This window comes from Stylophora pistillata, chromosome 7, assembly GCF_964205215.1.
Source record: "Stylophora pistillata chromosome 7, jaStyPist1.2, whole genome shotgun sequence".
In the NCBI taxonomy this organism is placed as follows: Eukaryota; Metazoa; Cnidaria; class Anthozoa; order Scleractinia; family Pocilloporidae; genus Stylophora; species Stylophora pistillata.
Genome location: NC_142525.1, coordinates 24,428,217 through 24,563,216, shown reverse-complemented (window position 1 = coordinate 24,563,216; position 135,000 = coordinate 24,428,217). Strand labels below are relative to the sequence as shown.

General features: G+C 38.8%; 7 protein-coding genes across 9 annotated transcripts in view; 3 read left to right on the top strand and 4 right to left on the bottom strand.

The window, feature by feature from the left end:
* The window catches only part of LOC111342624 (uncharacterized), a 61,033-nt gene extending 52,443 nt beyond the window's left edge, over nucleotides 1-8,590 (top strand). For both annotated transcript variants that reach the window (XM_022949722.2, XM_022949721.2), the window contains exon 9: nucleotides 4,826-8,590. In XM_022949722.2, the coding sequence (XP_022805457.1) occupies nucleotides 4,826-5,977 (1,152 nt within the window). In that variant the 3' untranslated portion in view covers nucleotides 5,978-8,590. The remainder of the gene's footprint in view (nucleotides 1-4,825) is intronic.
* Nucleotides 8,591-11,903: 3,313 nt separating this feature from the next.
* LOC148727199 (uncharacterized) lies at nucleotides 11,904-12,495 on the top strand. Its single transcript, XM_088726821.1, has one exon. It carries the CDS (start codon nucleotides 12,018-12,020, stop codon nucleotides 12,396-12,398), a length of 381 nt encoding a protein of 126 aa, XP_088582947.1. The 5' UTR covers nucleotides 11,904-12,017; the 3' UTR covers nucleotides 12,399-12,495.
* A 30,043-nt stretch (nucleotides 12,496-42,538) lies between these two features.
* LOC148727198 (uncharacterized) lies at nucleotides 42,539-43,316 on the bottom strand. Its single transcript, XM_088726450.1, has one exon. The coding sequence runs from the start codon at nucleotides 43,163-43,165 to the stop codon at nucleotides 42,539-42,541; it is 627 nt and encodes a 208-aa protein (XP_088582576.1). The 5' UTR covers nucleotides 43,166-43,316.
* A 3,440-nt stretch (nucleotides 43,317-46,756) lies between these two features.
* LOC111339571 (uncharacterized) lies at nucleotides 46,757-61,227 on the top strand. The gene is made up of 8 exons (XM_088728756.1): nucleotides 46,757-47,147; nucleotides 54,473-54,683; nucleotides 55,312-55,628; nucleotides 56,568-56,708; nucleotides 57,228-57,550; nucleotides 57,918-58,976; nucleotides 59,404-59,668; nucleotides 60,346-61,227. Exons 1-8 carry the CDS (start codon nucleotides 46,887-46,889, stop codon nucleotides 60,748-60,750), a joined length of 2,982 nt encoding a protein of 993 aa, XP_088584882.1. The 5' UTR covers nucleotides 46,757-46,886; the 3' UTR covers nucleotides 60,751-61,227.
* A 19,241-nt stretch (nucleotides 61,228-80,468) lies between these two features.
* LOC148727197 (uncharacterized) lies at nucleotides 80,469-84,513 on the bottom strand. Its single transcript, XM_088726976.1, has 2 exons — nucleotides 84,297-84,513; nucleotides 80,469-82,914 (listed from the first exon to the last, which is right to left on the bottom strand). The coding sequence occupies exons 1-2, from the start codon at nucleotides 84,432-84,434 to the stop codon at nucleotides 82,714-82,716; spliced, it is 339 nt and encodes a 112-aa protein (XP_088583102.1). The 5' UTR covers nucleotides 84,435-84,513; the 3' UTR covers nucleotides 80,469-82,713.
* Nucleotides 84,514-86,574: 2,061 nt separating this feature from the next.
* Nucleotides 86,575-101,763, bottom strand: LOC111339573 (proto-oncogene tyrosine-protein kinase receptor Ret). Of its 2 annotated transcripts, XM_088726970.1 has the most exons (16): nucleotides 101,569-101,763; nucleotides 94,667-95,064; nucleotides 93,990-94,020; nucleotides 93,608-93,667; nucleotides 93,232-93,297; nucleotides 92,595-92,720; nucleotides 92,450-92,474; nucleotides 91,970-92,187; nucleotides 91,630-91,740; nucleotides 90,782-90,972; nucleotides 90,472-90,594; nucleotides 90,114-90,187; nucleotides 89,025-89,065; nucleotides 88,241-88,337; nucleotides 87,704-87,806; nucleotides 86,575-87,531 (listed from the first exon to the last, which is right to left on the bottom strand). In XM_088726970.1, the coding sequence occupies exons 1-16, from the start codon at nucleotides 101,612-101,614 to the stop codon at nucleotides 87,457-87,459; spliced, it is 1,785 nt and encodes a 594-aa protein (XP_088583096.1). In that variant the 5' UTR covers nucleotides 101,615-101,763; the 3' UTR covers nucleotides 86,575-87,456. The 2 variants fall into 2 exon arrangements, with proteins under 2 accessions (XP_088583096.1, XP_088583097.1); XM_088726971.1 differs by lacking the exon at nucleotides 93,608-93,667.
* Nucleotides 101,764-112,562: 10,799 nt separating this feature from the next.
* LOC111339572 (fibroblast growth factor receptor 3) lies at nucleotides 112,563-123,575 on the bottom strand. Its single transcript, XM_088726967.1, has 16 exons — nucleotides 123,168-123,575; nucleotides 122,523-122,553; nucleotides 121,954-122,196; nucleotides 120,399-120,677; nucleotides 120,172-120,231; nucleotides 119,535-119,660; nucleotides 119,390-119,414; nucleotides 118,910-119,127; nucleotides 118,575-118,685; nucleotides 116,883-117,073; nucleotides 116,573-116,695; nucleotides 116,211-116,284; nucleotides 115,138-115,178; nucleotides 114,611-114,707; nucleotides 114,068-114,170; nucleotides 112,563-113,886 (listed from the first exon to the last, which is right to left on the bottom strand). Exons 1-16 carry the CDS (start codon nucleotides 123,540-123,542, stop codon nucleotides 113,812-113,814), a joined length of 2,172 nt encoding a protein of 723 aa, XP_088583093.1. The 5' UTR covers nucleotides 123,543-123,575; the 3' UTR covers nucleotides 112,563-113,811.
* Between the last annotated feature and the right edge of the window lie 11,425 nt (nucleotides 123,576-135,000).

Here is a 135,000-nt window from a genome sequence, read left to right as displayed (position 1 = left end):
TCACTAAACACTGGTACTTTTAAAGGTTTAAGTCGCTGGTTACTTTTACCTTACTTGACGACTGGCTGTGGGCGGGCGGGCGAATTCGTTGATTGAGCAGGTGTCGTAGGCGAGGGCATTTGCAGCAATCTTTCTTTTGTTGCATTTGCATGATTTTTCTCCAAGATGTTTTTAATTACTTTTTCCGCTTTTCAATAACATTATGTACTTCCTTCTCCAGACCGTCTGCTTCTTCCACGACCGCCTTCTTGTTTTCATTGTCCCCTAATCGTAAAAAAAAAACTCCTTGCAGTTCCTCCATAACGGCGAGGCATGAATCCAATACCGCCCCCAATGTCTCAATTCCATCTTCAATCGACTCGGAATCTTCGCCACTCGCCTTCAGTCTTTCTAAATTGTGGCGCGTTTTACTAACTACAGTCTTCCTGCCTCTCCTCCCTCGTTTAAGTTCTAGAATTATTTCCTCTTCGTTAACTTCTTCAGACTCTCCTGTCGTCGGCATAATGGAACTATGTAAAGAAAACCCCTTGTCAAATGCTCTATAATGTTCTAGACCTCGTTTAGTTGATTGATTATTCACCGCGTGCAACTCCAATGAATGTTACAACATAGCTAGCAGAGCCGCGCAATCAAATTCAATATACGTAAGCGTGCTCAAAATCCCGATAGTGCACGCTGATAGCGTCAGCAAATCACTTCGCCAGAAAATTTTTTTGCGCGCGAGTGGCCATTGTTAGCGCGGGGAAATATAATATATTTCGCGACAATAATTGGTACAAACAGAAACTCTGCCCACTAGTCCCAAATCGAAGACAATTTTCCGACCTTTTCCCATGGGCTAGAGTTCTTAAATGAGGCAGAAAAAGGGAAAAACAACGGAAAAGGAGACTCGGCATCACCGCCGTCACTATTCACTTCGCTTGATACTGTTGTCCGTTTTTCGTGTCGGATTTGATGATGCACAATTCCACCGGCTATGTTCTAAAACAATTGGTTCATGCTTTTAGCTGTGCACTATCGAGTTATGGAGCCCGTGGGAAGTTTGGAGAGCACTCAAGAAGGTAGAGTTGCTCTCGGCTATTGCCTCGGGCAACTCGTACGCTTCTTTCGTGCTCTCCAAACTTCCCGCGTGCTCCATAACTCGATAGTGCACGCTAAAGCATGAACCAATTGTTAAATAGTTCCACACCGAAAACATAATGCACAATAACAGAAACTCTGAAGCAAAAACACATGAAACCAAAACCTACTAGGGTTTTAGGCGGTGTCTGAAAGCTTCTCGTTAAGACGCAACTCCACTATAATTCCGATTTCTTGTGGTTAGATATGACAGTTTTAATGCTACCCATGCAGCTGTAGCTCAATTTAAGGGTGTTTCGGTTGAAAATTTTGTGAAGAGGATTAGTTTTTGTGAAATGCTTATCAATAAGTGCAAGGAAGCATTTTCCGACGTTAGTTTCCACGTTCTTGCTGTATCCTGGGTCAAACCATGTAATGTTCCGCTGCCTGTTTCTTCGTGGACGTAGTGCCTGGTTTGATGCGGCGTTGAATGACAGGGTGTAGCTATACCCACTTTTTTTTAGGGCTTCTTGATAAATAGGTTCAGCGCTATCGAAGCATTCCCTGCTGGAAGATATCTCGGAGAGCCTCCTATTTATTAATTCAGAGATGTTGCGCAGAATGGATGGTGTGTGGTTAGATTTTTTATGTACGTACAGTGGGATGTTGCCTTCCTTAGTAAAAGAGTAATACTTCCCACTTGAGAGGTCAAGCGTGACGTCTAGAAAATTGGTTTTGGTGATGTTATCCTCGACTGTGATTTTTAAGTCATTGTCGCGGAAGACTTTGCAAAAACCATAGCTCTAGCCCTGCTATTGAGCACTCTTTAGTAGATGATGATCTCATTCCGCTATTTTGGATATATATATATATATATATATATATATATAATTATACCTCAAGAATTAGGTTACTTGAACTTTTACTGCAACTCTGAGTTTCATGCCTCTTGCGAAGCAATCGTCAGGAAACTGCCAGAAATAACGGTTACAATCCACCAAAATTTAAAAGACGAAACAATGTATACATGCGCGCGCAACATACTGCACGCGCTATCGTAACGTTAGGTTCTTTAACAGGAATTTCCTGACATGTCTGCAACCTGATGTCAGCTCATTTCTTTTGTTTAAACTTGCCATCTGCGGTTTACAAATGATAAAATATTTTTCCCACAAGCACAAGTTGCATCTTTTAGCTACATTGGAATACGAACTAGCTTGTTTCACCTTGCGCCACTTAATATTAAACTTAGTGTCCTTATCTTTAAGACTCCATATATATTTGCTAAGTTCAGTGGCATGCCTGTAACGTTCGTTTCGGAATGAACACAAGTGGTTCCTGTAACGCATTTTAAAAGCAGTGTCACAGAGACCAATGTACGTTTCCTTTGCGGTTTCTGTGGTGACCTCTGCCTGGTAAATAATGCTTTCCATGTTACAGTTGCCATCCATGGGGCATATGTCAGGTTTTCGACAGTTGCAGCTTTTAAAATGCGTTACAGTGCTCAATACATAGAAGTAGAGCGAAGTATATAGTGTGGGAGGAAGAAGACAAGGAAACTACAAGTTCATCCCTACAAGCCTGTTTCGTGGTCGCCCACTCATCAGGGGATTTAATGAGAATAAACTTTACCATTGCTTCTATACAATATAATTTGCATGATCTAACTAGTCTAATTTATGCAGCGCGAAATTGACAGTTTAGTTGTTGCGTAGGAGGGCTTTGCTTCTGTGGCGGCATGAAGACACGAGTTCATTACGTTTGTTTAGTGTTGATAGTTCGGGCCGGCAAATGATTAGGAATTTTTCTTTGAGGCAGAGGTTACATCTTTTGGTTGAGCTGTTATACGGTGTGTGCGATGAGAGAATGCGCCAGGAAATAAAGTGATCGATGTTGTTGTCTTTGAGGGTCCAGATGTGCTTGCTGAGTTCGGTAGAGTTTCTGTCTTTAGCGTGGCGGAATGATGCGGTGTGGTTTCTGTATCTTGTTTTGAACTCATTCTCTGTGAGTCCGATGTACGTTTCTGTCGTGTTGTTGTCTTTGCGTGTAACGGAGGCTTGGTAGATTACTGATGGTTGCAGGCAAGCCACAATCAGTTTTTGCATGGCAAGCAAAAAGTAAAGAAGAGCGACTAAAACACTTCGCAAGGGCATTTTACTTTGCGATCAGTCCTTGACCAGAAACGACATGAGAGAAAACGCACTGTCACGAAATCTCGATATCTATTTCGATTGACTGACATTTCTGGTTACACAAATAATTCCCAGTCTCAGGAGTGAGCGCTATTACGAAAACAAAAAATTCGTCATTTCAAAATTTTCAATTTTTTTGAAAACACCCAACCAAATTTTTTGGTGTAGTGCGAACAGGACCTTGGACACAGACAGTTTTTGTTATCACCAACTCTTCACGAGTGCGGATGGTTTCTCGGGACTTGAAAAATTTTGGCCGAGGCGGACAAATTTTCAAACTCACCGCCTACCAAATTTGTCCCGGGTAAAACCTTGACAAAATCAACTAAACAAACAAAACCGTGATAAACTTGTCGATCATTACCAGTGCGGTAACTGAACTGAGTTTAGTTTACCAAAAGATTGCAGTAATTGTCTTTCGTTGCGAAACTCGCGGATTTTGCAACTTCAAACGACTCAAGATGACTCTCGGTAATTAGTTTTCGAATCCATCGACAAATTTTTTAGCAGGTCAGCCGCTGGATGCAGCCGAGGCAATATACAGCGGTGAAGCAATTTTGCGCTTTATCAGTCCAACAATAAAGCAGTAGATGTGGCACAAGATCCAGAAGTGCCCACTCAAAGTAAAGGAAAAAAGGAAAAGCTAATAAAATTGAATAAAATTACAGTGAAATACGGTATCGGTGTTATTTTTAGCTATTAAATGAATTTTAGCAGTTTCGACATTTTTAGTGAAGGTGCAAAGAGGAGACAAAAAGTTATTGAGACAAAATTTGACCTTTGATTTTGTCAGGAGAATTCCAGGCTCGCCTGCTAATGCGGATATGTCCTAAATAAATTAATGTACTTTTTACTCGACATCTTCCGTCAGGTTGCCGACTGCTAAAGGTGCCTAAAGGCCCGTATAAACGGTTTCAACATTTGACCAACATTCGTTCGACAAAAGTTGAACGGATGTTGGGCAAACGTTGAAAGCAAAATTCAAATTGTGCAGCCGCCTTTTTTAAGGCCTTACACTGTACAAAGGTCTTACAGAGGCATTACAAAGGAAAAGTTGAATCAATGTTGAATAAAAGTTTAAACCGATTTAAACTTGATTAAACACGCTTTCAACAGCTTTCAACATTTTTTAAAACGCACCGGAAATGAGGTTCAACAAATTGTTGAATGCCTGTTGAAGCAAAAGTTGAAACCTTTTAAACGGGTCTGATTGACTAGTTGTCTACAAACTTAATCATTAATTCAAACTCGTTCAGTACAATTCCAAACTCATTCAGTATAACTGTGTAATGAATAAGTTTGTTTTTGATGAGCTGTCACATTACGGATTGATAATTGGACAGTTTTCACTTTTTGAGTATGATGAACATACTCGAGAAGTTAAAAGCTAGCTGATTGGCTAATTTTGTACTAGTTCGCTCATTCCAGATTCTTTTTTTGACATTCCAAAAAGGTTTTAGCCTGTGTTCAAAACTTACTTGTTTAGAAGAAATTTTCGGATTACCTGGGGGTAAATATATTAAACAATTCTATCAGGCTCAAATGTTTATTCTCATTCTCCTCGATTTATTAAGTTGACAGATGACAACAAAGTGAAACTAATAGAAGTTGGTATAGCCAAGCACGAAAGAGAAATATCGGGCACATCGCGCGATATCCTGACTTACCTTGCCCCCGAGGTCCTGGCAGGTAAAACTTACAACACCAAGGCAGACATGTATAGTTTTGGTGTGATTCTTTGGGAGATGTGGTATGCTGAGACAGCATTCCAACCAGAAGTTATCCCCCACTCACCGTTCCAGCTTACGAGAGTCACGGTCACAGAAATTAAAGCCCTGCGGCCGAAACACATAGAAGGAACTCATAAACCTTGGGGTACTTGGAAGGCCGTCATGGAGTCGTGTTGGGAGAGCGAGCCACGTCATCGAATGACCGCTGCAAATTGCCGACAAGAACTTGGAAAGCTCCGTCAGCGCATACAGAAAAAAACATCCAGCGGATTGGCTGTGAAAGATTTTCCGTTACCAGAGGCAACCCAAAGTCAAACAACCGCTGAAAGCAGTCAGATTTCTTTGAAACCCGAGCCAATGACTAAATCAGAACAACTGCGAGCGCCGCCACCAACAAAACCCAAGCCAAAGAGATCATATGTGGCGATTGAAGAGGCAACCCAAAGTCAATCTACCGCTGAAAGCAGTCCGATTTCTTTGAAGCCCGAGCCAATCACTAAACCAGAACAACAGCGAACTCCACCACCAACAAAACCCAAACCAAAAAGATCATCTGTGGCGATTGAAGAGGCAACCCAAAGTCAATCAACTGCTGAAAGCAGTCCGATTACTTTGAAACCCGAGCCAATCACTAAACCAGAACAACAGCGAACTCCACCACCAACAAAACCCAAACCAAAAAGATCATCTGTGGCGATTGAAGAGGCAACCCAAAGTCAATTAACTGCTGAAAGCAGTCCGATTACTTTGAAACCCGAGCCAAACACCAAAACAGAACAACAGCGAACATCCCCACCAATGAAACCTAGGCCAAAAAGATCGTCTGTTGTGATTGAGGAGGCAACCCAAAGTCAATCAACCGCTAAAAGTAGTCCAATTACTTTTAAACCCAAGCCAATCACCAAAACAGAACAACAGCGAACACTGCCACCAACAAAACCCAAGCCAAAAAGAATATCTGTGGCGTTTGAGGACAATGTTCAATTTCAAGGATAGATTCACAGAAAAATGCTCATGCACTGTTTTGATGTGGCTCACTAACCAAAAAGGATAACTCACCTGAAAACTAACACTTGAATAACAATGATATTTCAAATGAAAAAGGGTTTTCTCAGTTAGAGGGCGAAGGAGAAACCCCAGAAAACAGCTGCTAAAATAAACGATTTCTAAATAAAAAAAAAGTGAATTAAGGCTGAAAGGAAAGACAGGTAATGCCCCCCAAAAAATAGGTAGTATAGTCCTACAACACTTTGTTGAACTGAGTGGTCTTCATGGATTTAAAAGCGATCGTTGATGTTATAGAGTTTCTTAAAGATGCAAATGCGGGTACATGGAATGTACAAGCCGTGATAGTTGTTAATAACCCTAATATTTGAAGGAGAAATTAGATGTTCGTCACTCTTCGGAGTCAAAGGGTTAAATAACCAAAACCGGATCGCTGGCTGGGTAGGGAACATTTGAAAACTAACCGGAAAAACAAAATTGTTGTGGGTGGGGAACAGTATGCATAATATGAAGGCGCTGAAACAAATATGAAAACAATAATGGAAACAATTTCTTTTTTCGTGAAAATTGGAAATTCATCTTGTCATGTAAACAATGATTGAAAATGCATTTTATTCCTGTTAGTTTCGTCGCTTTCAAACTATAAGGGTGTTATAGTGCAAGGATGAGAGATGATCTTTCAAATATTGAAGAATGCAGGGGTAGCAAATTGAAAGCTCGATCCTACCATGCTAAACTAATAATGGTATACTGAGTGGCGCTCAATTCGGTCTGAAATCAAACGAGTGACTAACAAAATCAGACGAACGCGAAGCGGGAGTCCGATTTGTCAGTCCTTGATTATGATTACGGACAGAATTGGACGACAAGAAGTCCTCTTACGAATTAATCAAAACTATGACAAAATTGTAGAAAGAAAGTAAACGTCGACTACACGTTTTCATAAAAAAGCAATAACAATAACAGTAACTAGGAGAAATGCACGACGATAGCGCTGGCTCGTTACACTTACCCAGTCTAATTACACAAGCATGATGTGTCAATTGTACAACACACTGTCCAATTACATGCATGATGTGTACATTTTCCTATAGGCGGATTCATGCTGACGTCATTGTTTACATTTTTGCTCATTTGCATACGGCTTTGCGTAAAGAAGGAAGCAAGTTAGATACAAATTGACTTCAGGCAGCTAAAGAGCTAGAAAACCTTAGTACATGTTGAAATTTTTAGCTCTTTGGGTGTAATATTCAAGGAGAAATAGTCCATCAAAAACTGCAAAATTTCTTTGTGGCAAAAGCGCTAATGAGCTCATACATTCTATGTAAAATGTTGAGTTTTTAAACCAGTGTTGCACAAAAAGTATTCAATGCATCAGGCTCGTATTCACTGGCCGAGTTAATCGTACTTTGACCTTTCGATATTCAGAACTGATTTATTTTTAGCTCCATCAGAAACTGAATTTCTTATGCTAATGAGGCAAATATTGTAAACAAGGATTCCCCTATAGGAGCTCAAATCGGGCTGGTGATGACCAATCATGTTCAAGAATTTTTTTTTATACTTGTAATTAATTTTGTAAATGTTATCTTATACCAGAACTGTAAAGTCGACTAAACGGTAGCGAAACTCATATATTATGGAAACACGATAAGCAATGTGTAAAGCCAAAAATTAAAGATATTAAAAAAAAAGTTCCACTAAGGTAGATAACACATCACTCAAAGGAAAGCCTCTTCATATTTAGGGGCGCAAAAAAAACCTGATTTTACTACCATTATCAAATAATAAAGCTACAGTAGGCAATGTTAAGAGCTACTCTCGCTAAGATCCTCATATTCAATTTACATCCAGAGATAGATTTCGCTCATAATTCTTCCATCAACTTCACTTCGCAAGTAGGTAACAAATATGAAATAGTTTTGGAGAAATTGAACTTTTTCAAATTTTCTGATCGGAACTTTTCACATCCCGGAATGTGCTCAAAACTTAGCGGTGAGCTGGAGAAATTTACAAGACTTGCATTTGTCAGTTCTTGAGAATACGGATCATTTAAAAGCTCTAACTTCGCTACTTAGAAACAACGACCCTTTATCTTAATAATACAATTACACTCAGAAGCTTTAATTAGTGTAATAAATCTGACGGCACAAAGTTTCTCTCGTTTCAGCTCTTATCGCAACATGCGATCTAAGCAATGTTCAGAGGAATAAGTTGCAAAAGTGGCTCGTATTCACAGGCTCTTCTACACATCAATGCAAAGGCCCATCCATCGCCTGTGAAGATCTGTTAAAATAATTGGTCGCAATCTAATTCTAGTTCCACACATGCAACGTGAAAGTTGGGACATTGGGCTGTAACGCGGTCATTTTTTCACGAAGTACATGATGATGGTAGTTTATTGACACTTCTGGCAGTTAAAAAACTGAATAAACAGTGTAATTTTACAAGGATATTAAAAATAATCTTACTAGATACCAATGATAAAGTCTATTTACAATAATTAGTCTTAAGATTAGAATAATTGTAATAAGTATTACAATAATAGTTAAGTCTACGAATACCTAAAAGTAAAACAATCATTTGTTCTTTTTGTTCTTTTCATTTTTGTTGTGGCTTTGGTATTTCCTCATCTTAACTGATAAGGTATAGAACTTGTTATAGCTTTTGGAGCTAAGAAAGATATGGGGTGGTCTTCATTCCTCATTTCCGCCATCAACTTTTTACAAACGAATATCCTACGATCTACAAACAATGACAATTTTGCCTGGTCAAGGGCTTGTTGATAACTAAAATTTGGGAATATAATTTTTAAGGCTCTTTTTTGTATGGATTCAATAGCATCAGAGAGGTATGCGGGAATGTCTTGCCACACTTCCGTAGCATACTCTAGGACCGATCTGATATCACAAGTGTATACCTCAAGCATGTCTTCTGGCATAACTCCTGCGCGTTTCAACAACCTTAGAGCGTATAATTTCTTAGCTGCCTTGGCAGTCACATATTCAACGTGAGGGTTCCATTTAAGGTGATCTCTAATTATAACTCCTAAAAGTTTATAAGTTCCCACCCTCTCTACTTCTTGATCTCCAACAGTTATAGGTCGCATTGCAATAATCGAATTCTTCATGAAATTTACGTACATTTCTTTACATTTTTTGGGATTTAATTTCATCCTATGTTCTTTGCAATGATCATGGATTTCTCTGACAACTACATCTAGCATACTAACGGAGTTCCTTGGAATGATCTTAAATGCAGTAGTTTCATCAACATACTTCGTACACATATGCCAATTACTGAGTAGCTTGTTTATCATAACAGTAAAGAGCGTTAATCGGAGTTTTATTCCCTGTGGGACGCCACCATTGACTTGCTTCCATGATGACAGGGAGGAGACAACACGTACAGCCTGTGTCCGGTTGGCAAGAAAGGAACGAATCCAAAAAAAAAAACAGAGTTTGATCGATGTTGAACAATCTGAGTTCATCTAGTAATATTGAGTGGTCTATGATATCGAAACCTTTAGTAAAATCAGCAAAAAATATCCGAACAGAGCAGTTACCTGAATCAGTAGCTTGGTGTATAGCTTGCATTAAATGAATTAGTGCGTGCACTGTAGAGTGTCCATGACGTGCATATTGACGTGGGTCGCTAGAGTCAAACACCTGGTCTAACATAAACAAATGTTAGTAAAAAACCAAGAAATCAAGCAGATAGCCTTGAAAAGTACACTTGGATTTGGTTTCTCGACAGCCACTCTTCTCTTGAAAACAATCGTCCGTTTTATCTATTTCGAGCATTTCTCATGTCGATGGCAACTTGCTCAGGATCGGCTTTGCATCCCGACTCTTCTCCGGCATGAAAGCTTGCTTTTAAATAATCCTTCACTTGAGGGGAGTACCTTGTTCCACCAGCTCTTGGATTTTGAAGGGCCCAGTCCATAGGAAGAGAGGAAGGAGACACTGATGATACGTCTGATTTAGCTCTAGGACGGTTTTCGGGAAGAACTGTGGTAAACCTTGCAACCCAGTCACGACGTAAATGGTCATACACAGATTTCTGTCTTTTTTTTTTTTTTAATTTTCAGGTTGACCATAGTTGAGATGGTGCTGTAGAGATTCAAAACTTTGAAAGGATGAGCTGCATCCCTCCACACGGGAATAATGCCGAAGCTTCAGACACTGTCTTCACAGAAATATCGAAAAAATTCTGCTTATCCTTGACTATTGAGATACCACCCTGCGGTTTACGCACGGCGTGGGTGTAATTCACAATTTACCCTGTCCCACAGAGTACGCCTTACGAACGCGGATTCCTCGAGGCTCGAATTCGAAGTTGCGGTATGCAATGGAGTTTGGAATTTTCGTTAGATCGATCGATTTCTGCTTGCCGTTCACTTCACAAACAAAGGCGGTGACACCTTGGAAAGGTCTCTCAAGGAGTTCTTCTCTCATGTCAGCAGTTGACTGAATGTCGTGTCCCTCGTCGCACTGCCTGCTTCATGGGACAAATAATCCGGTCACATATGTCGTTCCCATGCTGTGGCTCTGAAAAGTCGTACCTTTCTATAACGATTCTGGTTCGTTGGCTGATGCCGTGAATGCTTGCAATAAGGAGCTTGTTATGGTATCAACCGGCCTCGTTCGATCTTATGAAGGCCTTGCTGAGTGATGGGTTTTCCATTTTTAGGGTCAAAAGGAGGTTTTCTAAAATGGAGGAAACAGCAAACCAGTCTTGTGTAAAGGCATCAAACATGTGGGTATAAGTTACAACCATTCGCTCTTCTGCTTGCTTGAGAACAACGCTGCTGACATGCCAATTCAAACCTCTCTTGCCAAACCATTCAGTCTGTTTCTCTCTGTACCTCTGGCACTGAGACTTCAGCGCCCAGTCCCTGGTTATTAGTGCTGATGTTACATCAAGTGATCTCGAGACATCTTGCTTCGCTAGATCTTGATTTTCAGAACGCAAAATATGGGCTTTCCAATCAAATATATGCCTCTTTGCTTGCAAGAAATTGTAAGCAAAATCTTCTTGATGTTCCTTGCCATAAGACGATATACTCTGAGTTTCATTCTTCAAACAAGTTTCTATTTCCTCTATGACTGATTTCAAGTTCTTGGACGAGGCACACTGTAGACTGTGCGGAAGTTCACATTCTTGTTTATAGTCGTCATTGTTCTCATCACTTAGGGCGAATACCCTACAATGATCTGTGCATGGACTAGAATCTCCTTTACAGTGAACTTTATAATCTGTTTTCATATATCTCTCCCCTTGATTTAGCCTTTCTTTGATATTAAAAATCCACTCTGGATTTGCACCGCCCTTTTGAAGTTCTTCAACGACTTCAAGAGTTTCAAAGGCTGCCGACCCTTCCGCAGCTACGTTATCAATTCCTTTGAGAGCCTTCCTCTGAGATGCTTCACGTACTTCAAGGATGCGATAAAGGGTTGCGTGGCTGAAGGACTCAAAGCTCTCTTCCTGGCCAAGCTCCAAGTACTGTGCAATCATTGCAGACCTTGTGACAGTTCGGATGACGTGAGGCATTAGCAACTTTTCTCCGCTGCTAATCTTTATTGTACGTGTTCCATACGCAACGTCTTGATAGAAATATGGTCTGTTTATGAATTCCGAGAAGTGGCTAACTTTCACTGCGTCAAGCCTGACCCTGTGACAAATCGACTTTTCCACTGGGACACCGGGACCTTCGTTATTAACATGAAGTTTAGCCTTGCGAAGTTCCCATTCTGTTATAGGCTCGTATATTTTGTGCAATTCTATCAGCTTCTTAGCTGAATACTTGTTGGTATAAATGCTTAAAATTTGAGTTTTCGTTTGCTTAGATAGTGCATTCCTGTAAGCTTCAAGGAGAGGCTTCAGCTCATTCTCAACATTAGGTCCTTCAGGGTTACAAGCCGCTTTTACCCTCGACAGTGTGCGGACGCTTCAGCTAGCGCTCCGCATTCTCGTATCCGTGGATTAGTTTTTAGGCTAGTTAAGATCGTTTCTTTTTCTTCATTGACTAATGGGCGACAGAGTGAAAGCGTTAAGAAGAGAAAACGGTGATTTAAAGAGACAACTGAAAGACCTGAAGAAAGAATTTCAGTCTATCAAATCCAAGATGGCGGATCAGAAGGATCACCATGAGGCAGCAGCTGCCGCTTTACCAAATACACAGGATTTTCATTTCCTCAGCGACGATAGCTACGATGCCCTTGTTAAGTCAGAATCGAGCCTGTCAAAAGCTATGGAAATCTTCTCTCTTGGGTTGGATTTATTGTCAGTTAACGTTCATAGAATTGACAAGGCTGTCGACGAGATGCTCTACTGCAGCTATCAATATAACATGAAGATCGGGGGTGTTCTACCTATCTCAAAAAGCGAATCTGCAAACGACACCGCGTAGTTGTGTGAAGCTGTTTTGTGGCCTTGGAGTCGATGTCTCCATATCAGAGATCGACATTGCCCACAGGGTTTCACATCGAGATACTTCAACCGGTAATGGCAACCAAGGACAACTGAACCCGATAATTTGTAAATTCACTAGAAGAATGATCCGAGACACAGTGCTGGCGTCAAGAGTCAACTAGCTACCGAAAACCTGGATCTCCCGTCTACTGCTGAAATTAATCGAATTGCAATTTACAGCCACCTCACGCCGAGACTACAAGAGCTGTTACATTCAGCGAAGGCGCACTAAAACACATACAACTATAAGTGGTGCTGGGAAAAAGGCGCAGCAATCTTCCTACGCCAAACGGATTCCTCTACGACGATTCACCTGAGGTCGATTGACGACTTAACTAAGTTAAGACTTCGTGAACGCCCTGAAGCTTGATCGGGGGATCCTTGCAGCTAAGTAAAAACTACTATTATGTTTTATCATTTATATTACCATGAAAGGTAGGAAAAAACTACCGTAAAATCTATTAGATCTTCATTGCAGGTTTTACCGTATTATGGTTGTTCTGGAAATTTGGCAGAAATTCATGGCCAGATTAATAATTCAGTGTCGACCCCATTTGAAACTAAAAAGGAATTAGACAAGCGTACTAGCTTATATGACTTAGATTTGTTTTCCTTAAATACAACCTTAGATCATAACTTGAACCCCACCGATTACTCCTCTGACAGAATAATTAGTCGATATTTCTTCCCCATAGTTTTAAGAAAATGAAAATGAAGTTATCAAAAGATGAAACTATCTCTACCTTTTCTGTTTTTCATAACAACGTAGTCAGTCTTAATCGTAACCTGGAAAATCTTCAAACTCAACTTTTACATGAAGTAGATTTTCATTTTAATGTTTTCGGCGTTACCGAAAAAAAAATCACAAATACTAATTCACAAATGTGCACAGCACTATCTGGCAACGCATTTGTATATGTTCCAACGCCTCTGGTATCTGGGTGTGTTGGAATGTTTATTGACGAATTGCTTGATTATCGTATCTTAGAAAGGACCTCTGATGAAGCTTTTGAGGTATTGCTGACTGTTCTCCTTTGTGAATAAGAAAAATGTTATCTGCGGAATCTTTTACGGACAGCATAACTCACCGGAAATTTTTCAATCATATTTTGATGAGACTATTGAAAAACCTGCGTCTTCTGGGAAACACGTTATAATCATGGGTGATTTTAACATTGACCTTCTAAATTGCGCATCTTCTTCGTATAGTCGCGACTTTTTGTCTTCCCTTCAAAGTTGTTTCCTCTTTCCCTCAATTGACGAACCAACTCGTGTTCGCTCTACTTCCGCCACCCTATTTGATAACATCTTTATTAATAATCCTGATCAAGTTGTGGCTTGTGGAAATATAATTTCAGATATAAAAGGTCATTTTTCGAAATTCTGTATTTTTAAATCTATGAAGGATTAAACTAAGATAAAAAAGTTGAAAGTACGGGACTTCTCTAGATTCTCTAGGGACAGTTTTAATGCTGATCTCTCTAATGTGGATTGGAATGCACTCTTAAATAAAAATGCGTGTAATGCAAACAATTTATTCTCTTCTTTTTATAACAAGTTTAACACATTAATAAATAAACATGCACCTATGATAATAATTTCAAACCGCAAAGCAAAGCAAATCTCTAAACCATGGATTACCAAAGGTCTAAGAATTTCCATTAAAATTAAAAATAGGTTATATGCGTCTGGCAACACCGCCAATTATAAAATCTATAGAAATAAAATTTGTACTTTAGCGCGTTTAAGTAAACAGCAATAATACTCTTAATTTTTTAATGATGACTTAAATAATATGAAAAGAACATGGGAAGGCATACACAATGTACTTGCACGTAAATTGAGGAACACAAAACCTATCACTTTTATTAAGGACCCTAATAACAATGATTGTGTCACTAGCGACCAAAGTAGAATAGCTACTGTTCTTAAAGACCATTCCGCCTCTGTTGGACCCAAACTGGCAAATAAGCTACCAACCGTTCAGCATACCTATTTCGATTTTTTAAACAGATCTAACTCTCCTGACTCTTCGTTTGCCTTCAATCTAGTTACCCCAGCTGAAGTTGAATCGAAAATTTTGCGCATACCAATTAATAAATATCATGATTTATATTCATGTCCCACTCAACTGTTGAAGTACTCGTCAAATGTTATCAGCAGTATTCTCGCGGAAATAATAAATCTTTCTATTTCGACTGGGATGTATCCCACTAAACTAAAAATGGCAAGAATTATTCCTATCTTTAAAGCTGAAGATAATGCTATCGCAAACAACTATAGGCTTATTTCTTTGCTATCAACCTTTAATAGGATCTTCGAAAAGTGATATTCTCTAGAATGGAGTCTTTCATTGAGCAAAATGACATACTTTCTTCATCTCAATATATATGGCTTCCGCAAAGCGCACTCAACTCAACCTGCAATTCTTGACATTGTAAGTACCATCCAAGAAAACATAAGCCAGCGCTTGTTCTCATGTGGTGTGTTTATTGACCTGAAAAAGGCTTTTGATACAGCCGATCATAAAATTCTTTTGCACAAGCTAGATCACTATGGTTTTCGTGGGGTTATAAATAAATGGTTCTCATCTTACTTAGAAGGTCGAACTCAAACGACACAAATTGGTCTATATCTGAACGAAAAAATCCTCTATATCTAAATGAAAAATACCACTTGCGCTGTGCCGCAAAGTTCTGTCCTAGGCCTATTACTATTTTAATCTATATAAACAATATCCAAGAATCTTCTGAAAAACTTAGATTCTTTTCATTTGCGGATGACACGAATGCTGTATATGCTGACCAAAATATTAAGTCCCTTGAGTCGACTGTAAATCAGAAACTCTGTAAGTTGTTCGATTGGTTAACGGCCAATAAACTAACCTTGAATATTAAAAAAACAAATTTCATAACTTTTAGACCGACTCCGAGAAAACTTACCTATCACCCCAAAGTAATGGTATTCGACAACGATCAAAAGAAGAATGTGGCTCTAGAATGTAAAGAATTCGTGAGATATCTTGGTATAATAATTGACAATAACCTTTCCTAGAAACATCATATTGACCACGTAGCTATTAAAATGAGTCGAACTGTAGGATTGATCTGTAAACTACGGCTTTTTCTGCCAAGACATACTCTTCTAACTATTTATCGATCCCTTGTTGCTCCTTATCTAACCTATGGCTTGACGGCCTGGGGTCAAGCATATAAATCGTACATTGAAAAGCTTTTCAAGCTTCAAAAGCGAGCTCTTCGCTTTATCTATTTCTCAGAGCGAATTCAGCATGCAATTCCTTTATTTATCGACGCCGGTGTCTTACCGTTAAACTTTTTGTATTAAGAGCATTTAGCTAACCTTATGTTTGAAATAAGATACAGTAATGCTCCTGGAAACATTTAAAATCTTTTTCGAGATGTCTCTGATATTCATTCTTATAATGCTCGATCCTCTGCCTCTAATAATTTTTACGTACAAAGTTCCAGACTTAAATTGAAGCGAATTCCTTTTCTCGAATCGGAACAAAAATATGAAATGAAATGCCTGTATCTTTTAGAACAATTTCAAAAAATACCATCAAGAGAAAAATAAAGAAAACACTTTTTGAGATCCTAGCTTCAGAAGATTGTTATATTGATCTTCCAGAAATCGTTAAAAAAGTTAAGTTCAATTTATCTTCGCCTTGATTGATCAGTTGATATGCATTCAATTATATCGTTTAATGTATCAGTAGTCTCCTGTCAAGACTGTTGTCATTTAATATTAGTAATATCATTAGTTTATCAGTAGCCTCTAATCATTGTTGTCAATCCTAGCTTTTTTTAGTTCTCTTGTTACTTCTGACTGTATTTAGTTGTATCTATTTCCTGTAAACATGACCCGCCTAGATTAGCTTAGCTACCCGCGGGCATGTTACTGTACTTTTATCCCAAAACACAATAAAAAATGTATGATTGTATACATGTTTGTATGTATGTATGTATGTATGTATGTATGTATGTATGGGGTGTATGGGGTGCCAGAGAGTGGTAGTACCTCTGACGGGGAGGCATGTCGCACCCTCTGGGGTGGTCCATCCGCTTTGGTCCGCACCTGGCACTCAACTCTCACCTGTGGCTCCAAGTAGCTGTAGCATGCGCAGCGGCCACACCCCAGCAAACCGCCTCGACAGGCGGGCTAAACCAGGTGAGGGCAGCTTGCAGGTCTGAAACCCTAGGTGTACCAGGGTATGTCTACCCAAGCATGTCAAGACTGAACCCGGCGGACTGGGCGAAAGAGATAATCTGATCCAACGGCTACGAACGCGGGAACAGCAAGGTGTTGTAGAGCGCCAAGAGCACGACATGACACAGAAGACGTGGGGGTCATCTACTGCAGCAAAAGAAGCTTCCGGTCGTGACATCTCTACGTTATAATATTATTTCATATTTTTTACCTACTTGCCAAGTGAAGTTGATTGAATAATTATGAGCGACATCTGTTTCTGGATGAAAATTGAAGATGAGGATCTCAGAAAGAGTCGCTAAAAATCTAGCGACCAAGTGGAAATATGCATATACTCGGGCATCCATGTGTTAGTATTTCAATTTCTTCGACCCATAGTTAAATCTCTCTAAATTTGGATGATGATCTACTACTTCTTCAAATTAGTAAAGGCTGAAAGTTTCTAAAGAGACTGTGCTGCTGCGTCGGTGGGGGTAACAAGGTAATTGGTTATTTCAACTTAGTTGAAATAGTAAATTAGCCACCGTAACGAATAAAAAAGCTGACGTTTACGGTGGCCAATTTACTTCTTCAAATTAGCTTCTATGAATATGTAGCTATTAATCAACAAACATTTTCAAGAGGGAAACTGAATGCATAGATCTCTGACTCGCAGTTTCCGCGTTAAATCGCTTGGTCAAGAGTTTCGATAAATGATCCTAGAAACTAGAAACCGAGGTAACATATAAGAAAAACAAACATAAGAGATATATCTTCAAAAATAATTTTTTCCTTTTATAATACATTACCACTAATGCGAAGCGAAGGATACCATGTACAATAATGTAAGAATGGACTAAATCTAATTATTTCGTCTTTTCGCCACGTAAATACAGATCAACCAATAACACAACTAGGTTAGGTTAAGAAGAAGAGTTGGGTATGGCGGTCGTTTCGCCAACGTGTCAGTTCGACATTTTAGACGTTGGTGAATCGACCTCATACGTTGGCGAACTGACACTTTGGATTAACGACCGGTAACCAGAGTTGGCAAACTGATCATTTCTTCTTCAACCTTGAATCCTGAGTAAGTTTACCAAGAGCAATGTACAGTTTTCTGTATATGTCTACTTTGTGCCATACAGCTAAAAATGAAACACTTCTGGCGCCATATAATCACGTATTCCCGTCAAAGTTCCAGTGATCTTGTCCACAGTCTTGGAAATGCCAACGTCAGTAATCTTCACTTTTTTTGTCACTGACAACTTTTAAAGTGAAGGAAAATGAAATAGATAAGTAAAATGCGCAATAAAATAATCTCGTGACATGACATGGTCATCATAATAGGAAACAATTTGTTAGAGAATTCTTTCGGATGACAAGTCACTGAAACTCAGGACAAGGAATGATAATTTGCTGTTTTATCATAATTGAAGGTCATTGAGTGACTAAACCTTAGATTAAAATGTAGCCCAATGCTGACCAAACTAGTGTTTTAATTTTTTGTTTTTGATTTTGTTTTTATTGTTGCTTTTTTTTTTAGCGATTCGTGCACCGAAGAGAAGTCGAAGCCTAGAAAAAGAAGAGCTTGTTTCTTTGATAGGAACAATCTTAACATAAAAAGATTGATTATGAATAAATTTTAAAGCTGCCAAGGAGCGTCTTTTTGAATTGCACTCAATTTTTCATTCTCAGACACCATATGTATTTTGTAAGAAACTCCGTTTTTATTATAATTCCTTTTCGCCTCTGTCAAACTGAAATGATTTATATTTTTGCACGATAAGAATTATGCTGTTTTTTAAGAACTTATCTTGAATGAGATTTTACAGTTTTCCCGTACACATTTATTATTTAAGACTTTTTCACAGTTCAATACCAAGATATTGTCCAACTTGATATATCTGTGAACAACGTTTTGATCATGAAGGAAAGACAGGACAGCATTATGTTTTATCCATTCACCTGCGCTTCATTGAGCATTGGCATTCTTGGACTTGGCAAGGGTTCTTTCTAGATTTTTGAAGACGTGTGTTTCGTTGATCAAAAGCCGATAATATTTTAATTTAGTAATTCGTTTATTGACATTTAATTAGTAATTGACCACGTGATTTACAGCCCATTACACAATCGCGTAAGGTTGACCTTTGGGTTAATGTGACATTTTGCCGTAACATGCGCTCGAGAGCGATCAGTCCTTTTTTTGCCTCGCTACCTAAAGTGTCCTGAGAGAATGTTGCTAACCTGTTTCTTGGTATTGGGGTTTTGATTGGATTACGCCACAGAAGTGAGTAGTGTGTTTGTAATCAGCTGAAATTCTAGTATCATCATTTCGTTTTCCAGTATGAAATTGTCAGGAATTGCTTGCTGTTAAATCGCTCAGGAATTATGTATTATTTTTTGTACATCGAATAAAAACCAATTAAAAGGATTATACGACTCCGTGTCCAATCAATTACTCGCGGGCCATTTTCCTCTACGATCCAACGTGATCTTTTAAATTTCCCGTGCAGTATTCCATGATTAGTATTACCCGGGTTTGACCATCATCCTTCAGAAGCGATTTGCCATGAAAGGTGACAAAGTTTGGATGCTTTAGTTTTCTGATGAGTAAAAGCACACCAGCAGCGGGAGACTGTAGGTCAAGGATCTGTGGGAAGGTAATTGTTTATTCAATGATCGTTTAAATTCAAATTATTGGACTCAGAAGTTATGTGAATCATCTCAATTATGGAACGTTAGCGTTATAAGGAAGACCATGATCGGTTTTTGTACAGCGAAACTTGAGTGATTTTCGGCGAGTGATCTTCGTAAAGTTGTTTCGCCAATTTTTATGACTCGCATGAAACTGACATCCAATGACGGCCAAGAAGTAGTATATTGTGACATCAGAAGCGCGTACAAATGCAGCATATTTTACAGAAACGGACTTGACGTTCTATTTTGTGTTAAGCACAAATAATGTCGACGTAATCTAAAGCACGAGTTTCGTTCTTATGAATACAATTCGTAATCAAATATAATGAAACTTATGTCATATGAAAGCTCATATCTTGATGTTTGTTTATGCTCTAGTTTTGTTCAAATGAAATTAAGAGTAAAGATAGCGGAATTTTGCCGAAAGCGACATGGCGTCGTCAAGCAGTCCCTAACGGTCAAACGAATCGAAGCCTGTAGATGGATCGAAATTTCTGTCAGATGATTGGTTCCTGCTTGGTGCTTTGTTTTCCATAACAATAGAGGTGTAAGCTACCTAAGAGCTTTTCATATTTGAATTAACTACATACACGCGTAAAGATGCGAAAAAAAAGGTGTGATAAAGCGACTTTGATAGAGTTAATGGAACCTCAGGCTAATTTAAGTCCTTTGATTGTTGTGTGAATAGGTTGGTAAATTAAAAGTGCTAAAGTTACTGTTTTGAGTTTAATGAAATATGCGCACACGTTTTAGTTTTTGTGGCAGGTGCAAAAAATAAGCAAGGAAACTGATGTGTATGACGTATATGACGTTATTCAAAGGGTCATCTTTACTCTCTCAGAAAAAGCACTGCATCACAAACCCTAACGCCTACTCTGATATCTTTTCTAAGGAATCTTGGTTTGCTTCGTGCTCGTAGAAAGAGAGCTGATAGACTGGTTTGCCTGAAGAGAGCGAGGCAGTCGAGAGTCATTCCTGTTATTATTAATTCCCGGCCAACTCATGCGTGGAATGCTAATCTTAATTTTAATCACACAAGATCCCGAACACTTCGACGCATTTCAACGTTTCCCTCACAGCGAAGAATCATTCCTTGTTGCATGGTAATGAACACAATATCTGTTGCTAAAGTGGACGCCTTTCCTGCCCTTGTTGCTGAGTTGTTGGCAAATAACTGTGACCTGTGTTTTTTAACTGAAACTTGCGAAAGCCTATACATCCAACTCACATTGTTTGCCCCAATGGATTTTGTATGATTCTTAAAGACAGATAAGATCGTGGTGGAGGTTGCGTCGCTGTCATTTGCACAGAAGATTGGAAAATCGAACGACTTGATGGTCCTCTTTCCAGTAATTTTGAATGTTTATGGCTGAGGATTTTGACTCCTAATTCTGTCTGTTATGCATGTGTTGTTTACCATCCTGACGAGTCCTCGTATGATCAAGAGGAACTGTTGGATTTTCTGACGACCTCTTGTGAACATTTAATGACTGTGGATCCGAACTGTATAATCATTATTGCCGGGGATGTTAACCAGCTAAAATACGAGGATTTACTAGTTCATGCCTCGCTGTCTCAGAGGGTTAAAAAGCCGACCAGAGGAGAAAATATCTTGGATGTTTTTATAACCAATACTCCTTATCTGTGGGAGAAGGTCAAGGTCTCTGAAAGTGCTACTGGGTCAGACCACAACATGGTTATTGCATGTCCACGAACATCTGCTAAGGCTAAACGTAGCAGCATACAGTTTAGAGATGTTAGAGAACATAGGAAAATTCATATGGCCTATCTGCTTGAAAGCCATGATTGGCAGGAGGTGTTTTTCTGTTACTGACTGCGAATTGAAGTGTGATGACTTATCTAATACCCTTTGGACCTAGTTTAACGAGTGCTTCCCGCTGATTTATGTTCGTATATCCTCAAGGGATCCTCCTTTCATTTCACTATTGGTTAAACATCTTTTGAAATTTAGGAACAGGTTGCAAAAGAGATCTAAACCGCTCCCTGTTGGTCTTAGGACAGAAATCAACCATCTTATTCGGGAAAATCAATGACAAGCTGTCAAGCAGGATTCTTGTATGTCCGGTAGGGGTTCGCCTGCTTGGTGGTCCGCTGTCAATACCATTACTGGAAAAGACACTCAGCCCCAGTTGATCAGCTCAGTTATTCATCCAGACATCATTAATAAATATTTTTGTAGCATAAACTCCGATCCTGGATGTATAGCCCCTGCACCAATTGATATTCCTGATGATGCGAGAATACCTACAATACCTCTTCGAGTTGTCACACACTTTCTTTCTAAGCTTAAGAGGACTTCTTGTGGCCCGGATGAGCTCCCATACTGGCTCTTTAGAGAACCTTCCCATGATCTTGCTCCTCTTGTCATCGATGTGTTTAACAGCTCGCTGCGACAACATAAAGTACCATCCTCTTGGGAGATGGCAGACATAAAGCCTATACCTAAGAAGTCTCCATTGACTCGCTGTACTCAGCTTCGGCCAATTTCTTTAACTGTTATTATCATGAGACGTTTTGAACGATGGGCCTATAGGTTTGAGCTTTCTAGTATTTGCAATGATTATATTGATTTAGATCAGTTTGCCTATTGTAGTGGCCATAACTCTACAATGGCATTAAGTGGCTTGATGGTAACGCCGATTTTGTCAGAATTTTTTCCTTTGACTTTAGTAAGGCCTTCGACTCTGTATCACACAATTCTCTCTGTATTAAATGAAAGCAAGTTATCATTAATCCATATATTATTAATTGGCTTATTAGTTTTTTAAATCATAAAAAGCAGAGAGTTGTTGTCGATGGTCACAGTACTGAACATGTTTCTATAAATAGGGGTGTTCCTCAAGGTACAGTCCTAGGGCCGGTTTTATTTTCTATTTTTATTAACGATATCAGAATAAGAATCTTCTAGTTAAATTTGCTGATCATATAACTATTTTTTTACCAATCGGAGCAAATTTGGGCCTAGATGAGTCCGAAACGGTAGTCCTATCCTTTATTGAATGGTCCGAGAAGAACTGCATGAAAGTCAACTTGACGAAAACATGGGAACTTCTTTTACGAGGAAAGACTTCCAAGACGCCTCCTAAACCACTCGAGATCATGGGGAGGAAAGAAAAATTGAAAGTATTGGGTGTTACCTTTGAGCAAGTGCCAGTTAATTGGGACACTCATATTGATTATCTACTTCGTAAGGCTAGCAGTAGGTTGTATATTTTAAGAATATGTAAATATTATGGCCACTCTATTGAGAATTTGGACTTACTTTTTCAAAGTTTGATTCTTTCAGTTTTTACATATGCTATTGAGGTCTGAGGGTGTGCTTTTTATAGTAAATATTTAAGTAAAATTGTTAAGCTATTTGCCAGGTGTTATAAGCTGGGTTACTGCTTAAAGCAGCACAGTATCTTCGACATCCGTCGTAAGAGAGATAAGAAATTATGGCAAAGGATCTCTTCCTCTAACACTGCGTTGAGCGATCTCTTACCTCTCCTGAAAACACGGCAGTTGAGAACTAGGTCGCATAATTATATTTTACCAAAGGTTCAGACAAGCCATTTTAAATCAGTTTTTTATTAATATATGTCTTTTCAATAGTAATTAATACCTTTTCCTTTTCCTTATTCATTCTATTCATGTTAATTGTTGCACGTCTGTTTGCACAATAACTCTTAATAAATACCTTTATTATTATTATTATTACTATTATTATTATTATTATTATTATTATTATTATTAGGAATCATGGAATTCATGAGTAATTTCGAAGAAAAGCTGAATGATATAATTCATGACCGACTGGCGTGCGGAATAAAAAATCGAAATACCCTAAAACAGCTGTTGGTGGAAAGTGGTTAACCCTAGAAAAAGCCATTAAAGTAGCGATCGCCAGCGAACAAAGACGTCGCAGAACTCGCGAAAGCTAGAGGCCTTGTTCCAACCATCGGAGTTCATCAAATGAAAGCCACCCCTTCAAAGCCGCCAAAACCGAAAACAAATAAAGAAGACAACCTTCATGGAGAAACAGAATGTAAACACCGTGGAAAAAGAAACCAATCTGCAGAAAAATGCAAATTCAAGCGTGCTACATGCCATAAATGCAACAAACAAGGACACATTGCACTTGTTTGTAAGTTTTCAAAGAAATCTCAAGTTCCTGCAGTCGAGGAAAAGCTCTCAGACTCTGAAGAAAACACAAATGAGGAATTCGATGACTACCTCTTACCTTTAAAAATAGAGTATAAAAACACTAAGGCTCAAGCAAATGCAGACGGACTGTCTAGACTGCCCTTAAATTGCACTAAATAAGACGAAAACCGTAAAGATCTAGCAGACATCTTCGACTTAAATGAAATCGACAGACCACCTGTCACGGTGAAAGAATTGAAGAAGGAGACTAGAAAGAATCCTATTCTTGCCAAAGTGATCCTAGCTGTAATGTCTGGGTGGCCTGCAAAACAACAGTTATATCCAGACCTTCTACCTTATTTCCACAAAAGAGAGGAGCTGACCGTCTATGATGGATGTTTCTTGTGGGGAGGATGAGTAATTGTTCCACCAAAACTGCAACAACGAGTTCTAGAGGAATTACATGAAGGCCAAATCGGAATTTTCAAAATGAAGGGATTAGCCCGTAGCTATTTCTGGAGGCTCGGCTTGGATTCTTAAATTGAAAGCACACGCAGAATCTGCGAAGGTTGTGCACCTACACAAAACAATCCTCCTGCTGCTCCTGTACATAGATGGAACTTCCAGAAAAGCCCTGGTACCGAGTTCACCTTGACTTCGCAGGACCCTTTATGAACTCTATGTTTCTTGTGGCAGTTGACGCACACTCAAAATGGCCAGAAGTTCACATCATGTCATCAACAACATCTTAAAAAACAATTGAAGTGCTTAGAACCATATTTGCCACACATGGTCTTCCAACTCAAATTATTTCTTACAATGGCTCACAACTCAGGTCAGAAGAATTTGAAACTTTTCTTAAGATGAATGGAATACAGAATCTTACTTCAGCCCCTTACCACCCAAGAAAAAATGGATTAGTTGAACGCTTTTTAAGGACAATGAAGGAAGCTTTGAAGAGTGACAAAGGCAATGCAAATCTCAGGTACAAACTTGACACTTTTCTTATCAAATACCGCAATTGTCCACACACTACAACTTGTACTTCTCCAGCTGTCATGCTGATGGGACACCCTTTACGCCGTCGTCTGGACCTATTAAAACCAGACATGACCCGTACAGCTGAAAATTATTTTGTCGCAGTATCCTCATCCAAACAAACGCGTCATTTCAACACTGGTACAGCTGTTCTAGCCAGACATTATGGAAGAGGTAATATCTGTTCCAAAGGTATCGTATCAAATCAAACCGGTCCAGTTTCATACTAAATACAAGTTGGTACCTCAGCTTGGCGTCATCACCTCCATCAGTTAAGAAGATCGGAACTACCAATTACAGAAAGTACTCTTGTTACCATGACAACTACTGAACCTCAGGTTTCTAAAGAGAATTATCAAGAGTAACAGAAAGATGCGCCTTCGACAACTGATACTCCTATTGTCAACTCATCACAAGCTATCTCAGAGAGTTAGAACAGAACCGCTGATGATGTAAAGAGCAACGAGAACTCCAACACTCAAGCTCCAGTCCAGCAAGCTTCCAAATTACGAGAGTCAAGACCAGTGAGGAATAGAAAAAGTCCAGTAGGGATAAAAGACTATGTTGCAAAATGCCGTTGTTTGAGTTAGCATGAGAATGATTTAGAAACATTTCCCGTTTGAATTTGACTTTAAATCAAGTGACTATGAACGTTTAGTTGTTTGGGCTCTGTTTCAGTTATATAGCTTTGTTGTTAAACCTGTTAGTTCAATTTTAGTGCGAGGAAATGATGTGTATGACTTATATGACGTGATGAATTAGGGTATTCATGGGTAATAAATTATAATAGAGTTCAACCACCGAAAAAGAATGCTGTGTCTCAATACATAACAGAAACCAGGAATATCAGTGCCCGATTTTGTTAGCCCTTATTTCTCCATACTGTTTTTATGTGGATAAGCGAGGTTTAACTAAAACATAGTTTTTGTCTCAGTTCTGAACTCATGCGTGAAAAAAAAGTAAAGGTATTGATAGTGTGACCTAGGCATGAGTAGCCTATTGTTTATTGTTTAAGAGAGCGGGTCATAAAAGTGCCAATGTTCTGCTTTGTCTGTTTTTTTTTTTTTAATTTATCAACAATCTTAAATTAAACAGTGATGCGCTGTTTATCATTTTGTATGTGATCTGTGCGATGCAGATTATGTCGGCTATACGGCCCGATACCTTTTTCAACGTGTCGTTGAACACAAAAATTCGGCTATTGGCAAGCATTTTCATGAAGCGCATGGTAGGAGGGATCGTTTGATTGATAGTCATTTTAAGATTGTGAGAAAGTGTCAAAGCAAATTTGATTGTTTAGTGTTTGAAATGCTTTATATTAAGAAATTCAAACCTAATCTGAACGTGCAAACGGACTCCATACGTGGTAAACTTTTTGTTTAACTCGCAAATTATTTTCTCTTATTGTTCGTTTTTAGTATCTATAGAACTTACTTTTATACATTCTTTACTTGATAATGACGTTATGTTAATGTCGAAACGTCGTCGATTTTAGCTTTCTATAGCTTTTTACCGTTTTTAAATTTTACAATGTTATCAAGCAACGTTTTGTTGCAAGTTTTTATCGTCAAATCTTAATATTTGTAAGCATAAATTAAGGTACATGAAAGGCTTCTTTCACGGTGTATGTCGTACAAGGACTGTTTCGTTCATAAGATATCAAGATTATTGTTTTTATTTTTTTAAGTGTAAAAAATGCCTGTAGTTAAAAGTTTTAGTCGTTTTAATAACCACTGTTAATTTTTTATTGGTCAATGACTTTTGTGAAATTTGTGGCTCCTAAAGGAGCCGTTTTGTTTAAGTTGTGAAATGTATATTTAAATTGAGTGGCTGCTTCTTTTGCCTCCACTACCGCTAGGACGACTTTCTTGAGGACATGGTCGATGTACATAGCGCATTTCTCTTCCGTCACCCTCTCAGCCTAAAACGCCTTTATTCCGTTAATATAACCAGTTCTTGTTTGCTTTGCGGCTAAGTAAGATTTTAGTTTGTGCCATAAGTTTTCGATGGGATTTAGATCCGGACTTCCTGGGGTAGTAAACCACCAGTTTATATCGTTCTCCTCGAAGAAGGCCATCCCTCGTCTCGACGTGTGTTTGGGATCATTATCTTGCATAAATCTGTGGTCTGGTAGCGTCTGACTGATGAATGATAGATGGGTTATCTCCAGAATACGGCAGTACAGTTCTGCATCCATTATGCCTTACAATATACACACTTTAGTAGCTCCCTTTCGGCTGATTCCTGCCCATACATGTATTTTAAGTGGATGTTTAGATCCCTGTTTGGTTCGCGATCTTCGCACAGTGGAGGAGTTCACATCGATTTCACGCTTTGCCAATTGTTTTTTTAATCTGACCTCTTGTTGCCTCGTCGTCTAAACGCATTTGCTTGTGAATAAAAGCTCTTGTATCTACTTGAAGCTTCGCTGGCCTTCCTAATCGAGGGCGGTTTTCAGTGGATCCAGTTTTCTGTATTTTGATGATGATTCTGGTGACACTTGCCAGGCTTCCTTGTAGGTTTTTGGGTGCAAGGCTTTCAATATTTGTATGGGATAAAATCGTTCCCTATGGAGACAAGCGATTCTTTTTCTCGTGTATGATGTAACCTTTCGCATGATTACGCCAAAACGTACTGTTAACGGTGGTGTCCCGCAGTTATATTATTTGAAAATACAGGTTGGTTTCCATGAGAATGCAATAAAACATCGCAACGTGTTAAAAAATGAACGTTTTCACGAGCTATCTTTTTCTCGCTCTCGCTGTTCTCGTTTGACAGTATCAATTAAATACAGTCCTTCTTATAATCTGTTTTCTTTTGCGTAGTAGCGAACTTGCTTAACCGATGTGCAGCAAACATGTGGCAAACTTCGACCATAGCCGACTCTGTATGCAGCGAAACTTGCTTAAATTCATTATACTGCCCTTTTCATGCTGACGAAACAGTCTTCGAATAGACTGACACTAGCTTTATTATACTACTCACTTTGACAGTATCAGTCTGATGAAAATTTGCCAAGCGGCCTAATGTTGCCTCAACGATCTAACTCTTAGCCATGGCGATAACTTACGGACGCAAACGATACATCGTTAAGCTGCAAGGATATTTCGCGTAGTATAAATGAGATATCGTTAGGCGGCAGCGATATATCGCTGAGCTCAAACGATATATCGCTGAGCTCAAAAGATGTATCGCCGAGTTCAAACAATATATAGCTGAGCTTAAACGATTTATCGCTCAGGGAAAATGTCAACTCGCGAAGAGTTCAGCGATATATCGGCGATTTCTCGCGGTTTTTAGAACAATAGTCCAGCAATATGTCGTTGATATCTCGCGATTAACGCGATAAAAAACGATAATCATTTGCACAGTACCGTAGTACCTCTGCTGTCGTGTGAAAAGGAAATAGCAGGGCAACTGGCTCTTTTTTAAATAACTGGCGTGTTCGGCGAGTATGACTTGAAATTGAGAAGAGTAGCTGTTTTCCAACAACCCAACGATGTTGATAGATGGACAATATGCTCAATTAATCGCTCAAGACTTTGTCTTTAATGGACTCGAGGGAGGAAACAAAATGCAGAGTACTAGCAAATATTTCCGGGCATTAAGCAAGGAAGCCACCAAAAGCAGACGGAGGGCTAGGGAAAGAGGATTCACAGTTGATTCTCCTCAAAGCAGGGTATATTATTCCAGTTGGTTAAATAGATAGATAGATAAATAGATAGATAGATAAATAGATAGAAACTTTATTTAAGTGTCAGGAAAATAAGCTAGCCGAGGGGCAGGCCCTCTACTAATAGGGGACACCTACGATTAATAGAATAAAATAATTACTAAGTACAATCCATTAACTATGATACAATAGTTAGCTAAAATACTAGATGCTAAATGCAAAAATGCTAAAATTATTATTTCAAAATATTATTATTAATATTTCCGATGAGACATCAACTATTACACGGATAACATCCTCTGCATCCATCATCAACAATAAATGTCAAATCCCTATTACGCATTCGGTTTCTAAAATCACTTAATGATTCACATGTTTTATCACCTTTGTCTAGCTTACTCCACAGAATAGGACCTAAATATCGAAGGGAATGCTTACCAAATGAAACTGTGTTAAACCTGGGTATGAGAGAATCTGAGTTTTTTAAACTGTAGCATGAATCATGAGGTTTAAAAATATCGGTGATGGCTTCAGAACACATATCAGTGTGTTGACCTTATGTCTTGAAGACGTCTTTTCAACAACATAGGCAAGTTAGCCCTATTTAATCAAAGTTGGCCCAAGCTCTGTCACAGGCTCTTTCACAGTGAATAAATAAAGAGTTTGTATAGTGGTTTAGATAGACTTGCTTTTGAGCTCGGTAAATGTAAAGTTGTGTGAAATAATCAAAGAAATAAAGTCTTACCTTCGTAGAGAGTATTCTGTGTTGTTCTCCTCGCGATTTGAGGCCGTTTTGATGTGTTTTAGCTTGACGCTCTAAAATACCATGCATAAATACGGGTAGGTCGGAAACTTCCGATGACACATGCTCGCCAAAATCGCTCGAAAACAACACTTAAATACTTTTACTCGAATCAAAACTCAGCAGTACGAAAGCCAAATAGTTGACCTTTTCGTTCACCGAAAAAAATCCCACAAAAGTCGGTTTGTCGAGCAACCAATCCAGCGAGAATTTCAAATTAACGGTGCCACGGGTAAACTCATTGACTTGACTAGATCGTCGATACTGTCCATCTTCACTGTTTTCAATGGATTTTTACAAATATCCTCTTACCCGGGGTACCTTAGTATGCGTGAAGAGTTGGTGTTAGAAGAATATGGGGAGGACCCGTTGAGAGAGGTTCGACTAGGGTGCAGGTTGACTGCGCATTAACGGTCTCTCAGCTGCAAAAGAAGTTCCTTCCACGTATTAGAAGAATTCAGAACGGCCGTTAATTTGAAATTCTCGCTGGATTGGTTGCTCGACAAACCGACTTTTGGGGGATTTTTTTCGGTGAACTTAAAGGGAAACTATTTGGCTCTCGTGCTGCCGAGTTTTGATTCGAGGGAAAGTATTAAGTGTTGTTTTCGAGCGATTTTGGCGAGCATGTATCAACAGAAAGTTTACGACCTTCCTGTGTTTTATGCACGGTAATTTTAAGCGTCAAGCTAAAACACATGAAAACGGCCTCAAATCGCGAGTAGAACAACACAGACTACTCTCTACGAAGGTTAGACTTTATGTCTTTGATTATGTCACACAACTTTACCCTTAAGGAGCTCAAAAGCAAGTGCAACTAAACCACTATACAAACTCTTTAATTATTCACTGTGAAAGAGCCTGTGACAGAGCTTGGGCCACCTGTGATTCAATAACTGATGATAACTGGACTTGGCGTCCCTGTACACGGCCCTCAGATCCCGTTCCTGGATTCTTTCTAGTCTACGAGTATCGCTAGCGCTACAAAAATGCCAAACAAGTTGGTAATATGTTAAATATGGCAAGATAGCTGATTTAAAAAGTACTAGCTCTGCCATGGTGGGATTTAGATTTCTCAGTCTCATTATTACCCCAACCCTATGACTAGCTTTGTTACATACGTCATTGATGTGTTCATTGAAATTTAGCTTATTGCATTGTCTATTGTGACTCCCACGATTATCAATGAGTCCGATGTCCTGATAATCTTGCTATTCAGGTTCAGGTTAATATTATGTTCTGCACTACCGAACTTTTCCTTATTATGACCATATTTGTTTTGAATGTACATAGTCTGATATTTCTTCAAATTACCCTCCAAGAGATTGTTTTCGTACCAGTCAGTTGCACTACTGGCACTTTCTTCTAACTTGGTATGGAATGGGCTGATTCCTTTGCCTCTTTTATATATTTTTCATGATCATCAACGTACATCGAAATATTGGCATCAATGTTATACTCAAGATCGTTCTGAAAGATGTTCCAAATTAGTGGGTCTAAAGAGGAACCTTGAGGACAGCCACGAACAACACTTTTCCAAGCACTCGTTGCAAAAGATCCCAGCCTGACTCTGTTATAGCGATCGCTCAGATAACTATTCAGCATATTAACGAGGCTGTCATTAAAACCATGAGACTTGAGTTTACTTAACAATAGAAGCCGATGAACCGAGTCAAATGCTTTTGACATGTCAGTAGATAAAATGCTGACAGACATACCTTCATCTTTTGACTTTTTCCAGTCTTCAACAAGACCAACAAGGGTAGTTTCACAACTACGATGTTTTCGATATGCTGATTGACAATCAGCGAGCTGGCTCTCGAATCTATCAGATATTTGTTTTCCTAGCAGCTGTTCAAGCACTTTGTCAACGCACGATAGAACTGTTATTGGTCTGTAGTTGTTAATCGCTTGAGCGTCATCTCTTTTAAAAGTCGGAATCCAATCGCCTCGTTTCCATTGAAAGGGCCATTTTCTGTTGTTAATACATGAATTAAAAAGGATAGCAAGCGAACTCGAAAGTTGAGCTGCTTCAATTTTCATCATTTTAGGTTGGATACCATTGTACCCTGTTACCTTTCTTTCATTCAGCTTTTCCAATGTACGTTCTACATGGGCATTATTGATTGGCTCAATGTCATACTGTTGTTTGTTTCTGATGTTATTAGCTATCGCTACTACCCTTGGGTGGTCTTTAAAGTCCTCCATTGAATCTAATTTGCTTTTATCACCCTCAATACCGTGAGCGATTGCAGCGAAGTAATCAGCGAACACATCTGCGACCCTACTTTTATCTTTTTCTACGACATCGCCATCATTTCTAAGATGAATCTCGATATCGCCCTTGTGGCCCTTTGTTGATAAGAATTGCCTAAATGTTTTGAAGAAGTCCTTTGGGTTTACCTTCAGATCATCCGCTTTCTGTCTCCAATGTTCCTTTATCGCCAACCGTCTTTGCCTGGTGGCCTCGTTTGTACATTTCTTTTTGTTTTCCCAGTTTTCATGGGTAGGATTGTTTTTATATTTCACTGTAGCTATTCTTTTCGCACGCATCGCTTGCTTCCAACCGGTGATCATGTACGGTACATCGTTGTCGTGGACTCGCAAGTTTTTCAAGGGAAGCTGTTCATCAACCACATTTTCCAACGAAGTACTCCAGTAATAAGCTTGATCATAAATTTCATCAAAGATTTCACCTACGTGCGAGGGAGCCATTGATAAACTTTCCTTAAAGTGACATTGATTAAAGTTCTTAGAGCTTCGGCATGTTATAACTTTCGACTTATGAGATAACACTTTGTTCTTCAAGATTCCATAAATTAAGCAGTGATCACTTAGCGACGGGTGATAAATTCTGCTATGCTTGAACAAATCAGGTCTATTGCTCAACAATACATCAATTAGAGTGCTAGTCGTCTTTGTCCCGCCTGTGGCAGTACGTGTAGGTTGCTTGATTAGGCATTCAAATCCTTGTTCCACTTCAAGATTTAATAATAATTTACCTTCACTTGTGTTAGGTTTCCGTCTATCCAGGTTTAGGTCTCCCAAAAGCGTCACAAAATTATTTTTGATATTAGCACAGTTACAGATATCACTAAGCTCGTTTTCTAGCTACGTTTGATAGTCTCCTGAAAGAACTTCTGGTGGTCTGGAAATTCCAAGAATTACCATATTCCTTTTGTCAATCCTGATGTCGATAGCAATAGACTCGATTGTTTTATAGCTCTTTTCCAACGCAAGCCTCTTGCATGTCAATTTGGAAGATATGTACACCATTACTCCTCCAACGCCCTTTTTCCTATCATTCCTGTACATCGAAAAGCCAGGAATAGAAAATTGACGATCTGGATAACTCTAGTCGATTTTGGTTTCGCTAACAAATATTTCGTGTGCATTGATCTTTTTGATAATGTTTTCCAGCTCCTCTTATTTATTTTGAATACTGTTTATGTTGATATAACAGACCATAACATCGTTCTTGAGATAGTTCCGTAGAGATTCTAAGTGGACGCTGTCGAGTTATGCTCTTCCAATCCACCTTCTTTTGGAGACTTATCTTGTCATTTGCATATTCAACTTCACCTACATTTTCCTCTTCGAAGAAAGAGTCAGAGAAATTAAAAACTCCTTGGATTGAGTCATTACAATTTGAGCATTTCCAATCCCTGATGTTACCAGAATGAATCCGGTTATAATCAGTGACAGACAGTCAACTGCACTTTATGTGAAACCGTGATTTGCATGTTGTGCATGTTGTGCCTCGATGATTTCGAGCGATGGTTCTTGAACGTGTCAGACATTTTTTTACGAGCCTCAGGTCCAGGTTAATGATGAATATCGCGGCTGCGGATATTAGTAGTAATTCTGGATTAAAAGTAGCTGAACTATTGGAATAATATGATATTCTGCGCCCAATAAATGTTTTCCTCGTCGTAACTATGGTAGAACTTGAAACACACTTGGCTGTTATGGCGATATCTGCTGCTATATCGCTTAAAGCGAAGTCTGGCAGTTTGAAGACATCTCTGTCAGCAGTTGTGTCATCCAAGAGTAGTCTACCTCCATTTAAGCTAATGAAAGTTAAGAAATAGAAGTGCACCAGAGCAAAAACAAGGGAGCTAGAATTTTCGTGGCCTTTGCGCCTCATTGTCATTCTTCCCTTTTGAGACAATAACAGCTGGTTCAGGCAATTCCTCTGTTTGCTTGCGATCAACACGATCTCGCCTCCTCATAACTCGTCAAATAACTCGTCAAATAACTCGTCAAATAACTCGTCAAGTAACTCGTCAAGTAACTCGTCACATAACTCGTCACATAACTCGTCACATAACTCGTCACATAACTCGTCACATAACTCGTCACATAACTCGTCACATAACTCGTCAAATAATTATATTTGATGATGGCCCTTTGCGGGCTCCATAGCAACAGGATATTCTCACCACGAAAGAAACAACCCGCTCAAAGCTACATATATCCCCCTGTGATAATTTAATTCTGCGTTAGTTAGCTCCTCGATTAGCTCAAGCACTGATACATTTTAGAATGGTTCGCGCAACTGCCTCTATTCAAAACGTGCGGTCTATCGACCACCAGTGTTGAAGACGTTGAGTTATATAAATAAAAGGAAAAGTGGAACATAACCAAAGGTAATTAAATTTATAAGTTTTATATATCATGTACAAGACCGGATATTTTTCTAAACCAAAGTCTGAGGATTTCAACTCAATTTAGTTGATAATATTGTTGATGCAATTACCTCAGCCGATAACTTTAATCGGGTTCTTGAATTCAGATATTTTTTTTACCTACTTTTTTAAACCGTCTGTGAGAGAATTTCCGGTTTCAGGAGCAATAGGAATTGATTTGAACATAGTGATTGAATCACTGAGATCAACATTAGTTTCAACAACTGAGATCAACATTAGTTACATTACAAGAAGTTTGATTTAGTTTATTTTTGCCTTTTACAGCTAAACAAAAGTCAATGTTATAATGCAAAGAAATACAAATAAAAGTGCTGTTTTCCATTTGAAAATTATCTTCATCTTTCAAACGTCGTCTGAAGGACATAACTTGCAGTAGCGCAATCTCGCGGGAATAAAAATGTCTGATTGAGGGCTTGAATGAAGCAGGTTTACGATATTCAACTTATCTAGTACTCGGTACCATAGCCAGAAATTCCTTACAACATGGCTACAACAGTGGCCGCGAGCATGCGCTGTGTGCGGAAATTGGAATAAAATATGGTTTCCAAATATAAAGGAAGTTAGGAGAAACAAAAACATTTTAGCATTTTTTGGTATTACCGCTAGAATCTCAACGTTCTCCATCGTCTAAGTTTATAAAGTCAAGTTCGAACCGTGTTCTAATCGAAAGTAATGTGGGAAAAACTTGCTTAAGACGGTGCCTTTTGATGAAATATACCCGACAAATTTGCCACATTTTCTTCTCAATATCCTTAGCAGTAGGGCTTGCCTTCATAGTTTCTTACATCTGCTACTGGGAAACGGTTGCCCCGATTCGCTTCTCTATCATCGTGACCGAAAGATATGACAGATCTTGAAAAGCAGACTTTTTCCACACCTAAAACATCCTTTAACACGGTGCCTTTTCGATGTCGAACGAGGTGTTTTCCATCATTTGTACAAGAAACGAGGACATGCAGCCATTACTGAAGCAAATTGGCTCCCTCGAGCATTTTGTTTTGGTTTCAGTGAGGTCGCCATTTTTTAAAAGTGTTTTTAAGGTCAGTGGTATTTCCCATAACAATAGAAATGCCGCTATACACAAGAAACGGTCAAGACTCGAAAATATCGGGATTTCGGCGGGAAATTATTGTTTTAAAGGCTGATAGTTTCGAAAGAAACTGTTTGGGGCTGCGTCGGTGGGAGTAACGAAATAATTTGGATATATCAACAAAAGTTGAAATGGTAAATTGGCCACCGTAATGATTACAAAAGCTGACGTTTCGAGCGTTAGCCCTTCGTCGGAGCGAATAGAGGAATTGTGGGTTGTGTGTGCTTTTAAAGGCAGAAAATGGAGCTACGTTATTGGTGGGTGCATGGTAACGAGAAAAACATGAATAAATTAGTGGAATGAAAAGCGTTCATTGATCCCTGTGGGATTGAGACTGCCGGTTTGAAAGATGAACTTTTGTTCAAGATTTTTACGGCTTTCCGTGCCACCTAGGTGCAAGGAAAGACCGCAGATTGCCATATGTTGCTTAGAATGATTAGGTAAATTAAAATGTCTAGCGACTGGTTTAGATGTGTCCTTGTCATTCCTTTCCACGTCTCGAAGGTGTTCTCGGAATCGGTCACCTAGTCTTCTACCCGTTTCGCCGATGTATATCTTTTTGCAATAAGTGCAAGTTATGCAATAGATTACATTAGCGGAGGTGCACGTGAAGTGATCGGTGATCTTAATGGATCGTTTAGGTCCCGATATTTTATCAGTGTTGTGAATGAAAGGACACGTTTTGCATCGCGCACGAGCGCATTTAAAAGTGCCTGGTTGCTCATTAGTCTGAAAAGAACTTCTGACCAAAAAATTGCCTAAGTTTTTGTCGAGTTTGAATGAAATGAGCGGAGGCTGCGAAAAGATAGTGCTTGTCTCTGGATCGTTTTGAAGTAATTTGAAGTTTTTAAGAATGATGGATTTAACTGAGTGGTTGTGAGGGTGAAACGTGAGAGTGAATGGAATGCGGTCGGAATCTTCCTTATGCGACGTTTGTAGTGCTGAATGTCGATCAATAAGTTGAGCGCGGTGGTAACCCGCTTGAACAACGGAAGCAGGGTAACCACGTTTATCGAAGAACTGGCACATTGACTCTGATTTGTGGTGAAAATCAGAGTCATTACTACATAAACGACGAAGTCTTAGAAACTGAGAAAAAGGAATGGAATTCTTAACGTGAGATGGATGAGACGACGAATATAACAAGTAATTATGCGAGTCTGTAGGTTTGTAATACACACTAGTGCATAAACCGTTGCCTTCAATTGAAACTTTGACGTCTAAAAAGGATAAAGAATTGTCTGAAATTTCCCAAGTATATTTGAGAGCCGGGTGAAAAGAATTGACTGCAGTTATGAATTGTGCGAGCTCCTCTCTGGTAGAGGAGGTAGCGCCGATACAGTCGTCGATGTAGCGACCGTAGAGTTCAGGTTTGGACCCGTTGTATTGGCTGAAAAATTGATGTTCGACAAAACCTACAAAAAGATTCGCATAGCTAGGTCCCATTTTGGTGCCCATGGCTACACCATTGGTTTGTTTGAAGAAGTTGTTTCCGAATGAAAAACAGTTGAGTGTGAGCACTAGTTCGGCTAAGCGTAGTAGTGTTTCAGATTTAGGTTCCTTAACAGTGCGTTGATCAAAAAAATGTTTAAGGGCCAGAAGGCCTTCGCCATTAGGAATGACAGTGTAAAGAGACATAATGTCCATGGTGAAAAGAAGTTTGTTTTGGCCAAGGAAATTAAAGTCTCGAAAAACTTGAAGAGCGTGTTGGCTGTCTTTAATATATGATGGTAAAGTTTTGACGATGGGAGCCATAATTTTGTCTAGATAGCTGGAGATAAGTTCGGTAGGGCAACTGCAAGCCGAGACAATGGGCCGACCCGGGTTGTTAGGTTTGTGAATTTTAGGTAAAAAGTAAATACGAGAAGTTCTAGGAGTGGTTATGATGAGATTCTTTGCTGTGGCCGGCAATTCTTGTTTAGTTATGAGTTGGTTGATCGTATTCTTGACGGAGTTTTGATTGCTGGCAGTGAAGTCTTTGTCGATCTTTTGATAAAAAGAGGTGTCAGAAAGTTGCCGCAAAGCTTCTTTTTGGTAGAAGTCGGTGCGCCAAACAACGACTGAGCCGCCCTTATCGGCCGCTTTGATAACTATGTCTTTGCGTTTTCTAAGACTTTTTGGAGCCGACCACTCTTCAGAAGAGAGATTAGAAAATTTGGCAATACGTTTGAAATTGAGTTTGTTGATATCGTGGCGGCATTTTTTGATAAAAAAGTCTAATGATGCGAATTGGCCCTCTGGGGGAGTCCATTTAGACTTTCGAGTCTGAAGTGTTTCGAAAGTGTCTTTGTTCGAGGTGTTAGAATCATCCTCTTTGTTGTGAAAAAAGGCTTTTAATTGAACACGGCGAAGGAATTTTTCTACGTCTTGTTTAATTGAGGATTCGTCCGTTGTTTTAGAAATGGGAACGAAATTTAAGCCCTTACTGAGGACGGATTTTTCTGAATCGGAAAGTGAGAGGTTTTCTGGAATGGAAACTACAGTTTTGAGGTTTTCTGGTAATGAGTGGTTAGCGATTTGGGGACCGATAAGTTGGTCAAGTTTTTGGGCCTTAATTTGGTTTAAATGATTGAAAAGTTTCGAATTAGTTTCCTGAATTTTGGCGCGGATAGATTATAATAAAACTGCTGGACAGATTTTGGAAAGTTCCGAGAACACCTTCGAGACGTGGAAAGGAATGACAAGGACACATCTAAACCAGTCGCTAGACATTTTAATTTACCTAATCATTCTAAACAACATATGGCAATCTGCGGTCTTTCCTTGCTCTTAGGTGGCACGGAAAGCCGTAAAAATCTTGAACAAAAGCTCATCTTTCAAACCGGCAGTCTCAATCCCACAGGGATCAATGAACGCTTTTCATTCCACTAATTTATTCATGTTTTTCTCGTTGCCATGCACCCACCAATAACGTAGCTCCATTTTCTGCCTTTAAAAGCACACACAACCCACAATTCCTCTATTCGCTCCGACGAAGGGCTAACGCTCGAAACGTCAGCTTTTGTAATCATTACGGTGGCCAGTTTACCATTTCAACTTTTGTTGATATATCCAAATTATTGTTTTAATTTATATGCCATGTCTGAAACTACCCCCAAGAAATTATTTTCAACCTTGGAGAATTTACTCAGTAGAGCCATCGTTAGCATATGCCAAGGATCGCTTAGAGATATCAGATGTAGCCTTAAAAATTGCTATAAACTATGCCACCATTAAAGAATGGTATTACCTTGTAAATGAGCAAGAGAGGTATTCAGAAGACGGACAATTACAAGGCAATGACAAGGCTTATGGTGAAGGGGGTGAGTGGGTTCTTATAGGAAAGTACAGAAGGATCTTGAGTTTTCCTTTTTAAATTAAGACAAATGTAGTCTGCGGTGTCCAGGATATTCAAGCTATGGTAGAAGCCCTTGGATCACTAGCTTGTTCCTTTTTGTATCCGCCATGTTGAAAACCTAAATTTACGCACCCGCTGATCAAGCCGCTGACTGTATGGGAGTTTTAATTATGGTTTGATTTTCAGTTGCTTAGAAATTGCACTAACACTTGTTTGGGTTGTATTCGTTGAGCATGAAATCAACTGATTTAGCTTCTATAAGCTTCTGAAACAGCAAATTTCCTGACACACGGTTTGAGACAGGCTGAGTTGAAATCCTCAGCCATTGGTTTTGAATAAACCCGTCATGTGTATGATTTAAAAAGCTGACATGTTTCATACGGTCACTATTAATTGCAGTGGGGAACTTGCGCCAAAATGCTAATAACTTGTACAACGCAAGCACCTTTTTGTTTGCTTTGATAACAAAGCAATCACGCTTAAGAAATTAAAGAGAAATTTTGTTTGACAATGGAAGAATTAGGTACTTTAACGCAAACCACGACGGTAGCGGTGGCGAGGACGATGCAAAACAAAAGATCTAATGGGCAGAACATAGCTCAGCGCGCGTCTTTGAGAACAGCCGTCCTCTGGAAAACAAACAACTTTTGATTTGTGTGGTCTGTGGATAAAGAGCCCAACAGCAAATTATCGAAGTTTCCATATGGAATCCAATGCGGCTCACATATGTTATGCTGAAGCTGAAGTGAAGCGCCGAAAGGGAGGTATTTAACGTTTTTAACATCGTTGGACAACCTGTTCAAACGCGCCGAAATTAAGGTCAATTAAGTGTTGAATGTATGTTGAAGCAAATGTTGAAACCTTTTAAACGGGCCTTAATACTGATTGGCTGTCCGAAAACTTGTTAAGTATAAATTGAAACTCGTTCAGTACAATTTCAAACTCATTCAGTCTAACTGTGCACTGAATAAGTTTGTTTTTGATGAGCTGTCACATTAAAGGATTGATGATTGGACAGTTTTTGCTTCTTGAGTATGATAAGCATACTCAACTAGTTAAAAGTAAGCTAATTGGCCAACTTTGTAACATTAAGTTCATTCCAGATTCTTTTTTGGTGTTCCAAAAAGGTCTTAGCCTGTGTTAATACTAGTTTATCAACCACCGCGCGCAAGTTTTCACCAAATGTCTTGAACCCGACAGAACAAGTTTTTCACTAAATGTCTTAAATGACTCCCGCTTTTAAGCCCTTAAATGTAGACTGCATTTGTTGGGTTAATATTTCCGATTGCTATCTGATTATATTTAGGAGTGCATAATTATTTCCCATGTCATGTTTTCATTTCCCGACTGTCACCAGCGAACTTCTCGCCTTAGCTGCGGCTCACAAAAAGACATTTACTCAGCGATATTTGCAACTAAAATTACACTTTTGAGAAGCCGGGACTTTAATCACAATCACTGCCACTGTCCAAACACTGAAATGCAGAAGAGCGATGTTTCTGATTTTTTGTCCTTTTTTAACCATGACCGGCATATCAAGTATTGCAGTAAATAAAATAAGAGAGCTTTAAAGCGCTTTGTTTTATCGACTTATGAAATGATATGTGCTTGTAGATTTTGAAACCCTTACCACGTTCGTGACTGCACCTTAAGCAGTTAGTTTTGAAGTTTGTTACTGTATTTCACCAAACAGTATTGGTCGTTAAAGCTGCCATAGGTAATGATAAAAAACACCTCTGTTACAGACCTGGTGGAACCTGGTTGTTCACCAGGTTTTCAACAAAAAATCTACCAGGGCAGCTACTGAAAATCTACCTGGTTGATCCTGAATTCTTCGCTAGTGAGGCCAATGACTTTTTAAAATCTAACTTCATATGTATATACATACTAAACTGTGTGACCCAGTATTTAACCAATTATGTTTGATATATATGGAAAGAAACGTATTGCATTAAATTTTGAAAGCAAGTCAATTGAGGCAACTTGTATGTGAGTTGTCTATCACCAGTCAAAGCCATTTAAGGAGTATTCTGAAAGTCTGTTTACCAAATTGACCTGCCTTGACATGCCACTATTCCAGTACTACAGTGTATACTTAGAACAGTCTTGGATAAAGTTTTTATCACGCAGTATGTGAATAAGATGTCATTGATAACTCACCAAACATAAGGTTGTTTATCGTAGACAAGTAGTGTTGTCATTGTACCTGCTGGCTCTACCTCTTCTTTGCCTCCGATCTTGATAGGCAAGGGTCTCTTCTGCCTCAACCGGTTCTAAAGTTGCCTCTTCGTCGTTATCTTTGTAGTTTTTGTCTGCATGTGGTGGTACCAATGCTCTTCTGAGGGAATCCTTAAATTCCTGGGCTATTTCTTGAATTTCATTGCGTCTCCATTGAGATCTTGTACGTGGTTTCCGATTGTTACAGTTTCATCCAAGCATCCAGTCATCGCATTGTCATCGCTGTCCCGAAGGATATGTGCATATACAATTGAAGCACCTGTCCGGTTGGGATCGATGGAATAGAAAGTGTTCTCTTCATCTCGCGAGGTTTTAGCCAGAAAATCTCCCCGCAATTTAGATCGTGGTCCACTACACATTTCCGGTAATCTTTAGAAGGTTAAAGGGTAACGCATCAGTTCCACGAATCACAAGGACTTCTCCAGTCTCAAAGAAAACCTAATCAGTTGCACATGAAGCACCATCATTAAGGCCGTCATCTGAATGATAATTTTCACTTTCCGGTTGCTCTGAGTTACCGACGAAAATGCAATCTCACATCGGTGCAATTACTAATTTACGTCATGTTGCGTGTTGACCAATAATGGCTGGTGGGGCTCCGTATTTCCTCTCCTAGAAATTTCTCAGGGATTTCATCGGTCTGGACTTTGTAGCCACGTGAATGCTCTCAAATGTGCCTTTTGCTGGGCAGTTACAGTTCCGTTGTTTCCAAGTTTCTCCACGTACCCACGGCAACAATTCATTCTGTCTTGTCAATTGTGATCGTAAGCAATGGGGGTATCCCACAGGGCACAAAATCTGCCCTGCTACTATTTGCTATTCTCGTCAATCGCCTAGTGTCTAGCTGGCTGAATTGACTAAAGTATGTTGATGAAACCAGTAGTATCAGACAGGTAGATAGTTGCAAGTTACTCGGTGTCTATATTACTTCAGATCTCTCCTGGAACAACCATATTGACTACGTTGTACAACAACAACAACAACAATTTATCACTTATAGAGCGCTATTTACAATGACAGATCAACAGCGCTTTACAATCAATCCTAACCCGCCCATCCCACCCCAGGGGAGGACATCCATCACACAGTAATCTCGTGCGCGGGAAATTAACGTCTTCTACCCCTAACCCTGTAGGAGACGGGACCTCCATTTATTCGTCCCTATCCGAGAACACTAGAATATCTAACCATTTCTTGATGTTATAGAAAGATAGCATATTCCTCTCATTTATTTTAAGACCTTGAGTGTTGGTCCGGCCGGGGCTCGAACCCTCGACCTCCCGCACAACAGTCCAGTGCTCTATCCATTGGGCTAACCGGGAGGCGGTAAAGGAAGTAAAGGAAGCGAGCAAGCACCTTTACGCTCTTAGGGTGCTTGGGAAGGCAGGAGTCCCCCAGACTGATTTAGTGCTTATTTATTGCTCACAATACGGTATGCTTTGGAGTATGCGGCCCCTGTCTGGGCATACCTTCCTGAGTACCTTATGAGCTCGTCGAGTCAGTACAACGGAAAGCACTTAGGATAATCTTCCCCCGTCTTCAGTATGGATGTAGCCTCAGTGAGGCTCAGCTGGAACCCCTCGTAGTTCCCAGAGCTGAACTGTGCTCTAGGTTCATGGCTGGGGCGAGGAGGACTGAACCTATATAAGTTACATCCTTCCTTGCGCCTCCGAAGTCCATCACGGTTATTCTTTGCGAGCCGGCAATATTCGAGTAGATCGGTTTAGAGGGGCCACAGACAGATTTAATAATTTTGTTACTGCTCGATATCAATAAGATGTATGTTTAATGTTGTACCTATGTAATACTGACCCATACTGTAATTCAGCCTTAGCTGCGAGAGTATGGAATAGCCCACTTTGGAAAAGAGCGGTAGCCTGGAACCGAAGTCGCCGCGCAGGCGCTTATGGGACTGTTTTGGGGGACGCAGGTAAAACAAAAACATGGCGGAATTTAGCGCGGAATGTAGTGGTGACAGCAAGGTTTTAACGGAGAAAAATAGCGATAAGGTCGAAGTAATCGAAAGAAAAAAATCTAATAGCGTAAAGCTAAGAGAAGAAGATGTACCAGGAGCAATTTTACCTCGGGAAATACCAGAAGAATGCACCGTGAAACAGCTGCAGCGATGGCTTCTTTGCCGTGGAGCTAAAACAACTGGAAAGAAAATGCAGCAAAGTCATCTTGTATGTCAAAGCCTTTGTCTGCCATGACATCATCCCCAGGATGCAAGTAGTCAATCACATGAGACATTTTGGTAAGCTCCTTGTCACTTATGCTACCAGTGAAAAGCTCGCTTAAAAATCCCAGGGCTCCAGTGGGCGAAAGACCAACAAGTCCTTTCATAGTTGTTGTTCCTTTATACGAGGAATAACACACTGACTGCATGTCAAGTGATGAGGGGCTCTCTGCTCGAATTTCAACAGCATCAATAATTAGAACTGTCCTTGGATAAAGTTCCTTAAAAATGTTTGGCATGAACTGATGTAGAAGCTTTCTCCTGGGGAGGAAAATTAAAGACTCCAGTTCAGTACTCATAAACCGAACCCAAGTGTTAAACACAACAGAAACAGTAGTTTCAGAAACGTTGAATCTGTGTGCAAGATCCTTTTGAAACAAGCCAAGCCTAAGTCTCGATAAAGTCAAAACAAACTCTTCAAATAAAGTTAATGCTCTGGGCCTTCCAAGCTTTTGCTCTGAACCACTGTCTTTCTTTTCGTAACTGTCATAGTTCAGGTTTTGAGCCTTCTGACTGACCAGGTCATAAAGAAGCATAAGTGCATCCCAGTGGGGAAGGCCTGTGTAAAATTCGACATCTTCAGGGCTGTCCTTAAGTTTTACAATGTCAAATTTCTGATTTTTCGTTACATGCTGAAGTCTCTTTAACTCTCTTGATAACTCGTCTCTCTCCCTTGGTAACCTTTCCTTTTCCTCTCTCATCTCTTTAAGTTCGGCTTCCATTCGATCCAGCATTTCTATAGTCATTTCAGTTTGTGTCGCTGCATCGCAAAAAGAGGCTGGAATGGACTCCTCGTGATCAATTTCAATAAGAGTCCCTTCGTCAATTTCGATAGAAGATCCCAAGTCGACTTTTCTTTTCTTGCTGGCTGTATTTGTAGTCGATTCCGTTCTGGACAAAATCTGTCGCTCCTCTTCCTTCTTGCTCCAAGGAAATATCGATGGAAGGTGAGTTCTGCTGAGCTTAGTACCTCCAGTCCAATGCGCAGAGCAAACGCGTGTGCTGTCGGACTCTATCTTTAAATTGTCATTTCTTAGTAAACGGACATATTCTCTGCGAATATTTTCATCTTTTGGAATTCGATAAAACGTCAATCCGAAGGAGTTTCTGAAATTATTGGTGCACAAAGGCACACAGCAACTTACGTACTTGGGCATAATTCAAGATGGTCGACTTGAGCGTCCCCCCAAACAATCTCATAAGCGCTTGCGTGGCGACTTCGGCTCCAGGCTACTGCTCTTTTCCAAAGTGGGCTATTAGACGATAATCATCATCATCAATGTAAATTTGCCTTCCAACCGTCAAAACCTCGTCTTCCTTTCCTTCTTGAATGTTCACTCTGATCTTTCTCAGGTCTGGAAAGCCATATACCTTTATCAGAGGGAATACTCCGAGGTACAAATGGGACAGTATCTTCTGAGGCACCTTGGTCGTTGAAATGCAACTTTCCTTTAGCTATGGAGTAAGCTTTCTTAGCAGCGGTGTCTGCCTGTAACAAGATAGTGTTTGCTATGAGTCATCAGTGAAGTACACACACGACTCCCGCCTTTGACATGGAAAGAAACAATGGGGAGATTATGTCAGAATGACATGCAAACCAAGTTTTTCGAAGCTCTGGAATGTCTTTCCTTACCATCTTATCAATTTGACCGCAAGGGGTGGTCACGGGTTCACTAATTCTTTGCAAGCTTTGGTCATCATGTAATACCCGACCCTTTAAAAAGCTCTCATATAACATAAACGAGGACGGAATTCCAAACTTGTGACTTTTTCTTGCAGGGGACCACACCTCACCAGGGAAGCTAAAATTCTACACCAGGGAGGAAAAAGAATTCACCAGGGAATTTTTAAATAACCGCCAGGTGCCAGGGAGGTCAAAATTCCACCGGAGAAGGCGAAATAACTCACCAGGTCGGGTTCCACCAGGTCCGTGACAGAGGGGTGTGAGTACACAGTGAGGTTCTAATTATTCTTTTAAGTTGTGGTATAATTTTTTATAATAGCCAATAAACATAAGTATATTAAAACTACATTTTTAGTTTTCTTCATACTTTGATTAGACATCTGAGTAAAATGTCATTCATTTCTTGCGAGTTATTTGTGATCATAGAGCACTAAAGGACTCTAAATTACCTTTATCTGACATGTGTTTTAAGGGTGCGGCATCTGGGACTTTAATATCCCGTTGCTGTCGGCGTCAGAGTTCTTGTGCTTTGCAAGCATGCCAAAGAAATGAGCACAACGGCTGAGTAGTTATCTTTCGTTGTATAGAAATGAAAAGTTCTAAATAAATCTACTTAGAAAGCCTTGTTAGACTATCCGTTTTGTTTCACAACTTCTGAACGGAGTCTACTCTTTGCACCCCTTTTTAGTGGGGCAACTACAAAAGGTCTACCCTCTACAAAAGGTTTATTTATAGCATTTTCCGAACATGTGAGGGAAAGCGGGAACCAAAGTTTTATTGTCTTCGTTTACTACTTCCACGCAAATATTAACTCACACTCTTACTGTCACCAAAGTTTTTTTCTTTTCATCGAAGTTTGGGAGAGTGAAACATCAGTATACTAATTGTACACTCTTTGAGGTCTCAGTGTTTACGTGAAAAAAAAAATTGGGTTTACAAAGTTCGGTTGCTACTTAAGAAATGATAATTGCTTTGTTTAGCAAAACGGAATACTATTTTGAATGCTGGGATCGCGCTCCCCTTAATCTCTTTCAAAACCATCAAACGTTGCCCGTAGATCGCACTCGTTCAATTTTTCGTGAGAATAAAGCTGGCGTCATTCCTAAAATACAAATCATAATTATTACTTGGACTGGGTCGTAATTCATTTTATTAATTCTTAAAGAGTTCCCCCGGTGAAAATGTTTCAAAACTTATATTATAAAGTTCTATTGCGCTTTGCTATTGTGCTGTATTCGATTTACGTTTACATTAATTCAGCCTCGCTTCCGTTCATGATTCGATGTATAATCACTTCCGGTAATGGCGACGACACATGTTAGAAAATATTGAAAGTTCTGTGTTGAAATCCAAGAATATATCTCCGTTTCTCGTGCCATCCGAACACCACAGCTATCTCCGAAGAAAGGAAAATTTCAAAACACGACCAGATGGCCGTTGTCCCCACCATAAAGCAATAAAAAGTTATGAAACTTCGGCAAATTTGTACTCCGCAACTCAATGCAATTCCACTTTAAATTTTGTGTGCTGAGATGTTACTTTTATGTCGTGGCCAAGCTACAAGGGTGGTCACGACTTCTTGCGTGACAGCCTTTCAACGGATTGCATTACATTTTTTGTCACTTCCCCGAACCCTCTTTAACATAGTACTGTGCGAGGCATTTTTTTTTACATAAACTTAGACTGCACTGGAGCATTTGTGGGGAGACCGAAATGCTAGGCAAGATGTCAGGTATATTAACTCTGTTTTATGCATGTTGCACTCACGACGTGATGTTCATGGCACTAAAACTAACAATGTAAATTCCTATATTTTTTGATACGAACAAACAAACAAACAAAAAAAAGCCTACCCCATCCATTACGCGTTGTCGATTTATTTTTCCAGCTTAAACTGTTTCAGTTTTGGCTTAAGGTGCGGTCACTTTTATGCTTGAGCTTCCTATCATTAGTCGATAATATACAAGTTCTTTTCAAGTGCTACTCTAGAAGCAGGAACTACCTGTCTGACTAGTGCAATTTAAGCATAAATGGGGTAAGTTTGACCCATCATATCTCTTAAACAAGCACGGTGACCATTTTTTAAATTATAGTTTTGCAAACAGACATCGGAAGGGAACATTAGAGGAAAGTTTTAAAAATTATATTTGGATAATTTTTTTTAAAGGAATCACCTCAAGAAGAGCTAGAAGGATGGAATGGAATTTTCTAATAGCGGTGTATTTGAAAACGAGAGGCATACAGAGGAAAGATGATATTTAATTCAAATGATAAATCTTAAAGCTAATTAGTAAGTCGAAGACCAGAAAAGAAGGAAAGACATTCACCAACGATTACACAATACTCAAATCAGCCCTTTTGTTTCTAGAATTTCATTTAGCCAGCGAATAATGAATTTCAGTATGGTTCACATCAAATCTGCATTTTACCAAGGAAATGAAACGAATGGCCTTAGTCCCCTTCTTCTGCCAAAGAAGGGGACTAAGAACTAGGGCATATCTGATTACGTTGCAGAGTAGACATTGCAATTCTCGCTCGAGTGCACTAAACAATAATTTGTCTTAAAAATTGAGATGGAATGGTTTTGGTTTATTTTGGTTTATTTCATCGTTACCTTGATTACTTTGTATTGCTTATTTTTTCATCCACGAGTAACTTGGGATGCACTGGCAGTGAAAAGTGTCGACAGAATTGACAACACAACAGACATGATTCGAGGTATGGAGGATCCTGGTATTTCATGCGAAGGAACAAAAACGATTGATGAAACGAAAACACACACAGAGGCTGCTTCAAAGACATCTCTTAACAAAGCCAGATGGACGGCTCATCAGGTACGCGTTTTCCAGACAATTGAAACCTCTTCCTTGAAGCTGTATTGCACCTATGAATTATTTAAACAGAAAGATCGTCATCGACCTCGAACAAATAAATCACTTCAGTAGGGCAAAATAATCGGCTAATCAAATCAAGTGAACTTTGTTTCCCCGATGGAAATATAAAGAATAATAATTATGAAATATGCAATTGAGGTGATTTTGGCAAAAGTACCGAAAAGCATGATATGCAACGGAGTAGTTTTTGCACTGAATAAGTCAGTCTATATATTACAAAGAGAATATAAACTGTTTATATTTTCCTGGATTTACTGATCTCCTTGTTACGTGACAGATTTTGCTATCTAATCGTTATGCGGCTTTACGCCGTTGTCGATGATGAATTCTAGCTCAATCAGTATGTTATATCTCGCGCACGTCGACATTACTAAAACGGTAAACTTAAAACAAATACAAAAACATATACCTGATGTATGGTTCGTTTGCGAATGGAAGCGAAAGTCGTGCGGACATACGCGTGTGTGCAAGGCTATTGCGAACATAGGCCTAAGTGCAAATTTGTATAGTAACTGATAAGACAACGGTATTTAGTTGTGAGCTGTACAGCAATCGTCGCTTCAAATCTTCTTCACGTCAAGTTTTTCAACAAGTGGGAAGCGTAAAGTGGTGAATCTTATCAAACTGGACGACTAAACTTTAGATTCAATATTTCCCTCCGGTGAGATACGTGACACGTTTTCACATAACATATCGCAAATTATGTGTAACCGCTAGTCAACACAGTAAACTAAAACCAAAGTGTCTAACCGTGGCATCTAAAACTGCTACTATTGAGAAATGTTTTCGAGAAGGTCACGCGAGAGTATGCGAAGTCAGACAGCTCCATGAGTGTACATGCATAATGCATGTATGAATACTTTGTGACTAAAGGTTGATAGGCTGATTCGCTGTATGTGATAAATAGCGAATAATACAAGACAGCTCACGAATGAGCGCTGTGAATGAGTGAGATATCGAGTTGAACACAAGAAAGAGGAGAAGAAATTCCACATCTAAAAGCAACCATATATTGTTTTGTTTACTCTATAAATAGAATAGACCTTTTTGAACGAGAAAAGTCGACTTTATTGGTAATTAAATGAAAAAAAAAAGAGGAAAGCATCCAAAATCCGCGAAAAAGAAGAAGTTGTAATTAAGTGTGCGGGTGATGGCTAAAGATAGAATCATTAAAAAAAAAAAAAAAAAAAAAAAACAATTCACGGCCAGAATCGGCAAGTTGCAAGTCTTCCAGTCGTCGATTTTAATTCTCAGCCGCGAGAAATTCCATTACCAAAGCAAAGTAACTTTTGGGTTTTCCTTTTCTTATTTTGGTTTTCTTCCGCCTTGAGTTAATTATGAACGCGACTGTCTGTAAGCAGTACGATTATTCAGTGTTGGTAGCAGCCACAATCCTTAAAAACTTTCTACAAAAAAAGTATATAAATAGATGCAACACAATGTTCGGGATGTTCAAAAGGAAATTTTTGAGGGCGCCAAACAAAACGACCCTACAGGTCAAAACACGCCGTTTTAGTCACGCCATCAAATACATTCTTCGAATGCAGGAAGGTTAAACACTTAAAAAACAGATCATTGACATTGTCCAACGACTGTCATTTTCATTATTTTTTAAGTTTGCCTTGGATTTAATGACCACCAATCTGCATGTTTTCGTAAAAATATGTTGTTGCTAGATGTTGCTGGTCATTGCTATCACCAGAAACAAATGTATTCACCATGAATCATCTCTATATCAACATTCAAGCCAATCCTACCTATACATATAGAGCATTGGCACGCAACAAGGTGTTTATTTGTCCAAAACTGACGAGCTAACAGAATAAATTAGCTGTCTCTTGTCACCTTCCCATTGTCATAACATGTTACGATCGTTTACAAACACAAAAGAAGACAATGCTTTATACGCCTCAGTGTCTGGGTGAATGAGTGAATGAATACCTTTAGATACAATGAAAAATATATGAAGTTCATATATTTTTCATTGTATCTGATTTATTACTTTCACGGGTTCATTACGAATCAACTTAACGGTCTGCTCCCAGTTGGCTTGTTAGCTCAATTGATAGAGCGCTGCACTAGTATCGCAGAGGTCAGTGGTTCGAATCCCGTACAGGCCTGATTTTTTTCAGGTCTGATTTTCGCTATTGCTTAGATAGCGCTATCTACTGCGAGGATCGTGCATCATATGTATCTAATACCGCAGTTCAAAATATGTGAACTTCATATATTTTTCATAGTATCTGATTTATCACTTTCACGGGTTTATTACGAAGCAACTTAACGGCCTGCTCCCAGTTGGCTTGTTAGCTCAAGTGGTAGAGCGCTGCGCTAGTATCGCAGAGGTCAGTGGTTCCAATCCCGTACAGGCCTGATTTTTTCAGGTCTGATTTTCGCTATTGCTTAAATAGCGCTATCTACTGCGAGGATCGTGCATCATATGTATGAATACCTTTATTTAAGTGTCATACTGAAATAGCAGTACGGAACCACTCAATGGGGACACTATGAATAAATTAAAGTAAAGCATTAAAACTGATAACACTATTTACAATTGATAAAATGAGTACGTAGTAAATAATATCATTTATATGTGCTTAGACTTAATAAAATACTTAAGAGCCCATGACTGTAAATATCGAGAATCGCTGGCCAAGCTGAAAAATCGAAAATTCTGATAATTTTCCTGGAAAACCCTTTTAGGGAGATATATTAGCAAAAAAAATTTCAAAGTCTGAAAAATCAAAAGTTTCCGAGAAAATGGGGAAAAACGAAAATTTGGGTTTTTACCTAATTAATTATGCAAAAAATACAGTAAAATTGGGCAACTTTAGTGTGCTAGTACTGAAGGAGGATGTTTCGTAAGAAATCGGAGATGTTTTTACTTGAAAATATAATTCATTCAATTTTCATTTATTGCAATTTTAGGAGCTTTGGTTTAATTTTAAAAATTACAAGATTTTTTAACAAAGTACTCTCAAACACTTGTTGCAAAAAGCGAAAATTCGAGCAACTTCAAGCCTTCAAAACGCGTCTTGGTATGTGAGAAATCATGTCAAAATGCGTGCTGGCACAAAGTTTGGTCCTTATACTAAAATAATATGAAATAAAAAATTTGGGTAATTCTGAAAAGTGCCGGCAAAATACAAGATTTTACGACGCAATGTGGCCAAGGTCATGAATGTGCATGATATAAATCAGTTCTAGAAATCGTACTTGAGAGCTACGAAGTAAACAAGATAGTCAAAGATGGTTAAAACAATTATTTGATATGGAAATGATATGAATTTATACAATAAAAAATCCATAAACATTGCTGAAGAGGGCTGTAAATTGATGTGTAGATACGAAATTTTCTGTTAATTTGAATTGCAGAAGACTTTGTTATTGTTGACTCGCTATTTCAACAGCACCACCTACACCTAACTATAGATAAGGGCCGCTGTATATTTCACCATTTTTGTTGACTAGGTGTTTATCATCGACATTATTCTTAGTTGAATAGCTACGTTTTCTGCAACTGCGATAATATTTCTTTTGAAATATCTTGCGTATCTTGAAAAATGTTGTGCGAGTAAACAAAGTCACGCAACACCGCAAGCTTCTGCTGTGTAGTTTTTCACCTAAGATAACAGCCCAACTATTTTTTTTGCTATTTACTCTTATCTTTTTCGGAAAAAGGGCCACATTTCTGTCACAAGAATTGATAAAAAAGAGTTATGTCACGGTAACAATTATACCGTGTTGCAGTCCGGGCGATAATTCTCTATGATGTGATCACGGTCTTTTTCTTAAAGGTAAACACGAGCGAGGTTTTTCACAGAGCACAAAAAGAAAACGATGTCATTCTGTAGCTTTGCTTCTCTTCTTTGGGGGGCTTGTGGTGCAAGTTCTGGGATTCGTGTAGTGACTAGTGTTAGACAGTCTCGGGAAACGCGAAACTGTTCCCCCACGCAAAAGAAGATTAATGACATCAGTTTACGGAACAACTTCAGATTTTATCCTGGTGGAATGAGGGTGTGGCAGACATTTGATAAAGGCCCCGGCAAACGCATCTCTTTGGAAGGAACAAATGGTAAACTTTACTCTATATCCTCTTTCCAGTTTCTAGCTATAATGTAGCATGATCTCTCTTTAGTTTTGAGACTAAAAAATTCAGCGAGGGAAAGCTTGAAATCAAGATCACTTGAAAACATCAAACCTGGCGCCAGTTTTTGTTATAAAAATTTATTTCAAGTTTCTTTTTTTTATTTCGAACGCTATACTGGAAAAAGAAACTTTAACTTCATTTAGGTAGCAGTGCACAAGCTGCACCTAACGCTATTTTCGCTGCGGAAAACGCACCAAATCTCGCTCTGGATAATTTTTAGGTGTGTTTGATTTTGTCGTTGATCATCTTTCATATTATTATTTTCCACAGAACGCCATTACCAAAATATTCCCTCAGCGAATTTAAAGAGATCGCCCCAAGGAGAAAACTTGAAGAGCTTACTAAGTGAAGCCTACTGGCCGTGAAGCGAAAGGCGATGTTCAAGTGTTTCCATGTCCAAAAGAGGGCGGCATGCGTGGTTTCCAAAGGCATTCTTCTCAGAAAAAGCATCTCGTGTTCGGAACATGCACAAAGAAGGTTGAAAGGGAGACATTTCTTGATAAAGCGAAGGTTAAATATTCCGCAAGGCTCGAGGAAGGTTCAAGTTCCATGCCAACTATTCCTCTACCTCCTGAAAGCTGTCCTCGTAGCACTGAAGGCTTCGCTTTCAAACAAGTTAAGAAATTAAAGCTTACCGGTTTAACGAAAAGCAAAGAGAATATCTGACAGTTCGACTTACCATCAAACAAGAAAGTGGCAAAAAGGTCGACGCGGAAATGGTTGCAACAGAAATGAGAAGAGAAAAGGGATCGAAAGGGAAGCGCTTGTTCAGTGTCTCCGAGTTTTTGGCGACTCAACAAGTAGCTTCACTTTTTCCAGAATGGCACCAAAAGTGAAACAGCAGACAGCCCTCTGCGCACAAGCTGTAACCGTGGAAGATCTGGTTGCTATGTAAGAAGAGTTTAATTTGTCAAACGCTAAGGAGTCTATTTTTGAGCAGTTAAATTAAAATGTAACCTGGGCTTGATCAGAGAGAAAGACATCTTACATCGCTCTGCTCAAAGATCTTGTTTGATGCTGCTCATGCATGCAGTGCAGTTCAAAAGGCAAATGGCAAAAGGCTGCATGAAAAAAATTGAGTTTTATATGAACGTTGATATAAAATGGGGGCCATGGAGCATATTTTAAATCGAAGGGGCTATTTTATTTCCCGCGTAGTGTGAGCTCATTGACACCAACTTATCAATGAGGGTCCTGGGGCCTCCCCTCCGAGGAGAGCCTCCTTTTGTCTGTTTCTTAGTACGCCTTTCTTGGTTCAGAAAGACTGCTAAATGGAGTGTCCTGGCATATGCTCCCCCCGCAATTTTTGAAATCTAGAGCTTCTAAAATCACCGGAAACGCGCTTCAGTCCTAGGAAAAATTTGTCAACTTTTTTTTAATTACAAAGATTAAAATAAATGATAATGATAATAATAAATTGTTCCTGGTGGGGCTAAAGCCCACTCAACCCTATAGCTCCGCGGTCCCCGTATCAAAGGCGCAAACCGGAAATGAAAAAGTCCCCTTCGAACCGCACTTGGCAGTCAGCCTGAAGTCAAACAGGATCAGGCCGGCGAGATGTGGTTCGATAAAGACTCATTAAAGAGTTTATACAAATAATTTAAAACGAGATATATAGGACTGGATGCTTTAGAGTGGAGTTTTGACGAAATAAAGGATCGTGTCCGCTTTACTCGGCAACTTCACCTTTGATCCAACGTGACAATTGTCACGCAATTGAAACATTTTGCTTTTCCTCAAGTATCGAGATAAAAACCCTCATTGGCTTGAAAAAGAATTAAACGGTATTAAATACTAGTCATTATTCTTGTACATTTTATGTTGAAGCCGTCAAAAGAGCCCTTCCTACACCAGAACCGTTAGGCGGTACGATTTCTTCAACTGATTGCATCATGCAAACTCGTGACCTCTGGCCACAGTGTGCCGCAAAGCTTTATGTTTTGCCGGCACGTTTCTGAATTACCCAAATTTTTTATTACATATTACTTTAGTATAAGGACCAAACTTTGTGCCAGCACGTAGTTTGACATGATGCCACACATAACAAGACACGTTTTGAAGGTTTGAAGCTGGTCGATTTTTCGCTTTTTGCAACAAGCATTTGACAGCACTTAGTTAAAAAATCATGTGAATTTTAAAATTAAACCAAAGCTCCTTAAATTGCCACGTATAAAATTCACAATAATTATACTTTGAAGTAAAAACACCCCCACGATTTCTTACGAAACATCCTCCTTTAGTACTAGCACGCTAAAGTTCCTCAATTTTACTGTATTTTTTGCATAATTAATTAGGTAAGAACCCGAAATTTCGTTTTTCACCATTTCCTTGGACACATTTTATTTTTCAAACTTTGAAATATATTTTTTTAATATATCTCCCTAAAGGGGTTTTCCAGGCAAATTATCAGAATTTTCGATTTTTTTAGCCTGGCCAGCAATTCTCGATATTTACAGTCACGACCTCTTAAGTGTCTATTATATACGACCTAAAATACATTCAGAACAATGAGTATCGGCCACGGTAAGAAATTTACATCAAGCTTTTTAGTATGCTGCCTAAACACAGATTATGCAGGAAGGTCTCTTACATTTTTAGGTATCAGACTCCACAACTTTAGGCAAATATGTCTGATGGAATGCTTTCCATGAATGGTCGTATTAAATCTAGGTGTGGGAAAGTCCTTGTTTCTCAGTAAATATTTGGTGTGTGTCATTTGGAAAAGGTCTGCAATATATTTCGGGCAGATGTTGTTTTTTGTCTTGTACATAAGAACAGCTATAATTTATCTTTTAAATGTCTGTTACGCAGGGTGCATATACTAGCTGTATTCAGTAATTTATTATGACTTCATGATCTGTCGCAGTAAATAGCTCTGAGAACCCTTTCTTGTACACTGTCTCATTTTCTACTGTCATTAGCACGATAGAAGAACCAAAGAAGATGCGAATAAGTTAGCTAGGGAAGAATAGCAGCTTTAAATAGTTGTAGTTTGGTACCAGTGAGTATTAAGTTTCTTAGTCGCACCAGGACTCCTACACGCTGACTGCTTTTCTTGGAAGTGGGAGACATTGCAAAAATATGCCTTTAAAATAATTGTTATGTGTTCTTCTAGGCTCTTTCTATTCTATCGGAGGCAAAAATTGAAGACGAACGCAAAAGAAACCTACTGCTGCGAGAATTTTCCAAAGCCAAAGATTTTTTGAATGAACTGAATGAGAAACATTCATTGCCCTTGCTGCAGGTGAATATAACCAAAATTTTTGAGGAAATGAATCAACACATCAGTCAACTAGATCAGAAGGAATACTATATTCTTGTTGCAGGTAAGTGAAGCTAGAAAATTTACCAAACACATCGGCCTTTTAACTTTTTTTATTTCCCCTCCAGGCTTGTGAAATTCTTCAATTGACCAGGGATTGGCCCATCTAAGGGCCATTTCATTTACACCGTACAGAGGGGAACTAGCTGCAGATCATACCACGTTCGAGAAAAGGCACCAACTAAAGGATTCTAGGCCTGTTCTATTTCTGCCTTTTTTAATCTAGAGGACTAGCCACGGTATATAGAGTCAGCCATAATCAGTAAGAGAGCAGTCAAAGAAAAGAGAAGCGATCGAGTGCTAAAAGCAAATATGCATCTCTCAATTCTCTTTGACCACTCTCTGATTGACTTTTGCTAACCCTGATTCTCTCTGATTCCTTAACTCTGATCGACTGACTGCGAACTCACTACGACATTATTTTACTTCTAACTATCGATAAGCATGAGTGGACGTGCGGGCCAAATGACATTGAAAGATCTTAAAGACATTTGCTGTCTTAACGAACACCTACTGTAAGCACTTTTAGAAAAATCTCACGAATGAACAATAACGTACTTCATGCTTACAGTAGCACATGTAGTTTAGTTATGACATCTGGATGAGGGCGTCTGTTTATCTTATTGTTTTAGGCGAGACAAGCGCTGGGAAAAGCAGCCTAATAAATCTCATTCTGGGAGAGAGGCTTCTTCCATCTTCATCGCTGAGCACAACTTCCACGTTATGCGAGTTGAAGTACGGAGAGGAAAGAAAAATTGTGGCACACTTCAAAGACTCAGATTCGGAAACAGGATTAAAATCCACCATATTTCTCGATAATCCAAAACAATCTTCAGGGAAGAGCTACCTCCAGCAAATCTCACCTTTTCTCCAGGTGAAAGGTGCAGACCGAGGAAAAGGCTCAATTTACAAGAAGGTTGAAATCTTCTGGCCTCATCAACTTTTGGAAGTAGGTAGTCATTAAGCTGTTAAATGTATTATCGCGGAACCAAGCATCACGAGTATCCTTGAACTAAGATATAAGACTCATCTCAGTTTTCTTCAGTAAGTCAACTAGGCTAGCCCCTAATCTTGCTTCACAACTCTTTCCAGTGTTAAATACTTCGTTGGTTGATTTGTATGACGGTGTCAAAACAAGGTATACACAACGAACGCTTTAACTCCAGTTTTAGTGGTAGAACACAACAAGGTAAAACCTAAGTGACAGAAATTCCAAAATGTATTTAAGAAGGGAAAACACATAACAAATACAAACAAGAAAAATATAATAAATAATCATGCATACGTTGTTGCTCGCATTTAAAGTTCGGAACGTCAACACCGTCCCATAAAACTGAAACTTCAACGAAACAGTAGGCTACAAGCTGAACACAACGGCGCCATTTTTACAAGAGCACATGTTTTTTTTTTCGCGCAAGGGATGATGGGCGAAGAAGGCGAGACCGCGGGCCAAATATAAAAACTGAAGGCTCCAAGATCGCGAATCGCAGCGAACAAAAACAACAAGATTAGCACAAAGTTCCTAACACAATATGATAAGGTGGGCCCCTTCAGTTGCCAAGATCTCTGTTTTTGCAATCAATTATCATGAACGTCTAAACCAAGCTAAAGAGTTTGCAAATTAACCACCTCGTTGACTGAACTAAAATGTTATACATTAAAAGTTGCCAGCCTGAGAATTATTACAGCATTGAAGCCAACTAAAGTCCATAATAATGAAAAGCAGATTGATCCATTCTCAGTCTTACTCTAAATATTGGTGAGTTTGAGTAAATTACACAATGGAATTAAAGTCCAATAGTAGCTGATACTACACTATCTAATCTATACCAAAAAGAGTAAATAATTGACTATACATAAATATTTGGCGTTAATTTCTGTGTTTTAGAAAGGTGTCACTATCATTGATAGTCCCGGTGTTGGCGAATCGGTAGTAATGGACGAAGCGGTAACAGACTATCTTCCTCGAGCCTTTGGATTTATTTATGTCATAAACAGCGCAAACGCCGGAGGGGTTCAGAAAGACAGGGTAAGTAGTGCAATTTGGGTAGCAATGAGATAAAACTTTTTAAAAATATACGGTAAAGCAAAGGACGAATCCAAGTTAGAAATAAGCTTTTAGACGCCTCCTGGTTAGCTCAATGGATAGAGCGCTGTACTGTTGTGCGGAAGGTCGAGGGTTCGGACCAACACTCAGGGTCTTAAAATAATTGAGAAGAGTTTGCTGCCTTTCTATAACATCAAGAAATGGTTAGATATTCTGGTCTTCTCGGATAGGGACGAATAAATGGAGGTTCCTTCTCCTGCAGGGTTGGGGTAGGAGACGTTGATTTCCCACACACGAGATTACTGTGTGATGGATGTCCTCCCCTGGGGTGAGATGGGTGGGTTTATTGGGCCCGCAGTAATCGGCGCAAGCTGTTGCGATGTCCCTGCCAGTTGGCGAAGCTAAATAAAATAAAGATAAAATAAAATAAAATTGACGCAGATTAATTTTAAAGCTCTTTATGGTATGTTGTTAATTGGCAACCTTTTGTTTCCCACAAAGCTTGTATATTTACTGAGCGAGCTTGGTAAAATAGCGCGTGAGAGAGAAGAAGAGTTTCCCTCTAGATGTGCTTTGTTCGTATGCAACAAATGGGACCAAGTTCCAGAAGACGAAGCTGTCGAAGTGAAGGAACACACAGTGGTCAAATTAGCAGAGTGGTGGCCCGGTCTTCTTCCTGAATCTCAGATCATCTACATGTCAGCAAAAAACGCTCTTGATGCACAGAGCCGTGGGGAAATCAAAGCCGACTTTATTACCCTGATGAATGGTATACGCTCTTTTGTCGTGAAATGCATAGAACAGAGGTTGGAAATTCACTGGAGGTAGGTGCATACATTCTTTAAATTTGGAATTGGGTGTCATAGATTTATGTTGATTATAACTGTTAAAGAAAATTTATTAAAAAGAAAGCTGAGGGGTAAACAATATAGATAAGTACGATAAGGAAAGCTTTGAATTATTAAGATGTCGTTGTCCTCCAAACACTGTTATTTATGAGAAAACTAAAGGAACTTAAATTAAAGGAATAAACAAGCAAGGTCATTTACAAAGGGAAGGATCATTACGTTGACCATTTAGTCATTTGCTAATCTTTGTTTTGCATGTAACCTAAGTCATACTTAAATACTACGAGTTGCAAAACTAAGTTTAAAATTTTAATGCTCTTTTTATTTTCCCATTTCAATACAGATGGCTTGATTTTGTAATGTACCAACTCATTTGCCAAACAAAGATGGTTACGATGAACGTCACTAGAGATCGTAAAAAGGTCAAGAAAAACATGGACACTATACTTTATCGTCTAGAAGTGCTTCAGAGACAACAAACCCAACTTATTGGTAGGATTCGCATAGATATGACAGCCCGCGCCAACGAGGTCGAAAGAAAGCTTTGCGAATTTCTCAAATCAGAGGATTTGCGAGCAAAGATCGCCTTCCAACTATCCGGATCTCTTCCATCCATAAGCGAGTTAGACGAAGAACTGCAAGTAATTTTGCAACAGTGGGAAGATAAAAATCATGTATTTGCGAATGCTTTCACCTTGCCTCTTCAACAATTTTTGGAGCAACACAATTTAGCAAAAATGCAAATTCTGAATCTTCAACATGATATCTCCGAGGGCGTAGTCTCAATGGCCACTCCAATTTACACACACTGCAACTTTAGCGCCTCCTTGATATTCATTCTTGACCTTCTTGCTGAGAGGCTAGGAATATTCAAGGGTATCTCCAGATCTTTGGGAGAACGTGATACCATTATCCATATGATGAACGCGTTTGCTTCTTCTGTCAGGATTAGAGAGAGGTTTCTAAAGTGTGTTATAAATGGAGAGGCTGCTAAGTCTATCGTAAATGAAATGCTTAAAACGCATCTGAAACATTTGGAACAAATTGGAAATCAAGTTCCGCAGATGATTGAGGCCAATAAAAAGTTATGTGAAGAACTCCGTGACAACAAGGAATCACACCAAAAGATTTTAGAAGTGTACGAGCCAATTATGAACGGTGCTTTTCCTATCAGAGGACATCTTGCAGCATTTGGGCTGAGGGAGGCCTGTGTCCACTGCAACGATGAGCTGGAGTGGAAAGAAGAGGCATCTTCCTTTCTTGGGTCTGGTACGTTTGCCTCTGTGTACGAAGGAAAGATGAGAAGACACGGACGCGAAGAAACAGTGGCTGTGAAGGTATACCGCAAACCTCTGCAAGTCGAAAATGCAAGTCTCATCGTTGAAGAAATGACACTTTTAAAGTGAGTAAATATCCACCAATTCAAAGTTAATGTTCTAGGCTTGAAGAAAATTTTGCATCAACCATCTGGCTTTTTTTCATTCTGAGGTGCCATTCAATTGAAAAAAGTTGTTATTTATTGAATATCTTACGTAGCAGACTCGCCATAATTTGAAAGACTTTCTTTGTAGAGATAGGAAGCTTGAATAAAACAAGGTTTGATTGGCGCTGTGACGTTCAGGTATACATCGGGGAGAATGCGTGACCTCATTGTTTATTCAGAACTGATAGGGCGGAAAATGTAAACAAGACCTCGACCTAAGGCATTGCTAGGCTTCCTTGTGCGACTAGGTATGATTCGCACAATTATACCAATTCGTTCATTCTACAATGCTAACAAAGCATATTTCATTACCTGATTGCTCATATGTAATATGCTCCCTTGACAGAAAATTGGATCACCCTCATATCATAAAGTTTCTTGGAACTGCACTTGTAAACAAAGAAGACAATGTAAGAATGATCTTGGTGATGGAAAGGTGCACAGGAAACCTCAAAAATCACATCTTCGCGTGCCGAGAATCCGTTCCTGGTATATCTGGACAAACAGCTGGTCTCAGAGCATGTCGTTGGGCGAAAGAAATCACTGCTGGTCTTGACTTTATGCACAAAGAAGGCGTTATCCACAGAGACCTCAAGCTCGAAAATATTTTGGTATGTAACTAGCGAAATCACGATATTTCAAACGCATACTGGCAGCCTTTTAAGGCAATGGAGTTGACTTATTCAGTGTCACACTTCCTGTAAACTAAACGTTTGTTTTTCTTCCTGTTTTGATTGTTGATCGTGGGCATCCAAGCTTCTGGAATTTAATTATGTGCCAATCAGAAGTCCTCTGAATCACGCGTCTTGGAGTGACACTAAACTCGTCAAGTTCGTTACCCGTAGAACACTGCCAGTTTTTATTCATAATGCCACAATCTACATGTAAGTTGGAGACAAACGACTATTTGCTGTTGTTATTGTTATATTTATTAACATTATCTTTATTATTATTATCATCATCATTATCATCAACATTATTAATTTTATTATTATTATTATCATTATTATTGTTTATGGATGTTTTTACTGAAAAGGGAAAACAGACGCATATAAAAACAATATGGGGACATGAGAGAAGATTACAAATTGAAGAGAATGCTAGTTACTAAAACATTATAAAATATTGTCAAACACAAAGCAAGCGAGTCAGTAAATTGAGTTGTTTTCGTTGGTAAACTGACTATGAACAGAAAAATCCAATTTTAGTCATTTGGGAAAAAGAATAATGATCAAACAATGTAATGATACACATGCTTCAATCTCTTTACACAATAATTTCATTTAAGTTGACCGAGACGCATTCCGTGAGGATAGGTGATGTCGGCGTTTCTAAAGAAGCATGTAAAATCACCGGCACTGTAAAGGGATCTCCCGTGTACATGGCACCTGAAGTGTTCCATTCCAAACTTTATGACTTTAAAGCAGACATATACAGCTTTGGAATAATATTGTGGGAAATGTGGTTTGGACGACAGGCATTTTCCAACGTTGATATGTTAAACAAACAGCATTTCTTTCGATTGGTTGATTACGGGTGTCGTCCAAAAGATGTCGAGGAACTGAAGAGTCCTCCACGTCGCTGGAAAGAACTTGCGGAAAGATGCTGGAATGAGGACCCAGAAAAACGCCCCACAGCTGAAAATTGTGAGGAAGAAATAGCTAAACTCTGCAATGAATGGACTAGCTTTTAGGAAGAACGAAAATATAAACTATACATAAAGGTTGCCATAATGAATTGCTTTTGTCTTTTTATAGATTAGTCTAATTAGTTTTATATCGCAAGCAAGTAGTCAAACTTAACCAGCACTTTAATACATCTGTTTCTTTCGCAGCAGAGCGCTCGCCTTGTGTTTCATCGATTGAACAAACGACGAAAGTTTTACGTTTTTCACCTGCAGAAATGAGAATCCAAACTTTTATTTTTGCATAAAGGCTGATAGTTTCTAAAGAAACTGTTTGCGGCTGCGTCGGAGGGGGTAATGAAATAATTTGGACATATCAACAATATCTACATGTAAGATATTGTTTAGTGGAATATGTAAGATATTGTTTAGTGAATACTCTATTCTTGATTGAATGACTGTTTGGATTATAGAGTGTTACACTATGTTCATGAAATAGAATCAAAATTACCAACAGTTAATTTTATTACTAACTGAAACAAGAGGTAATTTAAGTGAAAGCTAGTCTAATAACTTACTCTGTACTCGAGTATTTCTTGTTAAACTCCTCATGGACATAGTGTGCGCACTCAGTAGCAAGAAATAAATAAGAGACTATGATAAATTAATTTTTATTGCTTAGTAAGTCAGAATCTCATTTTGTGGACCATCAGTGCCAGACAGATAGAACAGGTGAGTTATTGGACATGTAGAATAAGTATATGCAGGACTTACAACAACAAATTACTAAAAAGAAGAGTCAACTACTGTTTTCATGTCAATTTAGCAAAGACAGTTTCGGGGAACATCCTTGGTCAGTATACTATTTTAATTTACCCATTCCGATATGATTTAGTATCTCAGTATTTTCATTTATCCATTCCGATATTGTTTAGTATCTCATGGAGATACTTTATTGGTGGGAATATGGCAACGAGAAAAACACGAATAAATTAGTAGAATGATCCCACAGGGATCAACGAACGCTTTTCATTCCACTAATTTAATCGTGTTCTTCTCCTTGCCATGTTCCCACCAATAAAGTATCTCCATTTTCTGCCTGTAAAAGCACACGCAACCCACAATTCCTTTATTCGCTCCGACGAAGGGCTATGGTGTTTAAGATTTCTTCATATCGGAATGGGTAAATTAATACTATGCACACTAAGTCCATGAAAAGTTTAACAAGAAATACTCGAGTACAGAGTAAGTTATTTGACTAGCTTTCACTTAATTTGCCTTTTGTTTCAGTTAGTAATAATATCAACTGTTGGTAATTTTGATTCTATTTAATGAACATATGTAACACTCTATAATCCAAACACTCACTCAACCAAGAATAGAACTCAGTAGTAAATAAATAAGAGGAAAAACATGGTAAACTCAGCTGAAAGGAGAATCCTAATTTACTAAATATTTCACAGGCGGCGTTTTGTTCTGATTGAACCTTTTTCAGCCTCAAGTTTTTCAGCCTCTAGTCTTTCAGCTTCAAGTCTTTCCGCTTCTTTTCTAGCAGCCAAAGCCTCTGCCTCTTCTTGGATTTTCCTCTTCTTTGTCTCTCGACGTTCTGTCCCATCATTACGTGCGACTGCTTTTTCGATTTCCTTTTCAATAACATTGTTTTGTCCAGGCTTTAACGATGATGCCCACTCTGGGTCTGTTGTAGATATAAAGTAAGCTGGTTCCCCTACAGCAAAGAATGTAATTTGACATGTTTAGAACAAACGGCGCGAACAAACGTGGAGGCTCAGGAATATGGGGAACATTCCGCGGTCATATATATTGAAAAAATAACTCTAATATAATGTCTTTTAGATTGCTAACCTATTCTAAATTGATCACTACAAACGCAAGTATTTTCGATGGCTTTTTCTCCCGGATCGCTCCTGAAAATACGAGCAAGCCACAGGCGTCCTCGCTCCCTGCAAAGTTTGCGTATGGCCTCTCCTTGGGATTTTTTGATGCCTGGAAATCTAAAAGATCGATACAATCCTTTGTCCCTGATACTATTGTGACAACAGTTCTTAACCGCACAAAGATAACCCATCGCAAAAGCACTACGAAGAAAAAAGAATATCGGTGACCCCTGACTCGGCGCTTTGTTTCGTCCACCAGAAGGTAGTTTCTTTATCCACCAGAACTTTTAAATACCGGTGAGCGCAATTAGTGTGATGTCACGTGAAAATGAAGAATTTATTTATCTATTTATTTGTCCACGAGAGTCAAGCGCCTGTCATGCGGTCTAATGCTGTAGGGCGCACCAGCCTGAGTCAGTCATCTTGGTTGTAAGCGTGGTCTCGAGTAATTTTCGTTTTCGGGTGATTGCATCAAGAGTTAGGGCTCCTCACACAAATCAACACACCCAGACCTGGCTTGTGTTATAACTGCAGCTTGTGCAAGAGCTTTTACGCCTTTAAAAAAGAACATTTCAATGCTTGAATCTTCGGTACAAGTTGTACTACACTGAAAAGCGTCATTGCACTCTCGCAAGCCAACAACTATCGGTTTGATCTATCGGTGCGGGCTGCACCACTGAGTGTCTGAAAGTGTTTGAAAGTGTCTGAAGCCTCCTGAAAGTGCCATAAAGTGAAATAGGTTGTGTTGTAGTTGCACTCTCCTTGCAATGTTGAGAATTCATAGAGACATATTGCAGAACGACAAAACAAGCATGGGAATCTCGATTGAATTCCAACAATACCGGTCAAGGATTGACTCTCATGACAATTTCGTGAAAACAAAGGATAACTTATCACGTCTCAAGGATCATTTTTGGAGTAACAATAATAAGAAAACTTGGAAGATTCTGGTTCTATAAATCATATGATACCTTCATGCGCCTGCCTGTAGATTGAAATCTGTTGTGTTTAAGTGATTTCTCTGATTATTGTTCCTGAAATCTATTATGGTGACACTCTATCTCCACTGAACTTCCTGTTAAATAAAACCTTTTGGTCAACTGTAAATCTTAGTGGGTGAAAACTTATTAGCAATGTTAAAGTAATATTACTATAGAGTACTACTCAACATATGATTCATTAAAATATTGCTTGCGTTCTGATCTTGTTAGGCACCTACCTTTTTTCCCTAAATTCTTCCATTCACAACCCCAAATCCACCTGTCTTAGCTAAATTCTTCTGTGTTCCTTATTGAAAATACAGTCCCACAAAAACCAAATACAATAATTATTGTAAATGATTTGCTCTCGACCAACTGAGAATAGAGCTTTGAGCCGAAATCGACAATAGAAACCTATGCTCAGCATTGTGTTACTTTTTATGTATGTCTTGTCTTAAATTAGTCATACATTCAAACCAAATCAAGCTCCCAGTGGCTTCTAGCGTAGATTACATCATTTCCAGAATGTCCCGGCCCTTCTGGAAAGTGTTGTACTCGTTCCTCATGTACTGGTACACAAAATACTAAAAATATTCATGTATGAAATGCTTCCTTAGAGTTAATTTCATATCACTTGGCTTGGAAAAGACAACCAACCTACAAACTTCAGAACTCAATTCCACTTCGTTACATAAACAAAATCATGACTGAATCTATCAGGCAACCATGGGAGATGATGCTGACGTTTCTTTTAGTTCCTAAAATCCTCAAGTTACATCTGTATCCCTGGAGTGTTTATTGTCAAAATAAGACCTCAGTTACAAAGTTTAGCCATTAACCCTCATCTTGAAAATGAACATTTCAGGACAACTGTATGCTAGTTATCTTGTTTTATCGATGAACAGGAACAATATTGAAAACTATCTAACTGTAATCAGATATTAGCTCTTCTGGTGGAAACTCAATAAGACACCAGACACTAAAAGCAGCTCAGTTTCGTAAGCCACACGTACGCATTGCCGACCTAATTTTTATCTTGCTGCCAATTCACCTATTTGTTTTTTACTAGTTGTTAAGAAGAACTAATGCGTGTGCACCTCGGTATTGTATGATAAAAAAAAAACATTTGTGAGAATGAAAAAAGGACAATCGTCATACTATGGAGGTGGATCACACTCTTGACATCCATTACATCAAAAACTTAAATTGTTACCATCCAGTAGGGATTTGACAAATAGAGAAGCCTTTGTCGTGCTTTGTCCTGTTGTAAACTATTTAGGGATTGGCTAAAGCATGAAAGAAGTGTAGAAAGAACACGAGACGTAGTCGAGTGTTTCCCCCCTACTTCTTGAGAAAAGGCTCTGATCACCGATCACAGACGCAATTAAGAATGATAGAAAGCACAAATAACCAAATAAGAAAAGAAAAAATAAAACACGATACAACAAGGAAAGGCCACGAAACAAAAATTTAGGGACAATTTTAGTTTCAAAGATAATATCTTTAATTTTAATCGAAGGATGGGGCTGTAACTTCCACGGTGTAGCTCACACGAGCTCTACACAGGTGGAAGCTACTCCAATCTTATTGTTCCGAGTTGCTTCCAATGACCACTTGAACATTACGTTGATTTTATTTTAATTTACACCAAGTCGAAGCATCTTGGTGCTATTTTCCAGGTTAGGCTGTACTTCTGATTAGCTAAAATTCCCACGATAGTTGACTTACATTCTGTGAGGTTACTTCGTTTTGAGGCTGTCTATTCCCAGAATCTAGAATTGAAGCCAGACCACCAAACTGATGTCTGATTTTTTGTCTAAGTTGTGAGACCTGTTAGAGAGGGACGATGGCCCCTTTCTACGTTTGAGAGGATAACTTCCATCTCTTGACCTTTTAGATTGTCAAAGGCTTCTTTGCCGTACCACATTTCCCAGAACAAGATCCCAAGATAGTAGATTTCTGAAGAGGCATTGTAGTTTCTATTTCGCACAGCTTCTGGCGGAAGATGAAGAAATGCATCAGTTTGATCTAAGCTCGATGGTCAGCTGCCTCTTGAGGGAAATGTTGCTCAGCTTGATATCACGAAGATTCGAACTGTTCAGCTACGTAAAATAACACGAGGAAAAAACTTTCAATTAATGGTTGAAAGAAACTCGACGAACAGTCATTTTGTCTTGGCGGACTAGTTTTCCGATCCATCACACGGAATCTCACTAAACGCAATAATAGACTAATAATAATACAATAGACTAAGTACAGAACTGGGCATAATTAGACTTTTTGACAAGACGAGGGTAATCAGTTTGGTTCAAACCCTCGCCTATTAATAAAGCAGTCGCATCTTTATCTGCTTTTTGATGTTATGAGATAGATTGTGTGTACTGCTCTTACTATAACTATCCTATGACTAAGTTTTATTTGGTAGGGACTAACGGAGCAAGATCTAGACCAACAGATAGCCAGCTAGTACTTCGTATTATAAATACCTGAGAACCATACTTTTTCTAGGATTTTCAACTGAATTAACCAAGCTTTAATTAACTTTTAACACACTTAGCTTTTCAAAAGTGCAAGGATCTAATAGCTAGGAAAGGCGGATAATTTGAGTATTTGCGTCGATATCTGGAAAACCTTGACTCAACTTCTTGATTATGTGCGTCAAGACCCCATTTCCCTCTGAGGGTGGAATGGTGTCCAACTTGTTGCAAACGAACAAAGTGCACTTTGGTGAGAAGTTCATTTGCTGTTTATTGGCGAGGTTCCCCGTTTTGTGTAGAAGTCGAACAAGCTAACGAATAAGGAGACAAGTTATACATAACCATTCAATTAAAACTGAGGGCTAAAATGAGTAACTATTTTTGCTCCTTGAGCTATTTTAAAAACTCGAGGAGTAATAAAAAGATCGAGGACTGATGGGGAGTTCAAAGGATTGGCTAGTATTCGTTACAGAAAGTATTACAGCCTTACACTGTGTAGCTAATAACCCATGTCCATGGAAGGGGCCTATTACCCCTCTCTCACCCTCATCATTTTAAAGCCATCTACATATACCATTTTTCCAAAATTTTACGGCTTAGTACTTTAATCAAATAATCACTCGATCTTTCTGAACTCCTCCAACATTGCTGCTGTTTGTGACATAGGCGAAAGCAAAGGCATTTGGCAAGTAATTCCCCACAATATTGTCCGTGATCTCTGACTCCCCAACGCGAGGGCTGTAAACGATCACAACATTGTCCTGCTGCAGAAAAAGAATAAATGCGTTTGTTGTTTTTCCTTTCAATTATTGTCACCCCTCAGCGTTAAAACCCTCAAAAGGGTTCTGAAATTTAGTAACCACCTTACATAACATTTATTAAATTTGACTAAAGAATAACTTCCAAGCTGAAGCATGATCGTGGGAGACTCCTACCTCTAACAATCCGTGAGGCCAAAACAGTTCAGCTTTTTGTAGTATGATGCCTTTTCTAAACGTAATTAAAATGCAAAAATGATCATTGCTTATATCTTAAGAGCGTGTCCGCACGAGAAAACCGGGCAGAACTGGGAAGAACCGGGCAGGGGCGCTAAAGCTCAAATATCAAGCTTAAAGTTGCACCGAGGCACCACAGAGACATATATGTACTATCAAGTTTCTTCCTAGATTTCTTTTGTCTGATTCTGAAAGCCCAGTGATGACCTTTCGCTGCCCACGTAGAAATAATGACCAGAAGTGGTTGGTCATCGGAGATATTGGGCCTTAAAATACCTTAGTTTTCGACTTTGTCAAGACCAGAAAAAGTCGTCTTTACTTAAATTGCATATGACACTAAATATTTTTCTCTTGTTTCTTGTAGTTGGATATCTTTAGAAAACGTTTGGAAGCTTTAAAAGTGCTGGAAAAATGTAAAAAACATTTTCTTTTTTGCTTTCAAAATACGCGCAATTTGCTTAAAAATTTGTCCCGGAGACTGGGACCTAGTTTACCGCAGTGGAAGTTATTCGTGACGTCACGTTGTGTGCCTTTGCCGCAAAGGAAAGTCGTCGCTAAGACGATTCTGCAGTACCTCGTAGTAGATAGGTAGTGCATTGAAAGGCAAAGATGTCCAGTGATTACAATGATTTCTTTTGAGTCCGACTCTTCTAAAAGTTCCATTGACGAAGAATCTGGAGATTAAGTAGAAGTAGTTAAAGGAGAGCACGCACCATACCAAGACGAACGGCTCGCAAGCGATGGCGATCAAGACGAAGAAAGCGAAGATGCTGACTTAGATGGAATGATGCCTTCAGTTTTTGAGGCCAGATTTCAACGTCGCGTTGCAGATAGCGAATGCTTAGTGAATCATTTTTATGTTTTTGTGAATATCATTAAACAGCGAAACTGTAGTGTAATCATAGCTCTACCTTACCTTAGGTGGAAATGTAAACAATACCGTGACAAAACCTTGGCAGATGCACTAGAATTCCGTTGTTGCCGCGGGGTCACAAACGCTAGAAGAAAGTTAGTTTTCGATGGCTCCATCGAAATCATAAGCTGCATCACGCTACACGAAGATTACAGTGCTCTGACAAACAGGACCGTGCTATTACAAGTTGCTCCTTTACCTCGCAAGTTCCAAACCAACAACACAAGAGGGTATACCGCTGCACAAGCAAGAGAGTAGCACTGTTGCACTCAAGTACTTTAAGGCCTGAGTCAAAGACTTTTACTTGTAAAAATAATTTATTAATGATATTTCTGAAGATAAAAGCGACGATGGAACCAAACCTTAGCACACAGTGGGGTTTAAAATAGGCCACGTGGTGTTTGGCGAAAAATAGGCATTCTTCTTTACATTCCTGACGCAGGCCTTAAACTGCTGGGGTACTCCAGTAATTTTTTCAAAATGTTAATCATAACTGTGTTGGGGGGGGGGGGGGGGGGGTTTACGACTCACTTGGCTGTATTAACGAGAAGTGCCAAGACTCTGTACTTTTCTTCTTTTATTCTCTTCTAGAGAGCTACTACACCAACGCTTTATGCATCTAGTACTCTGTGCATCTAATGCTATACGCATCCAATAATCATGCGAGAGGTACTAACGCCTTAAGTAGGAAAACCGTAGACGTGTTTGGGTTAGCTGACCGTGAGAGTCTCCAGAGTGTATCCGTTTATTTGAGCTAACCAATTGAGCTAATCGCCTCCCGGTTAGCTCAATTGGTTAGAGCACCGGATTGTATTGTGCGGGAGATCGAGGGTTCGAGCCCCGGCCGGACCAATACTCATGGTCTTAAAATAAGTGAGGAGAATTTCATACCTTTCTATACTACCAAGAAATGGATAGATATTCTAATCTTCTCGGATAAGGACGAATAAACCGTAGGCTTCGTCTCCTGCAGGGTTAAGGGTAGGAGACGTTAATTTCCCACGCACGAGATTCCTGTGTGGTGGATGTCCTCCCCTGGGGTGGGAGGGAAGGGAAGGTGAGATCGTTATATGGACTGAAGCGGCTGCCAGAGGCGCCTGATTATGCTGACGTCCGATCTCGATCTCAACCTTGTCATTGTAACTAGACACGTTTGTTGTTTAGAGTGCTTAAGACTTTCTTTCTATTTCGTAAAATAGTGGGAAACTGGTTGGCCCTCACCAAAGTGCTTGGCGAGCACCAAGGAACCAATTAAACGTTAACAGCTGCGCACAGGAATTGCGTTCACAAACCAACTGAACGCTAACAGCTGTGCACAAGAATTGCGCACACAAACAGGAACTTCAGTGTGGGTAGAACTCAAGGTCAGCTTTCCCAACGCAAACACGACAACCTGTGAAACTGTCTAATTGTCTAAATGTCTAACACGGTAACAAGGAAATCCGTGAGCTGAGCCAAAAAGAACATAAATCTATCAATACAAAAACAACACGTAGGCGCAACAAGCAAGGATTAACAAAACAAAAGGCTTAACTAGAAAAGTCTCAAAACAACAACTTTCAATTCACCTCACAACAACTGTATAAGTCTTGTTTTGTATCAGTCATTACTTGTTCACTCGAGATTTGAACAGCAAAGTACATTAACTTTGTTTCAGCCCAATATCGGGATGCTCTCCTGACTTGTGACTGGTCATCTTTTGTTTGTGTTCAATGATTTTACAATGAAGGAGGCCATGGGGTTTGTCTAAATACTCAGAGGAGACAAATGGGGCTGAGTCATACTTTCTTTGAAGAAAAGAAATACAAGTACCTATTTTTGCAACATATTTTTCACCTATATAAATTAGGGGAGGGGGAGAGGTTAAATTCCAAAATGTCTGTTGTTGATTAGGGGGTTGTATAGTCCCTGGTAATTCCTAGCTAACCAGTAAACAGCTGATTTGTAAGGACATATACTTTAAGAGGTAGTAGTGAGTATGTAAGAATTTTGCTTTACTGAAATTCTTAAAAGTATAGAACCACAGGTTCGAAATGCCTCTTTAATTCAACAAGAACATACTTGCAGAACTAAAAATCATTATAAATATGTACTATATTGTCCTAGGCCAGTAAGTAACCATTTTTTCATGCAAAGGTTTAAGACAAAGAAGAACTATGTTATTCCCAATAACAATATAATAATTAGATAATTTGAATTTTGCCTAATAATAAAAGAGAATGTGTAAAACGAAGGCCATGATTGGCAATAATATGGTAATTCCATCACTTAAAGGTCAGAGATTTCTTTTAATGTTTTCTTCACGCACGAATTAGTTATCAAACATGTACAGTTGGTGTGTAGAATGATATAAATGGTACACCATGTAGAATACACGGTGTACCATTTATACTGTCCTGTTTGCATATTACTTTCTGTTTGAAGAAAAAAATACAATAAAAAGTTGAATAAAAGCTATTAAAAGGTCAGTGTTTCTGATCAGAGTATTGAACAACAGTTAAGAGAGAATAACATCCTGCATTCTGTTGACACTTTGTTTTCGAATGACCACACATTGGTTGCTTGCACGGAGGACAAGTGTTAGTTGCTTTCCTCGAGGATTTGGAATGGGAGGACTGACTTTCTTGATTAGCCTTTAGTAAGGCATTTTGTTCCTCTCCTGTGGAAAAAAAAAAAGGTAAGCTGTTCATAAAGTAAAAAAGTGGAGTAAAGTAAAATTTATTCATAACGAGCCTCACGCCGTTAGCAACCGAAAAAAGTCTAGGTATCCAGCAGAGAATCCGTACTTTTAGTCCGCATTCTCTGCTGGATACCAGTGGCTTGCTTGGGTAAAATTTTTGATCGTATTTCGCTCCTAATCTGATAGAGGCGTCAACTTTTACACAATCATGTCATCATCCTATGGCGTGAAAAGGTAATTAATGAAGCCGTATCCGAAAAAAGTGTACATGGCCGGCGCTTAAAAATAGTGACAAGACAAAGCGCTCGCCCGGAGTGTGTTGCGGCAGTTACAGTCACGTCGAAGAAACATTTCTTAGTCAATGCTTGCGGATTTAGTTAACTTCATTAATACTGACATAGGCTGCGACGCTTATTTACTACGACATTTAACTGGCGGCATGAGTGTTTTGTTTTCTAATCAATTTTACCAGATTTTTGTTTTCGGATCGGAAACAAAGTAAATTCCAGAACCGACGACTTTTTTTCCGCTGTGTTCGGAATCTTTGACAGCTGACGCTTGGTGCTGTAATTTTTGAGCATCCGGTTACCAGTTATTGGGAATAAACTCGGCGTATTACAACCTATAATTTCTTTTGCTGTTTAACGCAGAGTCCACAATACATGGCGGCTTTTTCTCACTGATATTTTATGTCGCATTTATAGTTTACACACTGTTCCAGTTTTTTTAAACGATATAAATGCAGTACACATGATTCTTTGTCACTGGCCTTCATATGACCTATATTGGTGCCGGAATCCTCTAGATAGTTGCGAGAGATTACAGACATTATAGGTACGATGTGATTAACGCACTGGTGTTGAAAATCTCTTTGCGCTACCTCCTACGCAACGATGATTAAAATCGTGAATAAACAGAGACCGGGGGTAATAATAATTGTTTTCAAATCAAGATAGATGTTGAACAAGCTGACAAAGCTTTTCAACAGACAAAGACCAACTTTCGCTTAATGACACGTTACGAACAAGTTTAAACTCCCTTGAACTTTAACAGGGTTCGTACTGTCTTGCAAGTCTGTTAATTTCAGGGCAAGTCCCCCAATGAATTTAACCAATCCTTAGAAAGTCCTTGAATTTTTATATTCTAAAAGCTTCTTGAGAGGGGTGGGACGTTGACTTTTTCCGAAAAACCAACTTTAAATACCGAGTCAAGCGCTGTGCGCTAGAGTGGTTTGGAAATTAACATAGAGCGCGGTAGATCCAGTAATACGTTATTGACCAAGCAGGAAAACTCAAACCTGAGCCAAGCGATAAGAGCCAAGCGAGAGCTTGCCTGCAGGTTACACAAAGACAAAATGGCTGCAACGCTGGCCACCGCAGAAAACGAAAAATAAGCAAGGGTTAATAGCCAATCAGGTCACAGAATTCGCTGCATCTTGCACCGCTTGCGAAGCCAGCCATACAAAAAGGAAAGATAATACATCGGCGTAATATAACTCTTAAAGCAAGAATCTCTCCCAATATATTCATCTAAGGTAGTAAAAGTTTAAAATGTTATGAAAGCTGAAAGAGAAAGGGTTCCGGTGTCGCGCTTATTCAGAGTTACAAGTTTGAATGGCCAAGGGGTGGGCACTTATTCAAGGAAATACGGTATATCGATCACTTGAGGCTGTGCGCGTTACTTCGTGTTGTTTCATACTTTATATTATCTCATATTACCCAGTTTGTCAGGAAATCAATCGTCGTCGTGTGTTTACGCCCTACAAAAACGTCGCATCAGAGTTTCCCGATCTAGCTTCGCAAAGAAATGTACCAGCAGTGTTTTGCCTTGTGTTATTTATTGAGTTTTTTTGGCAGCATTTTTTGTTTTGATGTTCTCTTCCCGTCGCGGTTTGCAGGGCGACTTTTAACAGTAAATGAAGCTGTTTTCCAAATTTTTGTCTCAAACGACTATTTATTCCTGTCGCTCTGCTGTAGATATAGGTGAAGAGCTCAAATAACAGAAAAGTTTGCGTCACAAGAATTTCTTCACATTATATATGCCAGAAAACCTCAGGCATTACTCTGAATGCCAGAACTTCAGCCTGGGTGAACCAGAAAGGATAGACAATACTTCCCTATATTAATCATCAATGAAAAGCTAAGTAAGTCAAATATCTCAGAGGCGCTCAGGCATTAAACTGAATGCCAAGACTTCAGCCTGGGTGAACCAGTAAGGCCGATAGACAACACTTCCCTAGATTAACCTGTGAATGTCAAAGAAAATAAGAATGTTAGGTATCCCAGAAGCACTAAGGGATTACTGTGAATAGCAGAACTTCCGTTCAGCCTGGGTGAACCAGAAAAGATAAACAACACTTCCCCGTATTGACCATGAATGAAAAACTTAAAGTATGTTGTATATCCCAGAAGCTCTCAGGCATTACACTGAATGCCAGGACTTCAGCCTGGGTGAACCAGAAAGGATAGACAATACTTCCCTATATTAACCATGAATGAAAAGCTAAGTAAGTCAAATATCTCAGAGGCGCTCAGGCATTAAACTGAATGCCAGGACTTCAGCCTGGGTGAACCAGTAAGGCCGAGAGACAACACTTCCCTTGATTAACCTGTGAATGTCAAAGAAAATAAGAATGTTAGGTATCCCAGAAGCACTAAAGGATTACTGTGAATAGCAGAACTTCCATTCAGCCTGGGTGAACCAGAAAAGATAAACAACACTTCCCCGTATTGACCATGAATGAAAAAACTTAAAGTATGTTGTATATCCCAGAAGCGCTCAGGCATTACACTGAATGCCAGGACTTCAGCCTGGGTGAACCAGAAAGGATAGACAACACTTCCCTATATTGACCATGAATGAAAAGCTAAGTATGTTGTATATCCCAGAAGCGCTCAGGCATTACACTGAATGCCAGGACTTCAGCCTGGGTGAACCAGAAAGGATAGACAACACTTCCCTATATTGACCATGAATGAAAAGCTAAGTATGTTGTATATCCCAGAAGCGCTCAGGCATTACACTGAATGCCAGGACTTCAATATGGGTGGACCAGAAAGGATAGACAACACTTCCCTATATTGACAATGAATGAAAAGCTAAGTATGTTATATATCCCAGAAGCCCTCAGGCATTACTCTGAATGCCAGGACTTCAGCCTGGGTGAACCAGAAAGGATAGACAACACTTCCCTATATTGACCATGAATAAAAAGCTCAGTATGTTGTATATCCCAGAAGTGCTCAGGCATTACACTGAATGCCAGGACTTCAGCCTGGGTGAACCAGAAAGGATAGACAACACTTCCCTATATTGACCAGGAATGAAAAGCTATGTGAAACTTTGTTATATATCCCAGAAGTGCTCAGGCATTACAGTCAATGCCAGGACTTCAGCCTGGGTGAACCAGAAAGGATAGACAACACTTCCCTATATTGACCATGAATGAAAAGCTATGTAAGTTATATATCCCAGAAGCGCTCAGGCATTACACTGAATGCCAGGACTTCAGCCTGGGTGGACCAGAAAGGATACACAACACTTCCCTATATTGACCATGAATGAAAAGCTATGTATGTTGTATATCCCAGAAGCACTCAGGCATTACACTGAATGCCAGGACTTCAGCCTGGGTGGACCAGAAAGGATAGACAACACTTCCCTATATTGACAATGAATGAAAACCTAAGTATGTTATATATCCCAGAAGCGCTCAGGCATTACTCTGAATGCCAGGACTTCAGCCTGGGTGAACCAGAAAGGATAGACAACACTTCCCTATATTGACCATGAATAAAAAGCTCAGTATGTTGTATATCCCAGAAGTGCTCAGGCATTACACTGAATGCCAGGACTTCAGCCTGGGTGAACCAGAAAGGATAGACAACACTTCCCTATATTGACCATGAATGAAAAGCTAGGTATGTTATATATCCCAGAATTGCTCAGGCATTACTCTGAATGAAGGACTTCAGCCTGGGTGAACCAGAAAGGAAAGACATAATTTCCCTCTATTAACAGTGAATGAAAAACTAAGTTTGCTATATCCCAGAAGCTCTCAGGCATTACGCCGAATGCCATAGGAATCTTAGAAATATGACAAATAAATATATATCTCAGAAGTGACCAGGCAACACTAAACAAAATAATATTGTTACAGGATAAGACTTCAAGAAAATAGATTTTTTTAAATGATACAATGTTGACTATGCCTTACTTCAATGGGTGCACAGAATTTAAAAATTAAAATGTCATACACTGCAGGCAGAGCACATAAATTAACATCACATGGCTCCTCTTCAAGGAGAAAGAGCAAGTCATCTCTTAACCCCTTCCATCTGAAACAGACAGAAAAAAAAAACAGTGAATAAAGTTTCCACCTTTATAATCCAAGCTTACCATATTTTTGCTGGTTACTGGGTAAAAGTGAAGAACAGCTCCCCTAAAAGTCTGTCGGCCAACTGTCGGCCGGCAGTATGCCAACTGTCCATCAAACTAAGTATCCCAAGTGAGATTTAAAGACATGTATTCCAATAGAAAGTGAAATACCATACTGCAAGCTGGAACTTTTTATGCATGTCAATGCAGAAATGCAGTGTTGTACCTACCCCCCAATATTTGCTTTGCTCTTTAGGAAACACTCAGCAAAGGCTTCCCAAAAAGGAACATCAGGAGAGGCACATTCCTACAAATAAATTGCATGTATCACTCAATAATGAATTAACTGAGCTAAAGTCATATAATGTTCACTACTAATGGTAGATATATAATCACTGTTCACCACAGATAAAATATGTTCACTTTTATGGACACCTTTCGTCTGCCTTTCTGTAAAGTCAAGAAAGCCAAGGAAGCTCTCACTAATTGATTATAAATAAATTGCATAACAAATACCAGTAGGCTGAATATGTTTTGTGTTATTGTATAATTCCACTATGATGCATGTCATTTAGCATTGCAGGTATAACCTACCTTAATAACTTTGCAGAATACACAGCACTCTGTGTCCAATCCTTGCTTGCAAAGTTCATTGATATATTTTTTGGCATCACCAGCTCTTTGCTTGAGCAGCATTATCAATGTTTTGTAATCAAGAGTAACTGTCATGAAAAAAGACAAGAAGATAACAAGAAGTTGAAGTTAAAATAGCTACACCAAAGATCTCAAATGTTATACTTTCCCAGATATTTTCTAACACTGCCAAGCATAAAATGGATTCAATAATTACTATCACGTAGCTAGACATGTAACATAAAAACATTGCAAAAATAAAAAATAATAAGATAAAAAAATATAAAGAGTCAAGATTGGCACACACAAATAACCTGGAAATTTAACTTTAAAGCATCTTCCATTAACTACTATTCCAGTTTTCTCAATGGCATCCCTCTGGCGATTTAAATCTTTTATCGTAGAAAAATAGAAATGAAATAAATTATAATACTGTCAAGACCCTATCAAGGAAACAAACCCGAAATTTCTCCTAAAGTAGCCATAAAAAGTGATCATAGCTAGAAGACTTAGAGGCTCAGCGTAAAATCAAACTCAGCCAATTATGTGATTTTCCTGCCAAGCAGAGATGAGTTCTGATACACCGTGAAATCAGCATTCACAACAAAACATAAGAGAGCAAACTCACTTTTTCCAATCTTAATAAAAATATAAACGTTATGACTTACCCCGGTTCGTCTTAGCTTGAAAATGCTAAGTAACGTTTGCCAAGCTTTTCTTGATCCAGGATCAAGAATTTATTTTATCGATCAACCAAAGATATCTCACCACTTCTCCTTCTTCGAATTTCTGCCGGAAGATGGTAGAAACAACTCCAAATAGAGAGGCGATGGCCACTTTGTTGTTCTGAACCTATCGGTCATCCAAGCTTCCGCCATTTTTTAAAGCTGGACCGTACAAAACGCTTGGAAAATGTGCCACCAACATGCTACTTCAAAAAACTTGCTGACTCTTATGCCACATTTCTTGAAATTTAAGATAAACCATTCCCTTGACTCATCTGGAGGAGAATGAAGCAATTCAACCCTTCGAAGTTTCAAGGGATCCATAACTGCACTCGACCGCGGGAAACTAAACATTCCCGCTTTTGCTTACGCATATTAATATGAAATCCAATCTCCAAATGTCAATAGGCCGATCCAGCCTCTAATAAACAAAAGGCTTCATTGTACCCAGCAGGAACAGAGATTGTACAAATTCAAGCAACTACTCAGATTACTGCGAGCAATTATCGAAAAAGGCTGTCAAGGCGATGATGGAAACTTATCCGGTTTATGACGTCACTCCATAGCAACCAGCCTTTTCGAATATTTGAACTTCCGTTTACCTGTGGCTCGTGATGACTGTGTTTCCACAGAGTGGCTCTTCATCTGTCATTAACTAAATACATTATAGGATCAACAAAAAAACCTATTTTACATTTACAGTCATAAACTTGAAATAGCTAAACATTCCGGTCTCTACACTTAAAACTTAAACTAATTTAAAATTACTAAAGGCGTGCGTTCGCGCGGTTATTCAAGTATTTAAATAAACGCGATGGAAAACTATGCAAATCATCACAGGTTTTCAGTTCCTTTGGTAGATTATTAAATAAAACGGCCGAGGTGTCTTGAAAGGTCCTCTTTTCTAAAGGAACCTATAGTCTAACACAGTCTGATGAGTGCAGCTCTCTAAGTATCGTGACTCGTTGTAAGTTCAAATATGTTGGCCCCTGTTTAAAATAAAGCGCTTTAAAGGTCAATTTCAGCAAATACTTCATGTGCAGCTGTATCAACTAGTAGTGAACATTCACAGTTGACCCATAAAAACATTGATATTTGACAAGAAATGAACTGAAAAATGATGAGTTACCTGTAGGGGAGAGTTTTGTATTGGTATTCTGTTTAATTCGTTTCTGGTAAGCTTCTAGTGCCTCTGTTATTCCCACTGTAAGGAAACAAGGAGGTAAGTGAGGCGGGAGCCTTAGAGCAGTATCGTGTGAATTTCTCCTTCATCAGAGCCCTCGACAACAAAACGTGAAATCAATAAATTCTTCTACACTTGGCGATAACACTGTGTCTCTGGTTGTTAAAGAGCCTTTTGTGAGCACTCTTCTAAAATTTGAGGCGGCCATACCCTCCAGAATTGACCGATTATGCGTAAAACAACTTTCCTTGAAGTGAGATGAACACAAGGACACGCACTTATTCACAAGCTTGCCGAAATCAACTCGATGTTTCTACACAAAGCGAACCCACTGTGCTCTGACTACCGGATGAACGTTAAACTGGTGCATCGTAGTTTCCTCTGTGTGTGAATTATTCCCACGGCTCGTTTTAATCGGTGCGCCAGCGACGCAGCGTCTTCCTCCTTTCGGTTTCTTTCCCTTTTCCGCCATATTTGATGTTGCATTGAGATACACAATGTGACGTCGCGTTACGATATCACGTGCTATTTTGGCCACGCGATGACCGGGACAAATTTGAAGGCAAGTCGCACGTATTTTGAAAGTAAAATGAATGCTTTTTAGATTTTTCCAGCACTTTTAAGGCTTCCAAACGTTTTTTATAGATCTCCAACTACAAGAAACAGGGGAAAAAAATTTAGTGTCATATGCACTTTAAGAGAGAGGTAAGGGAAGAAATGAAATTAAAAAGTTAAAACAATTCAACTTTTTTAAATTCTGATAAATATAAAATAAAATCCAGGTGACTGAGTTTACAGATAGCTTTTCGGTTAGTCGCAGGAGCAACGCAAGGTTAGCTAATTAATTATGCAAAAATGCAGGAAATGGGGTTTCCCAGGCGTACCCTGTACTCCCAGGAAATTAAATATTTTGACCCGTTATTTTCACACACTTGTTAACTTATGCTATCTAGCACTTGTGTCAAGTCTGAGCCAATCAGTGGTTTACTCGCTCTTAAGAAGCTTTCTTACGCAATCAAAATTAGTTGGAAATTTTACCATTAGTAGAACACTATTGCCATAAAGTCTTCTGCCCATTTACTCGAGTTCGAGTTACTCGAAAATCTTCATTCGGTTTCAAAGAAATACCTTATTATATAAAACCGACTTGAGGACGAATTCATCAAAGTACCACAGTGGTTTGGTTAACCTATCATATTTGAGATATTCACCTGCTTCAAGGACAACATAATCCCTGTCTTCGATTCTTTTCATTCTTGTCTCCATTTTGGAAAGGACATCACCCTCCTTGTTTTCAGCAAATCAAGGAAGGTAGCGTCCAGGCCCCGTATTTCCATCTCTACTTCAGCGTAATGGTTAAGAGGGGCTAACGACTTTTTCTTGTCCATTGATTGTGCCTCTGAAATCATCTTAAAGGCCTGAAATATACGTAAATATAAAATGGATTAAGAAGCATAGGAGTACATTTAGACTAATTGTTATATTCATGCTAGAACAGAAGAAATAGAACATTATCCCTGGCCAGTTCTCAATCAATTCAAGAAGGTTGTTTTGGGCTTGTTAAAATGTAGTGCCGAGTTTCAGGTGTTATTATATAAGTTCCATTCCTTATTTCTATTCCCAACTAAGAAACGACAAGTATATGCTGTGCAGTTCGAACTGTGAGCCGAGTGTTTGATGCCGTTGGTGTGAGTACAGAAATACGAGCTCAAGTATGTAATTAGATATGACAAGGCCCATCGAAGCATAGTTTGCAACTCTTGGATTAGGCAAACTTGCATTCGCCTGATACGAAAACCTGAAAAACCCATAAGGGAAAATGGGAACGTATTCCCGTCTAAATGCTGGTTGACTGACCTTTGAGGGTTAAAAGGTATAGTAACCAATTAATATGCATCCCCAGGAAACAGTGTGACTACTTGCTAGTTCCATGTAACATTCGAAGCGATCCAAAGAAATCGTCAACAAGGGTTGAACGAGCGAAGATGTCCCGAACCAATCAAAAGCCACGAGCGAGGAATATCGGGTAAAATGCTACTGCAAAATGTACCGTGAACCGATGAAATGACGCCTCTGATTAGTGATAGTACAGTTACGAATGGGATAAGTTTGGCCCATCATACCTCAAACAAGGAGGGGGACATATCTCTTTTAATTTGTTATATTTTCTGAAGCAGATATTGTTAAGAAACATTTAAGGGAAACTGTTCGATACCATTTTTGTGTGGCTTACACTAATTGTTAACCACGCTATGTCCTGATCCTAGACATTTATTCCGGGATTTGTCACGGTGAACAGAGGGCTTCTCACTTAGTTTACTATCGTCGAGGATAGGTCAGTCTACGCTCGTCTCAGCTACGTAATTTTCACAGCTTCAGAAAGCGACCAGTTTGTATTTATGGGTGCAACACGTTGTCGAAGATTGTTTTTTATTTAGTTATTCGTTCATTTTTGTTGCTGGGATGTCAAACGTCGGCTTTCCTACAGTCGGCTTGTCTTCTAAGTGCAGATTACTGCTAGGAGTATTTTATTTACCAACATTGAAACAAGTTGTTGGACGATACAAAATGTGGAATGAAGAACTGTTTTGATTTACCCAATTTATTAACCGCTAAAATTCACGTGAATTAGTTGCTGTCACGTGTCACGTAAGTCTTTTACCGGAACGTCTTTCATTCTGATATTGTGTTCATACCACATGCTCAGTTAGAAAATAATTTAACTAGTCTTATTAGTACGTGCTTAGATACTATTCTTAGCCAATGAGTGAAAATAAGAGTTTTTGTTGCTATTTGAAAATCAAACACTGCTGTTGACTAAAAATTCAATATGACGGTCTTTCCAAATAACAACAACAACAACAACAACATTTATCTAAAAACGACAAAAATTCAACAAAAGCTGATGTGGTCGTGTAAAAACAATAAAACTAAATTCCTAACTAAATACAATAACACTAAATTCCTAACTAATACAATAAAACTAAATTCCTAACTAATTACACGAAGACTAATATAAGATTTCTACATATTTACAACAATAAAAATTCTACATAGTACATCATTATAATAAACGTGGCTTAAAAATACACTTGAGTGACTTTTTAAAAGCGTCAACGTCTTGAATTGATCTCATTTGATTTTCCAGAGCGTTCCACCGAGTAATTGACTTGTATGAGCATAGTTTCTTGACCATATCGGTCTTAGGTCTTGATAGCTTAAATGTCATTTTTCTCCTGAGGTAGTAACTACTTACATACTTTTCAAAGTGACGGTTCATAGGACATGGTAAAAGATGATAATAAGCCTGATGCGCGAAGATTAGTAATTTTTTCTCATACATAATCTCTAAGGTATTCCATTTTGCTGTGGCAAGAACCTCCTTGCCTGGAGTACACCAATCCAAATTAAATATTATTTTCGCCGCTCTAACATGTATAGATTCTAAGGTTGAGAAAAACACTCGACCACAAGAGCCCCAAACTAACATACCATATGTCACAGACGGCAGAATAACCTTGAAATAGAAATCAGTTCTTGTCTGTTTAGGAAAGAAATACAAGGATTTAAGTAAATTCAAGTTCTGCGTATATGACTTCGCTAATTCCGATACATGATGATTCTATTTAAGAGCATTATCTATCTGAACACCTAGGCATCTTGTAGAAACAACCTCCTCGATAACATAATCCCCGATCTTAATAACTTGTTTTGGCCCAGTACATTGTCCGCGTCCACCAAGCAACATATATTCAGTCTTGGTGGGATGTGGAGTGAGACAGCTCTCGCAACACCATGTATATAGCCTTGCTAGTACTTCATTCAACTTGGAAGCCATCAGATCATAGGTCGGAGCCGAGACATAGACGGTGGTATCGTCTGCGTACATGTGAAGCTGTGGGTCACCATCTTTTCCCTCAGTGATATTGGGCAGATCATTGCAGAAGATGTAAAACAGGGTAGGGCCCAGCACCGACCCTTGAGGTACACCAAAAGTAACTGGCAGAGCTTGAGACTGACACCCGTTCATCGTCGTTACTAGCGTTCTTCCAAAACGTTAATTCCTTATCCAACACCATAGGTCCCCAGCTACACCAAGACTGAAGTTTTCGGAGCAGAATGGAGGGGGGAATCGCGTCAATCGCCTTACGAAAGTCTACAAAAACCACGCCCAAAACATGTTTCTTGTCGATCGCTTGTCACCAGTCATCCGTTATCTTCACTGAAATGAAAACTGAAATGAAATGAAACTACTCTTCTGTGTTTAGATAGCTAAACCGATTCACAAACGCTTAAAAACTGACCTGAAACTGCAATTTGTTCTTAACAGGAAAATCTTGGTGCTAAATGTCTAATATGGTTGATTCAAACCTTGAGGAAGTAATACATTGAAACTCAGTAACAAAGTGGTTTCACTTGTATTAAAATAAGAATAAAAGCCTAGTAGTTTAATGTCATAACTGAATGTAATAAGTATTATGTTTTCCAAGAAATATCCAGAATGATTCAGACCATAGCATTTGATGACTTCCTGTAAGTTTGGCAGTCTTCTAACTTCTCTTCATAATGCTTCAGATAAGCATTGATATTTAAACTTGGTAGCAATACAAATGTATTAAGCCTTTATTTGGTGGACTACAACTCCTTTTCAGTTACTTTTTTGGTTTTAATTCATTCATCACAATACTGATATGCATGAAATACACTCTTGATTGGCTGAAAACAGCTAGGTCCCTTTTTCGTGTATCACCACTACAAAAGTAATAGCTCAACTAAAAAGGTAAACTAGGCTCAGCAACAGTAGATCACACCAGAAACCAATCAGATTTACTCGAAGTAGGTTGTGTTGATTCATACACACAGTAGCTGATCAAAATAAACAAAAACCTTGGATATTTTTATGTATATTGAGAAACACTGACAAAATTGAATTCCTGAATAAGAGTTCAGTTGAAGGACAGATACTGGTAACAACTTTAAAGCAACTGTTAATTGGATGGACTATAAATTGACTGTTAGCTTGCTCAGACATTCTGCATGGATTACAACCATTTAAAAACGACGCTCTATATCTACATAAACAAATTTACCCACGCAATTATGTGGGAAATGTCCAAACCGCTACAAACAACCCTTAAAAGCATCAAACCCACATTCATTAACTATAAATGAAGTTATTTTTTTGGCAGTTCTACCTCATTACAGACCAAGTGGTTATCTTTTCGAGACCTTAGGTGAGCGAGTACCCTTTCCTTCATGTCTATGATATTTTTGCATCCCTTAGTTGGAATACTCAAATTATCCATCAAATCGATAACCTCGGCTATCTCATCTGCCTCATCCAATTTCCGTCTGATGGCTTCCATTTTTTCTTCCTAAAGAAACCGTGAAAATGTGATTACACGATGGCCAGTAGCAAATATTTCCAATTTTCAAAGGGATTGTTTTGCAAGGCCGGCACTCCTACGATCACCATATATGCATGTGACGACTTGCGGTTAACAAAGTTTCACGTCACTAGAAACTGCACGTTTAAAGCAAAGCGACCTTTGAAGCAGTGAGACCACTCAAGAACGTGATCAAAGAGAAATTTTGGATAAAAGAGCGTTATCAATCACTCTGTTTTTCTAAATTAACCATCCCTTACTAGCTGTGATCGCACTACAGAGTTGAATCACGATTAAAGTATCTAATCACGTATTAGCTAAATCTCAAGTGCGACCCCAAAAGTATCATTTCGGAGATCACGGCCAACGAGGATGTAATTGACACCCACGTGAGCGGTAGATTTAAAGATCCAGAGCGCATTTTAAAGCATCTGCTTGCACAAATATTATTGTTACCCAGATATTTTAATGCAGTGCAAAAGTTTTGCCCATGAGAAGTATTCATTTATCCTGTCGAGCAGTAAGTCAGTGGCCAAATCTGAAATTTAGCGTGCGATATCACAGACATCACAGTCCCCTGATCGATCGTTGCGCAGTCTCGACACCACTCTTTCCGCTGGTGTTAGAATAAACAAAGCTAACAGAAAACAAAGTTTACGTTTTCGGCCCAAACAAAATATACGAACCCCTGTGAAACGACGCGAACATGCTTTTGCAATGGTCCTCCGAAAAGGTAAAAGGCAACGAGAACGATTTTAATTTGATCAGCCATAGCGATATCAAAATTTATTGAACATTAAAGTCATAAATAACAGACTTTGCGAAAGAAAAGCGATCACACGTATTGTGATAACAGCTCTGACATGACAGGTTTTCCTGTCTCCTATTGCAGCTAGCTAAATTCCGATTCACCATAGCCCTATTTTAAATTAATTCAGAATTGCAACTTTGGTTATACAGGAAATAACGATGACTAGTGAAATAAAACCGTGAGGAAGGAAACCAAAATTGACAGCGATTAGGGGCTTAATACGGATTCATTAATAGAACAAGTGATCGTGCACAGGAGAAAATCTGGTCGAGTTCACCTTTTAAGCTTTGTGGCGGATGCATGAATAGGGTACATTAGTGGCAGAGTGACTTTGCTTTACCGGTTAAGCGCCCCTCTAGGTTGGCAAATTGATTACTAGGATTTGAAGAATACAACATTACGAGTGGTTTTCAAAGAAACGACGTTACATTGGGTATAATCTGACGCTATTTGGAGAAAAGTATATTACTCTGTTGACGTGACTTCCTGGTGACTGAAATAATTCACAAATGCAAGACAGTTTCAAGGAACAGGTTTCAATTATCAAAGAAACGCTTACCTGATTGACCGTCTTTCTGGCTTTGCTACGATATGTCTTCCAAGCAGCCTCTGTGCTTGTTTTCACTTCATTAATCGTTTTTAATTCATCAGATGACATACCGGGAATATCCTCCTTACCTCGAATCCTGTCTTTCATCCTGTTGTCGATTTTGTCCACGCTTTGCAATCCGAATCGAATGCATCCCTAGATACCCGGAGATTATAAAATAGGTAATATAGAGTACTCAAGGTAAGGCTGAAATAAACCAAAATAAGCCAAAACCATTCCATTTGAATTTGTAAGACAAATTATTTCTGTGTGTATTCGAGCGAGAACTGCAATGTCAGACATTCCCTAGGTCTTAGTCCCTTTTGGCAGAGGTAATTCTTAGGTAAAATGCAGATTTTGAGTGAATCATATTAAATTTCATTATTCGCTGGCTACTTGAAATTCTGGAAACGAAAAGGCTGACTGTAGTACCTCTCCCTCGTTTCTGGTATCCGTACGTATAATTGGCTTTAAAATTTATCATTTGAGTTAAATATCATCTTTCTTAGTGTATGCCAGTCGTTTTCATTTACGTCGCCATTTCAAAACTCCATTCTTTCAGCGTTTTCCCTCTGGAAAAAAAAAAATTGAGAAATGTGCTTGTTTAATTGACGCGATGGGCCAGACTTACCCCGTTTATGCCTGTACTGGTACTAATCGCCAGCGTCTTTTCTATCGGTTCACGGTACGTTTTGTGGTGCTGGAAAAAAGGGTTATTGAATTAATACTTGAAAAAAGCTTGTATTTTACTTTATTTTTCCAGAAGCCTGAGCGCACCATAGGTTAAATCTAAGGCAGTTGAAGCGGGAAAATGCGGAATGGATGGGGTAGATTTTTTTTTCTTTCTTTCAAAATATATATATGAATATCCATTGTTAGTTTTACTTCAATGAACATGATGACTTGAGTGCAACATGTACAAACCAGAGTTATCAAGCTTGACATCTTCCTTAACGTTGTGGTCTCCTCTCAACTGCACCAATGCATTCTAAGTTTATACAAAAAAAATGCATTGTACAATACTCGGATTTGAATTTCGATGAGACGCTCAAAAAGTGATGGAATTCAAATTTGGCGAATTAAGCATATTGAGGTTGTTTTTTCGTTTTCAGTGAAAAGTACATGTGTTCCGCGAAAAACGTAGCACCCTTATGGGCAGCCGCTCCTTACCCTGCGGAAGGGAGGGAACCCTTTCCCGCTTTTTGCTAGTCTAAAAGGAGCATAAACACGTGCTTCGAAATTTGACGAGTTAGCCACTATAGATATCAAGTGTCAAGATCTTTTATCTCAGTTTCTAGCTCTGGCTGTTCTTTGTCATCTTTATTCAAAGTAGTCATAATAAGTTAATCAGAGCGTGATTTACGGGCTGCCTACGGATGCTAATATTTGCTTAACATTGACTCCATATATTAAGTACATGAACATGTTTAAAATCTATGTATTTATGCTTGTAGTTTTAACTAAATAAGAGTTCAAGTTTTTAATGAATGCAACATTTTACAAGTTCGTGTTTATCCATTTAACGTCATATTGGTTTTTTTCGCTGTACCGTTTTTGCTCAGGATGAACTAATTTTTGAATGCGTTTACATTTCTCTAGATACTTCTTAGAATTACGTCTATAATTCGACAAGAGATTTCCAATGTTACTCCGTCTAAATCTCTGTATTTTTACGTACAAACTTTTAATGTTCGACGAAGTGAAACATAATCCTAATACAGACTAGAGCAAATTTCAAAGGACGCGAGGCGGATACAAATTTGGTCGGGGGCAAAAACGTAGGCTCGATTATCAGCCGCTATTCAGGAACCGGAGCCCGGGCTCCTGCTGCCGGAAGACTCTCTTCTCGGGCAGAAACGAAAAAGACTGGACTCCAGAGAGCAAAGGAAATCAAGCCCAGCAAAAGCGTTGACATAATAATAAAAGCCAAGTGCACTATGGCCAAAGGAAGAGGACTTAAAATGGATACCCGACTCGTTCCTTCTCTCAGCAGTTAAGTTGCAAATTGCAGTGATAAGTACACCGACTCCTGTCGCGAAGACAAGCTGTGATTTCAGCCAGCTCGCTTTCAACAACAAACAATAGCTGTGTCATGAAAACAGATTTATGCGAAATTTTACTCTTCTGTCCAAGTTTGTATCTTACTCACCGAATTGTACAGTTTGATTTGAATTCAGAAAACTTGATCACCTCGCTGTGTAGCTCGCAAATTGGCCATGACTTGTGCTCAGTTAGCTAAAACGCGGAGTCGTGTTCACCTTTTATTGCTTTTATTGTTGTTTTCTTATTAAACATGGTTCACATTCATCGTTGTCGTTTTCAAAAATACTATTACACCCTTTCTATGTAACTCACTAGAAGTGGCAGACTATTTTAGAATGCAATTGTACCTCATTTTACCCGGCAAATACTACTGCACACCACAAATAAATACATCTCATTAGACGTTTTGTTGAGTAGTACCGCTAAGTATTTTTTTGAGTTGTGTCGTATTTTGACCAGCCCGTAAGGCGAGTTAAAATACAAATAACGAGCAAAGATACTCTGCGATACGACACATCAAAATTTCTAATAAGTTATTCATTATCCAACACGCCAAACTGTTATTTCAATGCGGGCAAATCTCGCGGATATTTATTCACGGGGAGTGCGTGACAGAAGTATACGAAGCGGAACGGAATTGTCGCGTTGTCGTGTTGCTGTTTCTATTTTCTTTAATAGATGATGAAATTCCAATGTCCTCTAACTGCTTTTCTTCCTTCGATTTATCTGACAAACTTAGATCAATACTTGCAAGCCATTCCGACCCTTCGTCGTTAGAAAAATGATTAAATTGTCCATCATTTTTTTTTTTTCTGGAACTTCATCCAACTCGTCGCTTGCGCGATGCGAGAGAACCTGTCTAACCGGTTCTCTAGCTAGAGTACAAATACCGCGAGATATTTGTGGTGTAGTTGGTTAATAATACTTCTTACATTCTTTTTAGTTCTAGTATTCACTTCCTACATAAAATATCTGATCGGACATACTTTACTATTCTTTGATTATTGCTATAGTTTTAGTCTTTTTATACTGCTTTCTTTGCCTGGGAACTATATCTGTATTGATTTTGTTAAATTTGGCTCAGTTGCTAGGCTGAAAATTCTTCACTTAAATTGGTTGGTAACACATTTTCATATAACAGCCCTTTCAAGTTGACATAATCCTGAGTAAGAAAAGAGAAAGCAACAGTTTAAAACAAATACAAGAAACCATATCATACCAGATAGGAAGCCGTAATATTATTAAATGATAATCGTATTGACTTTTAGAGAATCTTTTAAATTTAATTGCAAAGATTTAGCCCTAGCTCTTTAATCAAACGTTCCAGTCCTAACCTGTTCTGCGTCCCTGACCATGCTGTGTATTCGTGACCGAAGACACTCAAAGTCTGGCCTTTCTAAGGGTTCATTCTTCCAGCATTCCATCATGATGCTGTGCCTGTTTGAAAAAAAAAAAAAGATAACCAGTGACACCTACTTCAATCTTCCATTCCTATCTTCATTATGAGTTTCCCTCTATGGAATGTTACATCTTACAGAGAAAATCTATATTATACGGACCGACATTTTTAAAGAGTGGCTTAAGGAAAAGAAAGCCTCCATACTGTTCACAAACCAGCACAGTAGATATCTTCGAAGCAAAGAATGGTATTTCCCTTTAAGCCGGTGTTTATCACACTTTTTCTGTCCACTGTGACAGCTTTTAATTGTAAAAGTGTATCGGTTGCGTCTCATGTTCATATCTCAAAGAATGATCTCTGTTTAAGCTCTCGGCTAAATCGCAATGAAGGAAAAAAGTAAAGGAAAGTTGAGCATTACTATTGTTGTTGCCTATAAACCCTGACTATCTGTTTCCCGATGATAATTACTTACAGTTTTTCACTGACAAACTTTGGGCGCGGCATCCTGTACCCGTCCTTCAACAAGGCGGGGATATCTCTCATATACACCCCAGGAAACGGGTCTCCACCTGTTTAGAGTTAACACAGAACGGTTATTAGAGGGAAACTAAGAATAGTGTAACCTTTCCCAGACAAATAATGCCCAAAATATCTTTGTGCATCCTTAGACGTGTGATTCGACCAACGATGTACATGGATAATAAAGGATGATAGTTTTTAAAGAAACTGTTTGGGGCTGCGTCGGGGGGTGGGGTTAACGAAATAATTTTGATATGTCAACAAAGTTGAAATGGTAAATTGGCCACCGTAACGATTACAAACTCAAAGCTGACGTTTCGAGCGTTAGCCCTTCGTCGGAGCGTTAGCCCTTTGGCTCTGACGAAGGGCTAACGCTCGAAACGTCAGCTTTTGTAATCGTTACGGTGGCCAATTTACCATTTTAACTTTCTTGATATATCGAAATTATTACATGGGTAATAGTGTATTAAAGCTCCTCTTCAGAAGAAAGCAATATTTAGCATACGGGATCCTCAGGAAAGAGCTTCCTTTGTGGGCGAATTAGAGATGCCAGGACCTTGTTAGTATGTTGCTTATTTCATTCTTTACCGTTACCGTTAGTTGCTATTAATCTTATAGCGACATTTCAACATGTGCGTTGAAAGAGAATTTTTGAAAACCATTGAGTTGTTAGCATCTATTCATTTTGAAGAGCATTTTTTTTAAGCTCAATTTCCAAAAATCTCATTTGAACTCACCGACAGTGAAGATCTCGTACATGACCACACCAAAGCTCCACCTACAATTTACATAATGATGAAAATTCAAGACTGTTCAAATGTCTTGCCCCTTTGGGATAAGATTTAAGACTTGTTTACTGAAGGTGACACTAAACATGCCGTCACAAACTGATAAACTTGTGGTCCTTAAATTCAAACAAATTGAAGATAAATATTGTAAATAAACATATACATAGTGTTTAAGAACCCAATCTGGCAAGAGGTAGGCCAGTCAGTCCTTAAAAAAAACACGATCAGCGAATTGAACTTGTGTAATGGAGACGAAATCCTGTGAGTAGCAGGATGGAGGGCTTCAACCTGGGACCAGCATCGCAGCCCCACAGTCTCTTTGAACGTTCATATGCTGCACGAAGTTTAGCCAGCTTGTGAAAAACTCATACTAATTCCTTTTGTTTGTTAATTCTTGTTTTAGAAAAGTAGATTCCCTAAAGTAGGGATCAGAAAGTGAAAAAGCAAGTTTTAAATAATTTTTTCCATGAATCTTGCTTGTTGTTAGCTGACATTTCGAAAGTCAGCCCCAACTCATTCACCCAGACGAAGAGCTAATGCTTGATACGTCAGCTCACAAATTCTTTACGGTGGCCAATTTACATTATCAACTCATTTGATAACACCCTTTTTTTTTTGTTATACTCCTCTGCCGACGTAGCACCTTTATGAAAAGAAAAGTTTATTCCTTTAATATTTTACATATTAACCGATACTTAGGAGATGGCGTGGCGGAGTGGTTAGGGTGCTATACTTGTAACCCGGTGTCCCGGGTTCAAGTCCTGCACCCTGCCACTCACTGGATTTGTTCTTGGTTGCCCCTAATTCAACTCCTCGGCTGCACTCTGTAAATAGCCCACTGATCTGAATCCTGCCATTGTGGCTAAAAAGCCCAAAAGGGGTAACTTCAATTGACGTAGTCATTTATTTATTATACTCCCTTATTCCAGTCCATCGTCATGTGTTCAAACGCTGAATATTATGGACTATTACAGAAATCTTATAATAATTATATTGTGGTGATATTTGCGCGTATGTTTATGTACAAAACAAACTTACACATCACTCTGTGTCGTGTATGCACCACTTCCAAATAGAGCTTCGGGTGCCGTCCATTTAATTGGAAGACGGCCCTAAAACCAAGGAAGGAAACCAAAGTGATTATGAAGGAGTTTTAAACAACATATCCATATTTCATTTCCATATTTAGAGTTGCATTTATGTCATGTTTTATTCTCCCCTACCGCAAACATGCAGACTATGCGATTGCATGTTTTTCACAAAATCAGTAAGTTAATTTCATGTTACCTTCTTTTACGACTTTGCTTTGTGGAGAAAAGAGGGACTGGGTTCAAAAGTACTGTTAAATCACGCTGCTCAAATAGACTTTACCTCAAAATATGTCATAAACAATTACCTCATGGGTTCGCACATATATGTCCTCTTTCCAGACATCTCTGGCCATTCCAAAATCTGTGATTTTGCAAACGTCTTCGTCACCAACCAATACATTTCTCGCGGCCAAGTCACGATGAATGATCTAATGCCGAAACACAAATATGTGTTAACCTTTGAACGATTAGGATTTACATAGATATTCATATCATTCTATTCTTTTGTGCAGAAACTTAACAAAATCAACATTTGAAAGGAACTAAAGTATTTTTTAAGGGAGTCAATACCCCAGTAAACGAGATTCGAAGTACAACAGAAGGTGAAAATGTAACCTTTTTCTTCGACAAGTAGTCCATTCCATCACTGATCTGCCATGCGAACCGTAGGAGCTGCTTAGAGGTAAGGTCGGTGCGAGGTTCGAAAGAGGGATCACTGTAGTAGTTATCTCGAACTCCTCGGCTCTTCCTGAGATACCCAAGCAAGTCACCAGACTGCGCATACTCGACAACTACGAGGAGCCGGGCTGAATACAAGAATATTCGTTTGGTTACTGGTTATCAGCTTTGTCTCGATTTATTCGTTACAAACTAACTAAAGGTAACCTGGTCATCCTCATTACCAACTAGATTTCCTTAAGAAGTCTTGGATAACAGTCGCGTAGTAAGCCTAAATATGAACATGAAAGCGATACATTCATGAAGCACATTTGTTTATAAGAATACTGGTTTACTACACCTTATGGGGGACTTTAACCAGACTCAAGAGCCCACGAAAGAACTCCTGTCAGAATGCATAGTGCAGTTGACGATTTTTTAAACGAAACTTAACAAGTCCCCCAACCTAGGGACATCTGAAAACAAATCTTATGCATTACGTTATTTTAAAATACACAATAAGATAAGACCTTTGAACACAAACCGCTGCATAACCTTAGCACTTAGCACTCTTAGTTACAAACTGTAACTGACGCATAAACATGCTACAACGAAGCAATAATCAAACAATTCGTTTCTAACATTAAAAGTGCCGTCAACAGTGACACGGATTCATAAAACGAAGGGATTTTTAACAAGAAAGACTCTTGCACTCTAGTATCACTTTCGAATGCGTCGTTGACAGCAAACGGGTTCATAACACAAAACTACATTTGGCAGCAAGTATGCGACTGCCTCAAGCTCACCTTCAGTAGTAACACAGCCGTACAGGCGAATGACGTGAGGGTGAGGATCAAGGTGTTTAAGGACTGACATCTCAGACAACAGGTCTCTCTTCTCTTTTTCAGAAGCATCCTCTTTATAAAAAACACCAACGAAAAAAAATTCAGGTTGAAACTGGAATGATCAAACTTACAGTTTCTAACTTCTTTCCAGCACTCATTTCACCTAAAGTTCACGATATCGGCGTTTTTTGTATAAAAGCTCGATGGTTCCGAACGTAAATGTATTTCTTGTTTTTTGTTTTGCTTTTTTTTTTTTTTTGGTTTTTTTGTTTAATGAAAGAAAAAAATTAAGAAATGTAACCTTGAACACTCTTCACTGCTACCACAGTCCATCCTGGTTTTCCCGGCAGGTCTAATGCCAAGCCTCGTGAGACCACGCCAAATGCACCACGTCCAATGACCTTCTCTACATTCAGCCTCGCTCGTGGTATTTCCCATTCAGGGTCACCGGGGGAGGATAAGTTGCAAGCTCCATATGGAAAAGGCTCGTTACGTATGACTTGCAATCCCAAGGACTCCCTGAGGACAAATAACATCAGAGCTTAGGTTATATCTCAGCGATAATGCTTCGGATAGCGGCAGAGATAACGGGAAAAATATCTGGGATTGGACATAATCACGGGAAAACAACATTCCGCTTAAATATGTTGGTTCGCTTTTAGTCTACTTGTCCAATCATTATTTTTATAAATGTTCATATTGTGGAAAAGCTGCAATTGTGTACAATTGCCTCCTGTTTGGCAGGGAGTGATAGTTTATTACAGAGTTAACGAATACATACGTGTGGATTTCACTGGCTTCTTCACCTGAAACAATGAGATTAATTAACGTTACTCACAGTATCTATAGCGACCAGCGTATATAAATATAAAACAACGTATGTCAAAAACATTTAGTAGGTCGGTTTTGAATAGATATTTACTCACATGTTCGTTGATTTTTCTGTATTCTGGATCTCTTGGCAGCATATCGCCAAATGAGGAAAGCGAAAATCGTGATCACCGCTAAGCCCGCTGTTATAGACAGGTACATGGTGAGTGTCTCTTTCCCACCTGTTTGCAAGAGAAGAGCTCTTCTTAAATTATTGATTAGTAAGATAATCTAATCAGTATTAAGGACATGAAACTAAATTAAACATCCTAAAAGGACCCAGGAGATCCTAAGAAGACCCAGGAAAACCTACAATATTGAAGTAACATATCGATATTCAATATCGATGACTGGTTCGACTAGCTTCTCTGCATTCTCTAAATTTGAAACGAAAGGTGATCGAATATTTAATCCAATGAGCATAAATCAGCCAAGCTGCACATGCATGACTTAGTTCTAGACAAAATAAACCGTAAAGAGTTTAAAAGCCAACGTTTCGAGTTCTAGCCCCTCATCAGAGCGAAACTCACTCTGACGATGGGGGAATGCTCCAAACGTAAAACGATGTCATGTAAGGATAGATAACGTCAAATAGAGTATGCGGCAAGTAGAATTTGAGGAAAAAGTAATTTTTTTACAAAGGACTCAAACACTAAAAGCAATATTCGTGAACTCTTCTCCTCATGAACTAACCTGCACTGACATCTTTGAAGGCACCTGTTTCGGGTTTGCCATGTGATCCCGTGACTTTTGTGATACCTAAAGGAAATTTCACGACTCGTGAGTGCATGGATTAGTAAAAACATTATACGATCAGGCTAATTACTTTAGTGCATTTAAACAAGGTTAGGTAGACCAATAACCTGCACCTGGAATGCAATACCCATGATTGAAAGAATTTGTGACCAGACTGTCACAGTACTTACTCTTTTCTATCAACGTGAACGTCACCGAGTCAAATCCTAACTTATTGGTTGCTACGCATTTGTACATGTAGTTTTTCACGTCACTGTCATTTATTGGAGTAACTGCCAAGTAACTTGAGTTTGAAGTATTTGAAAAGCCTTACTTAATATCTCCACCTTCTGTAGTTCGCCTTCCTTGATCTCGAGGGTTATATTTTCAGGTTCTAAACGATAAAGAAGATTTATGATCTCAAGCATCTGAATCAGACCTGGTTCCGCCATTTTTTGTCGCTAGGATCAACCGTAACCGCTTTTAAACTTACGCTAAGCTAACTTCTCACGAAAAAGGTCGCCACCTTAATCTGCTCGTTAACCATCTAACTAGACCACAGATATTGGCAGCCATGATTTTAGCATATGTAGTTGTACATTTTGAGGAAAATCTGTTCGTTAATCATTTTATTTCTCGAAGACAATAATACGCTTGAGAAGCATTGAACATTGGAGTATTCACGTAAAATAAGGAAAGGGGGAAGGGAATCCTACCTGGTGGCTTCGTTGGTGGTCGAGTTGGAACCTGTGAGGGAAAAATGGTTTGTTCTCAGGTTTTATTGTAAGACCTTAAATCATGGCTCTTTGCTTGGCTGGTGCTGGATATATATGTTATTCACCAACCGGGAGGTCCGTGTTCGGAAAAACTGTATTCGAGGTTTTGTATACCGCCCGAGACCGTAGGCCGAGGGTGGTACTCAAGACAGAGGGATGGGAGAAGACTGCCCGCTCTCGAAACCAATCAAATCGCAGAATTTATAGAATACCGCCTGCTCATGAGCTGAGAAAAAAGTATGCGTGAGGTTAAGATGGCTGGATATTAGCCGAGTTCTTTTTCGGCATTTTTATGGGCCGAGACGAAGTCGAGGTCCATCAAAATGCTAAGAAAAATAACGAGGCTAATATGTAGCCATCTTAACCGAACAAACATAGTTAATAAAGGATTTCGCTTTATCAAAAGTTAGGGATTACTTGTTCGCTTCGAGAGCCGGGAAAGAAAGCCAACTGTGTTTGTAACACAACAAACTCACGGAAGTTGTTTAAATTTTCTTAGTTATTTTCTCTGCAGTCCTAGTTTAATCAATACGCAAACGACTATTTCTAAAATGTGAAGCTGTAAAATACTCTCCTCGAAAGTTACCTCTTTGCTTGGAAAAGAAATGATTTCCTACCTGAACAGAAAGAGTAAACCCATATTCCCTATGATAAGAACCAGAAACTCCGAACCTAATCCCATAATCTGAAGTATCTTGTTGTTGAATGTTCAGAAGTTGGAAAGCCACGAAGCCACGTGCCAAGTCTCCCACCCAGTTTAAACGCCTTGCTTTTAAGGCCACTTTATCTTTGACTACTGATTCGCTCCCGTTTGATTCTCGAACTGTTACCCAGTGGTCACCAGTTATGAGGCGGTGGTTTTTATTCCAACTGGCAAAGACAACTTCCACTTTCTTTGATTTCTCCTCCTCAGTTAGTTTAAAATTCCAGGAAAATGTTTGATTGGATCCAATGTAGGAAACTACTGTTTTATTCGGGTGAGAGATCCTTTCGAAGCCACATACTCCATTCAAACCTAAAACGTCAGTTAATGAAATGGTGTGACACATTTTATAGTGGTAAAATCCGTTGTTTACAACAAAGACATAAATAACGAAAATAAAAAGCCAAACGAAATAATTGAACAAGAGAGAGGATAGAGGGATATATGCAGTGGAACACCAACATAGCGTTAACTCGCCGAAAACGCTTCAAAATGGCCTGAGATGCTGGTAATCAACAAAGAAAACAACAAGGCAATAAGGTAAGTCCATTTTATTTCAAAAAAAGACATTTTTCTCTCTTTTAAGGCAAACCGATAACATTCCATACAAACCTTTATAAATATAAAACGTTGCGCAATTCTGTAAGAGTCACGTCCGCTTTTCTAGTAGTGAGCTTGGTTCGCCTGTGCTCAAGTCAACCAACGCGCGTGGACGCAGAGGATGCTGAACTTTTAATAGGTGCCAACATTCTACTTCTGCTGTCTTTACTTAAACGGAAGTTCGTTGCTAGATTAAAGAAGAAACGTCGCTTCTTGGTGCGGAAAGTCTTAAGAAAGAGAATTTTTGCTAAAGCGATTGAACAAACAATCGTATTTTCTAATTTCTTCCATAAACTGTTACGTGTTAATTTCACCTTCCATCTTGTCGAAACACGTGCACGTGTAAAAGTTGATAAACAACTGGTTGTCATGGTATCATGCCGCTTGCAGTGATTCACGCGAGCTGGGAAAACATAGCATTATGGAACACATTCCGATCGCATGACCGCAGAACTTTGTTCACAAATGATCGCACTCGATTGCACGGATAGAACATGATTCTATTAATGCGATCGCCTGTGATTGCGATCGCACTCGATCGCACACGATCGCATAGCTGTTCACATATGATCGCAGACGATCGCAGGCGATCACACGATCGATAGCTGAATCGAAACCACTCAACCGAAGATCGCGAATCGCATGTTCACACATGATCACAGCCGATCGCAGCGACCTGTGAAAACCGAGTCCATGGTTTACCATTCAGCGGCAATACAATGTAACTCCAGTCAACCAACATAAACGCAAAGGACGCTGAACTTTCAACAGGTGTTAACATTCTGCTTCTGTTGTCTTTACTTAAACAGAGAATCGCTAACAGTCAAAGAAGAAACGTCGCTTCTTGGTGCAGAAAGTCTTAAGAAAGAGAGAATTATTTGCTAAAGCGATTGAACAAACAATCATGTTTTCTAATTTCTTCCATAAACTGTTCCGCGTCAATTTCACCTTCCATCTTGTCAAAACACACGCACGTGTAAAAGTTGATAAACAACTGGTTGTCATGGTATTATGCCGCTTGCATTGCATTATTGGACACATACCAATCACATGATCGCAGAACTTCATTCTCATATGATTGCACTCGATCGCAAACGATCGCAAACGATCGCACGAATAGAACATGGTTCTATTCCTGCGATCGCCTGCGATCGCGATCGCATTCGATCGCACACGATCGCATAGCTGTTCACATATAATCGCAGACGATCGCTGGCGATCGAGTGTGATCGCCTGCGATCGTCTACGATCATATGTGAAACAAGCTTAAACGATCAACAAAGCGAGATAAAAAACGTGACTGCTACGCGATACTCTTCCCGGGAAAATCTTGATCTATATGTCGTTGACGTCAGGAAGTCTCGTCTTCTCATTGGTTTGCGATTTCAGGAGGCGAGATAATCTCCTGGTGTGGCGCTACTTTTTTACAAATCTTTAAGAGCTAAAATCTCGCATTTGATTTTGAGAGGAATACATCCATTCATTTAACCGATTTTCGTGTAATCTCGCCCAAACGTTTCAGGGATGATGACGAACAAAAGTGTGTAAGGAAATTTTGATATTTGAAATATTTTTTTACGTGGTGTCCATTTACGCAACAGGCTTCGCATATTTTTCGCTACTCTAACTTTAGATGCGAATATCTAGGCAACCAATCAGAATATCGGAAAAGCCTGGCACACTTTTGTTCATTGATCCCTTGTGAATGAGACTGTGCAGCCATTTTTCTCGGGCCGCGGGATCCGATACCTGATAAATTCAATAGAAGGACCCTCGGTCGTTTCACGTCTTACTGGCTCCTGATACTTCCTAAATGAAAAAATCGCCTAAATTATATTTTTATTGCATTTATTAAGCTTTGTTTTTGTATAGTTTGTTAGGGTTTTCTTCAAACTAACGCGCGTACGAATTTTTTTCCCTAAGGACGCCCTTGAAAGTAGGAAGTAGCCTTAACTAAGAAATATGACATTTAAATGCTTTGTGGATACGTGTCTCAAAAACGTACTTCAACTTATTTCCCCGCCGCAAGGAGCAGAAAATTGGGCCAATATCCTGCTTTCTTGCGATGGGTGAAAACCCAGAATTAGTTACGCGTGGTGAATGATAAAAATTATCCACGTTTACTTGAATTATTATTTAAAAAAGGACCAATAGAGTGAGTTTTATTGACGAACACTGTTGATGAATCTATTTCATGAATCTACTTTCTTGCTCATGCTTCTCAAGGTTACAACATTCTTTCTATTTGGAGGGTATGTTCTAGTGGACATCTTCATACCCACTGGGTCATTTATTTAATCCAAATTCACTTTTTTTCGTATCCATCAGAATTAGACCGTGTGAGAAGAGTCTCTTACGACCCAGAGAGAGGTACGAAAGAGGATACTCATAAATCCCGAGAAGACAAAAGTAGTGGTTTTTGGCTCAGCACAACTTTTTAAGAGGCTACCTCATATCTCCTTAACTTTGCTGGGCAAGACTACCTCACCAGTTTCGTTTGCTAAGGATCTCGGGGTATATGTTGAGCAATATCTTAACTATGAAGTGCATATTACTAAAACAGCCTCTAGAAAAATTAAGCACCTTTTAGATAAGAAAACACTTTTATTACTTATAAATGGCTTTGTTTTTAGTGAATTATTTTATTGTTCCTCAATGTAGGGGAACGCATCTAAGCGTAATCTACACAAACTACAGTTGGTACAAAATTTTGCTGCCAGAGTTGTATTAGGTTTAAGGAAATTTGACCATATCTCTCAGGGGCGGAGATCTCTTAGATGGTTAGATGTTACAGAAAAGGTTTTGTTTAATGATTTAGTTTTAGCATATAAAGGTGTAAATGGTTTTGCTCCAGACTATTTACGTAAATATTTTGTTAAGCTTTCAGCAGTTCACTAAAGGAACACAAGGGGATGTAATGATTTTGTGATCCCCCGATGTAGATTGTCGACGGGACAAAGGGCATTTTATTTTCGCGGCCCACGGGAATGGAATGGTCTACCTGACAACATTAGGAATACTAAAGATATTGATATTTTTAAGTGGAAACTCTTTAACAATATGTTCTATATGTAGTAAATTTGGATATACTTTGAATGATTTTAAATACATTTGATTTTAATTAAATTACAGTAAATAAGTTTGTTAACATTGTGACCGAAAAGCCCTGTTGAAGGGAGTCTCAGTAAAGTATGTTAGTATCTATGTATGTATGTATGATTCCTGTCCTTTGGCTGTACAATTTGAAGGTATTTGAATTGAGAGTGAGCCTTAGTGTCAACGACTGCGAGCCAACGAAAACGAAGCCATAGAATAGGAGTAATCCTAAGAATAACAATTTAAAAAAACAAACTAACAATTGTTTGAAAAAAATAAATAAAAAAAAAAATGAAAGAGTAAATGCGGACATGTACTTCAGAATAATAAGCGTGTTTGATTTTTGTTTCTTTGAGAAATTATGTAAAGACATTTTCACAGGAAGAGGAAAAGGACGGTGACTACCATCAACAAAAGGATGCAAAGAACACATCACCAGCAAAGGGGCTGCGTGTGGAGAGGTCTATGAGGTGATTGACTAAAGTATGCCTTGTTGGAAGGCTGTATTGAAAACTATTTGGCGGTCTGACAATCTGACAAACAACGATAAATAACGATATTATCATAGCCCAAAAACGGAAGCTGAAATATTTTGAAAATAACTGAAAACGGAATTTCAAGGTTTGGCAAAAGGCCAAGCTGCATAAAAATTTTTGTAAAACTACTTCGCCTGTATGAAACTAATTGCCCGTTTCTGTTTCTATAAGATCTAATTATCTGCACTGTTTTTTTTTTATCTGATTAGTTGGAGCAATTTGCAATATAGAAAGCGCGACTGTTGCTTTAAATTGTATGTGAAGGGTAGACCAACTGTGGTACCGAGAGAGTATAAGTCTTGAAAGATTTCTTTATGTTCTGCTACGTGTTAACACGCTGCGTTTGATTAAAAAGAAAGTTCATCTTGATTAGAAGACTTTTTCATAAACAGTTCAATTTGCCTAGCATAAGCCACAAGAGCGCGTTGAAGTTGCGCTTATTTACAACTTTCGTGATTAGAAAAACGCCATCTTGGATATGACGTCAGTTATGACTTAACAATAATAATATGTATTACTTCTATGGTGCCTTTTCTATACTGTGTTCAAAAGTGCATCACAATAATATATAACTTAATAATTAAACTTACACCTCTATTATAAATCTTACAAATCTTTCAATAAAGCTTACAAACTATTTTCGTTTAAAATCTATCATAGAATAACAAGAACTCTAGAAGAACTTCTAAAATATTAATGGAGAAAGGAAAATTTCGAAGAGAAGTGAAACTATTCCTTGTATAGAAATGTTTTAATCATAGTATTAAAATATTCTAAGTTCCCTGCTTCCCGTGCATTCTTAGGTAACTTGTTCCATAGAAGGGGAGCAGCTATCTGGGAATTGCTCTATCACCCATTGTTTTCTTCGTTTTCGCAATTGGTCTTTCAAGCAAGGGACCATTGTATGTCTTAAGCTATAGCACGAAGGCTGTTGAATGCTAATTAAGTTTGGAAGGTACTTAGGCGCATGACCACGCAAAATTTTATAAGTTATAAAAGTATCTATAATGTATTCTGCTGCGCACTGGTAACCAATGTAATTCTGCAAGCAGAGGTGTTACGTGAGAGAACTTGAGTACGCGATAAATAAGTCTTGCACTTACATTCAAAACACGCTGCAGTTTCCTAGTTTGATACTCTGGGATTCCATGTAAAAAGCTATTACATTAGTCCAATCTACTACTAATAAAATCATGAACTAGTTTTTCAGCTGATTCTTTGGATAGATATATTTTCTAATATGACGTATGTTATACAATAGTCAATATAGTAGCAATAGTCGACCTTTGTTTGACGCTTTGTGCTCGTTGAAATGTTCAACCTTTGTAAGGAAAAATTGTAATAGTTGAACCATGATTGACTTCCTTGTGGTTAAAAGTCAAAACACATACTAAAATTCAAAAGGAAAAGGTGTAAGTGAAATATTAAAGAAAATTTAGCTGCCAAAAATAACACAGCTTGCCAATCCCTGCAAATCCGGCAGAACTGTCATGATTAAGACTTCCAGCGAGATATGGAAGTTGTTCTTGTCTACCTTCGCTTTGAACTAAAAGCTATGTTTATGTTACGGTCATTTTTAACTGAAAGCAAAGTTTACCTTTTCCATATTCAACGCATATTGCATTCATTTAACCTATAACTTTTTTAAACTATTTTATTGGGAATGAATAAATCGAAGCTCGAAATGGTGATATACCACGTTTGGTAAATTTTCAGTCGCCATCCTTGACCAAAGCCAATTTCTTCGAGTAGTGAATAAATATATCTTGTCTTTCAGTTTTTATGTCTGTTGTGAATCCATCAAGTAAATTTTCTTAACCCCGCCAGTCGCATACTGCTACAAAAACAACAACAACAACAAAAAAAAAAAAAAACTAAGGGCATTAATCTGCCGGCAAATAACCCAGAGAGGCACGTTTGCAACAAATACAAAATATCCCTCGCTACGCAGGCGCCCATGTTTCACTGTTGCTAAGTCATAAAAAGAGGCATATTTTTTAATTATTAAATGCCGATATTTGAAACGTAATTATAAGTAAACTTTTTCCAGACCTAACTTTCCCTTTAATTTCATATTTATGTCTTTTTCCTCAACTTTTTCTCAACGAGAGATAATACCGTCTAAGCAAACGTTTGATTGGTACCAATAGATGAATTGACTTTTTCGGCTGAGCGGTCAGTTGGGCGAATTATTTTATTCCAACCCGAAAGAATCTAATAGACAAACGTTCGACATTCGGAACGCATCTTTAAAAGGGAGAAACTAAGAAATTTACCAGAATTAGAGTCCAAGGCTGCGAGTTAGTCATAAGCAACACCAGCGAGTGAATGAAAACAAGCAAAATATTGGAACAATTAGTGTGTGGTTGCGATTGCATTTTATCTAGTTCCCGCTATCTAATCTACTTCACTATTTTTGTTGATTCATATCAGCATGGAGATTACACAATGCATGCTTTACGATAGTGGCTTGTTCATGGACTTTACAAACATAACTACATTACAATAGAATTAATACTGGCATGCTGTTCAAACTTGAAATGAAGCACTGATTTTTCCATATATGCGATGCAAATATACTCACAGCTCATCGAAAATAAAGTGGTTAAAATAACGTGGACTTCCACCATCTTCAGCTAATCGAGACAAAGCCCAAATATCTATTTCAGCTTGTTAAAGGCCTCCAGGCGGAGTGCGCAGTGCAAGTATTTTATGTTGGCCTAATGTAGACCTATTGGTCCTGAAGGCGGTCATGAATCACTCTACTGTTAAAGCCCGAGATTAAAAGTTAAAAATCTTTACACTTGATGAAAGTGAAATTTGAAACTTTGAAAAAGTGCCAATTTGGATCAATTTCGAAATAAAACATATCCTAATCATATGCGTATTCTGGTGTGGTGATGGCATTATGTTTCACAACAAGCGCAATAATTCTTTGTCTGTAGCATTGCTTCTGCAGCAAACAAAAGACTATTTCTTTGTTTCTCTGTTACTGGCGGAGAAGCAAACGGCAGATAACTAAGCTAGTTTCTGAAAGCTCAACGGAAAAAAGAGATGTAGTTTTTCGATGCTTTTTTGTTTTGTTTTGTTTTTTTAATTGGGTCGATCAAGCCAAAGAGTGACTCCCCTGCAAAGATCTAGATGGGCCAACCTTATTCCCTCGGAGCTTTGATCTATTTAAGATGTAATTACTTTCTGTAGTGACCATCTAGCAGGCCCGGCTTTCACAATAACGGTAGGAGATCTTACACCTTTAAAAAATTGGCAAGAATTTAAGCTTTGAGAAAAATTCTTAGAATCTTGTGCTCTCACGATACCGTTAGTCTTCCGCTCAAATAATTTAAATAAATGGCCACGTTTTCTGCTATCCAGATTGCCTAAAAAGGAAAGGGAGATGTTCAGATCTTGTAGAAACAGAAGCGGACATTGAGTCTGATACGGGCAAGTAATTGTAAAAAAAAAGTTTATTCGAGAATTGATGCAGCTTGGCCTTTTTTCAAACCTTGAAATTCCGCTTTCAGTTGTTTGCGAAAGATTTGAGATTCTGTCTTAGGCAACGAGCTTTGTGCCAGAAAAAGAATTTATACAAAGGACGCATTGTCACGAAATCCCAGTATCTATTTCGATTGATTGACATTTTTGGTTACACAAATAATTCGCGCGTCTTAAGCGTGAACGCTATTACGAAAACAAAAAATTCGTCGTTTTAAAGTTTTCAATTGTCTGCAAATACCAAACCAAATTTTTCGTTGTAGTGCGAACAGGGCCAAGTTTAAATAATTTTTGACGGCGAGGAGTCGGATATTGATCCAAGTTTATTAGAAAAATCGAACGAGGAAAAGCAGTTAGACGACCATGAAATTTTATCATTTACTGAAGATAGAATCAGCAACACGACAACGCGCCAATTCTATTTCGCTTCGCATACTTCTCTCACGTACTCCTCGTAAATTAATATCCGCGAAATTCGCTAGCACTGAAATAACAACTCGGCGTGTTGGGTAATCAATAGCTTATTAGACGTTTTGGTGTGTCGTATCACTGGGTACGTTTACTCGTTATTTATACTTTGACTCCGCTTGCGGTCTCGTCGAAATACGGCACAGCTAGTAAAAATAAGGGACTTGAAGATAGTACACTACCAAGCCTGGTACACTACGGTCGGTTGGGACGGTTGGAAGCGCTCACGGGCGGCCCGAGACCAGGACGGTAAAAAGGTGCGAAAAATTGGTTCGGGCAACAAGACAGAGGACGGTGAAGTCAACCAGAATTATTTTTCCACCCAAAAAAAAGAATTTCATGTGAACGAAATTAGTCCAACAGCAGGAAAATTTATCATTTACCATATGCGAATAAAATTTTGTGCAAATTGGTTGCATGTATACTGCGAAAACGAATCAACAAGCTGAAAGAAAACCAAACAACTTTGAAGACACGGCACTACACCACTGTACCAGAATGTTTTTTCCACACAAAAAATGCAATTCATCTGAGCGTAATTAGTCTCAGCAGTAGCAAAATTTATCATTTACCATATGCGAATAAAATTGCGTGCAAATTGGCTGTATACAGCGAAAAAATCGAATCAACAAGCTGAAAAAAACAAACAAACAGAACTTTCAAGACACGGCACCACACACGGTACTCAGAATGCTTTTTTTCCACACAAAAAAAGCAATTCACCCGAAAGAAATAAGTCCAACAGGAAAAAAATCTATGGCTAACCAAATGCGAATAAAATAGTCTGCAAATTGGCTATAAACAGCGGAAAATTAAATTTCAGTTAGAATGATTCTTACCGTCTTTACCACAACGAGAAATCACGTGAACAGACCGTCTTAGAGGCACGGCGGTGACATCATTCATTGATATTTTTGTTGCGTGACACATTCCCAGCGATACTACACAACAAAACGTCTAATATGATATATTTACTTCTCACGTTTAGATACAGTTTCTAAAGATTTGCACATCGTAAAGGTGGGAGAACAATAGGACCCGTAGTGCCCTACTGGGTTCATCCACCTAAACCCAACCCACCCATCCCACCCTGGGGGAGGACATCCATCACACAGTAATCTCGTGCGTGGGAAATTAACGTCTCCTACCCCATCGACCTCGACCTCCCACACAACAGTCCAGCGCTCTAACCAATTGAGCCAACCGGGAGGCGGTTGTTTTAAAAGGGCTAATGCATGTGTTTAAGTTCGTTGGCAGATAATTTACTGGAATAAGCATTCAGTGTTTGAGTCCTAAATGATTTAGCCTAAGTAACAGGATCTCAAACACAACCGGCGCGATTGATTCAAATTAGCACGCGCGAGCGAGAAGTCACGCGAGCGAAAGACAGGGTGTCTGTTCTCTCGGGTGCTTGCTACAAGCTAACTGTTGTAGCACTGGGAACATTTTTTGTAGTTTAAAAAATATTAAAAAAAGAAAATCAATACCAGCAGATATATCATTCAGTGTGTCTTACAATTAACCGACCAAAAGGAAACTAGGAAAGTTTCTTGACACAGATTGTCACGCTTACGGATATGAACTCTAATCTTTTTGCTTTTGTAACTCTTCCGGTTTTTAGCATAAAGACACTAAGAAACTTTCAATTACTGCCTATTAAATTTGTTAGCGCGCTTTGTTTGATTTCTATTCCGTGACTAGTGAATATCCGCCCGAAGTTAGCAACACAAAGCATTGTTCATTTCTATTTCCCCTACGGCAAAGTGTAAGAACTAAATTCGCCTTCTATTAGCACGTAGTTCAGTTGCGAGGAGTCATTGTAGCGAAACCATTTCGGAGCCAAAGAGAGTTTAGGAGTTACGCTTGTAATATTCCTCATATTTATCATTTCTAGTTTCGCCCTATTCGTTTATTCGTAGCCTTTCGGTTTTCCTTATATCGAACCTTCATGTATCCGTTGCGTAGTTTTTACTGTCTTTGCTGTACAAAGACTGCCAGCTTAAGTGAATAAAGAGTTTGATGCTGTTACTTGTCTAAACTTCAACATCGGGGGTGGAAGCGGAATAATGAATAATGAATAACGGCTTGAAAAAGAAAATGAATAAGGAATAACGGCTTAGAAAGGAAATGAATAATGAATAACTAGGGTTTAATCGGGAATAAAGAATTATACCAAAAAAGAATCCCGTAAAGAAGCGATAGAGATCACGCGCTCGAAATTTGCAATCTTCGTCAAATCTTTGATGTCTTTGATGGTTTTTATGACCTTTCGGTGCCTTCCAGTCTCAGATTCTAGTCGCGGTATTCAATTACAGATCCTCCTTTGCCAGCTAGATAATGATGTGTGACCTTCATTGTCCTGCTACGCTGACATCAATTGCAGGAATGAGCCAGCCAGGGTGGCGCGACGGAAAAAAGAGCCTGTTTTTAGAACCATCAGGCCTTTGTGTTTACAACAACCTTCTCTTTGTGTTTGATTCCGGAAATGCATCCATAAGGGTCCTTGACGTCGCAAGGCTGGTTTCGAGAAAGAAAACTGCTCACACGTTAGAAGTCAGTACAAGCGAATCAGAAGACGAGGAAGATGACATCCCCCTCACAGGAAAATACACGATCACCTCTACCCTTGCCCTGACATCAACGTGTGGCATTCACGTGGTTAGGCCGTTTTCTGTTTGCTCAGGTCGTAGAATTATGCAAGATTACCCGGAGTTTTATGTCGGTCACACAAAACAAGGAAAAGTATTCAAGATAACAGATGTTAAGCTCACTACTCAATGCCGTGGAAGACTACGGGAACAATATCCAGCAGCTGCAACCAACATCAGTGTTGCTCAAGTGGCACTCGTCTTTTACCAAGAACGATTGTTTATTGCTAACTTGGACACAAATGAGCCGGGTATTTGTGTCATACATGCTAATCGGGGAACTCTGTTGTCTACTATTACTTCACCCCTGATCTCAACTCCTTCTGGAATGTGCCTCGCAGACAAATGTCTTTTCGTATCATGTGGGAATCGTACCATTCTTAAAATTTCTCAGATAGACACAAATGTGGCGATTGAACATTTTTTTGGAAAGTGTAACAAACCAGGCAATGAGGATGGCGTGGTCTCTTTAGCAAAGTTACACTCTCCTCACGGTATTGCAAGTATGGGATGTTCCTTTATTACTTGTGACTGTGGAAATAAGTCTATCCGACTTGTTACAAACGCTGAGCCCTTGATAAAACTGTCATCTTTTGTCTATCAATACGCTCAGGTGTTTGACATTGACCACTATAGGGGAGCCGCGAGATTTTCATTTCGTGAGGCAATGTCTTTATTGGACAAACTAGTGGAATTCTTAATGATGTGGGGCGAACAAACCAGGCAGAGGACCAATCGAACAGCAACTCAAAGTTCCGACCAAGTGTTGTCGTACACAACAAGAAGATCAATGGAGATGATGCGTGGCAGCCTAACGCGACTGCAAAATTTGCTTTCCGAGTTAGGTGCTGAAGACCTTCTAGCACAAATTTGATTGTCTGCGCTGGTCACCCTTATGGTTGAAAATTGTTTTTCGCTCATGAGACAAGAGGATCCCATGCCTACTCAACTCGAGTACGGAATTAGACGCTCAGCCTGTGTAAGGGAACTGGAGAAGAGAATGTATCGTGGGCATTTCCACTACTTCACAGGGCCCAAAAGCTATAATCCGTACAAAGTATTGGATTCTCCTCCTCCTCCTCCCAAGCCAACCATATCCCTAATCGAAGATCAAATGGAGAAACTATCCCTTAGTGACACAAACGAGTTAAGGGAATTCGCTTCATCTTTCGAGAAAAGTGTTCGACAACATTCTGTCAGAGACAAAAGCAAAGAAGATACTGGTCAATTGCCGTAAGCAATATCGTTCTCGTTGCAACAGCGTGACCCACGTTCAAAGGTTGCAACAAGTACTCTGCTACAGGGTGACACTCAACAAGTACTTTGTCAGCAGTCCGTCCTTCATTGTGAAATTTTGTTCAAAGCAGGAGAAGTTGTCGCTGTGAAACACGGTCGACGATGGGAGAAATGGGGTTTTTTCTTGGCTCTCCTTCTAAAGGATCTCTCAGTCGAGGACAGAACTGCAAATGAACTGCAGTTTACCGAAAATGTAATGGATATTATGTGACTGGACAATAGCGAAACTGAGGACATGCTCCTGTTCAAAGAAGCGTACGAAGACCACAAAAATTCGCCCTATTCTATTGTGGACCGTGTTTGTGTCGCTATCACCTCTAACGAAAATGATTCAAAATGCTATCAACTTTCGCAAGAAGAACTTGATAGAATTGAAAGGATTCTTAAAGGTGGAAACAACAGTGACATCGAGTCCGACGAGGAAGCTAGAGAAAGCGAAGTTGCTTCCGCATCCAGGGATGACCATCCCAGGCGTGTACCTTGTAATACGAGATCTGGACGCACTGCAACACGTTTGAGCCTAAATTAAGTTAACACTTTGCTTAACTCAACACACGTATTCATTGCTATAAGTTATTTCTTTCGTTGTGTTATTTTTGAAAGCTTAATGTAATTTTGAGAAATCTGAGTGACAATATTTCCACATCAGAAAGAATCAGTAAAATGTGGTTCTCGGGTATTTACCACCAAATCTACCAAGAATTCGCGCTATTTTATTGTTGAATAAGGCATGGGTCGCACTTGGCAAAGTTTGGTGTGAATGTGGTCACTTTGGTGTAAAAATCTGTCATCGGGGCACATTGCCTAATGCGACCCTAACTTTTCCAGTTCGCAAAAACTTTGAAAACCGGCCAAAACATCAAAGACCCCGTAGTGCTTGTGTGGGGCAGGTAGATTTCGGAAAACTCGGTCTAAATAATAGCTATCACAGCGGTAACTGTCATCGCTTGTCAGTAAAAAGCAAACGACTCGACTGGTCGCGGAACTGACCAGGCATATGGCGCTCGAAGTAATCTTCACTGACGTCGATTTCTCGCTCTCATCATAGCTGCAGTCAAAACAGTTAAACAGGCGTTAACCCATCTTTCATAGGTCATACGAAAGACAAAAAAGTGTTCGTGATTTAACAGAATAAGAAGAATAAGCATCACCGTGATCGTTATTAACAATGCTTCAACGGGACGCATTTTTTAACGTTTGTTTTCCTTTCTCAGCTCACTGCTCTCTCCCCATAGCCCGTCGATAAACGTGTGCATGGTTTATCAAACTGTCATCACTGACATTTTTTTCACCAAGTGCGACCCTGATAGTTGAAACCAGAAGTTTGCTTTCCGGTTGCGGTTTCAAATTTTCTGTGGTTTTTTTTGCCGGCAAAGTTGAAAACTTTGCCCAAGTGCGACCCATACCTAACTATGTTGTTTTGATCTTAAATACGTTATCAATTAAAATTCCAGTGTTTTTTAAGTTACGTTATAGAGACGAAAGACTCAATCCGATGATCGAAAATAAGAATATCAAACATTATGATGCTTAGATATCTACCAATAATTTACGGAAAGTAAATAAGACTATGGAAAAAGGTAAGTGTCGAACGCCATCGTAAGAGCTTTCCGTCGTCACTGCTTAAAGTCCCTATAGTGTAGATGTTTCGTGTACATTTTTGTTCAGTGTACAGTATGTAAAAATAAATGCCACGCCTATAAGGCTGATATCTAAAGAAACCTCAGGCTGGAGTTAAGTAAATAGATACGGTAATTAGATTAAACATGACGCTGACGGTTTTAAATCATATTTTAATTGAAGTGAAATCATCTATTTCGCAATAAGGCGAATTAGAAACTGCCTAAAAAACTCGAATACGGAATAATGAATAACGAGAAAAATTTAAAAATGAATAATGAATAACCTCGAAAAAAATGAAAGGAATAATGAATAAGTGCATTATTCCGCTTCCACCCCCGATTCAACACTGTAGTTCTACTGGCGAACTCCGGTGCACAACACCACGTGTCTACGGCATCGGGAACGCGACAGTAAAAAAAATCGGATTTCGAATTACAGAGAAGATTTGAGGTAAGCCGTACCTTGTAGATCTTAAGGAAGGAGCCTAAAAATCATGAATAGAAACGGAGAAGGATTAGTCAGCGAAGGAGCCCGTGGAGAAAACGAACCAGAAATGAGGTCACGAAAGACGTCACGAAAAGCTTTACAATTCGCAGTAGAGACAAAACGTTATGAGGTTAAGACCTTAGTGAGAAAATAGCTCCTTAAAGTAATACAGGCCGCCGAGGGCCTTGATGACAGCCGCAACGTAGAAAGTGTTTTGCGTGATCTCGCCACGACATCAGAAGGACTAAACGTAGTAGTACAGGAGCTGCTTAGCTTATACGCCCAGGACGTAAACCATGCCTTTGGAGATGACGTCCTCCTCACTAATGAGACCCTAACGCTTTAACGCGCTTACCCTTAACGCATGGACAGATATGTAAAGTATCTGCAACTATCTGTTTCATATCTGTTACAGTACTGCATAATGTCTGTGATGGTTTTATTCAAATCGGTAGCATATCTGCAATTATGTTTGCAGATAATTCACAGATATGTAGGAACGTCTTTCAAATATCTGCAAAGTATGTGAGGAAATTGACATATATTTAACATATATGTTGGTGATCAAACAGAGTGAGTTAGAAATCAAGGACCCGGCCATCTTTTAAATTGTCATCATATGCCAGCCATGAGATTTGAATTTCCCCTACTAGGAGACCATAATTTATTTGATTAAATGCTGTCCAAAAATTGAGTGTCCAAATTACCAAACTTTTAAAAAATTAATTGTGCAAAACTACTAAGATCTCTATGGAAAATAGCATATTGACTAAGTGACATGTAATAGTTTGCAAAAGGGGTCTTCTCAGCCATGTCTGAAAAGTCCTCTTTATTGTGGTATTTAACCTTGTGTCCTTCAGCAAGAACAAATACTGATTACAACTGTAGGCTCCAGAAAAAACTTCACACAACCAATCTCTACCTGTACATCAATTTACTTGCTTTGCAAATCTAACATGAAAACAGCTCAACTTTTTAATAAACAAGTGGGTCATTGTTTTCTTCAAAAGTGTTTAGCTTACTTGGATCAGCTGTCCCGCCATTATCGATCGTCAACTGAACCTATATCTGGAATTATTTCATTACTGTTCGGTTCTTCTACGTTTTCATAAACGTGTGAAGGAAATTCTTCATAAATTTTACTACGACGCAATCTACAAGTTAGCCTGAATCAAAAACTGTGTCCAGCAGTGTGAATCCTGACCGCATCCATTTTCAGCTGTTGAAGAATTCGAAACCAGCGATCCATTCGAACCATCGATGTGATCTTCAAAACACAGTGGAGTTAATAGAGGGGTTCGTCTGAAATTATTACAGCTTGGAGCTTCGATTAAAGCATTCCTCATAAGACAACTCAAGCTTTGGTGGCAAAGAATTTGCAACGCAACGAAAAGGTGTTGAAACGCTTGCGTTTCTCTCCATCATTCCGTTTGGCCGCCATCTTGCTCTACACTGTAGATGGAGAGGGGGCAATGGAACCAAAAGTATAAAACGCGTTTGATTGGATATGCTGGAATTTCACAGCTTTTTCGGTAAACTTTGTTCTTTGGCGGCACTTTTCTTTTCTTTTCGTGGTGTGATAAATTTCAGTTATTCAAATGCTTGCACGTGGCGTCGTTTTAGCGTGCTGCAGACTTATAGTTTGGCTTACAGATAAAGATCAGCTCTGCAAAATGTTAAAAAGGAATTAACGAAGTACCAAAGCATCAACACGTTTTCAAGAGGTTAATGGTGAGTGACACCCATTTTTTTGGTGGTGAAACTTAAAACGTTTTTGTTTAATTCGTTCATATAGTTGTGAATAATGACCTTATCGAAACTATAAAATAATTGTTTGTAGCAAGACTTACTTCAAACGGATGAGCTTAGTTGCTGATACCTTGTTTCCCTATAGACTTTCACCTTGTGAAATGTACTGAGGATGGAATAAAGTGCCTGTTTGGTTGAGGTAAAGTTGAGACTGCCGGTGATGATGTTGAGGCAGGCTCCTTGTGTGACACATTCTGGGAGGATGCAAATAGCAAAGGTCTGGTTCCAAGCGATAATTCTCACTTTTCGTGGTATGTGAACTGAATAACCCTTTATTTTTTATTTTTTCTCTCAACAATTCAATTCCTTAAATGGTCCTTTGCCTCTAAGCCATCATAATGATATTTTTTTTAAAAGAGATAGTCTTTTGCAGAATTGGTTACTACTTCCCTTGCTAACCAAGCTTACACTGTCACTTTGGACCATGTCTTTCATCATTTTAATTGATTGATTCAAGTTGGGGGAGGGGGCTATTCTAAGTGGTGACCTATATCTCTGGCAATCAGGGTACACTGTGCATGATCAAACAAACTACTACATATACTCTCCTTAGTTGAAATTTTTGTTAGTATTTTAGATTATGAAACTCCATAATACCAACATAATCAACTGTCGGGCTGTTTGTTGGTAATCCACAATTTCAATCATTTGAGAACTGACTTGAACATTTGTCTTTTCATTGCTTCCCAGGTTTTGTTCTGGATGAGAAAAATTATAGAAAGCAGGCTGCCACAGTTGTAAAAAAAACCTTGCAAGATAAGTGTGGTGGAGCTTGTAGAGAAGTATATATATATATATATAAAAAAAAAAAAAATTTAAAGCCGCTAGAACTTTTTTTAGCACAATGTTATGATCATTCCTGTATTTTTTAATTATTTCATAGGTTTTATATGTTCTTGTTGATTAGAAGAGAAATAAAAATAGCTTACATAATTAATTTATATCAATAAACTATGTCAAATAGATAACATTGCCGTGTCTTATTCACTTGTTCTTAAATTATGAACTACACTGGTACCCTATGTCACCCTTGTTAGTCAGCTCCCCTATAGCCACAGTAGGGATCCACAGATAGCTAACATATCTATAGTAGCAGATATTTCCACAGATATGTAAGTACTGTTGGTTTTCCATATCTGTCACAGTTAGAAATTTTGGGCCAAATTCCTATATGTTACAGATATGTTACAGATAGGTCATGCAGATATTTCACAGATATACTGCAGACCTGAGGAGCATATCTGTAGACTATCTGCCTGTTTGGTGAGGGTACGCCTTAATGGAACGATTAAATAGTAGAAAATCCGAAAATTGCTAGAGATCGGTTCTGGCGTAAGTCATTGTTCGTCACGCAAAACCAAATCCGCCAAGTCTCTGTCCTCCGCATCGTCAGCGAGCACCGAATCAAAGCGATCCCAGAAGCCGCCGCCACAAGTGAAAGCGCAGAACTCGAACGAAAGATCGCAGAAAAGGAACTTCAACGCCGAAAGCGTGAGGCAGTGTTAGAGCGCACCCGCGAACAGGAAAGGGCATAGCACGAAAAGGATTTAGCTGTTCTCGCTTTCAACAACAAACAATAGCTATGTCATCAAAACAGATAAATGTGAAATTTTACTCTTCTGTCCAAGTTCATATCTTACCCACCGAATTGTACAGTTTGCTTTGAATTCAGAAAATGTGATCACCCCGCTGTAATGTTCGCAAATTGGCCATGACTTATGCTTAGAGAACTAACACGCAGAGACGTGTTCACCTTTTATTGCCTTTATTTTCGTGTTCTTGTCCATAGCTAATCGATTAACAATGTCTTGTCAAACGTGGTTCATATTCATCGTTATTGTTTCCAAAAATACTATTGCAACCTTTCTATGTAACTCACTAGAAGTGGCAGACTATTTTAGAGTACAATTTTATCAAATTGACTTCATTTTACCTAGCAAATATCGTGACTACAGCACACCACAAATAAATATATTTTATTAGACGTTTTGTTGTGTAGTATCACCGAGTATTTTTACGAGTTGTGCCGTAGTTTGACGAGCCCGTAGGGCGGGTCAAAATACAAATAACGAGTAAAAATACTCAGCAATACGACACACCAAAAAGTCTAAGAAGTTATTTATTATCCAACACGCCAAATTGGTATTTCAGTGCGGGCGAATTTCGTGAATACTTATTTACGGGGAGCGCATGACAGAAGTATACGAAGTGAAACGGAATTGGCGCGTTGTCGTGTTGCTGTTTCTATTTTCTTCAATAAATGATTAAATTTCATTGTCGTCTAACTGCTTTTCTTCGTTCGATTTATCTAATAAACTTGAATGAATATTCGCCAGCCATTCGGACTCTTCTTCGTCAGAAAAATGATTTAAATTGTCCGCCACTTTTTACGTAACTTCAATCCAGTTGGTTACTTATGCGATGCGATAAAACCTGTCCAACCGGTTCTCTAGAGTACAAATACCGCGAAATATTTGTGCTCGTCGTGGGCGTTAGTTTTATTCTACGGAGTGTAGTTGGATAATTATACATCTTATCTTACGTTTTGTTGTGTAGTATCTCTGAGTATTTTTACGAGTTGTGCCGTATTTTGACGAGCCCGTGGGGCGAGTGAAAATACAAACAACGACTCTACAACAAAACGTCTAATAACAGATCTATTAAGAGATAAGAGATTTAATACAACAAAACATCTAATAAGAGATTTATTATCCAACAGGCCAAATTGTTATTTCAGTGCGCTCGAGTTTCGCGGATATTTCTGGAGTACAAATATCGCGTGATACTTCTACTCGTCTTGCGCGTTATTTGTGCTCTACAAAGCACAATTGGATAATAATACTTCTTATATTTTTTTCAGTTGTAGTATTCACCTCTTACATAAATTATCTAATCGAAAGTACTTTACTATTCTTTGATTACTACTATAGTTTTAGCCTTTTTACACTGTTTTCTTTGCCTGAGATCTATTTCTATATCAATTTTCGCTCAATTCGGCTCACTTGTTAAACTGAAAAATCTTGACTTAAATTGGTTGGTAACACATTTTCATACAACAGCCCTTTCAAGTTAACATAATCCTGAGTAAGAAAAGAGAAAGCAAGAATTTAAAACAAATTTAAGAAACCATATCATAGCAGATAGGAAGCCGTAATATTGTCAAATGATAATCGTATTATTGACTTTAAGAGAATTTTCTAAATTTAATTCCAAAGATTTAACCCTAGCTCTTTAAATTTGATCAAACATTTCAGTCCTAACCTGTTCTTCGTCCCTGACCATGCTGTGTATTCGTGACCGAAGACACACAAAGTCTGGCCTTTCTAAGGGTTCATTCCTCCAGCATTCCATCATGATGCTGTACCTGTTTGAACAAAAGAAAGATAACCAGTGACGCCTATTCGATCTTCCCTCTATGGAGTGTTACATCATGTAACACTCCATAATATAGATCTTCACTGTAAGATTATCTTACAGGGAAAATCTATATTATACGGGCCTGCATTTTGTTAAAGAGTTTCTTAAGGAAAAGAAAGCCTCCATACTGTTCACAAACCAGCAAAGTAGATATCTTCGAGGCAAGGAAAGGTATTTCCCTTTAAGCCGGTGTTGATCACAACTTTTCTTCCACTGTGACAGCTTTTAAATGTAAGATTGCATCGGTTGTATCTCATGTTCATGACCCAAAGAATAATCTCTGTTTAAGCTCTCGGCTAAAATACAATGAAGTAAAGGAAAGTTGAGCATTACTATTTTTGTTGCCTATAAACCCTGACTATCTGTTTCCCGATGATAATTACTTACAGTTTTTCACTGACAAACTTTGGGCGAGCCATCCTGTACCCGTCCTTCAACAAGGTGGGGATATCTCTCATATACACCCCAGGAAACGGGCCTCCACCTGTTTTGAGTTAACACAGAACGGTTATTAGAGGGAAACTAAGAACAGCGTAATCTTTCCCAGAGAAATAATACCCAAAATATTTTTGTGTATCCCTAGACGTGTGATTTGACTAACGATGTACATGGGTAATAGTGTGTTAAAGCTCCTCGTCAGGAGAAAGCAATGTTTAGCAATACGGGATCTTCATGAAAGAGGTTCCTTCGTGGGCGAATTAGAGATGCCAGGACCTTGTTACTATATTGCTTGTTTCATTCTTTACCGTTATTTATCTCTTTTGTTGAAGTTTTCTGGTTGCTATTTACCTTATAACGACATTTCAACGAGTGCGTTGAAACATAATTTTTAAAACCATTGAGTTTTTAGCATCCATTCATTTTTAAGAGCATTTTTTTTAAGCTTGATTTCCAAATTTCTCATTTGAACTCACCGACAGTGAAGATCTCGTACATGACCACACCAAAGCTCCACCTAAAATTTGCATAATGATAAAAGTTCAAGACTGTTCAAATGTCTTGCTCCTTTGGGATAATAATTTAAGACTTTTTTACTGAAGGTGACACTAAACCTGCCGTCACAAACTGATTTACTTCTGGTTCTCAAATTCAAACAAATTGCAGATTAACATTGTAAATAAACATACACATAGTGTTTAAGAACCCAATCTGACAAGAGGCAGGCCAGCTAATATTTAAAAAAACACAATCAATTAATTGAACCTGGGAAACCGAGACGAAATCCTGTGAGTAGCAGGATGGAGGACTTTAACCTGAGACCAGCATCGCAGCCACACTGCCTCTAAGAACGTTCATATACTAAACGAAGTTTAACCACCTTGTGAAAAACTCATACTAAGTCCTTTTGTTTGTTAATTCTTGTGTTAGAAAAGTAGATTCCCTAAAGTAGGGATCGGAAACTGAAAGAAGCAAGTTTTAAATATTTTTTCGATAAATCTTGCTTGTTGTTAGCTGACAATTCGAAAGTCAGCCCCAACTCATTCACCCTGACGAAGGGCTAATGCTTGAAACGTCAGCTCACAAATTCTTTACGGTGGCCAATTTACATTATCAACTCATTTGATAAAACCATTTTTTTTTTGTTATACTCCTCCGCCGACGTAGCACCTTTATGAAAAGAAAGGTTTGTTCATTTAATATTTTACATATTAACCGATACTTAGGAGATGGCGTGGCGGAGTGGTTAGGGTGCTATACTTGTAATCCGGTGTCCAGGGTTCAAGTCCTCCACCCTGCCACTCACTGGATTTGTTCTCGGTTGCCACTAATTCAGCTCCTCGGCTGCACTCTGTAAATAGCCCACTGGTCTGAATCCTGCCATTGTGGCTAAAAAGCCCCAAAGGGGTAACTTCAATTGACGTATCCATTTATTTATTATACTCCCTTATTTCAGTCCATCGTCCTGTGTTCAAACGCTGAATATTATGGACTATTAATTATATTTTGGTGATATTTGCGCGTATGTTTATGTACAAAACAAACTTACACATCACTCTGTGTCGTGTATGCACCACTTCCAAATAGAGCCTCGGGTGCCGTCCATTTAATTGGAAGACGGCCCTAAAACCAAAGATGGAAACAAAAATGATTATGAAGGAGTTTTAAACAACATATCCATATTTCATTTCCATATTTAGAGCTGTATTTATGTCATGTTATATTCTCCGCTACCGCAAACATGCAGACTATGCGATAGCGTGTTTTTCACAAAATATATCAGTAAGTTCATTTCATGTTACCTTCTTTTACGACTTTGCTTTGTGGAGAAAAGAGAGACTGGGTTGAAAAGTGTTGTTAAATCACGCTGCTCAAATAGACTTCACCTCAAAATATGTCATAAACAATTACCTCATGGGTTCGGACATATATGTCCTCTTGCCAGACATCTCTGGCCATTCCAAAATCTGTGATTTTGCAAACGTCTTTGTTACCAACCAATACATTTCTCGCGGCCAAGTCACGATGAATGATCTGATGCCAAAACCCAAATATGTGTTAACGTTTGAACGATTAGGATTTACATAGATATTCATATCATTCTATTCTTTTGAGCAGAAACTTAACAAAATCAACATTTGAAAAGAACTAAAGTATTTTTAGAGGGCGTCAATACCCCAGTAAACGAGATTCGAAGTACAACATAAGGTGAAATTGCAACCTTTTTCTTGGACAAGTAGTCCATTCCATCACTGATCTGCCATGCGAACCGTAGGAGCTGCTTAGAGGTAAGGTCGGTGCGAGGTTCGAACGAGGGATCACTGTAGTAGTTATCTCGAACTCCTCGGCTCTTCCTGAGATACCCAAGCAAGTCACCATACTGCGCATACTCGACAACTACGAGGAGCCGGGCTGAATACAAGAAAGTTCGTTTGGCTACTGGTTATCAGCTTTGTCTTGATTTATTCATTACAAACTAACTAAAGGTAACCTGTTCATACTCATGACGAACTAGATTTTCTTAAAGGCCCATTTCCATCCGAGATCCTTCGCAGTCGTTTGTTTTGGTTTTGGAATCGCGCTATTGTTAAATGGCGAACTCTGATTGTCATTCCCAAACACTATTAAAAAGAAAAACAAAGATTTGGTGAAAAACACAGTAAACAAATTTGCAGCTAAATATTTGAGAATGAAAAATCATAAATCGAGTCTGTGTATAAAAATTGTACAAAGCTTACTTGATGTTGAAGGAAATTGTTCGGCTTCAACACTAATAAAACATAAACAAATGACCAATATTGGCCAAAACTGATCGACTTTACGCATTTCAATTATAGAATAATGACTTGTACAAATGAGATCGCCTGTATACATATCTCAGGATCTCAAGTAAAAATCAGTCAAAGAGTTATTCTCTCCTCGAAAAAATCTCCCAGTAGTCTCTAGTTCCATCGTAGGAACACTGCAATAAAATTTCTGCAAAAGCACTGTCTGTAGTGTTACCGAAACCCATGGTTGTTTTCCTTGCCCTCCATAAATCATACACAGACTCTCGAAGTCGAATAACCTTTGCCGAGCCAAGCAGACTCGGCCTTCCTCTAAACCGCTTCTTCGGCGGCATCAAGTTTTCAAATGACGTTCTTCACCGTAATACATGTATGAATTAAAAACTATTTACTGATACGGATACTACGATAGTTTTTTGTTCGCACATGATTCAAGATGGAACTTTGAAAGCCCTTATTTGTAAGATGAAAGAAGATATCAAAAGCAATTCCGCAACTACGAGGAAAATAGCGTATTTTTCATATATGAAAAATAATCCGGGCGCGCGAGGCATCTCGGTTGGTAATGAGCCTTTAAGAAGTCTTGGATAAGAGTCGCGTAGTAAGCCTAAATATGAACATGAAAACGATACATTCATGTAGCACATTTGTCTATAAGAAATTTCTCTTACGCGTTTACTACTTTGTGGGGGACTTTAACCAGACTCGAGAGCCCACGAAAGAGCTCCTGTCAGAATGCATAGTGCAGTTGACGATTTTTTAAACGAAACTTAACAAGTCCCCCAACCTAGGGACATTTGAAAACAAATCTTATGCATTACGTTATTTTAAAATACACAATAAGATAAGACCTTTGAACACAAACCGCTGCATAACCTTAGCACTTAGCACTCTTAGTTACAAACTGTAACTGACGCATAAACATACTACAACGACGCAGTAATCAAACAATTCGTTTCTAACATTAAAAGTGACGTCAACAGTGACACGGATTCATAAAACGAAGGGATTTTTAACAAGAAAGACTCTTGCACTCTAGCATCACTTTCGAATGTGTCGTTGACACCAAATGGGTTCATAATTCAAGGCTACATTTGACAGCAAGTATGCGACTGCCTCAAGCTCACCTTCGGTAGTAACACAGCCGTACAGGCGAATGACGTGAGGGTGAGGATCAAGGTGTTTAAGGACTGACATCTCAGACAACAGGTCTCTCTTCTCTTTTTCAGAAGCATCCTCTTTATAAAAAACACCAACGGAAAAAATTCAGGTTGAAACTGGAATGATCAAACTTACAGTTTCTAACTTCTTTCCAACACTCGTTTCACCTAAAGTTCACTATGTCGACGTTTTTTGTATCAAAGCTCGATGGTTCGAAACGTAAATGTATTTCTTGTTTTTTGTTTTGCTTTGGTTTTCTTTTTTTTTGTTTAATGAAAGAAAAAAAATTAAGAAATGTAACCTTCAACACTCTTCACTGCTACCACAGTCCATCCTGGTTTTCCCGGCAGGTCTAATGCCAAGCCTCGTGAGACCACGCCAAATGCACCACGTCCAATGACCTTCTCTACATCCAGCCTTGCTCGTGGTATTTCCCATTCAGGGTCACCGGGGGAGGATAAGTTGCAAGCTCCATATGGAAAAGGCTCGTTACGTATGGCTTGCAATCCCAAGGACTTCCTGACGACAAATAACATCAGAGCTTAGGTTATATTCAGTGATAATGCTTGAAATAACGGCAGAGATAACGGGAAAAAATATCTGGGATTGGACATAATCACGGGAAAACAACATTCGGCCTAAATATGTTGGTTCGCTTTTAGTCTATTTGTCCAATCGTTATTTTTATAAATGTTCATTTCGTGGAAAAGCTGCAATTGTGTACAATTGCCTTCTGTTTGACAGGGAGTGATAGTTTATTCCAGAGTTAACGAATACATACGTGTGGATTTCACTGGCTTCTTCACCTGAAACAATGAGATTAATTAACGTTACTCACAGTATCTATAGCGACCAGCGTATATAAATATAAAACAACGTATGTCAAAAACATTTAGTAGGTCGGTTTTGAATAGATATTCACTCACATGTTCGTTGATTTTTCTGTATTCTGGATCTCTTGGCAGCATATCGCCAAATGAGGAAAGCGAAAATCGTGATCACCGCTAAGCCCGCTATTATAGACAGGTACATGGTGAGTGTCTCTTTACCACCTGTTTGCAAGAGAAGAGTTCTTCTTAAATTATTGATTAGTAAGATAATCTAATCAGTATCAAGGACATGAAACTAAATTAAAGATCCTAAAAGGACCCAGGAGATCCTAAGAAGACCCAGGAAAACCTACAATATTGAAGTAACATATCCATATTCAATATCGATGACTGGTTCGACTAGCTTCTCTGCATTCTTTAAATTTGAAACGAAAGGTGATTGAATATTTAATCCAATGAGCATAAATCAGCCAAGCTGCACATGCATGACTTAGTTCTAGACAAAATAAACCGTAAAGAGTTTAAAAGCCAACGTTTCGAGTTCTAGCCCCTCGTCAGAGCGAGACTCACTCTGACGATGGGGGATTGCTCGAAACGTAAAACGATGTCATGTAAGGGTAAATAACGTCAAATAGAGTATGCGGCATGTAGACTTTGAGGAAAAAGTAATTTTTTTACAAAGGACTCAAACACTAAAAGCAATACCCGTGAACTCTTCTCCTTATTAACTAACCTGCACCTTTGGAAGCACCTGTTTCGGGTTTACCATCTGATCCCGTGACGTTGGTGATACCTAAAGGAAATTTCACGACTCGTGAGTGCATGGATTAGTAAAAACATTATACGATCAGGCTAATTACTTTAGTGCATTTAAGCAAGGTTAGGTAGACCAATAACCTGGACCTGGAATGCAATACCCATGATTGAAAGAATTTGTGACCAGACTGTCACAGTACTTACCCTTTTCTATCAACGTGAACGTCACCGAGTCAAATCCTAACTTATTGGTTGCTACGCATTTGTACATGTAGTTTTTCACGTTACTGTCATTTATTGGAGTAACTGCCAAGTAACTTGAGTTTGAAGTATTTGAAAAGCCTTGCTTAATATCTCCACCTTCTGTGTGCCAAGTGAAGATCGGGAAAGGATTTGCATCGGCTGTACACTCAAGCATGGTTGAATTTCCTCGTGTTAACTCCAAAGTCAATTGTTTCCTAGGTTTGAGTATTCTCGGTTTATCTAAAAGAGAGAAACGAAATTCACGTAAGGTTAAGGTGGCTCGTACCAGTTTCCTCGCGCGGGGAACAGGTCACTCTTGCGTGACGCGCGCGAGAGAAACGTGCGAAAGAAGCGCAAGATCAAAAGATGAAAATTCAAAACAAAGATGGCGGTGCGTGGAATTTTTTCTACTTTTAAGATAAGTTTACCTAAGAGCTTGTATTTGATGTGTTGAGCGGCCTCTGTGAATGCAGGAGATAGAAACTAAGATAACGAAGACGATTTTCGGAGAAGTAAAGGTTGCTTCACTTCACATTTAAAAAAAATATTCAACCGATATGAAATCTTGCGACGGCCAAAAAGAAGAACTCAAATGAAGGATAATCTACCTGAAGTGGAAGAAGACTTTGAAACTTGAAGGAAAATAATATGATATAGCCAGAAGTCATGTGTAGGATTTTTAAGATGAGCTCGGGAGGCTGTCTTTGACGGCTGTTTAATGATTTTCTTAGCAGTAAATGTCTGTAAACATCAGATCGTAGGTGCTCGCGCGAGCCCACGCAATTGTTAGCGGTAGCTAAAACAGATCATGAGCAAATGTCGATCTTATAGAATTCAGATTTTTAAATGCGCGAGAACGCGCGTGGAAATTGCTAAACTTACGAGAGCTATTGCATGAAAACAAGTCCGGTGATCCCTTTCTTTTTATTGTTCCAATATGATAATAACGTCGAAAGGAACCATCAGAAAAAAAAAATAGAAAATGCCCTTTTTGTAGATTTTCTGAAATTCCGCTCCGTAGAATTTCTTAAAAATCTTTGGGCATTTTCCTTTTCAAGTGCCAAAAGCAATCACTAAAAACAATCAGGGGGTCACCGGGTTAGTTTTTGAATTATTTAAGCCACAAGCTAAAAAATGCGTCTGAATAAGCCTATGAAAGCGTTGCCATGGAAACTGCTAGTAACGAAATGACACTTATTTTTGTATAACCAATGACTATGTAATTCAACCCCGTAAAAGTGTTCAGCTGGCCTTGGTCAATCTGTCTGTTGTATTCTTTCAAAGTTACAAACCATCAAAAAGATGAAAACCGGTACCAGCCACCTTAAAGACCTCGAAGGCCTTATTTGTTCTTCTATAGTCCGATGCGAATGTTTCTTATCAAATAATTCCTGGTTAGTGAGAAAAATTATCGAGCTCCTGGGTAATAACGATGAAAGTTTTGCGCAAAACACACTGGGTGAACGTGGCCATCTATTTAACAAATGTTGAGCTAAGCACACCTGATAATACTCACATAGAACATCAACAGCAGTGAAAGGCGAGCTGTAGTTTCTATCTTGGGACAGCGACACACACATATATTTTCCTGCTTGTGATCGATTTATGGATTGAATGACAAGAAAACTGTTCCTTCCTTTCTTCATGGGTCGGTTGTCTTTCAGCCACATGACAGATGAATTTTCCGGCCCCATTCTGGCGCGGCAGGTGATATTAAGTAGTTCCCCTTCCTTCATCTCGACGGTTATATTTTCAGGTTCTAATTAAACGATAAACAAGATGTATGATCTCAAGCATCTGCATCAGACCTGGTTGCACCATTTTTTTGTCGCCAGGATCAACTGTAACCGCTTTTAAACTTACGCTAAGCTAACTTCTCACGAAAAAGGTCGCGACCTTAATCTGCTCGTTAACCAACTAACTAGACCACAGATAATGGCAACCATGATTTTAGCATATGTAGTTGTACATTTTGAGGAAATTCTGTTCATCAATCATTTTATTTCTCGAAGACAATAACACGCTTTATAAGCATTAAACATTAGAGTATTCACGTAAATAAGGAAAGGGGGAAGGGAATCCTACCTGGTGGCTTCGTTGGTGGTGGAGTTGGAACCTGTGAGGGAAAAATAGTTTGTTCTTAGGTTTTATTGTAAGACTTTAAATCATGGCTCTTTGCTTGGCTGGTGCTGGATATATATGCTATTGACCAACCGGGAGGTCCGTGTTGGTAAAAACTGTACCCGAGGTTTTGTATACCACCCGAGGCCTTAGGCCGAGGGTGGTACTCAAGACAAAGGGATGGGAGAAGACTGCCCGCTCTCAGAACCAATCAGATCGCAGAATTTATAGAAGACCGCCCGCTCATGAGCTAAGAAAAAAGTAAATATGCGTGAGGTTAAGATGGCTGCAGAAAAATGCCAAAATTATAACGAGGCTAATATGTAGCCATATTGACCGAACAAACATATTTGATAAAGGGTTTATTGTATTGCGAAAAGATTTCGCTTTATCAAGAATTAAGAATGACTTGTTCGCTTCGACAGCCGGGAAAGAAAGCCAACTGTGTTTGTAACACAACAAACTCACGGGAGTTGTTTATATTTTCTTAGTTATTTTCTCTGCAGTCCTAGTTTAATCAAGACGTAAACGACTATTTCTAAAATGTCGAGCTGTAAAATACTCTCCTCGAAAGTTACCTCTTTGCCTGGAAAAGAAATGATTTCCTACCTGAGCAGAAAGAGTAAACCCATCTTCCATAGGATGAGAACCAGAAACTTGGAACCTAATCCCATAATCTGAAGTATCTTGTTGTTGAACGTTCAGAAGTTGGAAAGCCACGAAGCCACGTGCCAAGTCTCCCACCCAGTTTAAACGCCTTGCGATTAAGGCCTCTTTATCTTTGACTACTGATTCGCTCCCGTTTGATTCTCGAACATATGTTACCCAGTGGTCACCAGTTATGTAGTCGTATTTTTTATTCCAACTGGCAAGGACAACTTCCAGTTTCTTTGATTTCTCCCCCTCAGTTAGTTTAAAACTCCAGGAAAATGTTTGATTGGATCCAATGAAGGAAACTACTGTTTTATTCGGCTGAGAGATCATTTTGAAGCCACATATTCCATTCAAACCTAAAACATCAGTTGATTAAATGGTGTGACACACTTTATAGTGGTAACATCTGTTGTTTACAACAAAGAAATAAATAACGAAAATAAAAAGCCAAATGAAGCAACTGTACAAGAGAGAGGATAGAGAGATTTATGCAGTGGAATACCAACATAGCGCTAACTCGCCGAAAACGCTTCAAAAGGGCCTGAGATGCTGGTTATCAACAAAGAAAACAACAAGGTAATAAGTTAAGTCCATTTTATTTCAAAACAAGACATTTTTTTCTCTCTTTTAAGGGAAACCGATAACATCCCATACAAACCTTTATAAATATAAAACGTTGCCCAACACTGTAAGAGTCACGTCCGCTTTTCTAGTAGTGAGCTTGGGCTGCCTGTGCTCAAGTCAACCAACGCGCGTGGACGCAGAGGACGCTGAACTTTTAGTAGGTGCTAACATTCTGCTTCTTTACTTAAACGGAAGATCGTTGCTAGATTAAAGAAGAAACGTCGCTTCTTGGTGCGGAAAGTCTTAGGAAAGAGAATTTTTGCTAAAGCGATGGAACAAACAATCGTATTTTCTAATTTCTTCCATAAACTGCTACGGGTCAATTTCACCTTCCATCTTGTCGAAACACGCGCACGTGTAAAAGTTGATAAACAACTGGTTGTCATGGTATCATGCCGCTTGTAGTGATTCTCGCGAGCTGGGAAAACATAGCATTATGGGACACATTCCGATCGCATGATCGCAGAACTTTGTTCACAAATGATCGCACTCGATCGCATTCGATCGCAATCGATTGCACGGATAGAACATGGTTCTGTTCCTGCGATCGCTTGTGATTGCGATCGTACACGATCGCATAGCTGTTCACATATGATCGCAGACGATCGCAGGCGATTACACGATAGCTGAAACCACTCAACCGAAGATCGCGAATCGCATGTTCACATATGATCGCAGCCGATCACAGCGATCTGTGACAACTGAGTCCACGGTTTACCATTGCCAGAAATTTGGATCAAGATGCCGGACGTGCGTGCGTATTGAGAAGTTAATAGCGGCGAGATCGTGTAAAGAAATGTATGGGATTTCCACAAAAATCCAAAATCCAACAAATACGAGTCAGAGTATTCCCTAACTCCGACTCGAATCATGTTCAGTAGAGATTTTTGCTTTTTTTTTTTTCCATAAAGAAGGTCCACAGAACTTAAATCGCTCAATATCTAATGTGGAACTTGTCCTAACCACTATCTTTGTTTTCATCCGACCTCAATCCGCTGACCAATGAATGCGAGAGCAAATTGTCCTCGATTTCTGGCGATGCATTCAGCGGCAATACAATGTAACTCCAGCCAACCAACATAAACGCAAAGGACGCTGAAATTCCAACAGGTGTTAACATTCTGCTTCTGTTGTCTTTACTTAAACAGAGAATCGCTACCAGTCAAAGAAGAAACGTCACTTCTTCGAGCGTAAAGTCTTAAGAAAGAGAGAATTATTTGCTAAAGCGATTGAACAAACAATCGTGTTTTCTAATTTCTTCCATAAATTGTTCCATGTCAATTTCACCTTCCATCTTGTCAAAACACACGCACGTGTAAAAGTTGATAAACAACTGGTTGTCATGGTATCATACCGCTTGCATAGCATTATTAGACGCATTCCAATCACATGATCGCAGAACTTCATTCACATATGATTGCACTCGATCGCAGACGATCGCAACCGATCGCACGAATAGAACATGGTTCTATTCCTGCGATCGCCTGCGATCGCGATCGCACACGATTGCAGAGCTGTTCACATATAATCGCAGACGATCGCTGGCGATCGAGTGTAATCGCCTGCGATCGTCTACGATCATATGTGAACCAGGCTTAAACGATCAACAGAGCGAGATAAAAAACGTGACTGCTACGCGATACTCTTCCCGAGAAAATCTTGATCCATATGTCGTTGACTCCAGGAGGTCTCGCCTTCTCATTGGTTTGCGGTTTCAGGAGGCGAGATAATCTCCTGGTGTGGCGCTAGTTTTTTACAAACCTTTAGGAGCTAAAATCTTGCATTTGATTTTGAGAGGAATACATCCATCCATTTAACCGATTTTCGTGTAATTTCGCCAAAACGTTTCTGGGATGATGACGAACAAAAGTGTTTCAGGAAATTTTGAAATTTGAAACATTTTTTTACGTGGTGTCCAATTATGCAACAGGCTTCACATATTTTTCACTGCCCTAACTTTAGATGCGAATATCTAGACAACCAATCAGAATATCGGAAAAGTCTGGCATACTTTTGTTGATTGATGTCTTGTGAATGAGAATATGCAGCCATTTTTCTCGTGCCGCAGGATCCGATACCCGATAAATTCAATAGAAGGACCCTCAGTCGTTTTACGCCGTACCGTCTCCTGACACTTCCTAAATAAAAAAATCGCCTAAATTATAATTTTGTTGTAAACTGCACTTATTAAGCTTTGTTTTTCTATAGTTTGTTAGGGTTTTCTTTAAACTAGCGCGCGTACGAACTTTTTCCTGAAGGACACCCGCGAAGGTAGGAAGCTAGCTAACCACATATATATACATCGACGTAACCTTAACTAACATTTGAATGCTTTGTGGATACGTGTCTAAAAAACATACTTCAACTTATTTCCCCGTCGCAAGCGGCAGAAAATTGGGCCAATATTCTGCTGTCTTGCGATGGGTGAAAGCCAGATTTGGTTACGCGTGGTGAATGATAAAAACTATTCAAGTTTACTTGAATTATTATTAAAAAAGGACCAAATGAGTGAGTTTTATTGACGAACACTGTTCATGAATCTATTTCATGAGTCTACTTTCTTGCTCATGCTTCTCAAGGTTACAACGTTCTTTCTATTTGGAGGGTTTGTTCTAGTGAACATCTTCATACCCTCTGGGTCATTTATTTAATCCTACTTGACTTTTTTTCGTATCCACCAGAATTAGACCGTGTGAGCAGAGTCTCCTACGACCCAGAGAAAGGGACGAAAGAGGATTCCTGTCCTTCGGCTGTACAATTTGAAGGTATTTGAATCGAGAGTGAGTTTATCAGCTTTAGTGTCAACGAATGCGAGCCAACGAAAACGAATCCATAGAATAGGAGTAATGCTAAGAATAAAAATTTAAAAAAACAAACTAACAATTGTTTGAAAAAGAAAATATAAAAAAATGAAATAGTAAATGCGGTCATGTACTTCAGAATAATAAGCGTGTTTGATTTTTGTTTCTTTTAGAAATTATGTAAAGACATTTTCACAGAAAGAAGAAAAGGACGGTGACTATCATCAACAAAACGATGCAAAGAACTAATCAACAGCAAAGGGGCTGGCTGTGAAGAGGCCTAGGAGGTGATTGACTAAACTATGCCTTGTTGGAAGGCTGTATTGAAAACTATTTGGCGGTCTGACGAACAACGATAAATGACGATATTTTCATAGCCCTAAGACGGAAGCTCAAATATTTTGAAAATAACTGAAAACGGAATTTCAAGATTTGGCAAAAGGCCAAGCTGCATAAAAATTTTTGTAAAACTACTTCGCCTGTATCAAAATAATTGCCCGTTTCTGTTTCTATAAGATCTAATTATCTGCACTGTTTTCTGCATCTGATTAGATGGAGCAATTTGCAATATGGAAAGCGTGACTGTTGCTTTAAATTATATATGAGGGGTAGACCAACTGTGGTACCGAGAGAGCATAAGTCTTGAAAGATTTGTTTATCTTCTGCTACTTGTTAACACCCTGCGCCTGATTAGAGAGAAAGTTCATCTTAACAAGAAGACTTTTTCGTAAACAGTTTGAAAATAGCTGCCATTTTGTCCAATTTGCCTTGCATAAGCCACAAGAGCGCGTTGAAGTTGCGCTTATTTACATTTTTCGTGATTAGAAAAACGCCATCTTGGATATTACGTCAGTTATGACTTAACAACAATAGTATTTATTGCTTCTATGGTGCCTTTTCTATACTGTGCTCAAAAGTGCATCTCAATAATATATAACTTAATAATTAAACTTACACCTCTATTATAAATCTTATAAATCTTATAAATCTTTCAATAAAGCTTACAAACTGTTTTCGTTTAAAATCTAGCATAGAATAACAACAACTGTAGAAGAACTTCTAAAATATTAATGGATAAAAGAAAATTTCTTAGAAAAGTAAACTTATTCCTTGTATAAAAAAGTTTTAATCATAGTATTAAAATATTCTAAGTTCCTTGCTTCCCGTGCATTTATAGGTAACTTGTTCCATAAAAGGGGAGCAGCTATCTGAATTGCTCCGTCATCCATTGTTTTCTTCGGTTTTCGCAATTGGTCTTTCAAACAAGGGAGCATTGTCATTATGTCTTAAGCTATAGCACGAAGGCAGTTGAATGCTAGCTAAGTCTGGAAGGTACTTAGGCGCATGACCACGCAAAATTTCATAAGTTATAAAAGTATCTTATAATGTATTCTGGCGCGCACTGGTAACCAATGTAATTCTGCAAGCAGAGATGTTATGTGAAAGAACTTGGGTGCGCGATAAATAAGTCTTGCACTTGCATTCAAAACACGCTGCAGTTTCCTAGTTTGATACTCTGGAATTCCATGTAAAAAGCTGTTACATTGGTCCAATCTACTACTAATAACAGCATGAACTAGTTTTTCAGTTGATTCTCTGGATAGATATATTTCCTAATATGACGTATGTTGTTCAATAGTCAATATAGTAGCAATAGTCAACCTTTGTTTGACGCTTTGTGCTTGTTGACATTTTCAACCTTTGTAAGAAAAATTTGTAATAGTTGAACTATGGTTGACTTCCTTGCGGTTAAAAGTCAAAACACATACAAAATTCAAAAGGAAAAGGTGTAAGTGAAATATTAGAGAAAATTCAGCTGCCAAAAATAACACAGCTTGCCAATCCCTGCAAATCCGGCAGAACAGTCATGACGAAGACTTCCAGTTGTTCTTGTTTACCTTCGCTTTTTAACTGAAAGCTATGTTTACCCCTTCCATAGTCAACGCATCTTTCATCTATTTTATCGTATAACTTCTTTAAACCAGTTTATTGGGAGCGAATAAATCGAAGCTCGAAATGGTGATACAGCACGTTTGGTAAATTCTCAGTCGCCATCCTTTATCAAAACTAATTTTTCCGAGCAGTGAATAAATATATCTTGCTTTTTGTATGTCTCTTGTGAATCCATCAAGTAAATATTCTTAACCCCGCCAGTCTTATACTGCTACAAAATAAATAAATCAATAAATAAACAACAACAAAAAAAACTCAAGGGCGTTAATTTTCCGGCAAATAACCCAGACAGGCACGTTTTCAACAAATGCAAATTATCCTTTGCTACACAGGTGCCCATATTTCACACTTGCTAAGTCAAAAAAAAAGGGATGTTTTCTAATTTTAAAATGCCACTATTTGGAACGTAATTATTTGCAAATAAAACGATTTTAGCACAAATGAATAGCCCGTCAGGACAAGGCAACTTTTTATAGACCTTAATTTTCCCTTAATTTCATATGTATGTCTTTTTCCTCAACTTTATCTCAAACGATAGATAATACAAATCTAAGCAAATGTTTGATTGGTTTCAATAGATAAATTGGCCTTTTTTGGCTGAGCGGTCAGTTAAGCGACTTATTTTATTACAACCCAAAAGAATCTAAAAGAAAAATGTTCGACATTCGGAACGCATCTTAAAAAGGGAGAAACTAAGAAATTTACCAGAATTAGAGTCAGAGGCTGCGAGTTAGTCATAAGCAACACCAGCGATCGAATAAAAACAAGCAAAAACATTGGAAAAATGAGTGTATGGTTGAGATTTCATTTTATCCAGTAGCAGCTATCGACTCTACTTTACTGTTTTTGCTGATTCATATCAGCATGGAGATTTACACAATGCATGCTTTACTATAGTGGCGTGTGCATGAAGCGTACAAACATAATTACATTACGATAGAGTTAATACTAGCAGGCTCTTTAAAGTTGAAATGAAAAAGCACTGATTTTTTCATATATGCGATGAAAATATACTCACAGCTCATCGAAAATAAAGTGGTTAAAATTACGTGGACTTTCACCATCTTCGGCTAACAGAGACAAAGCCCAAATATCCTTTTCAGCTTGTTAAAGGCCTCCGGGCGGAGTGCGCAGTGCAAGTATTTTATGATGGCCTAGTCCAGAACTATTGGTCTTTAAGGTGGTCACGAATCACTCTATAGCCCGAGATCGAAAGTTAAAAATGTTTGCAATTGATGAAAGCGAAATTTCAAACCGTGAAAAAGTGCCAATTTGAATCAATTTCCAAATAAAACATATCCTAACCATATGCGTATTCTAGTGTGATGATGGCATTATTTTTCACAACAAACGCAATAATTATTTGCCTCTAGTTCCTGTAGCATTGCTTCTGTAGCAAACAATGGACTACTTCTTTGATTCTCTATCCCTGGTGAGAAGCAAACGGCAGATACCTAAGCTAGCTTTTGGAAGCTCAACGGAAACGAGTTAATAATTTAGACGTGGCCATTTTGACTATTCACTTTATCTTCAAACATATAGCCGCATTTTATTCACTTGTCGCATTAAACTTTGTACGGGAAACACATTTAAAGTACGCAAATCTTTCACACTGCGCATGTTCAGCCGCTTTTCGTAATCGATTTCTCGGCATGTTTGCACCGCTTCTGTTGATGATAGTCGTCGTCCTTCTCCATTAACCATTTTCGAATTCCTTTGAACATCTTTACACCCTTTCTAAAAGAACTCGCCAGCTCTAGCTCTATCAAAAATACACTATTTCATTACGAATACTTCGTATCAAAATTAAAACTATTGATTTTGTAAAGGTAGCTAACACAGTTTTCTCCATTAAGTGATCCACCTTGTATAGGTTTTGCACATTGCAGATGAGGAAAAACAATGGCTGTCTCGACAATTTCAGTTACACATTTCGTTGCTGTAACAATTATCTAAAAGAGAGCTTGTCAACAGAAATGCTGAAACTTAATTAAACCGAAACAAAGCTTTTTTTACAATTTTGTACTTTTCCAAAAATGGGTTAATCTTTTCAAACGCAGGAACAATTTGAATTACAACATGGACATGTATACAGGTATAATCTTATCATGATGATAAACGTTTAACCAATTTCCAGCAGCAAACTTTTCACTTTCAATCCAGGAAGTTTTTTATGGCTGAAAAAACATTTCCGAAACTATTGATTATGAAAATTTTCTCAGATGAGCCTTGTTGTTAGACTCTAGAAAAGACAAATCGGATAATATCTAGGCCATCAATTTATGCCCGAACAAGTCTACGATTTTTTCATTGAAATAAAGAGAAATAGTGAGATTGTAAAACTTATTGGGTTGATTTCTTTATTAACATCGATCCAGTACTAGTGACAAACTGTTTATGAGAAAGGCAAACGAATAAAGTTAAAATTTCCTCGAACAAATCGTTTATTTTCCCTCAGCTATTTCACGGATTTCCTCTCATAACATGTACAGTTAAAAACGGTCAACAATTTTAGCTCAGAGTATGTTTAAATGGCGTTACTTTGCTAGTTTACTCCCGTTTTAGCCGCGACGGCAAAATGGCCTTCTTCACGTCAAAGACAAAGCTGCTACGGCAGGAAACCTCACAACGGCGGCAGCCGGAAGTAATTCTGGCATTAACTTCACTTCCGCTTGCCGTCCTAGATGTCTGCAGTCGTCGGATCGTAAGTGTTCCTGCTTAAGAAAGTGTTCCAGGGGCCAAAAGTGGTGGTCAACCGATTTGGCTGAAACTTAGCACAAAAGTTGAGCGTGATTAGATATTTCAAAAGCCACTTTGGCTCACTTGTCTGACTCTTTGTTCTGGAGTTTCAGGGGTGGTCTCCATTTGTGGCCTATGGTACACCAAAAATTCATCCTTCTAGATGGCATTTTGAAAGGGCTATAAAACTCCATTGGTAAATTGTGCTGCCAAATGAATTAGACCATGGACTCTACTATACTAGAGCTTTTACTTCCTAAATGTAACTTTGTTCTCAAGTGATTATATGGAGAGGCGCCTGGGGCTAGAGTTGGGTCAAACTTGAGGTCAAAATCACTACCTAAAATTGCTATTTTTCAAAAAACAATAACATTCACCTGCCTTCTTGCATAACTTGCACACCAAATCTAGTGTGTACTTTAGTGACCCATTTATCAAAATCAGCTGAGAAAAGTTTGGCTCATTAAGGTTTGTTAGATTTTTTGGCACAAACTCTCCTCTAAGACCAAGCAAAATGGACTTTTGAGCATAATTCATGTTATAAAGAGACCAGTCTTGACATAAAGCCTTTATTTTGTATTTGGTGAGTGAAAATGAAACATTAAAGCCAAACCAGTGTCATTATCTGGAAATACCTCGAATCATAGCTGACAATTTCTCTGAGAAGGCCTCTGATTAGCACTACAAATAACCAGGTTTAGCAAAATAAAGGTAATTGTTTTTTATCTTTGAAAACCTTGTACCCATCATAGAGCACAAATGATGATGTTATGACCTAGATATGACAATATTTTTTAAAGATGCGTCCCTCTGATTTATGTTTTTCAGGTCATATTTCCATACATACTAAACTCACAAGCATCCAAGGTCTCTATATTTTATCAGGCCCATTTCTTGATGCAATATGAAGTGAGCTTCACGAAAACGACCGTTAACAGAGGATCTATGGTTAAACTTTTCATAGCCTCGCTAGCTCTTGTAAATACGCATGACAGCATCTGCAAAAGAGCAGGATGATACATACAAGTTGTAGGGAGTAGCCTCCAGGTGACTTGTGATCCATCCGATTTCCATAGTACGTTAGAGCTGAATAAATCAAATCAACCGACAGTAAATAAGCAATCCATAGTTAGGAGAGCTGGATAACAAATATTTTGTGTTGCAGTTCATATGAAACATGCCATGCAACACCTCGAGATGCGATTGTTATTGCATCGACTGACCCACCATATTGGACGTGAGAGTGAGAGCACTGGACCAAGTCGAGGAGTCACGTATCCTTCACTGAGTATTAAGTAATGCGGGTTTGTTGACCATCACTTGCGGCAATCACAGGAATTTCCTTACTGTAGAGGAGGTTCATAATACAATGCCTTACGATTAGCACTAACTATAATTTTAACGTCAAAAAACTCGTACAATGACCGTAGTTGACCGAGTTTTTGCTTTTGCAACACCTAGGTTAATCTTCCCTTAGCAGAAAGTTGGCGAAAGTTGAAATCTACATACAAAAGAGAGTTGGAAAACCACCAAACTATTTTTGAAACATGTGTTCTAAACATTTTTCATAGGAAAAAAATTAAGGAAATTTTTTTTCGAACAGAAAGTTGGGAGGACCGCTCTTAGCGAGAGTGGCACTAAAAAAGCCATTTACTACATTTATGCATGTGTATGAGCCCTTTCTGATGTTTTTAATTACCTGTACTTGTAGCTTGGGTATCCCCCGATCTTCCTGTCGCCCCGCACTCAGCTAACCCCTTGTACTTATGTTTTAATCAAGTAATCATTTTATTATCGCAAGACAACAAAGGAGTCACTCCTGTTTCGTGCAGAGCCCATGACGCGGCACCGCACTGATCATTTCCCCCTCCAAAGGAACAAAGCGCCTTCATAAAATTATCCTGAAACTTCTTATCACTATACTTTTATTGCTGGATAAGGAAACAAACATTTGCGCCTGAACAGGGGAAGGAATGGAAAGTCGCTCTAGTCCTAATACTCTCACGTCCAAAATGGCGGGCCTTGTTGGCATCATCTCATGTCTCGTGTGGAATATTTCATTTAAACAGCAACAATTATTTTTTTATCATCCAGCTCTTCTGACTGTGGATTTCCTCTTTGTTGGATAGTTCCATTCATTCAGTTCTAAGGTACCTAAGATCTCTGGTGGATCACAAGTCACCTGGATGGTGCTCACTGCAGTCTGCAGCACGTCAGCTTATGGTCATGCTCGCTAAGCAATGGGGTATTTACGAGAGCTAATCAGTCTATTCAAAGGTCAGACGTAGATCATCTTTCAACATTTTTTTTTCTGATTCTAATGGGTCAGGTCAGGTTAAGGTCACTTTATTTTCAATTAAAAAACGGCCCGACAAAATATAGAGACTTAGCATACTTGTAGTATAATATGTATGGAAATATGGCCTAAAAAACATAAGTCAGAAAAAATTCAAGCATCTTTAAAACATATTGTCATATCTAGGTCATAACATCATCATTTGTGCTCTATGATGGATACAAGTTTTTCATAGAAAAAATTACTTTTACTTTGCTAAACCGCAGGCTGTTTGTAGTGCTAATCAGAGGCCTTCTCAAAGTAATTATAAGCTATGAGTCGAGGTATTTCTAGATAATGACACTGATTTGGCTTTAATGTTTCATTTTCACTCCCCAAATACAAAATAAGGGTTTTATGTCAAGATTTTGGTCTGAGTGTTTATAGCATGAATTATGCTCAAAATTCCATTTTGCTTGGCCTTAGAGGGGTATGGAGAGTTTGTACCATAAACCTAAGAAACCCAGGAGCCCATTACTTGGAGCTTCCATCTCAGTTGTACCCTTGAGTCAACCCTGTCCCGTATCTTTTTATTTTTAGAACTGAGATATTTGGGGGGGTTCTTTAATTTTTCCGCAGTTTCCGCCATTATTGAAATAATTTCGTGCGGCCTTGCAAGTGACACAATAGAGAAGTAACACAATAGAGACGACAGCTTATGATTGGCTATTATAAAAGAACCCGCGAGAACTGCCGTGGGAGCTGCTTCTGAAAATAGAAAGATACAGGACAGGCATGGCTCAGAGGGTCAGTATGGAAGATGGAAGCTCCGGGTTATGGGCTTCTGACAAACCTTAATAAGCCAAATTTTTCTCAACTGATTTTGATAGATGGGCCACTAAAGTATATACTGGATTTGGTATGAAATTTATGCAGGAAGGCAGGTGAATGTTATGGATTTTTGAAAAATGGCAATTTTAGGTAGTGATTTTACCTCAAATTTTCCTTAACTCTAGCTCCAGGCGCCTCTCTATCTAATCATTTGAGAACAAAGTTACATTTAGAAAGTAAAAGTTCCAGTATAGTAGAGTCCATAGTCTAATTCAGTTGGCAGCACAATTTACCAATGGAGCTTTAGAGACTTTCAAAATGCCACCTAGAAGGATGAATTTTTGGTGCACCATAGGCCACAAATGGGACTCTCCCCTGAAACTCCAAAAGAGAGAGTCAGAGAAGTGAGCCAAAGTGGCTTCTGAAATATCTTATCACGCTCAACTTTTGTGCCAAGTTTCAGCCAAATCGGCTGACCACCACTTTTGGCCCCTGGAACACTTTCTCAGACAGGGATACTTAAGCCCATTATCGTCTATACATTTACAGTTCACTTAAAAGCGTT

Coding starts and splice junctions, on each gene's coding strand:
- LOC148727199 (XM_088726821.1), top strand. CDS start 12,018: ATGGGCGACAGAGTGAAAGCGTTAAGAAGAGAAAACGGTGATTTAAAG.
- LOC111339571 (XM_088728756.1), top strand. CDS start 46,887: ATGGAATGGTTTTGGTTTATTTTGGTTTATTTCATCGTTACCTTGATT. Junction 55,629..56,567: donor GGCCTCATCAACTTTTGGAA/GTAGGTAGTCAT, acceptor TCTGTGTTTTAG/AAAGGTGTCACTATCATTGA. Junction 56,709..57,227: donor GAGGGGTTCAGAAAGACAGG/GTAAGTAGTGCA, acceptor TTTCCCACAAAG/CTTGTATATTTACTGAGCGA.
- LOC148727197 (XM_088726976.1), bottom strand. CDS start 84,434: ATGAAAGACAGGATTCGAGGTAAGGAGGATATTCCCGGTATGTCATCT. Junction 82,915..84,296: donor CCAGAAAGACGGTCAATCAG/GTAAGCGTTTCT, acceptor CGGTTTCTTTAG/GAAGAAAAAATGGAAGCCAT.
- LOC111339572 (XM_088726967.1), bottom strand. CDS start 123,542: ATGATCTCTCAGCCGAATAAAACAGTAGTTTCCTTCATTGGATCCAAT. Junction 118,686..118,909: donor AGCAGTGAAGAGTGTTGAAG/GTTACATTTCTT, acceptor TTTTTTATAAAG/AGGATGCTTCTGAAAAAGAG. Junction 116,285..116,572: donor TATATGTCCGAACCCATGAG/GTAATTGTTTAT, acceptor CTTTGGTTTTAG/GGCCGTCTTCCAATTAAATG.
- LOC148727198 (XM_088726450.1), bottom strand. CDS start 43,165: ATGCTTCTTTATGACCTGGTCAGTCAGAAGGCTCAAAACCTGAACTAT.
- LOC111339573 (XM_088726970.1), bottom strand. CDS start 101,614: ATGGTGGAAGTCCACGTTATTTTAACCACTTTATTTTCGATGAGCT. Junction 94,021..94,666: donor GGTTTACTCTTTCTGTTCAG/GTAGGAAATCAT, acceptor TTTCCCTCACAG/GTTCCAACTCGACCACCAAC. Junction 93,668..93,989: donor ACCACCAACGAAGCCACCAG/GTAGGATTCCCT, acceptor TTTATCGTTTAG/AACCTGAAAATATAACCCTC.